A 119,053-nucleotide genomic window follows, 5' to 3' on the forward strand; every position below is an offset into this window, starting at 1 on the left:
ATATATATTTATAAATATTGAGGGCAGTTAGGTTTATTAAAAATTATACTGACATTTATTCATCAAACACAAAACATGGAAAGCCTCTTAATGTGTAGTGTTGTATCATAGGGATCAGGTATCATTTCATCAGTAATGACTTCTACAGTTTCAGAAAGAATTATAAAAATAACGGCATTCAGAGATAAACTCAGAAAAAATATGTAATTATCTTGCTGAGCTGGGAGAGGTGTAAATCATATATTACTAATTTGTAGTATGGATAATCTTACTCATTTGTAGTATGGATAATCTTACTCATTTGAAGTATGAATAATCTTGCTCAGTTCAGGTATGAATTGTTTTACTCGGTTAAAGTATGAATTATCTTGCTCATAGATTTGAATTAAGTATGAATTATCTTACTCAGTTGATGTATATGAGTTGCCATACTCTTTTGAGTTATGAACTATCTTACTCAGTTGAGGCATGAATTATATTCCTCATGTACAGTTGAGGTATGAATTATTAATCCCCTACCTGGAAGTGAAACCAGAGGGACTAGGTTTCTTCCCTGTTGGTCTGTCTGATCATCCTTGTAGGTGTGTAAACAGTGATTAAAGGACACAAAATTATCAGAACTTTTCCTGAAAGGTTAAGTCTTCCTTACCAGTGTATTTAGTTATTTTGTGGAGCTAAAACAATCATGCTGTTGGTTCATCAACAGGAAAAGATATTGTTGATTATTGAGTTTTGTGTACATAATAGATTATGTGAGGGAAGGGGGTCACCTGTATCTCCATGCCAGGTGCTCCATGGGTAAAAATGAGGGGGGAACACATTTCTCATTTCTAGTCTTTATTTATATTCCGAAAAGACCCTAAAATGCAAAGGAATAAAATCTATCACAACCTATTTTCACAAGAATTAGTTGTATATTACTACTTGATCTTATTATATGTTATTACAATCATTAATTGTATTTCAGCTTACATAGATTTATATATATTTTATATATTCATAATTACAAAATGTACAAAAACTAAACCCAAGACATTCAATACCTGGATGTACATGTACACCTAAACCCATACTCTTGTCTGCCTCTAGCTGTCATACTCCCGCCAAATACTGGACAAAGACGATGACGACCACAAGAACGAGACAATACATGGACACATACATTGATGACATCACACATGTAAACTGGACATAGGTACATGGGTATAACATAATTTATAACGAGTGGCTCACTGTATTGGACACAAGTTTCATTGCGTACACATGACTCTCATATAGATATAATTGGTAGCGGACGTGGTAAACACATAATTGGCCGGAGTGACATTAAAAATAACCCTCTATTACACATATAATATTACTCTCTTTTTCCAGTACAAAGTGTTGCTATGGCATATAACATCAATTTGGTACAGCTATTTCAGCCAGGTATAGTCTTACTCAAGTCCCTTGGTATTTATTTGTTAATGTTAAATTTATATGGATATTCCCATCTTTGCTTACCAAATTTTGGTTTCATCAGGGTTTACACTACCTTAGACAGGTTTTCTGGTCACCAGGTAGCTAGTTCCAGTAGCTAGTAAGAATGCCAGTCAATAGTTTTGAAGTTCATGGGTTCAAAACCCTGAGTCAGCTGGAGCTGTCATTTCATCTTCTATAAATGAAATAGCTAGGGTATGGTTATTAGATAAAACAAAACACTAAATATTACACAATGAAGTCAATTCAAGATGGTTGGTATTATATTGGTCAAGAGTTCAAGAACCAAATATAAGATTCTGAAAGGAAGATCTAGGTTTTCAACTGAAGAATGCTATGTTCGAGGTTTGTGGAAAATTCAGCAGCACCTGATGTAAGGAACATCCACCTAACCATGCAGGACTGTCACAGGATGTCAGAAGAGCAGATCATTGAAGCTGATAGAACAGCCTCATCCTTTCAAGGATCTGTAGAAAACACCTCCCCACCTCCCATAGAATGTTCCTTGCTGCTGGTCATGGTCATATCAATTACACAATAAATATCAATTATTAAGTATTCTACCATGTTTGCTATGCAACGCCAGTTTTGATTGGTTAAAAACCATGTATTATTTTCCAATAATACACACCCGTGCCAATAATACACGCTCGTGAGTCACGGCTGTTACAATTTTATTTATCTAATATTCACATGTTTCATATAAGGTTACTATAGCCGAGTGGGCTAATGAGTTAGTCTTTCATTATATTTTCATCACGACGCGAGTTCAAATCCTACGGAGGCCCCCCTTTTTTTTCTTTTTTTTTTATCCCTTTTTTAAATTTTCAAAATCAATGCCATATGATAGATGCTCTTGATCATAGTACTATAGTTCCTGTAAAGAGATGTATATTTCATCAACAAATAATGCAATACTCAAGAAATAAATTACAAGGTTTTCCCGGGGTTTCTTTGCTGTTTTTCTATTAGAAAGAGGTCGATCTCAGAACTAAACTGTACATGGTAGAATAGAAATAATCAACTTTGACTCGTGTATTGTTGCAGGATATACAACTCGGACTCGAATATTTTGCAATTTTAATTAATAACTCAGGCCTGCGGTCTTCGTTATTAATCTAATTGCAAAATATCCTCGTCCTCGTTGTATATCCTGCAACAATACACGAGTCATCATTAATTATTTCTTAAATAAATAAACATTTACAGTCAACATTTTCATGAAATATCTATCCAAAGCTATGCAACACTTTTTCATTAGAAAATTGACAGGTTATGTACAGATGTTAGCCAGTAGGCTTTACTTAGAAGGACACATAGGGCCTCAATTAGCATATATCATAACACTTACCTGAAAGCATATAAAACATGGGTGGTCCTAAGGTGAGAAAGGAGGTCACAAGTCCTACAGGTATATCAATTATAACATGTATATCTCAGGGACTTGGCAAAACTTCCCAGCCCATACATTGTCTACAATTTATATTACATTAATGTGGACAGTGACGAATTTGCGTCAAGTCCCTGTGATATATATCTCTCTGGCATTGGAAGTAGTGTGAGTGTGAGTTTGTGGGGGTGGGGGTGGGGGGTGGTGGCATATCTTTTTGCCCCCCCCAAATAAATACACACTTTTTGTCATCTAAAGTGAAAAAAAAAAAATCTTAACTTTAAATGTACACAATATCTTACGATACATGTACATGTATTGTTGCAGCCGACTTTACTACCAACTAATAATAGCATAATTAAAGTTTAGATTTAATGTCATTTCCAATTACTATTTCGTAAGTTATTAATACAATCGTTTATTTCTATGAATCATGTCTGCCAATGTTCAGAACTTCGGGAATATTCCGATGTTTATACACTAACATGTAATGTTACTATAGTGTACTATATATATCAATCCTCGGACCTGTCAGTCGACTGCATGAATTGGAATTGAAAAGTTGAAAACTTATAAAATATAGAAGGAAAAAAAGTAATCAGTTTTAAAGTAAATGTATAGGTAAATAAAGAAATATACAAAAAGAAAAAAAAAACTTATAAAATGTCACAAAGTTACCAGTAACTTTCATCATCCATTTTTTTCAAGAGTTGAAAAGGGTTGCATTCAACTGGTTTTTATTGCAAAGACAGATAATGATGCATCTAAACATTCGTAATTTGTGTTGCATTTTGCTATAATTCTTGTAGTTTCACTTCTCCTTTCTTTGAATTACATTTTGTATGTTGAATTTTTTGTGTGAAATTTTGCATGTTAGATATATCCATTACATGTGATTATAATAATTTTCATATTATCTTGCATCCAATATGCGTTAGAACAGGTTTTAAAACAAAACAACATAAAAAAAAAAAAAACACCAAATTCTTACGATGTTGTGTTCCTTCGCACGCATCAAAATTGCTGTGCAAAATGATTTTTTTCATTTCTCTAGTTATAACAACCGATTCAAATCAGAAAAAGGAAAAGAAAAAAACATCACTTCCGAAATAAAGAAGGCAAGATTTGTTTTGTCCATCACCCATACATACAATGAATGAAGAAATAAACCCATTGCAACACACATACATGACATACATGTGGGTTAGATTTAAATTTGAAAAATAAAATATAAAAATTTCTTGCCCCCTCACTATTTTCAACTTCCTATGCGTGATATAAAATTGAATTAGTGATAATCAGCATTATTACTTAAAATGAAAATAATTATGAAGTGATGTTTCACGGTTGCAAATTTTATATCATGACATCAAAATAGATATTAAATATAAACATAGTCTGTAAGACTTTAAGACTTTAGACGCACTGCAATTAAAAAAGTGTGTTTTATTTTTATTTTTTACACATATAAAGTACAATATCTGCAAAATAAATTATCATGGGATCTTCAATCCAATATTCCAAAATGTAACGTCTAAAAGGTAGTATTGCATGACATGTAAACACATGACAATTAAAATTCCTTTAAAACAGGTCTTATTCATAGAAACTTCTAGAAACTCATATATTTCTCCAAATACAAATTAAATAATATCTAGACTTATGTTTGAGTGCTCATTCGACAAGTCTCAATTATTGATTTCACTGTCAGTAGGAACTAAGCATAATTTTATTTTCATTGGTTATTAGGCCTATTTGTACAAACTTTGTAATTTGTAATTAATTGATAGATTCACCTGTATAATGTTAACACATTTGTCTATTATACACTTCCAATTATCACAACAAATTGATATTTCATTATACCTATTAAAAAAATCAAACACAGAAATTAATCAGACAACCAACCCTTCTCCATCAGCTGCTGCTGTGTATTAGCTGCTGTGTATTTGCCAATGAAAGTAAAATGTGTCGGCAAATTTCATTGGTCCATAAATCGGTCGGAAACGCCCCCTTTTCTGATGTCAAGGTCGCAAAGCACAAGTGCACAGGTCAGCATGAAGAATTTCATCACCAATCTGTTGGAATAATAGCTTTTTTAGGCGGAAATGTATACGTTTTATCATAAATGATTATTGTATTTACTACAAGAAATTCCACTTTAGCTTTAAGGTAAGTAAAGTCAAGTTTTAACATGAACTTCCACGTAAATTTGTCGATTGAATCCGGTACGTGGATGAAAACCCGGTAGCTGCAGAATCAGCTGATCGTATTTCTCGAATGCCGTGGAAATTACACGGTAACGTTTTCAGTGTTATTGTGTTTTACTGATTAGTTAACGACAAAGTTATGTTATTTGTGTAATTTTAGCTTAATTCGGGTTTCCGCAAAGCGCTTGATATGGCCGAGGATCCCCCACACATGAAAATCCGAGATGAGGATTCTTTGCGATTTGTGCACTGTCTGTCAAACCGAGACCCAGGGGTAAGGAACAGGGCGTTCGATTCCATACTCCGAGTGTTTGATGCTTTAATAGGAGGTTATGGTAGTCCTCCTGACATGAAAGGGATGACCACCATACATGGGGCTGTTGATACAAAAGGGATGATTGACGAATACTTGGTGGATATACTCCGGCTGTCCGTCCAGTGTCCATTCGAAGACGTGTTGGACAGATGTAAAGAGTTGCTGAAAGACATGCAGGTAAGACAAAAATGATCTCGTTAATGATATGAATTGTTATTGTGGTACATAAGGCTGTGAACAGGCTAAAATACCACCACACCATGTGTGTGTGGGGGGGGGGGGGGGGGGGGGGGGGGGGGGGGCACTGCTGCATTTCCAAAACACAGTACAATAATAACTGGACACCCCCCCCCCCCCCCCCCCCCCCCCCCCCCCAACACACACACAGGGGTAGAGGAACTACATGTACCCGATTATAAATGTATGGCTGTGTTAAAAACAAGATGTATTTACTTTAGGATAGAACTGACATTTCTGTTATATAGAAAACAAAATGGGATGAATTTAAAATATTGATAGAAAAGTGTAACTTCATATGGCATGCTATTTTTGCCATCGTCCCCCAGATCATTCGTTTTCCTTGGACCAGATAGTCATAAACAAAAATAAGGATAGCAAAGGAGTGGTCATTTATCTATAAAAATAGAACAGTGTTGCTGATTTCATTCATTACGCGGAATGTTATATTTATATATGAAACAAACATGTATGTTTATCTGCCTGTACAGACAGAATATTACCTCATGTTGTTATCTTACCTGTATCTCTTGTCAGTTGATGTACTGGTCAAGGGCTTCCAGAAATTTCATGAATTTCTTGGAAGTTATCCAATTGTATTGTTCTTGTGACGAGTTACAATTACCAGTCACACCCTTTTCAAAGAGCAAAATTAATAACATGTGTTCTTTTATTAACTTTTTATTTTTAATATTTGAATATTCAAATAAAGTGTCACTTTGAAGTCAGCTGGTATTATATTATTATTACTTAAAATTGATCTCACAGAATGTCTTTCAACACATATGAGCATACTATAAAACATGGTCTGGTCTGGCTTGGTCTGATCTCAAATTTAGAATTCCTTTTCCAGCTCACCTCTCTAAGAGAGGAGCTTTTGTTGTCATCTTGGCATCAACATTGGTTTCTAATATTAAGTTTTTGATGCAAGTGTTTTTTTGTTAAAATATTGGTATTATACTGCAATATATATAGATTCCAGTTAGTTAATTCATCCCTAATGCTAGTGTGGGGTATAGTTATACAATGTGAGGCGAGCTTTGTACTTTGTCCTAATCAAGTTATCAATCATATTACTAAAACATCATATTTATCAGAAAAAATATATCCAATCAGTAAATCTAGCTGTTGGTCTATGTAGCCATTTTCCAAATAGTTGACCTGAGATCTGTGATGGATTTAAATACCTGTAGCAGCAACAGCAAACAGTCAGTGGTTATATAAGGAAACCACAAAACCAATTTATCCTGACACATTGGACACCAATGAGAATGGACTATACTTTATAGTATGCCATGAAAGGAATTCACCAATTGGTCAGCTGCAACCAATCATCAAACTTGTCATCGTCAGTAACTAAAATTCATTTAACTAACTATGGTATATAGCAACTGGCAAGGTGAGGGAAAGCAAGCTGGGCAATGTTTAAAAGCAAACTGGACAATGTTTACAAGCAAGTTATCATGAAAGGCATGCTATAGAAAACTATTTCCAGTCACCAAATAATAGCAATGATGTTACTGATGTATATGTAGATGTGTGTGAGATATGTAAAACAGTATTAGATGCTCCTGTCTATGGAGACAATCTGCAAATGCAGAAGACATAAGTTTACAGCAAAGAAGTACAACAAGCTATACAAACCAATATAGGCTTGGTGTGGGGCTCGGTGTGGGGTGGTCTAAATTATGTAGATATGTATATATGTCTGTCAAACAAATATCACTGTTAAAACTTACCTTGGAGTGATATCAACTACAGAAATATTTTCTTGTATTCAAATTGTGAGGTAGTCTGTCGTGAGGAGAATTATAACTCAACAATACCTTTACATACAATCTCAAACTTTTCTTGTAGACAGATTTTTGGAATACTGTAAATTAGATTTATACAGTCTGAATGGAAGCGACTGCTTACTAGTGATCTTGTAAATGTGTTGTTTTACATTTCTTATAAAAGAAATGAAATACATATATGTAACCCTTTATAAGTTAATTGTGGAATATATATGACAATGTTGAGGAATATTGGAAAAATTAATTATGAAGTGTCACCTGGACTAACTTCATTCTTTTTTCATGATATTTTTTTTTAAATCCTGTTTTAAATGCAATGCATATTTTTGAACCAAGGAAAAGTGTTGTTACATTGTCAACATATTGAAATAGTATGTAAAATTATGATACAATCAGCTTATTTTGAATGCGTTTTTGGTATGAGCTGACTGCTGAGCAGATTCGACCGACATTAGCCCAGCTACAATGTAGACAACAACCGTAATGTCATAAATCATCCTGTCAGGGTTACATTTAGTTGTTGTAGCCTGTAATACTTTGGTGTGTGTAATAGGTTTTTTTTGTTATGCCACCATATTTTCAGACAGGTATAAATCAGTCACATCAGCTTTAATGTTCAATGTTTATTCAACTTAAGCCTTATAAGCATAAGATTTATACATCATACAATTTAATCATCCTTAATATTTAATACAAGTTAACGGACGTTGGACAGCATTAATATAATAACTTTATAACTACAGTAGATATATACTGTACCATATTTAAAATAACTATTACTGTAAGGTTACAGATGTTATGACAACATTTCTGAGTGGCAATATCAAATGAATGAGTTGAGTGTACAATAGTAAAGTCAGGGGGTAGACGGCTGTAATATAGGTAAACATAGAAACTGATATGAGTGAAAACACAATAAGCTAAAGCTGAGATCTAGAAGGTGATGTAAAACACAATTTTAAGTACAGACAACAGCTGAAAAAGTTAATATAAAGATGGGTGGTTCCAGTAATACATTTTAATGAACTTCTTTCGATTATCGTTGTAGAATGGATGTATAAAAAAACAAATAAAACTCATCCTCTACCTGGTTTGGGTCACAATAAAGACAGATTCTATTTACCCTACATAAAGCTGGAGCGATTAAAGTCGTAATTTCGAAATTTTGACAATATATTATTTCTAGCTCAAATAGAATTATTGATCAGATGCTGCTTTTTAAAACGATGTAAAAAACCTTTCATTATCAACAATGAGTAAACCAAACCTCACCAAAGCCAGAAGACAGTAATAGATTTCTGATTTGAAAACCCTGATTTTTTCAGGTGATTATTCAGGTTTTCTGCCTTTGCTTTCTTCAGGATATAGTATGTGCTTCCTTTCCTCAATCTCACCAGGAAATTTCTCATCAATACTAAATGGCTTACTTTTAGCTTCCATGTTAGTTGTGACAACACATGAACTTAGTCCTTATAACTTCAGTAAGTGTATGTGGATAAAACACTAAAGTCAAAATCAAAAACAAAAAAAGCAATTGTGTTTCACCCTCAGATATCACATCATTAGAAAGGTTTAGATTGTCCCCACCCTCAGATATCACATCATTAGAAAGGTTTAGATTGTCCCCACCCTCGGAGATCACATCATTAGAAAGGTTTAGATTGTCCCCACCCTCAGATATCACATCATTAGCAAGGTTTAGATTGTCCCCACCCTCGGAGATCACATCATTAGAAAGGTTTAGATTGTCCCCACCCTCGGAGATCACATCACTAGAAAGGTTTAGATTGTCCCCACCCTCGGAGATCACATCATTAGAAAGGTTTAGATTGTCCCCACCCTCGGAGATCACATCATTAGAAAGGTTTAGATTGTCCCCACCCTCGGAGATCATGTCATTAGAAAGGTTTAGATTGTCCCCACCCTCGGAGATATCACATCATTAGAAAGGTTTAGATTGTCCCCACCCTCGGAGATCATGTCACTGGAAAGGTTTAGATTGTCCCCACCCTCGGAGATCATGTCAATAGAAAGGTTTAGATTGTCCCCACCCTCAGAGATCATGTCACTAGAAAGGTTTAGATTGTCCCCACCCTCGGAGATCACACCAATAGAAAGGTTTAGATTGTCCCCACCCTCGGAGATCATGTCACCAGAAAGGTTTAGATTGTCCCCACCCTCGGAGATCATGTCAATAGAAAGGTTTAGATTGTCCCCACCTTCGGAGATCACACCAATAGAAAGGTTTAGATTGTCCCTACCCTCGGAGATCACACCAATAGAAAGATTTAGATTGTCCCCACCCTCGGAGATCATGTCAATAGAAAGGTTTAGATTGTCCCCACCCTCAGAGATCACACCAATAGAAAGGTTTAGATTGTCCCCACCCTCGGAGATCACACCAATAGAAAGGTTTAGATTGTCCCCACCCTCGGAGATCACAACATTAGAAAGGTTTAGATTGTCCCCACCCTCGGAGATCATGTCAATAGAAAAGTTTAGATTGTCCCCACCCTCGGAGATCACACCAATAGAAAGGTTTAGATTGTCCCCACCCTCGGAGATCATGTCAATAGAAAGATTTAGATTGTCCCCACCCTTGAAGATCACAACATTAGAAAGGTTAAGATTGTCCCCACCCTCGGAGATCACACCCATAGAAAGGTTTAGATTGTCCCCACCCTCGGAGATCACACCAATAGAAAGATTTAGATTGTCCCCACCCTCGGAGATCATGTCAATAGAAAGATTTAGATTGTCCCCTCCCTCGGAGATCACACCAATAGAAAGGTTTAGATTGTCCCCACCCTCGGAGATCATGTCACTAGAAAGATTTAGATTGTCCCCACCCTCGGAGATCATGTCATTAGAAAGGTTTAGATTGTCCCCACCCTCGGAGATCATGTCATTAGAAAGATTTGGATTGTCCCCACCCTCGGAGATCATGTCATTAGAAAGGTTTAGATTGTCCCCACCCTCGGAGATCACATCATTAGAAAGGTTTAGATTGTCCCCACCCTCGGAGATCATGTCAATAGAAAGGTTTAGATTGTCCCCACCCTCAGAGATCATGTCAATAGAAAGGTTTAGATTGTCCCCACCCTCAGAGATCACATCACTAGAAAGGTTTAGATTGTCCCCACCCTCGGAGATCACATCATTAGAAAGGTTTAGATTGTCCCCACCCTCGGAGATCACATCACTAGAAAGGTTTAGATTGTCCCCACCCTCGGAGATCATGTCAATAGAAAGGTTTAGATTGTCCCCACCCTCAGAGATCATGTCACTAGAAAGGTTTAGATTGTCCCCACCCTCGGAGATCACACCAATAGAAAGGTTTAGATTGTCCCCACCCTCGGAGATCATGTCACCAGAAAGGTTTAGATTGTCCCCACCCTCGGAGATCATGTCAATAGAAAGGTTTAGATTGTCCCCACCTTCGGAGATCACACCAATAGAAAGGTTTAGATTGTCCCTACCCTCGGAGATCACACCAATAGAAAGATTTAGATTGTCCCCACCCTCGGAGATCATGTCAATAGAAAGGTTTAGATTGTCCCCACCCTCGGAGATCACACCAATAGAAAGGTTTAGATTGTCCCCACCCTCGGAGATCATGTCACTAGAAAGATTTAGATTGTCCCCACCCTCAGAGATCATGTCATTAGAAAGGTTTAGATTGTCCCCACCCTCAGAGATCATGTCATTAGAAAGGTTTAGATTGTCCCCACCCTCGGAGATCATGTCATTAGAAAGATTTAGATTGTCCCCACCCGCGGAGATCATGTCATTGGAAAGGTTTAGATTGTCCCCACCCTCGGAGATCATGTCACTAGAAAGATTTAGATTGTCCCCTCCCTCAGAGATCATGTCATTAGAAAGGTTTAGATTGTCCCCACCCTCAGAGATCATGTCATTAGAAAGGTTTAGATTGTCCCCACCCTCGGAGATCACACCAATAGAAAGGTTTAGATTGTCCCCACCCTCGGAGATCACAACATTAGAAAGGTTTAGATTGTCCCCACCCTCAGAGATCATGTCACCAGAAAGGTTTAGATTGTCCCCACCCTCGGAGATCACATCATTAGAAAGGTTTAGATTGTCCCCACCCTCGGAGATCATGTCAATAGAAAGGTTTAGATTGTCCCCACCCTCAGAGATCATGTCAATAGAAAGGTTTAGATTGTCCCCACCCTCAGAGATCACATCACTAGAAAGGTTTAGATTGTCCCCACCCTCGGAGATCACATCATTAGAAAGGTTTAGATTGTCCCCACCCTCGGAGATCACATCACTAGAAAGGTTTAGATTGTCCCCACCCTCGGAGATCACATCATTAGAAAGGTTTAGATTGTCCCCACCCTCGGAGATCACATCATTAGAAAGGTTTAGATTGTCCCCACCCTCGGAGATCATGTCATTAGAAAGGTTTAGATTGTCCCCACCCTCGGAGATATCACATCATTAGAAAGGTTTAGATTGTCCCCACCCTCGGAGATCATGTCACTGGAAAGGTTTAGATTGTCCCCACCCTCGGAGATCATGTCAATAGAAAGGTTTAGATTGTCCCCACCCTCAGAGATCATGTCACTAGAAAGGTTTAGATTGTCCCCACCCTCGGAGATCACACCAATAGAAAGGTTTAGATTGTCCCCACCCTCGGAGATCATGTCACCAGAAAGGTTTAGATTGTCCCCACCCTCGGAGATCATGTCAATAGAAAGGTTTAGATTGTCCCCACCCTCGGAGATCACACCAATAGAAAGGTTTAGATTGTCCCCACCCTCGGAGATCACACCAATAGAAAGATTTAGATTGTCCCCACCCTCGGAGATCATGTCAATAGAAAGGTTTAGATTGTCCCCACCCTCGGAGATCACACCAATAGAAAGGTTTAGATTGTCCCCACCCTCGGAGATCACACCAATAGAAAGGTTTAGATTGTCCCCACCCTCGGAGATCACAACATTAGAAAGGTTTAGATTGTCCCCACCCTCGGAGATCATGTCAATAGAAAGGTTTAGATTGTCCCCACCCTCGGAGATCACACCAATAGAAAGGTTTAGATTGTCCCCACCCTCGGAGATCATGTCAATAGAAAGATTTAGATTGTCCCCACCCTTGAAGATCACAACATTAGAAAGGTTAAGATTGTCCCCACCCTCGGAGATCACACCCATAGAAAGGTTTAGATTGTCCCCACCCTCGGAGATCACACCAATAGAAAGATTTAAATTGTCCCCACCCTCGGAGATCATGTCAATAGAAAGATTTAGATTGTCCCCTCCCTCGGAGATCACACCAATAGAAAGGTTTAGATTGTCCCCACCCTCGGAGATCATGTCACTAGAAAGATTTAGATTGTCCCCACCCTCGGAGATCATGTCATTAGAAAGGTTTAGATTGTCCCCACCCTCGGAGATCATGTCATTAGAAAGATTTGGATTGTCCCCACCCTCGGAGATCATGTCATTAGAAAGGTTTAGATTGTCCCCACCCTCGGAGATCATGTCACTAGAAAGATTTAGATTGTCCCCACCCTCAGAGATCATGTCATTAGAAAGGTTTAGATTGTCCCCACCCTCAGAGATCATGTCATTAGAAAGGTTTAGATTGTCCCCACCCTCGGAGATCATGTCATTAGAAAGATTTAGATTGTCCCCACCCGCGGAGATCATGTCATTGGAAAGGTTTAGATTGTCCCCACCCTCGGAGATCATGTCACTAGAAAGATTTAGATTGTCCCCTCCCTCAGAGATCATGTCATTAGAAAGGTTTAGATTGTCCCCACCCTCAGAGATCATGTCATTAGAAAGGTTTAGATTGTCCCCACCCTCGGAGATCACACCAATAGAAAGGTTTAGATTGTCCCCACCCTCGGAGATCACATCATTAGAAAGGTTTAGATTGTCCCCACCCTCAGAGATCATGTCACCAGAAAGGTTTAGATTGTCCCCACCCTCGGAGATCACATCATTAGAAAGGTTTAGATTGTCCCCACCCTCGGAGATCATGTCATTAGAAAGGTTTAGGTTGTCCCCACCCTCGGAGATCACACCAATAGAAAGGTTTAGATTGTCCCCACCCTCAGAGATCATGTCATTAGAAAGGTTTAGATTGTCCCCACCCTCGGAGATCACACCAATAGAAAGGTTTAGATTGTCCCCACCCTCGGAGATCACAACATTAGAAAGGTTTAGATTGTCCCCACCCTCGGAGATCATGTCACCAGAAAGGTTTAGATTGTCCCCACCCTCGGAGATCACATCATTAGAAAGGTTTAGATTGTCCCCACCCTCGGAGATCATGTCATTAGAAAGGTTTAGGATGTCCCCACCCTCGGAGATCACACCAATAGAAAGGTTTAGATTGTCCCCACCCTCGGAGATCACATCATTAGAAAGGTTTAGGTTGTCCACACCCTCGGAGATCATGTCATTAGAAAGGTTTAGGTTGTCCCCACCCTCGGAGATCACACCAATAGAAAGGTTTAGATTGTCCCCACCCTCGGAGATCATGTCAAAGAAAGGCTTAGATTGTCCCCACCCTCAGAGATCACAACATTAGAAAGGTTTAGGTTGTCCCCACCCTCGGAGATCATGTCAATAGAAAGGTTTAGATTGTCCCCACCCTCAGAGATCACATCACTAGAAAGGTTTAGATTGTCCCAACCCTCGGAGATCACATCATTAGAAAGGTTTAGATTGTCCCCACCCTCGGAGATCATGTCATTAGAAAGGTTTAGATTGTCCCCACCCTCGGAGATCATGTCAATAGAAAGATTTAGATTGTCCCCACTCTCAGAGATCACAACATTAGAAAGGTTTAGATTGTCCCCACCCTCGGAGATCATGTCAATAGAAAGGTTTAGATTGTCCCCACCCTCTGAGATCATGTCACTGGAAAGGCCTAGATTGTCCCCACCCTCGGAGATCATGTCAATAGAAAGGTTTAGATTGTCCCCACCCTCGGAGATCACATCACTTGAAAGGTTTAGATTTTCCCCACCCTCGGAGATCATGTCACTGGAAAGGCTTAGATTGTCCCCACCCTCGCAGATCATGTCAATAGAAAGATTTAGATTGTCCCCACCCTTGGAGATCACACCAATAGAAAGGTTTAGATTGTCCCCACCCTCGGAGATCACAACATTAGAAAGGTTTAGATTGTCCCCACCCTCCGAGATCACACCAATAGAAAGGTTTAGATTGTCCCCACCCTCGGAGATCATGTCAAAGAAAGGCTTAGATTGTCCCCACCCTCAGAGATCACATCATTAGAAAGGTTTAGGTTGTCCCCACCCTCGGAGATCATGTCAATAGAAAGGTTTAGATTGTCCCCACCCACAGAGATCACATCACTAGAAAGGTTTAGATTGTCCCAACCCTCGGAGATCACATCATTAGAAAGGTTTAGATTGTCCCCACCCTCGGAGATCATGTCATTAGAAAGGTTTAGATTGTCCCCACCCTCGGAGATCATGTCAATAGAAAGGTTTAGATTGTCCCCACCCTCAGAGATCACATCATTAGAAAGGTTTAGATTGTCCCCACCCTCGGAGATCACATCATTAGAAAGGTTTAGATTGTCCCCACCCTCAGATATCACATCATTAGCAAGGTTTAGATTGTCCCCACCCTCGGAGGTCACATCATTAGAAAGGTTTAGATTGTCCCCACCCTCGGAGATCACATCACTAGAAAGGTTTAGATTGTCCCCACCCTCGGAGATCACATCATTAGAAAGGTTTAGATTGTCCCCACCCTCGGAGATCACATCATTAGAAAGGTTTAGATTGTCCCCACCCTCGGAGATCATGTCATTAGAAAGGTTTAGATTGTCCCCACCCTCGGAGATATCACATCATTAGAAAGGTTTAGATTGTCCCCACCCTCGGAGATCATGTCACTGGAAAGGTTTAGATTGTCCCCACCCTCGGAGATCATGTCAATAGAAAGGTTTAGATTGTCCCCACCCTCGGAGATCATGTCACTAGAAAGGTTTAGATTGTCCCCACCCTCGGAGATCACACCAATAGAAAGGTTTAGATTGTCCCCACCCTCGGAGATCATGTCACCAGAAAGGTTTAGATTGTCCCCACCCTCGGAGATCATGTCAATAGAAAGGTTTAGATTGTCCCCACCCTCGGAGATCACACCAATAGAAAGGTTTAGATTGTCCCCACCCTCGGAGATCACACCAATAGAAAGATTTAGATTGTCCCCACCCTCGGAGATCATGTCAATAGAAAGGTTTAGATTGTCCCCACCCTCGGAGATCACACCAATAGAAAGGTTTAGATTGTCCCCACCCTCGGAGATCACACCAATAGAAAGGTTTAGATTGTCCCCACCCTCGGAGATCACAACATTAGAAAGGTTTAGATTGTCCCCACCCTCGGAGATCATGTCAATAGAAAAGTTTAGATTGTCCCCACCCTCGGAGATCACACCAATAGAAAGGTTTAGATTGTCCCCACCCTCGGAGATCATGTCAATAGAAAGATTTAGATTGTCCCCACCCTTGAAGATCACAACATTAGAAAGGTTAAGATTGTCCCCACCCTCGGAGATCACACCCATAGAAAGGTTTAGATTGTCCCCACCCTTGGAGATCACACCAATAGAAAGATTTAGATTGTCCCCACCCTCGGAGATCATGTCAATAGAAAGATTTAGATTGTCCCCACCCTCGGAGATCACACCAATAGAAAGGTTTAGATTGTCCCCACCCTCGGAGATCATGTCACTAGAAAGATTTAGATTGTCCCCACCTTCGGAGATCATGTCATTAGAAAGGTTTAGATTGTCCCCACCCTCGGAGATCATGTCATTAGAAAGATTTGGATTGTCCCCACCCTCGGAGATCATGTCATTAGAAAGGTTTAGATTGTCCCCACCCTCGGAGATCATGTCACTAGAAAGATTTAGATTGTCCCCACCCTCAGAGATCATGTCATTAGAAAGGTTTAGATTGTCCCCACCCTCAGAGATCATGTCATTAGAAAGGTTTAGATTGTCCCCACCCTCGGAGATCATGTCATTAGAAAGATTTAGATTGTCCCCACCCGCGGAGATCATGTCATTGGAAAGGTTTAGATTGTCCCCACCCTCGGAGATCATGTCACTAGAAAGATTTAGATTGTCCCCTCCCTCAGAGATCATGTCATTAGAAAGGTTTAGATTGTCCCCACCCTCAGAGATCATGTCATTAGAAAGGTTTAGATTGTCCCCACCCTCGGAGATCACACCAATAGAAAGGTTTAGATTGTCCCCACCCTCGGAGATCACAACATTAGAAAGGTTTAGATTGTCCCCACCCTCAGAGATCATGTCACCAGAAAGGTTTAGATTGTCCCCACCCTCGGAGATCACATCATTAGAAAGGTTTAGATTGTCCCCACCCTCGGAGATCATGTCATTAGAAAGGTTTAGGATGTCCCCACCCTCGGAGATCACACCAATAGAAAGGTTTAGATTGTCCCCACCCTCAGAGATCATGTCATTAGAAAGGTTTAGATTGTCCCCACCCTCGGAGATCACACCAATAGAAAGGTTTAGATTGTCCCCACCCTCGGAGATCACATCATTAGAAAGGTTTAGATTGTCCCCACCCTCGGAGATCACATCATTAGAAAGGTTTAGATTGTCCCCACCCTCGGAGATCATGTCATTAGAAAGGTTTAGATTGTCCCCACCCTCGGAGATATCACATCATTAGAAAGGTTTAGATTGTCCCCACCCTCGGAGATCATGTCACTGGAAAGGTTTAGATTGTCCCCACCCTCGGAGATCATGTCAATAGAAAGGTTTAGATTGTCCCCACCCTCAGAGATCATGTCACTAGAAAGGTTTAGATTGTCCCCACCCTCGGAGATCACACCAATAGAAAGGTTTAGATTGTCCCCACCCTCGGAGATCATGTCACTAGAAAGGTTTAGATTGTCCCCACCCTCGGAGATCATGTCAATAGAAAGGTTTAGATTGTCCCCACCTTCGGAGATCACACCAATAGAAAGGTTTAGATTGTCCCCACCCTCGGAGATCACACCAATAGAAAGGTTTAGATTGTCCCCACCCTCGGAGATCATGTCAATAGAAAGGTTTAGATTGTCCCCACCCTCGGAGATCACACCAATAGAAAGGTTTAGATTGTCCCCACCCTCGGAGATCACACCAATAGAAAGGTTTAGATTGTCCCCACCCTCGGAGATCACAACATTAGAAAGGTTTAGATTGTCCCCACCCTCGGAGATCATGTCAATAGAAAGGTTTAGATTGTCCCCACCCTCGGAGATCACACCAATAGAAAGGTTTAGATTGTCCCCACCCTCGGAGATCATGTCAATAGAAAGATTTAGATTGTCCCCACCCTTGAAGATCACAACATTAGAAAGGTTAAGATTGTCCCCACCCTCGGAGATCACACCCATAGAAAGGTTTAGATTGTCCCCACCCTTGGAGATCACACCAATAGAAAGATTTAGATTGTCCCCACCCTCGGAGATCATGTCAATAGAAAGATTTAGATTGTCCCCTCCCTCGGAGATCACACCAATAGAAAGGTTTAGATTGTCCCCACCCTCGGAGATCATGTCACTAGAAAGATTTAGATTGTCCCCACCTTCGGAGATCATGTCATTAGAAAGGTTTAGATTGTCCCCACCCTCGGAGATCATGTCATTAGAAAGATTTGGATTGTCCCCACCCTCGGAGATCATGTCATTAGAAAGGTTTAGATTGTCCCCACCCTCGGAGATCATGTCACTAGAAAGATTTAGATTGTCCCCACCCTCGGAGATCATGTCATTAGAAAGGTTTAGATTGTCCCCACCCTCAGAGATCATGTCATTAGAAAGGTTTAGATTGTCCCCACCCTCGGAGATCATGTCATTAGAAAGATTTAGATTGTCCCCACCCGCGGAGATCATGTCATTGGAAAGGTTTAGATTGTCCCCACCCTCGGAGATCATGTCACTAGAAAGATTTAGATTGTCCCCTCCCTCAGAGATCATGTCATTAGAAAGGTTTAGATTGTCCCCACCCTCAGAGATCATGTCATTAGAAAGGTTTAGATTGTCCCCACCCTCGGAGATCACACCAATAGAAAGGTTTAGATTGTCCCCACCCTCGGAGATCACAACATTAGAAAGGTTTAGATTGTCCCCACCCTCGGAGATCATGTCACCAGAAAGGTTTAGATTGTCCCCACCCTCGGAGATCACATCATTAGAAAGGTTTAGATTGTCCCCACCCTCGGAGATCATGTCATTAGAAAGGTTTAGGATGTCCCCACCCTCGGAGATCACACCAATAGAAAGGTTTAGATTGTCCCCACCCTCAGAGATCATGTCATTAGAAAGGTTTAGATTGTCCCCACCCTCGGAGATCACACCAATAGAAAGGTTTAGATTGTCCCCACCCTCGGAGATCACAACATTAGAAAGGTTTAGATTGTCCCCACCCTCAGAGATCATGTCACCAGAAAGGTTTAGATTGTCCCCACCCTCGGAGATCACATCATTAGAAAGGTTTAGATTGTCCCCACCCTCGGAGATCATGTCATTAGAAAGGTTTAGATTGTCCCCACCCTCGGAGATCACATCATTAGAAAGGTTTAGATTGTCCCCACCCTCGGAGATCATGTCATTAGAAAGGTTTAGGATGTCCCCACCCTCGGAGATCACACCAATAGAAAGGTTTAGATTGTCCCCACCCTCAGAGATCATGTCATTAGAAAGGTTTAGATTGTCCCCACCCTCGGAGATCACACCAATAGAAAGGTTTAGATTGTCCCCACCCTCGGAGATCACAACATTAGAAAGGTTTAGATTGTCCCCACCCTCAGAGATCATGTCACCAGAAAGGTTTAGATTGTCCCCACCCTCGGAGATCACATCATTAGAAAGGTTTAGATTGTCCCCACCCTCGGAGATCATGTCATTAGAAAGGTTTAGGATGTCCCCACCCTCGGAGATCACACCAATAGAAAGGTTTAGATTGTCCCCACCCTCGGAGATCACATCATTAGAAAGGTTTAGGTTGTCCACACCCTCGGAGATCATGTCATTAGAAAGGTTTAGGTTGTCCCCACCCTCGGAGATCACACCAATAGAAAGGTTTAGATTGTCCCCACCCTCGGAGATCATGTCAAAGAAAGGCTTAGATTGTCCCCACCCTCAGAGATCACAACATTAGAAAGGTATAGGTTGTCCCCACCCTCGGAGATCATGTCAATAGAAAGGTTTAGATTGTCCCCACCCTCAGAGATCACATCACTAGAAAGGTTTAGATTGTCCCAACCCTCGGAGATCACATCATTAGAAAGGTTTAGATTGTCCCCACCCTCGGAGATCATGTCATTAGAAAGGTTTAGATTGTCCCCACCCTCGGAGATCATGTCAATAGAAAGATTTAGATTGTCCCCACTCTCAGAGATCACAACATTAGAAAGGTTTAGATTGTCCCCAACCTCGGAGATCATGTCAATAGAAAGGTTTAGATTGTCCCCACCCTCTGAGATCATGTCACTGGAAAGGCCTAGATTGTCCCCACCCTCGGAGATCATGTCAATAGAAAGATTTAGATTGTCCCCACTCTCAGAGATCACAACATTAGAAAGGTTTAGATTGTCCCCACCCTCGGAGATCATGTCAATAGAAAGGCTTAGATTGTCCCCACCCTCGGAGATCATGTCAATAGAAAGGTTTAGATTGTCCCACCCTCGGAGATCACATCACTTGAAAGGTTTAGATTTTCCCCACCCTCGGAGATCATGTCACTGGAAAGGCTTAGATTGTCCCCACCCTTGCAGATCATGTCAATAGAAAGATTTAGATTGTCCCCACCCTTGGAGATCACAACATTAGAAAGATTTAGATTGTCCCCACCCTCGGAGATCACATCACTGGAAAGGTTTAGATTGTCCCCACCCTCGGAGATCATGTCACTGGAAAGGCTTAGATTGTCCCCACCCTCGGAGATCATGTCACTGGAAAGGTTTAGATTGTCCCCATCCTCGGAGATCACATCACTGGAAAGGTTTAGATTGTCCCCACCCTCGGAAATCATGTCACTAGAAAGGTTTAGAATCCCCCATCCCTCAGAGATCATGTCAAAAAAAAAAATAGAAAGGATTAGAGGGTATCAGAATTATTCTGGCATATAAAAAATAATTTGTTTATTAAAGCATGATTATCGGGCAAGCATCACACATATGTCCAGTCCATTTGTTGTAGATAGTTACCTGCTATGAGCCTCAGTACCAGTTGTAAAAGTACTGTGTAACCGTATTAGACAAAGGATTTTCTCATGGAAGTCCTGGAGGGAAATCAACATTATCCAGTTGGGCTAATGGCTGCTGTTTGTCTCTTGGGAGTTGTCATCGGTGTACCCAATACATTATTGTGTAGTACTACTGATAATAACCTAATCAATGACAACTATTATATACCAAACTGGAATACTTCTGTGAGTTCTGATGAATGATCTAGGAAACTGATAGCTACTATCTCAAAATATGAATTACTATACAATTAATGTTGTTATTTGTATTTAACAGCAGTTGTTTGTTGGGGAACTGCTGGTAGGGATGTTTCTAATTATGTGTCCGAGGGAACTTTAATTTAACTCAAATATATGTTACATACTAAACTAAATTTGAGGCACATGTTTGCCAAATTTTCTTCACTAAAACGGCCGCGTATTATTGGCTCTGCAATAAAAAAAATAAAAATCATCGTTTAAAACCTGCATTGTAATGTGATTCCTTACTGATGTTCTGCAAATCCTGAATTTGAAAAGATAACACTTGCACTATACCTGTAGGAGTAATTAAGTTCAACACAATCTTTGCTTGAAAAGACAACTTGCCAGCATTCCCTTTGGTCTACAAGTCGAAATCGGTGCCAAATCACCAATTTTTCTCTAAATACACTCGGCTATTTTGACATGTTGTTGTCTAATAAGCCTTGGTCTGTATGTGTGTTCGCTAGTTGCCAAAATCCTCGGTACATTTCAACCTTACTGATATTGTTTCTACAATTATAACCTGGGTAATCCTAGTTGGTTAACCAGAATAGAATCGACCATGAAACTGTCCCAGACATTACAACATTGATACAAATTCTCACCTGTTAACTCTTTCCATACTTCGTGTTCTTTCCGGATTCCATACTTAAAGCAGCTGAGGCTCACCCCAGATGTTTAAACAAAATGGTGGACTACATGTGCACATTTAGTGTGTTGAATTTTAATTTGAAAAAAACAAAGGTCAGTGTAGTCATCTAACGTTATTGAGAAATAATTTACGAAATCATATATAAATGTCGTATTGAGAAATAATTTACGAAATAATATATTAATGTCGCATTGGCCACTAAATAGCATTGCAGAGAGAGTGCTATCCAAAGCGAAAGTGGAGGCAGCTGCCATATTGGTTGCACTAATCAACACCTAAATAATATCAGCATAGCTTATCAACTACAGACAACGGAGAAGAGCGAGATTGAGATTTTCTTGACTGTATAGTGCAATATCACAGAATCACAGAAATAGATTTAGTTGTCTTAATGGTACTTACCTGTTTGACAGAAGCCAGCTGTGTACACTGCTACCCCGGCCCACTATTTAGACATTGCTATATATAGACATTTAGTTATTCCTGGTAAAACATATTACGTTTTACCTTCAAATAAACCAGTTTTGGTTATATATAGACATTTAGTTATTCCTGGTAAAACATTTTACCTTTAAAAAACCGGTTTTGAAGACATATCCTCTATGTGAAACAAAGTGAAAGTTGTGGTATTTTTAATAACACATACAATACCCGTAATATCTGGAAATAAATTTAAAATATTTTGATATACAGTGGATAGGGAAAGAGACTTTACACATCGACATTTCAGACTGAAAGTATTGAAGGGATATTTGTGGTAATGAATCGGTTTTATAGGAAAATACATTGTTTGATTTCTCGGAGAGGAGATAAGTTTGTCAGAACAGAACAAGCCAGGTAAGTCTCGTCAAAGGCCATAAATGAGATGAGAAGAACATTGAAGATTACAGGACATTATGTAGATAGATCCTCTGACAGATCTTACTGTGAATCTGGATGCAGTCAGGATTGGTCGAAATGGGTTAGGTACATCTAAAAGGTAGCAATAAGCTGAGGCTCTAGTGATACACGTAGAAAATGATATTGTCAATACAATATCCTAAGAAATTGTCACATTGTACCAACTTATGGTGACAACAATTTTTGGTAAAACATTGTGAAGGCTCAGCAGAAGTGTTACCTTTATTGATCATCACACTGTACAGTCCATGTGTAATATCTCACACTGTACAGTCCATGTGTAATATCTCACACTCTACAGTCCCGGTGTAATATCTCACACTGTACAGTCCAGGTGTCATATCTCACACTGTACAGTCCAGGTGTAATATCTCACACTGTACAGTCCAGGTGTAATATCTCACACTGTACAGTCCAGGTGTAATATCTCACACTGTACAGTCCAGGTGTAATATCTCACACTGTACAGTCCAGGTGTAATATCTCACACTGTACAGTCAAGGTGTAATATCTCACACTGTACAGTCAAGGTGTAATATCTCACACTGTACAGTCCAGGTGTAATATCTCACACTGTACAGTCAAGGTGTAATATCTCACACTGTACAGTCCAGGTGTAATATCTCACACTGTACAGTCCAGGTGTAATATCTCACACTGTACAGTCAAGGTGTAATATCTCACACTGTACAGTCCAGGTGTCATATCTCACACTGTACAGTCCAGGTGTAATATCTCACACTGTACAGTCCAGGTGTAATATCTCACACTGTACAGTCCAGGTGTAATATCTCACACTGTACAGTCCAGGTGTAATATCTCACACTCTACAGTCCCGGTGTAATATCTCACACTGTACATCCCAGGTGTAATATCTCACACTGTACAGTCCAGGTGTAATATCTCACACTGTACAGTCAAGGTGTAATATCTCACACTGTACATCCCAGGTGTAATATCTCACACTGTACAGTCCAGGTGTAATATCTCACACTGTACAGTCAAGGTGTAATATCTCACACTGTACAGTCAAGGTGTAATATCTCACACTGTACAGTCCAGGTGTAATATCTCACACTGTACTGTCCAGGTGTAATATCTCACACTGTACAGTCCAGGTGTAATATCTCGCACTGTAAATCCAGGTGTAATATCTCACACTGTACAGTCCAGGTGTAATATCTCACACTGTACAGTCCAGGTGTAATATCTCACACTGTTCAGTCCAGGTGTAATATCTCACACTGTACAGTCCAGGTGTAATATCTCACACTCTACAGTCCAGGTGTAATATCTCACACTGTACAGTCCAGGTGTAATATCTCACACTGTACAGTCCAGGTGTAATATCTCACACTGTACAGTCCAGGTGTAATATCTCAAACTCTACAGTCCAGGTGTAATATCTCACACTGTACAGTCCAGGTGTAATATCTCACACTGTACAGTCCAGGTGTAATCTCACTGTAAGGCTTTCATCATGTTTATCCTTAATGTCTTGGTATACATGCTACTTCTATAGATTGGGATCAATAATCTGTTCTTTTCTTTGAATTTATATATGGCGTCCAGAATGCTGATGCTTCAAAAATGTAATTAATTTCCAGATTTCACACATATCAAAATATGAAATATAATTGTGGCTATGGTGTAACATTGGGTTGGATTATAAGTAGAGTGTTGTAAATAATGTATCACTATGTAGTGTGTTGACCTAATGGCTCACAGTACCATAACATCATAGGTCTTACATACATCATCTTGTCTGACTAGTAGACATATTTATCAGGAACAGAGTGAGATATGGTTTATCAGGTACTGAGTGAGATATGGTTTGTATCAGGATGACATGGTGCTGCTGGCCTTCCCAGATCACACATTAATCCTTGTGTACTAGAAGGCTGTCCAGGTTTCCTGTCTTAACAGTATTGTGGTCACCCATCAGTCACTCCTGCCTTTAATGTTTCTTCTCCAGGATAAGTAACAATAACCTATAGAACATTGCTGTTGGTAAACAGCCATTTTTAGGTCATCTGACCCAAAGGGTCAGGATGACCTATAGCCATCGTGCTTCGTCTGTTGTTGTCCGTGCTTCGTCTGTTGTTGTCCGCAGTCCGCCGTCCATAAACTTTTCACATTTTAAGCTTCTTCTCAAGTTCCACCAGTAGGATTGAGCTGAAACTTGCCAGAAATGATCCTGAGATGACCCTGAGATGATCCTGACCAAGTGTTGTTATTTTTCGTGCCAATCCGAAATCCAAGATGGCCACCATCTTGAAAAACACATTTTAAATTTCTTCTCCAGTTCCACTGGTGCCATTGAACTGGAAATTGGTGAGGATGTTAAGGAAGGGGAACCAGTAAAGTGTTGTTATTTTCAGCCTCAAAAAAACTTTGACATGGCAGCTACCACGGCCATTTTGTAACATGATTGGCAATCATGGTTTTCCTGAACAACACCTATTTCAAACTTCTTCTCAAGTTCCACCAGTGTGATTCAGCTCTAACTTACCTGAAATGATCCTGAAGATGGTCCTTACCAAATGTTGTTTATTTTCTCTTCAGTCCAAAATCCACAATGGCCCCGGCCCATGGCCAACAGTGCCACTATATTTGCTACAGAGTATGTATACTACAATAGTATAAGGGTCTTTAGAGTCAGATGAACGTTAAGGCCCTTGGGCCTCTTGTGTAAAGAAGATATTCAAGCCACTACAGTGCAATTTCCAGATTTGAAACTGAACCACATGATAAGTGGTGGCTGAATTTGTAATTAGGCTACCTGGATATAGATGGACACCATCCTCTGGATTAGTGGTGGCCGGATTAGTAATTAGACTACCTGGATATAGATGGACACTATCGTCTGGATTGGTGGAGACCAAACTATGCCTCCATCAGTTATACTGTATAACTCTTGGTATACAACGTCAGGTGTAATGGTATGCATTACACATATATAGACATTGGCATATAGATGTATTCCATCATTAGCAGATGATGTACATACCATACTTATTGTAAGCATTATCTGGGTACTTTATTTAATGACGCTCATGTATGCGCAATGATGACTGATATAAGGTCCTGATAGTAATGTAACACTTTAAAAGTGCAGTTAAAAAGGTAGAGTTGCCCGACTGACTCCTTCGCTACTCGACAAGCTGTGAACAGAAGAGGGATGCGTCATGAAAAAGATTGCATCATGCACTCTTCACACATATTATTACAGGAATAAAATTCTGTTTTTCTGTTAAAACGGCTTTATCTGGTGTGGTAAAGGTCTGTAAATCCTGACAGAGGTATACCAAGTCTGTGATATATGGGAATAATGATGGAATCTTTTGGGTTGTGGTTAAAGATTCTGTATACAGATAGGGAATTCTGTCACAGTTATAAGTTAATAGTGTACTTCAATCTTCCTACCCTTAAAAAAAGTTTCTTTTTTCTTTTCTTTTTTAAACTTCAGTAGGTGAGCCATAAAATTTTATTAAGATTGAACAGATTTTCCTTTGATTTAAGTCACCTTCATTAGCTGGTAAATATCTAATCTAGTTAAGGAATGTAGAAATCTTTTAAGATTCACCTGCAGCTCCCTTTAATCCTTGGAAAACCAGTTCCATAAAAGGTGTGTCCAAGTATATATGTATATGACGATTGTAGAGTGGAATGTCCTTTTTGATTGTGTCTGTCTGACAGTAGATTGGTTTATATTTTATGTACTCGGAAGGGAATAGATTCACCTTAAATATTACCTAAAATAAGATATCTTGGCTCTGTCATAGGTTTGGCCTAAATATTCCTAAAACAAGGTTACTTGGCCATGGCTCTGTGTTGATAACATGTGTATAACACTCAGTAACTTTTGTGGTTAGTACAGCTTGAGAAACAATGGTTTCTCAGCTAGTCTCTGGAGGTTTATCTAAACAGTCCTTGGTTTTTGATTCCATGTAAGGCCTGTTTGTGTATTAGACTTTGTGAACTGGAGCTTCCAAAACAATGCCTGTATTATGAGGGTATGACAAATGGTATTGATAACTTGTGGAATATTCCTTACCTTGGCCTTTATGATCTAACAACTGGCTAACAGTCCATCAAGACTTTTTGTACTCAAATCATTGTTATATGTCTATAGAATTGTTGTGTGTCTTATAACCTATTAACAATGGTGCATACACCTACATCTAGTTCAGAACAAAGAATGGGCAACCATGCAAACATTTCTATTTGAAGGAATTTAAATTGAAGGACGTTTAATTCTTAATCAAACTTATAATAACTGCACTCCTTTGGATTAATATTACAATCCGTGAAAGTCTTACTAGCTTATACTTTTGTTACTGTGCATTATATACAAATCAGGCCTATGTCACTCGATTTGATAATAATAAGGACATGTTAAGGAAAGATCTGGAATAGTGAATGTCATGTCAATAGGTTTGAATTTTTTTAAGTCTTTATACACATAATATATACGGATTGAGTTCAATAGAGGAATGGAATTTTCCACTGATATAGTATGAATACCACTAGTATTGTACACAAAGGTCTTCTGGTAGAGGAAAAGCACTGTTATAAGATCTGTGTTGTCATATTTCCCGAAACTTGACATGGAGGCCCTGAACTTATAATTGAAACAAATAATACCAAATTTAACTGTAAATAAGTCCCTTTCCACAAATAAGCCCTCACCTTCATTTTGACAGATTCATAAATTTTAAAACAGTAAGATAAAAGAGGTTCACATATAAGCCCTCCCCAAACTTTGAGGGGATTTATAAATGGTATAATGTTATGTCAATTATCCTATATGTCACAAAACCCCTGATCATGATCAGGCAGATATTTTATGGATTCCTTCAAATGAACTAAAAAACTTAACCTAACATTCATTGCTCCACAAAATCTATCAAATTCATAGGACATGTACCATGGATATAAATTGTATGACTGTAGAGTTATATTCCTAATGTGTTAAAAAAAAAAATAATTTTTACCTTGTCACATTTAAAGCAGGTATGTGCATATTATCCTTAAAAACTTTGTGCCAAATTAGATTAATAATAAATCTAGTTTGACAGTTTGTGCTATATCATTAGATTTGTATTACAAGCACTCTATACCAACCTGAGGCTTCACAATAGATATCAAGTTTAATTTCTTCACAAATCTCAGATTATTGTATACAACAAAAGATTGTTTGGTATACCAGTCGGATGACGTCAAGCTTTCAACAGTGGATATTTAAATTCAAGTCGGACCATATTGTCTAAAATTAAACACAAATAATATTAACTCTGCTTTGAATAAAAAAGGAATCTTCAAAATAAAGAGTAAACATGGGTATCATGTGAATGGAAAATTTTCCCTTAGCAGTTTTTGTGTGTTTTCAAAGTGCTGTTAATTTGTCGGAGTGGTTATAGCATATTTTCATGAATGGCGGAAGGTATATCTAAAAATAGAGAATAGTTTTTGTTTGTCTTGCCAACATACAGTTAACAATGAAGGCCAATCCTAAAATACTTGTGGTCAGTGTTAAACGTGACTTTATGTGTGTAGCTCCGTGTACTGTAGAAACATTAACGTAATCATCACAATTCTAAAGTTCATGTGTTAATACGACTTTAAATGTTATAAGTATCCGTGATTGACAAGAACCATTGAGTCACAATTTCATTCCAAAATATAAAAATAAAAATGATAGTTTTGTAAAAACTTGTATTGTATTTATACAGGGGGATGATTAAGATACTGATATAAATATCTTGCATTTTAATGATGTAACTTTTATAAATATTGACCATTACGTATACCAGGGCTTTATATTCCATGCATTTAATTGGCTATTTGGGCTGAATGAGTTGGTCACTTGGTTAGATTACAGATGTTGTAAGTATAACACTCAGTGTATTTGAAATCCTTTGATCTTTCCGTTAAATCTTCTGATCTCGATTCAGCTTCAAATGAAGTGAAGACAGAATGTTTTGCTGCATGCACCACTTTCCATGTAAAGAATGTACAAGAATGTACATTTTTCGAACAGTTTTGTTCTGATAAAAAAACAACAGAATTGACATGGTCTTGCTCAAGATTACACAACTGATCATGATTCCTGTGTTTTTATGCAAAAATGAAATTCTGAATATTATAAATGTATACATGTATTATCCTGTTGACAAAATCTATATGCCAATGATTTCAATGCTTACTTTGCAGTTGTGAAACATTATCAGCATTCTGTCGTACTATTGAAATATATGTGATGTTGATTGAGAAATAATAACATATCCTCTATACACATCATGCTATTTTTACATCTGTAATATAACCAGTTTATCCAGCAATAAGCCCTATGTCTATAGTATATGGCCCACTTGTCTATCACAATTCAGTAAAAATCAAGTGCTTTTTACTTTGAGTCACAGTTTATGCGTTTGTCCTGTGGGCTTATTACAGGATAAATACTGTTTTCGGCCCCACACACATAAAAAGTCATTATAGATCCAATAAATGGCCGATAAAAAGATTGTAACTATCTGATGAGATTGGTGGAACTTTCCTATGTCCAGTTTTTCTAATTTCACCAAGTGACGATAATCTTTAAGCTGTACGGCCTTTTTGTAACATTTTATTTGCTATAATTTTTTCCAGCAGCTCTTTATAATTATTCCTGTGTTCCTCTTGGTGGACCATTATTGCTTTCACAACCGTTGATGTTCTTCAATATATAATCAAGTTAATTCAGCTCAGACGGGGAAATGCTGGGCTAGAAAATCATAGACCATCATCAGACACCTTCTGATACAGGTGTTTGGGTAATCACCATATTCCCACGGCTGTTTTCAGGTGTTATAACACAGGCATCGCTTGATGATTTTGTGCCTGTTTGGAGGATCTGTAGGGGAGCCATACAGTTTTTATGTTGCATTAGATTGCCAAGGTGAGTGGATTATGAAGCCAGAACTCTGTGTGAAATGATAAGAGAATGATGCAAGAATTTCACACTCGCAGGCTCTTCCAGGGAACTTGGCCTCACAACCAGAATGGTCCTTCTAAATGTAACTGTACAATAGGCCCTCAGAAGTATGGTGTCCTCCCTACATAAGGATCCTGAATAAGGATCCTACATAGAATAAGACTTATTAGGATCCTCATATGTTTGTCATTATATCTTATAGTGGTCTAGAATACATAATTATCATCTCTAACTCCTCCCAAATCATTATGTAAAAACTACTGTATATCATTAAAACCTCTGTTGACCTTGAGTCAGAAAGGGATGTTGACCTTGAGTCAGAAAGAGATTTGACACTGGCCGACACTTGAATACAGTAATACCATCATGCCACTATCATCTTACCACTAAATGGTAATGTGGGATGTTGTGTATAGTTGACATGGCTATGCAGAAGTATATATAGGAATATATTTAGATGTTTGATGGGGCCATACTTGAGGCTCCTTATATTCAGACCTTGTTACAATGTGTGTTGAGATCATTAAGTAAGCAACTTGTCAGCTTAAGAAGTTAATGAAAACAATTCTTCTTCTTTTTTTAAATTATATCAGTTCTTGAAAAGTATTGCCTGTGTTAGAACTAGTTAGTAACAGAAGCAATGAGATATATAAGATTTAAATATTATGACCTTCACCTTGATATAACTGCACTAGCAGTCCTGCTATACATAAGGTGATAGATTTGGTACACAGCTTACCTCACTCAGTGACACTTATTAAATCACTTGAGAGGTGGCCTGATCCAAGTGTTCTTAAACTGTAAGCCTTGTTAGCTTAACCTGCGGTCTTTAACACCGATACTAGAGGTGATATATCTTGTTTTTGTTAGTAGTCTATTGAGCACCAAGATATGTAATTCATTGTCAGTAGATGTAATTCAATGTCAGTAGATGTAATTCAATGTCAGTAGATGTAACAGTCAATATCAGTAGATGTAACAGTCAATGTCAGGAGATGTAACAGTCAATATCAGGAGATGTAACAGTCAGTATCAGGAGATGTAACAGTCAATGTCAGGAGATGTAACAGTCAATATCAGTAGATGTAACAGTAAATATCAGGAGATGTAACAGTCAATATCAGGAGATGTAACAGTCAGTATCAGGAGATGTAACAGTCAGTATCAGGAGATGTAACAGTCAATGTCAGTAGATGTAATTCAATGTCAGTAGATGTAACCTTCTATATCAGTAGATGTAACCTTCTATATCAGGAGATGTAACAGTCAGTATCAGTAGATGTAACAGTCACTGTCAGTAGATGTAACAGTCAATGTCAGTAGATGTAACAGTCAATATCAGGAGATGTAACAGTCAGTATCAGTAGATGTAACAGTCAATATCATGAGATGTAACAGTCAATATCAGGAGATGTAACAGTCAATATCAGGAGATGAAACAGTCAATGTCAGTAGATGTAACAGTCAGTATCAGTAGATGTAACAGTCAATATCAGGAGATGAAACAGTCAATGTCAGTAGATGTAACAGTCAGTATCAGTAGATGTAACAGTCAATATCAGTAGATGTAACAGTCAATATCAGTACATGTAACAGTCAGTGTCAGTAGATGTAACAGTCAGTGTCAGGAGATGTAACAGTCAATATCAGTAGATGTAACCTTCTATATCAGTAGATGTAACAGTCAATATCAGGAGATGTAACAGTCAATGTCAGTAGATGTAACAGTCAATGTCAGTAGATGTAACCTTCTATATCAGGAGATGTAACAGTCAATATCAGTAGATGTAACAGTCAATATCAGGAGATGTAACAGTCAATATCAGTAGATGTAACAGTCAATATCAGTAGATGTAACAGTCAGTATCAGTAGATGTAACAGTCAATATCAGGAGATGTAACAGTCAGTATCAGGAGATGTAACAGTCAATATCAGGAGATGTAACAGTCAGTATCAGTAGATGTAACAGTCAATGTCAGTAGATGTAACAGTCAATATCAGGAGATGTAACAGTCAATGTCAGTAGATGTAACAGTCAATATCAGTAGATGTAACAGTCAATATCAGGAGATGTAACAGTCAATATCAGGAGATGTAACAGTCAGTATCAGTAGATGTAACAGTCAATATCAGGAGATGTAACAGTCAATGTCAGTAGATGTAACAGTCAATATCAGGAGATGTAAAATACTGTGGAAACCAAACTGATGTCATACTTTATTTAAACACTGAGGGGTTCTCATATGTGTCTCAGTACATTGTAATTTAAAGGTTGTTTTTCATCAGTATTACATTGAATACTATTTACCTTTGGTTTATCATGTAACAATGTATAATGTGTAGAGTACCGAGGTTGTTCAAATAATGAACTGACGAAGAAAATGTAACAATGTATTATGTAGGGTACTGAGGTGGTTCAAATAATGAACTGACGAAGAAAATGTAACAATGTATTATGTAGGGTACTGAGGTGGTTCAAATAATGAACTGCAAAGAAAATGTAACAATGTATTATGGATGTTAACAAGGTGGTTTAAATAATGAACCGACGAAGAAAGATAGCTAGTATATTAAGACCGTGATTTAGTAACCTAGTCAAAGGGTCAGCAAAACAAAAAGGGAAAAAAATGTGTGTCTTATTTGAACTGCATTCTCCACTCGCATACCAGAAAAGTATTGGGCATAATGGAATTTCTCTTTCCGTGAATTTACTGGTATGTTAGTATATGTGTAGGTGTGTATTGGCTAGTTAACCTCTCGCTAGTCCAATTAGTTTATACAGCATTGGTAATTACATGTAGTTGTAGAATTCTGCTTCAGGAACAGACAATTTGGTTCATTGCTCTTCCTTTGTCCCCTTGAGTGCTTCTAACCTCCCTGACAAGACTTCTGCCAAAATAGTAGTTCCCATTTACTATTGTGTAATATCTGTCAGAAGTTGAAGGTCAAGGCTGTTTATAAGCAGGAACCTGATTATGTGTATGATGTGCGTGATGTTCCCCAGGAGGATGCATGATTCTGCCAGGGTGCTGACTACTCCATTACCTAATCTGTTAATTCTGGTGGATAGTACAACAGCTTGTAGTAAAGTATGGAAGGTCAAGGTCATCTGAGTGTTCACATGGAAATTGCTATTTGATACAGCAAGTGTTGCTATGACAAGAACAGGTCAAGTTTGCCACGAGAACCTGTGAGTAATTGTAAGAGAAATCTCTTGTTTACTCTTCAGTTTATGATGCATAACAACACACACAAATCAGCAGAAACTGGGGTAATACTTGGCAAGTGGTAGGAAGATAGTGCTTCTTTGTGTAATGTTACTGCCAAGGATGTGTAAGGCAATATTAATGGGTCAATAAAGTGTCAAGGATCAGAGGTATTTTCACATCATTAATTATCAAAGATTTACTCTAATATTGTGCACATTCATAGCACTCCAAGTGACTTTGTGATGTGATTTGGAAGACAAAGGAATAGAATACCAACCCAAATTGTTTTGATGGTGATGCTATAGTGAAAGTCAAAGAATACAAACTTACATTGCTGCCACAATAAAACCATTGCTTATATTGTAGTTGTTATATGGAATTTGTAATGATGATATATTTCTAGGTTAAATAAAGGCTGATACACACATCAGCTGGACTAAGGCTGACTGGGTTAGACTCATACTGACTGAGCTAGACTAAGGCTGACTGGTTTAGACTCATACTGACTTAGCTAGACTAAGGCTGACTGAGTTAGACTCATACTGACTGGGTTAGACTCATACTGACTGAGCTAGACTAAGGCTGACTGGTTTAGACTCATACAGACTGAACTAGACTAAGGCTGACTGGGTTAGACTCATACAGACTGAGCTAGACTAAGGCTGACTGGGTAAGACTCATACTGACTGGGTTAGACTCATACTGACTGAGCTAGACTAAGGCTGACTGGGTTAGACTCATACTGACTGGGTTAGACTCATACTGACTGAGCTAGACTAAGGCTGACTGGTTTAGACTCATACAGACTGAGCTAGACTAAGGCTGACTGGGTTAGACTCATACTGACTAAGCTAGACTTAGACTGACTGGGTTAGACTCATACTGACTGAGCTAGACTAAGGCTGACTGGGTTAGACTCATACTGACTGAGCTAGACTAAGGCTGACTGGGTTAGACTCATACTGACTGAGTTAGACTAAGGCTGACTGAGTTAGACTCATACTGACTGAGTTAGACTAAGGCTGACTGAGTTAGACTCATACTGACTAAGCTAGACTAAGGCTGACTGGGTTAGACTCATACTGACTGGGTTAGACTCATACTGACTAGACTACAGACTTAGACTGACTGGGTTAGACTCATACTGACTGGTTTAGACTCATACAGACTGAACTAGACTAAGGCTGACTGGGTTAGCCTCATACTGACTTAGCTAGACTAAGGCTGAATGAGTTAGACTCATACTGACTGGGTTAGACTCATACAGACTGAACTAGACTAAGGCTGACTGGGTTAGCCTCATACTGACTTAGCTAGACTAAGGCTGAATGAGTTAGACTCATACTGACTGGGTTAGACTCATACAGACTGAACTAGACTAAGGCTGACTGGGTTAGACTCATACTGACTGAGCTAGACTAAGGCTGAATGAGTTAGACTCATACTGACTGGTTTAGACTCATACAGACTGAACTAGACTAAGGCTGACTGGGTTAGCCTCATACTGACTTAGCTAGACTAAGGCTGAATGAGTTAGACTCATACTGACTGGGTTAGACTCATACAGACTGAACTAGACTAAGGCTGACTGGGTTAGACTCATACTGACTGAGCTAGACTAAGGCTGACTGGGCTAGACTAAGGCTGACTGGGTTAGACTTAGACTGACTGGGTTAGACTCAAACTGACTGGACTAGACTAAGGCTGACTGGGTTAGACTTATACTGACTAAGCTAGACTAAGGCTGACTGGGTTAGACTCATACTGACTGGGTTAGACTCAAACTGACTGAGCTAGACTAAGGCTGACTGGGTTAGACTTATACTGACTAAGCTAGACTAAGGATGACTGGGTTAGACTCATACTGACTAAGCTAGACTTAGACTGACTGGGTTAGACTCAAACTGACTGAGCTAGACTAAGGCTGACTGGGTTAGACTCATACTGACTGGACTAGACAAAGGATGACTGGGTTAGACTCATACTGACTAAGCTAGACTTAGACTGACTGGGTTAGACTCATACTGACTGAGCTAGACTAAGGCTGACTGGGTTAGACTCATACTGACTGGACTAGACAAAGGATGACTGGGTTAGACTCAAACTGACTGGACTAGACAAAGGATGACTGGGTTAGACTCATACTGACTGAGCTAGACTAAGGCTGACTGGGTTAGACTCAAACTGACTGGACTAGACAAAGGAAGACTGGGTTAGACTCAAACTGACTGGACTAGACAAAGGATGACTGGGTTAGACTCATACTGACTGAGCTAGACTAAGGCTGACAGCTGGGTTAGACTCAAACTGACTGGACTAGACAAAGGAAGACTGGGTTAGACTCATACTGACTGGTTTAGACTCAAACTGACTGGACTAGACAAAGGATGACTGGGTTAGACTCATACTGACTGAACTAGACTAAGGCTGATGGGTTAGACTCAAACTGACTGGACTAGACAAAGGGAGACTGGGTTAGACTCATACTGACTGGACTAGACAAAGAATGACTGGGTTAGACTCAAACTGACTGAGTTATATGCTAATGCTTATTGGGCTAGACTCTGGCTGATTGGGTTATATATTGACAGATAGGATTGTGCAGCTAACTATATTGTGAGATTGAGCAAGTCAGGACTCATTAAGATATTTTCCATCTTAATGACCAGTATCTAACTTCCATGAGATGCTATTAAATGATAGTGACAAGTTCAATATGTGACTGTCCCAGTGAACAAAACTGTCAAAGGCCAGTGCTGCCTGTAACCTTGTTGTCAGTGTTGATTGTTGTAACCTTGTATAGTGTTGAGTGATGTAATCTTGTTGGCAGTGATGTCTGTAACCTTGTTGTCAGTGATGAGTGATGTAATCTTGTTGTCAGTGATGTCTGTAGTCTTGTTGTCAGTTATGTCTGTAACCTTGTTGTCAGTGATGTCTGTAGTCTTGTTGTCAGTGATGTCTGTAACCTTGTTGTCAGTGATGTATGTAACCTTGTTGTCAGTGATGTCTGTAACCTTATTGTCAGCGATGTCTGTAACCTTGTTGTCAGTGATGTATGTAACCTTGTTGTCAGTGATGTATGTAACCTTGTTGTCAGTGATGTCTGTAACCTTATTGTCAGTGATGTCTGTAACCTTGTTGTCAGTGATGTCTAACATTGTTGTCAGTGTTGTCTGTAGCCTTGTTGTCAGTGCTGAGTGATGTAATCTTGTTGTCAGTGATGTCTGTATCATTGTTGTCAGTGATGTCTGTAGTCTTGTCGTCAGTGATGTCTCTAACCTTGTTGTCAGTGATGTCTGTAACCATGTTGTCAGTGATGTCTGTAGTCTTGTTGTCAGTGATGTCTCTAACTTTGTTGTCAGTGATGTATGTAACCTTGTTGTCAGTGATGAGTGATGTAATCTTGTTGTCAGTGATGTCTGTAGTCTTGTTGTCAGTGATGTCTGTAGTCTTGTTGTCAGTGATGTCTGTAGTCTTGTTGTCAGTGATGTCTCTAACTTTGTTGTCAGTGATGTATGTAACCTTGTTGTCAGTGATGTCTGTAACCATGTTGTCAGTGATGTCTGTAGAGCTTGTTGTCAGTGATGTCTGTAGCCATGTTGTCAGTGATGTCTGTAGAGCTTGTTGTCAGTGATGTCTGTAGAGCTTGTTGTCAGTGATGTCTGTAGTCTTGTTGTCAGTGATGTCTGTAGAGCTTGTTGTCTGTGATGTCTGTAGTCTTGTTGTCAGTGATGTCTGTAGTCTTGTTGTCAGTGATGTCTGTAACCTTGTTGTCAGTGTTGTCTGTAATCTTGTTGTCAGTGTTGTCTGTAATCTTGTTGTCAGTGTTGTCTGTAATCTTGTTGTCAGTGCTGAGTGATCTAACCTTGTTGTCAGTGTTGTCTGTAATCTTGTTGTCAGTGATATATGTAACCTTGTTGTCAGTGATGTCTGTAATCTTGTTGTCAGTGCTGAGTGATCTAACCTTGTTGTCAGTGTTGTATGTAACCTTGTTTTTCTGTATCACTGTTGTCAATGATGTCCATGACATTGTTGTCATTGATGTTTGCTGGTTTTTATTAAATGCCATTTAAATTAGAATATTGCAGACTTAGATTTAAAGTTTGCTTTCAATTTCCATGACAACTTCCAACTTTTATTAACTGTATATATTTGGCTTTGTGTTAAGGTCCATTTCTTCTGTACAGTAATTAATGTTGCTGTCTGTTGTACAGAACATGTCCATTTGGGAGATGGACTTCTGACAGTAAGCATTGCCATGATGTTGAACTCTACCCTTGACCTTATGTTACATAGAGTTGTCCAGTCATTTCCATTATTTATCAAGTTAAATCTGACAAATACATCACAATGATAGGTGTATACCAAAACTACCAACGCCCTACCCAGGACAAAACCATTATATTTCTATTGAATATGTCAGTTAGGAAAATGATTATCCCTGATTTGTAGATTTATTTTTAGCACTTAACCTGTCAACCGGTAATCTTAATTCACAATCAATTTTAAGATGATACATTATGATAAATGAGACACCATGTCACCTGTATGGGTATAAATAATAACATGACTGTTTTTAAAGTATGGCCATCAGAACAATGACCTGTAATGTACTTTTGGATGGTGAGTTTGTGATTGTACCACTTGTTATAATGTATATTGTTACAGTCTGATTTCATCATCCGACCCATGTACCACTTGTTATAATGTATATTGTTACCGGCCTGATTTCATCATCCGACCCACTGGTGGTACATGTGATGCACCTCCACACTACAGTAATGAGATACACTAAGGTATACATCCTTATGGTAGTGCAACACACCAGGGTGTCTCTCCTCTTTCTGCTTCCCCTTCTTCTATGCCCTTGGATCCCTTTTCCTCTGCCTCCCTCCCCCTCCCCCTCCCCCTCCCCCCTTCCCCCTTCCCCCTCCTAATTCCAGAAAAGTTCATGATTATCCAGGTGAGGATGATGAAAGAGATCACTTCCAATCTCACTGCTGTAGCAGTTATATTGGTGTACAATTGGCCGGGAAATAAGATAACTTCAATATGTACTATAAAACAGGCAGGAAGGAAGGACCTGTCTGACCCAATGATTGAGCTGATGATTGAGCTCCGGTGGATGTAGTCTGATCAGGTTAGCAAACTATTTCATGTTAGATCTAGCCCAGGAAGGTGTGATGGAGGATATTGCTGATTTTACAAATATGTGCCCCCTTCCAGGTTTCACATCAAGACAGGCTTATCTTACTTTAACTTGCATACTTCAAATATATTTCTGCAGTCTACAACATCACTGTTAATGTTTGAAGGAAGGGTGGTAAAGTGTGTGTGTGTTTGGGAGGTGGGGGGTTGAGATAGACAACCATGTTATGATTTGATGAAATCATTGTTTAAACAGCACAGACAACCATTAAATTACAAAAGATAAAAAGGATATTGCTTACATCAGCATATACTGGCCACCAGCCCCTAAGATTTTTGCTAGGAATTACTCAGCTAAATTCTTATACTAGATTATCTCCCCCTTGTTTGAAACCCTAGGATCTGAGGCTTATCCTTGAGACCAAAATCATCAAGCTCAATTTTATTTATAATTTTGATATTCTAGAGACAGGGACCAATAAGGTCAATGTTAGACTGACATATCTTTTTGATAGGTTGTGTGTATTTGATTTTGTTTGTGATTTTAGGATGACAGAAGTCACAGTGATTATTATCACATAACCTTCTATATTGATACTATATACCACTTCTTGTACCAATCAAACTATTCGTGAAACTTAGTTATAAGAAACATCATCAGTATCTTCAACATACACTTTATGTACATACAACATGTACTACCAAAGTTTGTATACTATACAGAGAGTACAAGAGAGTTTTGATTTGAAGGATATCAGCCCTTGATATGAGTACTAGCTGGCCAGTGTCCTGGGTCAATCAATATGAGCTGACCACACCTGACCACACCTGTAGACTCAAGAGATGACCATGCATAGCTGGTGTCCCAAGACAGAACTATAGACCCCCAATCTTACTGATACTGACCTGGTAATACACTGTACAACGTTTCTATCTCCCATAAAAACCATTTGTTTATTTTCTTGTATTTTAGGATAGCTTCAGTGATTATGATCAAATATATAAAGAAAAATGAAAACTAGATATTTAATAGGAACAAACCAGATAAACATATAATTCATTTAATCTCACTTTTTGGATTTCATGGATTTGCTCGGCCGATAAAGGATTGATGTAAACACCTTATAAGGTAAACATTATTTCTTCACATTTTGTTTCCTGGAGAAACAGTATCAACTCTGCTATAACTGACCTCAAAAGAACATGCGATAAAGGCTTCTAATGTCATGTTAACGATGAGGGCTTCTAATGTCATGTTAACGATGAGGGCTTCTAATGTCATGTTAACCATCACGTTAACCATCACAGAGCAGTGATGAGAGTGAATTTGAGAAAATATTCTAAGAGCGTGGCAGTATTACAGGATTGTGGAAATTTACAGACAGGTATAATGAGGATATTGCTGACTGTAACAGGATTCTGGTATAGAAGTTTGATCCTGTTGTTCTGCTGACATTTCACCATACATATTATGTTAACGAGATCTGTATTCATCCGAAATGTCAGATAGAAACTAGCATCATGTAACTAGAGCATCGTGATATTTCTTTGAGAAAATAAAACTGGTAGGACAGAATATAATGATTTCACAAAGAATATATTGTTTCTGTGGATTAAACTATTTCTGTATTGATTATGAATACAACATCTGATGAAATCGCTGTAGCTTTCCGCTGATGATGGCATGTTCCCTGACCACCATCCACATTTAAAGCTTTATCAATGTATTGATCAGAATCAGGTAAATTTGTCTCCGACAGGAAGTGAGGTATTGCCAATTACACTTACACTGGACTTATGGGTAATGAATTAGATTACAAACACTATTGCAGTGTTCGGGGAGAGCTAGAAAATTGCAGACAATAATGCACAAGCTTGAAGCTAATGGCTTACTATGTGATGATTAAAGGGGAAAAAACTCTTGTCATGAATTGTGTGTTACATATTCTAAAATCAATACTTTACTAGGATAAGATGGTTTGATATTCCCTGAAATGAGTATTGATAATGAGGTTGTCATTTTATTTCTCTGAAATGTCATTTCAAAGAATTAAACGACAACCTCAATGAGGGTTAATGAAGAGGCAAATGGTTTAATTGTCTAATTGTTAAATTACAGCGTTTAAGGTAAGTTTAATTACGGTAAACAGATTTTATTTGCACACTCAAATTTCAGCACATGCCTGAACTTAAATAGATTAGCATGGTGATGAATTGTACTTCACATAGAAAACAATAGACAGAAAATACAATTAACAATATGATAGAAAACAATAGACATGCAGGAACTATAATTAGCAATATGATAGAAAACAATAGACAGAAACTACAATTAGCACTAAGATAGAAAACAATAGACAGAAACTACAATTAGCACTATGATAGAAAACAATAGACAGAAACTACAATTAGCACTAAGATAGAAAACAATAGACAGAATCAAAACAGTAGACAGAAACTACAATTAGCACTATGATAGAAAACAATTGACATAATCAAAACAATAGACAGAAACAACAATTAGCACTATGATAGAAAACAATAGACAGAAACTACAATTAGCACTAAGATAGAAAACAATAGACAGAATCAAAACAGTAGACAGAAACTACAATTAGCACTATGATAGAAAACAATAGACAGAAACTACAATTAGCAATATGGTGGAAAAAAATAGACAGAAACTACAATTCCCTTAGCACTATGATAGAAAACTACAATTAGCACTATGATAATCTGTTACAGGATATTCTGTAGTCCAGTGCAAAATCTGCTAAAATAAGATTACCACTAAGATATATTTGCTGTAAATGTATATATTTCAGTGATAATCTTATTTTAGTGTTTTTCACAATGGAAGCATTTACTGAATTATGATTGCGATAACTGTAGTTTATCTACATTCCAGGTTTCTATGGCAATCGTTGTTGGTGTGCTAATTCATCAGTCTCCAAACCTGTTTGAATTTGGTTTGTACTAATATTAGTAGTATTAAAATTTAGTGGAGCAGTTCTAACAAAAAACTTAGGGGCTGATGGCCAGTCTACATTCTGGCCAGTGTATGCTGATCTGAGGCTTGCTGGGTTTAGTTAAGATATTTAACCAGGTTGATAAGTAACTCTGCTCTGTCAGCCTCTGCAACATGACACCTCTCTTCCTCATCCATCTCACCATTTTTTCATCAGCAGGAATGGCAGAAGTTCTAAATACATCATCATCTCCAGATTTCTTCTTACTTTGCAAAATCAAATGATGTTTGGTTTGGAGATTGTTCAGTTGTAGGAATTTCTTACAGATATTTGATTTTTTTTCTTTTAATCTAAAGCACTTGATTTACTCTGTGTGTTTTATTTTTTTCAGAAGAGCTTTTTTTTTTTTTAATTTTCTTCACTTTGATGTTACATGTATTTGGTGATTCATATGAACATAGTTTTTTGCATTTTGAAACATCTTGGTGTACAGAAATCAATTCTATTGCCCTCTGATGTCTCATTTTGATATCAAGGACAGTCAACATGCACTTTGATTTATCAACAGAGGACAAAGATATTCTCCAAACATTTTACTGGTAAATAAATTATCGCCCCATATGTTTATGTCTCACATATTGATTTTTACGCACAAGAAATGTGCAGAAAGTATCGTTATATACCGGTCGTGGAGTAATTAGGATTTACTGAGTAATCTCAAAATAAAAAGATCACCTTAGTAAATGAACTAAATATAGCCTGGCCCAGAGAATAAACTAAAGATAGCCTGGTCCAGAGAATGAACTAGATATAGCATGGCCCAGAGAATGAACTAAATATAGCCTGGTCCAGAGAATGAACTAAATATAGCCTGGCCCAGAGAATGAACTAAATATAGCCTGGCCCAGAGAATGAACTAAATATAGCCTGGCACATAGAATGAACTAAATATAGCCTGGCCCAGAGAATGAACTAAATATAGCCTGGCCCAGAGAATGAACTAAATATAGCCTGGCCCAGAGAATGAACTAAATATAGCCTGGCCCAGAGAATAAACTAAATATAGCATGGCCCAGAGAATGAACTAAATATAGCCTGGCACATAGAATGAACTAAATATAGCCTGGTCCAGAGAGAATAAACCAAATATAGCATGGCCCAGAGAATAAACTAAATATAGCATGGCCCAGAGAATGAACTAAATATAGCCTGGCCCAGAGAATAAACTAAATATAGCATGGCCCAGAGAATGAACTAAATATAGCATGGCCCAGAGAATGAACTAAATATAGCCTGGCCCAGAGAATGAACTAAATATAGCCTGGCCCAGAGAATGAACTAAATATAGCATGGCCCATAGAATGAACTAAATATAGCCTGGCCCAGAGAATGAACTAGATATAGCCTGGCCCAGAGAATGAACTAAATATAGCATGGCCCATAGAATGAACTAAATATAGCCTGGCCCAGAGAATGAACTAGATATAGCCTGGCCCAGAGAATGAACTAAATATAGCCTGGCACATAGAATGAACTGAATATAGCCTGGTCCCGAGAATGAACTAAATATAGCCTGGCCCAGAGAATGAACTAAATATAGCCTAGTCCCAGAGAATGAACTAAATATAGCTTGGTCCAGAGAATGAACTAGATATAGCCTGGCCCAGAGAATAAACTAAATACAGCCTGGCCCAAAGAACAAGCTAATTAAACCCTGACCCAGAGAATGAACTAAATATAGCCTGGTCCAGAGAATGAACTGAATATAGCCTGGTCCAGGGAATGAACTGGATATAGCCTGGTCCAGGGAATGAACTAGATATAACCGTGCCTAGATAATTAACTAGATATAACCGTGCCCAGATAATTAACTAGATATAACCGTGCCCAGATAATTAACTAGTTATAACCGTGCCCAGATAATTAAGTAGGTATAACCGTGCCCAGATAATTAACTAGATATAACTGTGCCCAGATAATTAACTAGTTATAACCGTGCCCAGATAATTAACTAGTTATAACCGTGCCCAGATAATTAACTAGATATAACCATGTCCAGGGAATGAACTAGATATAACCGTGCCCAGATAATTAACTAGTTATAACCGTGCCCAGATAATTAACTAGTTATAACCGTGCCCAGATAATTAACTAGATATAACCGTGTCCAGATAATTAACTAGATATAACCGTGCCAAGATAATTAACTAGATATAACCGTGCCCAGATAATTAACTAGATATAACCGTGCCCAGATAATTAACTAGATATAACCGTGCCCAGATAATTAAGTAGGTATAACCATGCCCAGATAATTAACTAGATATAACCGTGCCTAGATAATTAACTAGATATAACCGTGCTAAGATAATTAACTAGATATAACCGTGCCAAGATAATTAACTAGATATAACCGTGCCCAGATAATTAACTAGATATAACCGTGCTAAGATAATTAACTAGATATAACCGTGCCAAGATAAATAACTAGATATAACCGTGCCCAGATAATTAACTAGATATAACCGTGCCCAGATAATTAACTAGATATAACCGTGCTAAGATAATTAACTAGATATAACCGTGCCAAGATAATTAACTAGATATAACCGTGCCCAGATAATTAACTAGATATAACCGTGCTAAGATAATTAACTAGATATAACCGTGCCAAGATAATTAACTAGATATAACCGTGCCAAGATAATTAACTAGATATAACCGTGCCAAGATAATTAACTAGATATAACCGTGCCAAGATAATTAACTAGATATAACCGTGCCCAGATAATTAACTAGATATAACCGTGCCCAGATAATTAACTAGATATAACCGTGCCCAGATAATTAAGTAGGTATAACCGTGCCCAGATAATTAACTAGATATAACCGTGCCTAGATAATTAACTAGATATAACCGTGCTAAGATAATTAACTAGATATAACCGTGCCAAGATAATTAACTAGATATAACCGTGCCCAGATAATTAACTAGATATAACCGTGCTAAGATAATTAACTAGATATAACCGTGCCAAGATAAATAACTAGATATAACCGTGCCCAGATAATTAACTAGATATAACCGTGCCCAGATAATTAACTAGATATAACCGTGCTAAGATAATTAACTAGATATAACCGTGCCAAGATAATTAACTAGATATAACCGTGCCCAGATAATTAACTAGATATAACCGTGCTAAGATAATTAACTAGATATAACCGTGCCAAGATAATTAACTAGATATAACCGTGCCCAGATAATTAACTAGATATAAATGTGCCCAGATAATTAACTAAAACCAAGAGAAAGGGCAGCTCTCTATATTTGGTAAAAAGCAAACGATTATGATCTCTTTCTGCCACAAATAGTAAACAAAACTTGGGAAACAAGTATCATAATCGTTAGGTATCAACAGATATGATAATCGCTTATTATCCACAAGTATCATAATCATTAGGTTTCCACAAGTTTGATAATCGCTAGGTATCCACAAGTATCATAATCGTTAGGTATCCACAAATATGATAATCGCTAGGTATCCACAAGTATGATAATCGCTAGGTATCCACATGTAAGTATGATAATCGCTAGGTATCCACAAGTATGATAATCGCTAGGTATCCACAAGTATGATAATCGTTAGGTATCCACAAATATGATAATCGCTAGGTATCCACAGTATAACTATATATGGCTGTACAAGCTGTGTCATGTATGTCCAGATAGTTTGTGTTGGTGCATTGACACATGCATATAAATGCTGAAGGGAAAATATATATAATTATATAAACAATGTCTAAGTCATTGTGGCATTTTACATTAACCCAAATATCTTGAATTGTTTGTTGGAGGGATTGATGATAATAGTTGGGTTAGTTTTTACATACTAATCTCTCAGCCTGTTTTCCCATGTTACACAGCTCTTATATTCGCCTATATATAATGAAAGTTTGTATAGGGCGATAGGCCTACTCAGGGACATATATATATTATACGTCCGTGGCCTACTTGATAAAAGTCTATTAAGGGCGATAGGCCTACTTGATAATGGTATGTATAGGAAGATAGGCCTACTTGATGAAAGTATGTGTAGGATGATAGGCCTACTTGATAATGGTATGTATAGTGTGACAGGCCTACTTGATAAAAGTATGTATAGGGCGATAGGCCTACTTGATAAAAGTATGTTTAGGCGATAGGCCTACTTGATAATGGTATGTATAGGGCGATAGGCCTACTTGATAATGGTATGTATAGGGCGATAGGCCTGCTTGATAAATTATGTATAGGGTGACAGGCCTACTTGATAAAGTATGTATAGGGTGATAGGCCTACTTGATCAAAGTATGTATATGGCGATAGGCCTACTTGATAAAAGTATGTATAGGGCGGTAGACCTACTTGATTAAAGTATGTATAGGGTAACAGGCCTACTTGATAAAAGTATGTATAGGTCGATAGGCCTACTTGATAGAAGTATGTATAGGGCGATAGGCCTACTTGATAAAAGTTTGTATAGGTCGATAGGCCTACTTGATAAAAGTCTATTAAGGGCGATAGGCCTACTTGATAAAAGTATGTATAGGTGACAGGCCTACTTGATAGAAGTATGTATAGGGCGATAGGCCTACTTGATAAAAGTTTGTATAGGGCGATAGGCCTACTTGATAAAAGTCTATTAAGGGCGATAGGCCTACTTGATAAAAGTCTGTATAGGGTGATAGGCCTACTTGATAAAAGTATGTATAGGGTGATAGACCTACTTGATAATGGTATGTATAGGATAATAGGCCTACTTGATTAAAGTATATGTATAGGGTAATAGGCCTACGTGATAAAGGTATGTTTAGGGCAATAGGCCTACTTGATAAAAGTATGTATAGGGTGATAGGCCTACTTGATAAAAGTCTGTTAAGGGCAATAGGCCTACTTGATAAAAGTATGTGTAGGATGATAGGTCTACTTGATAATGGTATGTATAGGGTGACAGGCCTACTTGATAAAAGTATGTATAGGGCGATAGGTCTACTTGATAAAAGTATGTATGGGGTGATAGGCCTACTTGATAATGGTATGTATAGGGTGGTAGGCCTACTTGATAATGGTATGTATAGGGCGATAGGCCTACTTGATAATGGTATGTTTAGGGCGATAGGTCTACTTGATAAAAGTATGTATAGGGCGATAGGTCTACTTGATAAAAGTATGTTTAGGCGATAGGCCTACTTGATAAAAGTGTGTATAGGGCGATAGGCTTACTTGATAATGGTATGTATAGGGCGATAGGTCTACTTGATAAAAGTATGTTTAGGCGATAGGCCTACTTGATAAAAGTATGTATAGGGCGATAGGCCTACTTGATAAAAGTGTGTATAGGGCGATAGGCTTACTTGATAATGGTGTGTATAGGGTGATAGGCTTACTTGATAAAAGTATGTTTAGGCGATAGGCCTACTTGATAAAAGTGTGTATAGGGCGATAGGCTTACTTGATAAAAGTATGTTTAGGCGATAGGCCTACTTGATAAAAGTGTGTATAGGGCGATAGGCCTACTTGATAAAAGTGTGTATAGGGCGATAGGTCTACTTGATAAAAGTATGTTTAGGGCGATAGGCCTACTTGATAATGGTATGTATAGGGCGATAGGTCTACTTGATAAAAGTCTGTTAAGGGTGATAGGTCTACTTGATAAAAGTCTGTTAAGGGTGATAGGCTTACTTGATAAAAGTATGTTTAGGGCGATAGGCCTACTTGATAATGGTGTGTATAGGGTGATAGGCTTACTTGATAAAAGTATGTTTAGGGCGATAGGCCTAATTGATAATGGTAAGTATAGGGTGATAGGCTTACTTGATAATGGTATGTATAGGGCGATAGGCTTACTTGATAATGGTATGCTTAGGGCGATAGGCCTACTTGATAAAAGTATGTTTAGGGCGATAGGCCTACTTGATAAAAGTATGTTAAGGGCGATAGGCCTACTTGATAATGGTATGTATAGGATGATAGGCCTACTTGATAAAAGTATGTGTAGGATGATAGGCCTACTTGATAATGGTATGCTTAGGGCGATAGGCTTACTTGATAAAAGTCTGTTAAGGGCGATAGGCCTACTTGATAATGGTATGTATAGGATGATAGGCCTACTTGATAAAAGTATGTGTAGGATGATAGGCCTACTTGATAAAAGTATGTTAAGGGCGATAGGTCTACTTGATAAAAGTATGTTTAGGGCGATAGATCTACTTGATAATGGTATGTATAGGGTGACAGGCGTACTTGATAAAAGTATGTATAGGGCGATAGGTCTACTTGATAAAAGTATGTATAGGGTGATAGGCCAACTTGATAAAAGTATGTATAGGGTGACAGACCTACTTGATGAAAGTATGTATAGGGTGATAGGCCTACTTGATAAAAGTATGTATAGGGCAATAGGCCTAATTGATAATGGTATGTATAGGGCAATAGACCTACTTGATAAAAGTATGTATAGGGCGATAGGTCTACTTGATAAAAGTATGTATAGGGCGATAGGCCTAATTGATAATGGTATGTATAGGGTGATAGGTCTACTTGATAAAAGTATGTATAGGGCGATAGGCCTAATTGATAATGGTATGTATAGGGTGATAGGCCTACTTGATAATGGTATGTATAGGGTGATAGGCCTACTTTATAAAAGTATGTATAGGGCGATAGGCCTACTTGATGAAAGTATGTATGGGGTGATAGGCCTACTTGATAATGGTATGTATAGGACGATAGGCCTACTTGATAATGGTATGTATAGGGCGATAGGTCTACTTGATAAAAATATGTATAGGGCGATAGGCCTACTTGATAAAAGTCTGTTAAGGGCTATAGGTCTACTTGATAAAAATATGTATAGGGCGATAGGCCTACTTGATGAAAGTATGTACAAGAAAAAGTATAGGGTGATATAGGACGACTTGATAAACGAATGTATAGAGAGAATCAGGCCTTGGGCTCCTTGATAAAAAAAAAGTCACTCATCATGAAAACTTGTCACAATGAGGTATTACAATTTAAATCAATGTTTTCCATTTGTTACCAAAGTTTTCATAAATTGGTCTCACTATTTTTATTTAATTTCCTGAATTCCATTTAAAATGATAAGTTTGCATGGATTCCTTTACAGTCCTTCCAAATTGATGGAGATTTTGTAGCTGGTACACCAAATTAAACATTTGAAATGGGCTATATAGATCCATATATACTCTCCACTGTATAATACCTACATCAAAATATTCAATTAGGAATTATTTTACATTGTTGCTTTATAAGCTCTTATGACACATTTAGAAACTTAAGTTTATAGTGTACAAATGGAAGTCTTTCTAAATAACTAATAATTGAACCACTAACTTATAAAGGTATCTGATAATGATCTCCATGATACTTGTTTTTATCATGCATACACACCTTCTCCTTCATGTCAAAGTAGGGTATTATAGAATTGTAAACAAGACCATGTCAATAAAATCCATTGTGTGATTTGCTGCTGTTGTATTAATTAACTGATGTGGTTGTCATCATTGCCAGTCCTTTATTCCCTTAGTAGACAATGCCTTTGTGTAGTAAGGGGCACCTGTTCAGACTGGCCAGTATTATTGACCAAATGACCAGTCTGACACCTGGAAATAAACTAAGGACCAAAGTTCTCGCCTAGCAACAGCATTTTTGGTGAAATGGGAGACTGCTGGTTAAAGCTAAACACCCACAGGACAAGGTCCAGACAAAAGCTCTCTTATCAATATTTTTGTTGTGTTTGGTCAGTGTCGTCAGATTACACAAGAAAGGTGTGTCGGGGTGATTGTGAATTATGAGGGCATTAAATATCAATTGTTAACTGTGAAATACATTGTACATGGGGAATGTATAACTTTTTGTTCCAACGATGCCATTGTCCATTAATTTGCTTTAACAAAAGTATACCAACAATTTTATGAATATATCAGAAAACAAGAAATATCTTTAAAAAAATAAACGGCATAGTTTTAATCCTGGTGGTTTTATAATGTAAACTGCTGGTGAAATAAATCAACGAACCAATGCGTTTCAGCACGGATAACAAAATTATATCAGTTTGAATCATTTTTGGTGATAATAAGACTGCATTTTAATCAGGAATATAATTTTATTAATGTGTCATTTAAAAAGATACCTCCACTTATTCAGTGCGCATTCAATCTTAACGTTGTTTCGTTTTTAACTGCATATCTGCATTTTACATTTACCGCTACATTGATCAATCACATACTTCATCTTGACCAGTAACGCCACCTGTCGCGTCATATTCGGGGCCAAAAGAATATTATACGGCTATGCCGAAAAACCATGATAATTTGGTTATCAGTATACAAATGAAGTGAGATTTCACTCGAAGGTGTATAATGGTAGGAAATCATCCTCTTCTATGTGACCTCCTGTGAGCTACAAAGTTTGTCTCCTGACACTAAAACGTCCAATGTCTTTGATCGAGATGATCGAGATATCTATGTTGTCAATGCTGAAGCAATTTATAAATAGATTTGTCTGGCTTTAGCACTAAAAAATTTTTTTTCATCTAGCAATATGCATGAAGCAAAAAAGAGAATTTCCAAGTAATTGAAAAGCATTCACCTGTGCTTATAGGCACTGAAGGTCAAAATACATCTTACTATTATTGGTTCTGAGCCATAAACAGTAAAATACCACGAAGATTTATAGATTTATCCCTTTAACAATATATTACAATAAAGACATCTGATTGCGTGATATATAATTATGTATGTATCTCGCCACCTCAGTATTACATCATCCATACATCTACTTTTGTTCCCAGTTCATGTTGCACAGGAAAGTTATTACATATCTGTGGGGGTTTTTCCCACAAGAGATTTTTCTTCTTGAACAGTTTTACACTAGATAATAACAGATTGTTTTAATTTCACCTAAAACTTCATTTTATAGAGATAGTCCGATGATTTGTGATGGAATTGTAGTAACAAATGTATTCAAAGTGTAATACCTTGCTTTTATTGGGAAAATGACTTATTTTATATTGGTTTATAAGACCTGCCTTTATGGACAGGCAGTACAACCATATATGTAAATATCAACAAATAAAATTAGCAACATATAATTTAAATTTCCTCCATATGAGTCATTAAATGGACATTTAGTTGACAGCAAGTACCACAGGTGGGATTATTTATCTTGGTTTAATGATGAGGGTCATGATTATTTTCTAAACATTAGGATTGTACCTGGGCATAATTAGATCACTAAAATGTTTTATGACATAATTACATACATGTAGATCCATTCATCTATGATGATTATGTTCAAGCACTTCAGACTAATTCACAGACACATCGATATACCACTATAGACATATGTATCAATTCCAAATTTGTCATGTTAATCAACCTGGATGGTGATTCTTTAGGATTAGGACACAAAATGTAATTGTTTAATGACTTACCTCTATTACTATTTATAAATCATTTTTTGGCAAAATCATATCCATTGTGAAATGAAAAGATGTCTGTTTTCGTGTTTTTGTACTTGGAGTTTGAGAAATAAAACTGGTTTGCTTTGTTGCATAGCAATAGAACTGTTGATGTACCAAATTTTGGTCAATGTTATAAGATACTGTTATAGCCTGCCTTGGCCATAAAAATTATAAATTAGTATTTGTTTGTGTAAACCAATTACTTAGAATCTGCTGTGTCAGCTGTTTGTTGTATGGTCAAATAAAATAGCCTTTATGTGATTACCTATTGCTGTGTATACAAAATGTACCTTGACCTCCACCCTACACACAGTATACTCTGCATGCTTGAATGACTTAAAGATGTTCCAACTGGGTTTTATTTTGATCAGCTGATTGTCAGCAGGTTAGAAGATTGGAGACATGTTGTCTCTCACTAAAGCTGGTATGGCTTTAGGCTCTGGCTGAGCCAGGCAAGGGCCATAACTTTCAACAGATAAGTGTCACTGTTACAGCCAGAAGTGTTATGGAAATGTATTTTATAGGTTCTTCCTTGTTCTCTAATGGCCTCTATTATATGATGGTCATAAAAGTTTGAATTGGAAACTGTGTGTGTAAATTGATCAGAATGGGATTACTTTCAGGTGTACACAGATTTCAGTTACTGATACCTAAAATTCACAAGTTAACAATGTTGCAATGAAAAACTTCCTAGAAACAAAAGAATTAATATTCCTGAACTCTCTTATCCCTTAATTCTCTAAATAGCAGAGCTTCACACAGACCCCTACTGGGGACCAATATGTAATGTTTTTACAAATATTCTCCCGATTTGGTTCCTGACTATGAGGTCAGAGTCTTTTAGATTACTGCATTATTTTTGCTCAATGATATAGTCAGAAAATAGTGTGTAGTGTTAATCTCTGATCTGTTACTAACAGGGGTGTCAGAATTTATATAGGTCACTGACAGGGGTATCAGAATTTATATAGGTCACTGACAGGGTGTCAGAATTTATATAGGTCACTAACAGGGTGTCAGAATTTATATAGGTCACTAACAGGGGTATCAGAATGTATATAGGTCACTAACAGGGTGTCAGAATTTATATAGGTCACTAACAGGGGTGTCAGAATTTATATAGGTCACTGACAGGGGTGCCAGAATATATATGGGCTATGGTAGTATATAATCGCCCCGCTATAGGTGAAAGAGTCCTTGCATCTAGGGATCCGTATATACTGTATCTAATGCATCTCAATAATAACAGGTGGGCAGGCCTGAAATAAAAGCAATCACCTTATTTATGTGAAATCAATTTGACTGGCTATTTTGGTCAGACTGTAATTATGTACAAACACAGATAAATAGAATGTTTTTTTAGCTATTCAAAATTGCAAAGATTCAAAATTACACCACAGAAATATTGGCTGTCTGGTACTGGGTTAATGGCCTTGCATTAGACACATTTGACCTGGCATTTAACATATGGCCTTGTGTTGGTCACCAGAGTGAATGTCCAGTCAAATATACTGAATTTCACTTTCACCGATCATGCAGATGTCATTGACGTAATATGGACCCACATGGACCTGTCTGCCTGTTTATAATAATTTGCATGAGGGAGTAATCGAAAAAGTTGGAAAATAGGATGGGGAACCTGATCAACATTTAACTGAAAAAAAATAATGAAAATGGGGTCAGAGCCAGCAGTTAAATAATGGCTACAAGATTACTTATGATAGCCTGTGGGGTAGTGGATAAATTTTTCAGAATTGTACATCCCTGTGTTGAATTATCCATAGAAGAGTATGTGTATGTGGCTATAGAGTGCCTATATTGATATAGCCTGGTAGGATATGCTAATAAATTGATGTCATTAGATGTACAGCTGTCACTCTTTCATTACAGGAGAGGTCATATAAAATTCCACGAGTGCTGAACGGTGGAATAAGTACATTTGTACCAGAGAGAGAGGTAAGTAGACTCTAATCAAATATATTGCACAAGTACCAGAGTAGTATGGTGAAGTGAAGCCCATGGTGAAATGAACCACGGTTCACATTATGGTGAAGTGAAGCCCATGGTGAAATGAACCACGGTTCACATTATGGTGAAGTGAAGCCCATGGTGAAATGAACCATGGTTCACATTATGGTGAAGTGAAGCCCATGGTGAAATGAACCATGGTTCACATTATGGTGAAGTGAACCCTTATCAATTTGCAGCATGGACTGCAATGCAGCATATGCTGCAATCATGCTGCTTTTATGCTGGCATCATGCTGCTAGTTTCACAGCATGATTGCAGCATGTGCTGCATAGCAGCATGGTACCATGCTTCTGTACAGCATGTACTGCAACCATGCTTTAAAAATTGAGGTAATTGAATATCTGAACTCTATCATGCTGCAATCATGCTTTGTCGACTTAGTTAATTTATCATATGCACTGTATCATGCTGCAACCATGCTGCAATAACTTTGTCATTTTAGACAGGATATGTACCATGCTGCAACCATGCTGCAATAACTTTGCCAGTTTGGATATCGAATTATATCATGCTGCAATCATGCTGTGTGGACTTAGTAAATTTATCATATGAAATGCATCATGCTGCAACCATGCTGCAATAACTTTGGCATTTTAGATAGGATCTGTACCATGCTGCAACCATGCTGTATTAACTTTGCCATTTTAGATACAAACTGTACCATGCTGCAATTATGCTGTATTAACTTAGTTAATTTAATGAACTGCACCATTCTTTCATGTATTAACATGAATTGTTTAAGTTGAAATGTGTATATGCTCGGCCATTCTGTATTAGCTTAAAAGGGCATTCCTTTGTTCGGACATCACAAAATTTCTGTGGGCGAAATGTAGGTTCAAGCGAGGATCCAAAATCTAGGACCAAATTTCCCAGGTACCAAGATTAACCTAAACAATTATTAATTAATAAAATAAGATACAGAAAATTAACAAAAGTTGGTATTAGATATTTTAGTATCTTTTTTTTAAATTTTAAATAAAATATAGAAAATTTCCAGGTATCAATGGTGATAACAAAATAATTTTTAAAAACATGTTTGTGTTGCAGAATTTCCTTTTTATACTTGATCAATACCACACATATTTATTTAAAATTCAATAACAATTATTTTAATTAAGTATTTCGTTTATAAGTATGTTCTTTGTTAGTATAACGGTTCACAGCTTTTAAATGTGATATTTTGTCAGCTTTCACTTGTAGTTCTATCTCAGAAGGAATTAACTTAAACATTGATGAATGTTGCAAGTTAGTACATTCGTGTGACGACTTAAAACTCATCCCTATAAAAATTTCATTCAAATTTTCAGAGTTTAGATCGTTTTTTGAAGAACCAGTATATTGACTTTTGCTTCGATTATACACTTTTTATCGGAGACAGAATCAGTCACTTTATCCAAACACTGACATAAACCAAGACGTTGCCATTTACCATGCACCAGCTTACTACCAGGTAGCCATACATGTAACATGTTCGCCAAAACAAAATCGGGGTCACTCTACCAACAGTTACACATGTGCTTGGAATATCGCTTTTAATTCAATCAAATAAGATTAAAATCACCTGCTCTTTGTCTTTGTATCGCATACTTTCTGGATATATGCGGTGTTAAGATTACATCTGATAATAGCATACGAAATCACGTCGTGTTTGACACAACATTCATCGCTTAAACTCCAATAAACATGTGTCGAACTTATATTGTCACTCGGACGCTTCCTTGTAAAACGTATATTGAAGTTAAGCGCTGTGATGATCTCGACCTCGACATGAGTTTACTAACAACAGACGATATTCCCGTACTTTAATCTGAATTATTTGAAATCGTGAACGTAAAAAGAAAACGTGCATTGGTCGGTTCCTCGTCTGAAAATACATCCATATTAAACAATAGGCGTATGACAGACGAGGCCAAAACCTCTGGTCAGATTACATGTTTATCGTTCGGTTCACCTATGACCTCGTTTGTTTACCTTGCTCCCGAGATGTGACGAGAGTGCTCCTTGAGCTCGTGCGATCTAAATGTGCACGATGCAAGTATTAAATACTGTAATATTTATCTTAAAAGTATGACACAATAGAAGTTTATGATTTAGAATAAAAAACACGCACAAGTAAAAATGAATCGTGTTAATCTCTGGCAGTAAAATATTTATCCCATGATGCAACACACACGAGTTTAGCGGGAAGTCTGATAGCCATGTTTGAATTCACCGGATGTTTATTTCCAGAAGAAAAGTATAAACAAACACGACGATAGCCTAAAAACGAAGTTTGTTTCCCGTCTTACTGAAGAAGATCGACTTACTTCAAGTTACCGACGAATGAATATCAGCTTTCTCGTTGTTTTTGACGACCGATGTATATTTTTACCGACAAACATCGTTACGAGACAGGGTAAGTTTTTATTATATAATCTTCACGTTCTGACATCGTTTCACATTATACGACGATGAATTTGATATAGATCTATTCATATCAATAATACCTAATTATTTATTTTCCAGGGTTTTGATGATTAATTAATCACAGATTACACGGCCGAAGGAAACGCAGTACCGATCCATGTGTTACAATCGTAAGTTTTCAATTTTATTTATTTATTATTAACGATCTTCGGCCCGACTTAAATTGCATTTTTTCCCCACTCACACAACCCTTGTTATGATTATGACGTACATACGTATTCACAAACAATGGTGAGGAAAATTTGTGTTTTGGATAATGAAACCTTTCGTGAAAGATCTTTACCTCCACATTCTTTTGAGGATCGATGTTTGCAGATTATTGCATCAAATTGAAACGATTAAATGAAATAGGTGAATTAAGATGAATTATAAGTAAGTAACATTGTTTTATGTATAGTATATTGCAGTTTCACATTGATATGAACTGATGGAGAATTCGGGAGTAGCTTGAATAATTAATAATTAAGTCATCCTGGCAAGTTTTATTTTGTAGCTTTGTGTGGCTGGCTTAAATTTTCTTGATAAAAAGGCTTCCAAAGCAAACATAATGAAAATGATAGCAAAGTGATCATGAAAAGTACATAAGTTAAATACATACATTATCTTCAAAAACTTGACAATTATTCTAATTTTGAAATAAAAGAATATTCTAAAAGTCTTTCTTTCTTCCAACAGAGACTGAGTCTTCATGCAGTACATTCTGGAATGAGGAACACCGCATGCATTGTGGTCCAAATTGATGGCATTGACTTAACACAAAGCAGAAAGGAATGAAGAGAAATTAAGAAGTTTATGTTTCACATTAATTAAGATTATTCGAGATATGTTCTCTGTCGAGGTATACAACATTTCCTTTCATAATAAAAGTGTAAACATTAATATATATACAAAAAAAAATCATGTATATAATCTAAAAATCCTTGTTAGTTATTTGTTGTACTAGCAAAAAATATAATATAGTCGTCTCAAGCTTGGTTGTATTGAAATCCCCGGGGACAGTGACAGAGTTTATCACTACAGTACGTGCTACATCAAACAACACACCATTGTTCAAATTGTCAATCAACATTTCATTTAGTCAGTATACGTATTTAGAATTGATTCCAAAATTATGATAATCTTTTCACAGTTTATTAGAAATAATGTTAAATTCGATAGAAGAAGTCTTCGACTGTTGCTTGTTTTTGTTTATTTTAAGTTCACGGACACACATGAAAACAGTTTCCAGTACATCTGGGCTACTTCCAGGAAACTACGTATACTGTCTGAAATCAGTCTTGTGCGTCGGTGACAAAATGTATACATATCCTACTATAACTCTGCTGGAAAATATTATTTTGTACTATTTTCCTACTATTTTAGAAAAAAAAAAAAACAATTATAAATACATACTGTAGTATGTACTGACATTGAACTTGTATATCTTGCTGACTATTTTTGTTGAAACAAACCACTTCTAGCTAGGATGAATTGATATTAGTTGTATTTGAAAATTGTACTAGAAAAAGATAGCTGTGTTGTGTATGTGATGGAAGTTTTGAGAAAAAGAATATAAGAGGCAAATAAAATAAGTACCATGGGTAAATTAGAATTAAAATTTGTTTTGTCACATTCTCATTTCATTGATAAGTTTTAAATGTTTGAACTAGAAAAAACAGCCTGTATGAAAAGTTTTATACCATGTTAATTACCAAATAAAATGTAATACAAAAGTATTCTTCAAGTTTTTATTGCATGATTTGCATTGATTTTGTAAACCATGCTGCCATGAAGCATGATTGAAGCATGATCCCAGCATAATTTGCATAATTGAAACATGCTGGGATCATGCTGCAGACCATGCTGGGATCATGCTGCAGACCATGCTGGGATCATGCTGCAGACCATGCTGGCATCATGCTGCAAACCATGCTGGCATCATGCTGCAGACCATGCTGGGATCATGCTTCACAGACCATGCTGGGATCATGCTGCAGCCATGCTTCCTTAAAGCATAAATGCAGCATGATCCCAGCATAATTTGCATAATTGAAACATGCTGCAATCATGCTTTAACTAGTAAGAATATATAGTGAGGTAAATTAGGCACCATGCTGCAGTCATGCTTCATTCATGCTGCAATTCCATGCTGCATTCATACTGCATCTATGCTGTGATCATGCTGCAAATTCATAAGGGGAAGCCCATGGTGAAATGAACCACGGTTCACATTATGGTGAAGTGAAGCCCATGGTGAAATGAACCACGATTCACATTATGGTGAAGTGAAGCCCATGGTAAAGAGAACCACGGTTCACATTATGGTGAAGTGAAGCCCATGGTGAAATGAACCACGGTTCACATAATGGTAAAGTGAAGCAGTCGTTTATTTTGTTTTCAATTGATTTTTATGCCCCAACCATGAAATGGGGGGGGGGGGCAAATAATGTTACCGATGTCTGTCGCATCCTGTCCCATCCCGTCCCATCCTGTCCCATCCCGTCCCATCCCGTCCCATCCTGTCCTGACGCAATGTAACTTTCGGGTTGTCAATGCAAGTGGTAGCGGGGCCATTTCTTTCATTTTCTAGTTTCTTACCTCATCAATTACTTTGTGTAATTGTTTTCCTCCACAAATGAAAAAACAAAAAAGAAACAACAGGGTTCAGGAAATTTAGGATTGTGGAGGATATTTCACTATTTTCTTCAGAATATTTTTTTTTTACCAAATCTTTTTAAATTTTTTTTGAATTATAGATGCAAATTGAAATGTATATGAATGTAATTTGGATGACACAAATAGAATGACATCTGGCTAAAAAAAATGTAATTGACTGTTCATTAATGTTTGAATAGACAAGATTGAAGAAGAAGAAGAAGAAAAAAAAAACAGATAATATTTTAGATGTCCATGGTTCTTTATATCTTAAAATACAGAATTTCAGAGTTTTTGGGGGTTTTGGGTTTTTTATTCTTTTTTATTTTAGAAAATTCAATGAAAAGTGATTTGAAGAGTTTATATAAGAGTTTGATATAATGATTATCTACATGCTCTTTGTTGATTGGTAAGTCATAGATAATTAATTCTTTCATTAACACATGCCCTGTATGGACCTGTCTGACATAAAAGTTTTATATCCTACAAAACCAGCTGGACAGTTTGACATTTCACATTTCATTGATGACTAAAACTGGCCAATCAGTGGTCATCCTTCTGACCAGATGACCATGCTTGACATGATGATGTATATATCAGTAACTGTTCAGAAATGACATCTAATTTACACACAGTCAGCAGGTGTTCAGTACAAAACATGGACCAGCCAACTGTTTACATAATTCAATTAACAGGTGTAAATATATATATGTATTATCTATAGTTGCCACATGTAACCAGACATGGTTTTCATGGCTTGCATATTAATTAGGTTTGGAGAAATGTTCAATGAAGGTTTATTTCTATAAAGTATACTTCCTTTTCCATTAAATTCATAGATTAAAATGTCATTATTATAATCAAACATGAAAATTTGAACCTATCAACACCCAATATCTAGATAATGTTAACAGTATAGGCCTAAAGTTTGAAACTGTTGAGTCATTTGAAAGGTTTAGATATTATTTAAAAAGTAATATCCATTGTTTGAAGGTTGTTATATCTACAGGGTATATAAAATCAGCATAAGATTTTAATGTTTTTTTTCTTTGTCGGTTTTGTATATGCCATCTACTTAGTGTTTCTTATTTAACCCACCATGTGTTAAACCCCAGACAAAATCTGTCAAGTAACGACACGACCCACAATGTGCCTCTCTACCAATCTAGACTATCACTCAATGTTTAGAGACCCTTAGGGTGTCAGACAGCTACACTGTGAATGGTCAAGGTCACTCAATTATCCTGGATATTTGGTCCACATATGGGAATTCATGTAGCCAAGATGCCAATATGGGCATGTCTTACTTTGAAAATGCAATGTGGTTGGGTGGCAAATTGGTAGCCAGGAACCTGCTCTTTTTTATATAAATTTACCATTACACTTTTCTGGATGTAATGATATGGATTAGTGCTTCTGAAAGTGTGTAACTTTAAGTAACTTTCAAAGGTTCTACTCTTAAATTCGTAATGGTTATGAAATCATACCATTGAGTTCCTTTAAGAAATTCATGAAATTTAGTGATAAGTTTTTGTAAAAAGGTAAATATGGATGATAAAATTTTTTTAATAAAGTTGCCAGAATTATGCCTTTACATGGGCTGCTCCCTCAAACACATAGAAACAAGTCACTTTGTTTTATGTAATGTGATTTTGAATAATGAATAAATGTTTTTGTATGGTGTGCCAGTGGATGTGGCCGTGTCCTCCTGTCTGAAGCCTGGAGACATGCAAATCTGTGTCAGCCATAGATCAACAGGGCAGAAACCTCCGCTATATTTTTAGAGAACAATTTTGGTGACATAATGAAAAAGTATACAACACTCTTTATTACCGATAAAAGTGAGTCAGCGGGGTCATGAAACTTAGTTTAGAATGATGCTCCCTTTCTCCCCTGACACCCTGGAGGTATATAACCAATCATTGCTCCCACACTCCTTTGTCCTTCGTGCCCAGTGTGACAAAGCTCTGGAAATAACAGATACAACTGTATATCAAACATTATCACAATCAATTCTGAGTTAAAATTACAATGAAATAAATTCTAGATTTAAGCCAAATCTACAGTTAGTGTATTCTCAAGTTAATGTGACACTACCAGCTCACACAGGACATACAATGTGTAGATATATACAGGATGGACAGGAACCTAGCTATCTCCAGCTAGATTTTAACTCTGTAAAATAGTCCAACAACATACCTGGATGAAACAGGTTAGGTCATGAGCATTTTGTAATTTTATCATATCACAGCAAAAAGAAAAGTTGTTTTTTTTCTTTCAAATAAATAATAAGAAACCTTTATACACTGTAGTTGATTTTGTATTTTCACAATGGCAGACCTTTTGGTGTTTTGAATGAGTAACATTAGTCTGTGTACTCTGGGTCATTTGTAACCCAAGCAACCGTGAAATGAAAGTTGTCTTTCATAAATATCTGGAGATCATAATACAAACAGTAAAATGCTGGAATTTTTGTTAGAGTAGAAATGACTATATGAATTTAAATGATGACGTGATGCTGTATAAAATGTTAATATTAGATGGCCTGTTTTCTCGAATATTGTAGGAGTAATGTTTCACAATTACAGCATCCAATGCTACCTTACTGATAGTCTTTACTTGGGATTGTTGTTCAGGTCTCTAGGTTAAAAGTTAAGGTCGTTTATCTTCGAAGTTGAGAAGTATACCTGTTTCTTTATAAAATTTTAGGTCCCCTGAGACAAAGTGTCAAGTGACCTTTTGCGATCACCTTTTGTCTGGCGTTTTGCTTTGTATTGCATCTGTTGTAAAATAATTTACATTTTTGACTACTTCTCAATAACCTAGAGGTCCTGGATCATGATTATTGGCAAGTAGCATACTGGGATAAAGGGCTACAAAGTTTGTTCAAATCAATGACCTTGACCTACTTTTGAGGTCACAGGGGTCAAATTTATTAAAATCTTTAAATGACTTCTCAATAACCAAGATATTGGGCCAGTGGCATGGTTGGATGAAGGGCTACCAAGTTTGTTCATATCAATAACCTTTACCTACATGTAGTTTCAAGATCACATGGGTCAAATGTATTACACAGCTTCTACCTTATTGGGTCAATAGCCTGCTGGAATGAAGGACTACAAAAGGTATTCAAGTGGATGACCTTGATGTACTTTCAAGGTCACAGAAGTCAAATGGGTTGAAGACTTTAAACGACTTCTCAATAACCAAGAAGCCATTGGTTATGATATTGGGACAGTGGCATGCTTTGATAACAGACTGAAAAGTTTGTTCAATTGAATGACCTTTACCTACCTTCAAGGTCACACCAGTCAAATTTGTTAAATTTTTAATAAAAAAACAAAAATATCAACTATCGATATGTATTTCAGAACTCAGGTGACATTTAAGACCCATGGGCCTTTTGTTATTGTTGGTCATGATGGTCCACTATTATAGAACTCTTGATAGAAATATGTTAATTTGTTAATGTTCGCAATAATTAATACCAAAGGAGTATGATGAAGACAGATTCAGAGCACAGTAGGCTCAAAGTTGTGTCTATTACATCCAGATTAATCAAATTATATCTGCTTTAGTTTGTATAATAATATTTTGTTTTAAAATGAAATCTTCAAAGATCTTCTACAGGGCACACAGAGACTTACTGGTCCGATCTTCTACAGGGCACACAGAGACTTACTGGTCCTGATTGAACCAAATAAGTAAAAGTTGAATGGAAAACTGTGAAAAGAACAACTGATACTGCTCTTAGATGGCTGTCCTCACAGTGAACTTCAGATAATTTCAATCTGTTAATGACACACATTGGTTGATACAATTTTCTTGAAACACTATTCCCTCTATAAAATGTCACATTTTGGTCAATATGTTACTAGTTAGTAGCTGGTTTACTGCCTACAGACCCTCCTGTTGCTAGGTTTCGTCTCACCGACTGTAGTCAGGGTTCGGTTAGCTTACAAATATAACAATTTTTTAAAACACTTAACACCACCCTCCTAATGTAGTGCCGTTATTTGGTAAATATCACATTTTGTAGAAACATATAGTCTAGGAAATACAAGGTATTATATACTAATCTGTACTTGTAATGGTACCTGTACTGGGTGTATTATAATATCATTAGGTATAATCCCAGTAGGTCAGTTGTACCAGGTCACTCATTGAACTCCGTCTGTTTCAATGACATCAAAACATAGGCTTGTATGGAATGGCTGAACTGTTATGCCTTATGGTTTAAAGGTTCTTTACATTATCAACTGACCCATTGTTTGTCCATTTTATTTGGGTATTGAGCCACAATGGTACTATAATACTGGTGCCAGCACTATTGACACACTGACACAAATATATATCCCTGTGTGTATAATTAGCTTGTCTTTGATAATGTCTCAGTTGGAACTCTTACAAGTGTACTGTACCATGTATTATAAGTTACATATTGCTTACATTATTTGAAAAATACAGTTCATTAGCTTTACCATATTTATCCTGAATTTCCCATGGTACAGGCTGAAGGGGAGGGGGCACCATGGTAATCTCAAAGTAGGGGAGGGGGCACCATGGTAATCTCAAAGTAGGGGATGGGGCACCATGGTAATCTCAAAGTAGGGGAGGGGGCACCATGGTAATCTCAAAGTAGGGGAGGGGGCACCATGGTAATCTCAAAGTAGGGGAGGGGGCACCATGGTAATCTCAAAGTAGGGGATGGGGCACCATGGTAATCTCAAAGTAGGGGAGGGGGCACCATGGTAATCTCAAAGTAGGGGAGGGGGCACCATGGTAATCTCAAAGTAGGGGAGGGGGCACCATGGTAATCTCAAAGTAGCAATAGACTTGGACTTAGTATGAAGGGGGGGGGGGGGGGGGGCTTATTAAGTTTGAGGTCAGATAAATTTGGTTCAGTAAGCCTTTCTACTCTACACTTACTTAATGTAACTTGTGTTACAATTTTAGATATATTTTCAGTGTTCTTGAAACCTTTTAAAAAAACTTGCATAAAATTATGGAAAAGATATGTATACTATCATTGCTAGTACTTTAATTTGAATGTAACACTATTTGAATTAGTTTTCATTGGACATTGTAGTTAGATCTTATGTCTGTTTATAATTTACCATTGTATACATTTTGTAACTATTTTTTATACCCTGTTAAAATTGATGTGATGACTTGACCTCAAAACAACATTGTGTATGATCATCCTGTTGGAAACAATGGTTGTGTCTATCGTAGTTAGGAGAATTACAGTGTATATACGGGCTGTCCATGATAGATGAGAATTACAGTGTATATACGGGCTGTCCATGATAGTTTTCTACAATAGGGTGAATTACCTTCACTCATTTTTAGTTGATAACCTCAGGTTTACCATCTGATCAATTTAAGCCAAGTCATTATCAATATGGAACCAGCAAGAACTGCAGTGAAGTTGTACAGTGTTGGAGCAGAGATCCAACAGTTTGTTTTACCCAAGGCGGCATGACAATTCAATTTGGAAAATTAAAGTTAAGAAAATGGTTTCTATAATGACTGACATTTAGAAAATCCCATTATGCTTACTGATGATGACAATGAAGAAATCATGCTTTGTCGTTTTATGTCTTCTGTAGATTTTGTTGTCAGGTGCTAGATTGATTTGTGTAAATGGAATGGTGCCAGGGAATTTATGAAGAATCAAATGCATTTATAGTTAATGGGAAAATATACTGGACATCATGACAGTTGTAACTTCTTAAAAATGACTTCCCTGAGGACTGCTATCTACATTCTGTAAATGCGGAAGATGACAGCAGAACAACTGATAGAAATGATGCAGCTGCTGAATACATCTGAAGACGAAGACAGCACGTACTGTATCAGTCCTAGGATCATAGGAAGATCACAAACTGCCAATAAGTCATCAATGAAAAGAGCAATTAATGGTTACTGTCAGCTTTTATTGTTCATTGTGAAGTTAAAATTTTCCCCTGAACTAATGATATCCAAACTCCCTCCATCTTCCTGTGACATGTAATGTCTCTCCTATATATGCTGTACCCTCTCCCAGCCCACTCTATACCCTCTCCCAGCCCACTCTATACCCTCTCCCAGCTCACTCTATACCCTCTCCCAGCCCACTCTATACCCTCTCCCAGCCCACTCTATACCCTCTCCCAGCCCACTCTATATATACCCTCTCCCAGCCCTCTCTATACCCTCTCCCAGCCCACTCTATATATACCCTCTCCCAACCCACTCTATATAAACCCTCTCTCAGCCCACTCTATATATACCCTCTCCCAGCCCACTCTATATATACCCTCTCCCAGCCCACTCTATATAAACCCTCCCCCAGCCCACTCTATATAAACCCTCTCCCAGCCCACTTTATACCCTCTCCCAGCCCACTTTATATAAACCCTCTCCCAGCCCACTTTATACCCTCTCCCAACCCACTTTATATAAACCCTCTCCCAGCCCACTTTATACCCTCTCCCAGCCCACTCTATATAAACCCTCTCCCAGCCCACTTTATACCCTCTCCCAGCCCACTCTATACCCTCTCCCAGCCCACTCTATATCCTTTCCCAGCCCACTCTATACCCTCTCCATGCCCACTCTTTATCCTCTCCCAACACACTTTATACCCTCCCCCCACCCACGTTATACCCTCTCCCAGTCCACTCTATATTCTTTCCCAGCCCACTCTATACCCTCTCCCAGCCCACTCTATATCCTTTCCCAGCCTACTCTATACCCTCTCCCAGCCCACTCTATATCCTTTCCCAGCCCACTCTATACCCTCTCCCAGCCCACTCTATACCCTCTCCCAGCCCACTCTATATCCTTTCCCAGCCCACTCTATACCCTCTCCCAGCTCACTCTATACCCTCTCCCAGCCCTCTCTATATCCTCTCCCAGCCCACTCTATACCCTCTCCCAGCTCACTCTATACCCTCTCCCAGCTCACTCTATACCCTCTCCCAGCCCACTCTATACCCTCTCCCAGCCCATTCTATACTTTCTCCCAGCCCACTCTATATCCTTTCCCAGCCCACTCTATACCCTCTCCCAGCTCACTCTATACCCTCTTCCAGCTCACTCTATACTCTTTCCCAGCACACTCTATACCCTCTCCCAGCCCCACTCTATACCCTCTCCCAGCTCACTCTATACCCTCTCCCAGCTCACTCTATACCCTCTCCCAGCCCACTCTATACTTTCTCCCAGCCCCACTCTATACCCTCTCCCAGCTCACTCTATACCCTCTTCCAGCCCACTTTATACCTCTTCCAGCTCACTCTATACTCTTTCCCAGCCCACTCTATACCCTCTCCCAGCCCACTCTATACCCTCTCCCATCCCACTCTATACCTTCTTCCAGCCCACTCTATACTCTTTTCCCAGCCCACTCTATACCCTCTCCCATCCCACTCTATACCCTCTCCCAGCTCACTCTATACCCTCTCCCAGCTCACTCTATACCCTCTCCCAGCCCACTCTATATCCTTTCCCAGTCCACTCTATATCCTTTCCCAGCTCTCTCTATACCCTCTCCCAGCCCACTCTATACCCTCTCCCAGCTCACTCTATACCCTCTTCCCAGCCCACTTTGTACCTCTTCCAGCCCACTCTATACCCTCTCCCAGCTCACTCTATACCCTCTCCAGCCACTCACCTCCTATACCCACTCTCCTCATGCCCCACCTCATACCCCTCTTCCTCCCAAGCCACTCTATACCCTCTCCAGCCCACTTTATACCCATCTCCCAGCCACTCTAACCCTAGCCTAACCCTCTCCAGCCACTATCTCTCATCACATACTCTCCAGCCCACTCTATACCCTCATCCCAGCCACTCTATACCCTCTCCCAGCTCACTCTATACCCTCTCCCAGCCCACTCTATACCCTCTCCCAGCCCACTCTTCACCTCTCCTAGCCCACTCTATACCATCTCCAGCCCACTCTATACCCTCTCCCAGCTCACTCTATACCCTCTTCCAGCCCACTCTATACCATCTCCATGCCCACTCTACCCTCTCCCAGCCCACTCTATACCCTCTCCCAGCTCACTCTATACCCTCTTCCAGCCCACTCTATACCCTCTCCCAGCCCACTCTATACCCTCTCCATGCCCACTCAGATGTTTACCCTCTCCCAGCCCACTCTATACCCTCTCCCAGCCCACTCTATAGCTCTCTTCCAGCCCACTCTATACCCTCTCCAGCCCACTCTATACCCTCTCCAGCCCACTCTATACCCTCTCCCAGCCCACTCTATACCCTCTCCATGCCCACTCAATACCCTCTCCAGCCCACTCTATACCCTCTCCATGCCCACTCTATACCCTCTCCCAGCCCACTCTATACCTCTCCAGCCCACTCTATACCCTCTCCCAGCTCACTCTATACCTCTCCCAGCCACTCTATACCCTCTCCAGCCCACTTATACCTCTCCAGCCACTCTATACCTCCCAGCCACTCTATACCTCTCCAGCCCACTCTATACCCTCTCCCAGCCCACTCTATACCCTCTCCCAGCCCACTCTATACCTCTCTTCCAGCCCACTCTATACCCTCTCCAGCCCACTCTATACCCTCTCCAGCCCACTCTATACCCTCCCAGCTCACTCTATACCCTCTCCCAGCCCACTCTATACCCTCTCCAGCTCACTCTATACCCTCTCCCAGCCCACTCTATACCCTCTCCAGCCCACTCTATACCCTCTCCCAGCCCACTCTATACCCTCTCCATGCCCACTCTATACCCTCTCCCAGCCCACTCTATACCCTCTCCCAGCCACTCTATACCCTTTCCATGCCCACTCTATACCTCTCCCAGCCACTCTATACCCTCTCCCAGCTCCACTCTATACCCTCTCCAGCCACTCTATACCTCTCCCAGCCACTCTATACCCTCTCCCACGCACCACTCTACCCTCCAGCCACTTAACCCTCTCCCAGCTCACTCTATACCCTCTCCCAGCCCACTCTATACCCTCTCCCAGCCCACTCTATACCCTCTTCCAGCTCACTCTATACCCTCTCCATGCCCACTCTATACCCTCTCCCAGCTCACTCTATACCCTCTTCCAGCCCACTCTATACCTCTTCCAGCCCACTTTATACCTCTCCCAGCCCACTCTATACCCTCTCCCAGCTCACTCTATACCCTCTTCCAGCCCACTCTATACCCTCTCCATGCCCACTCAGATGTTTACCCTCTCCCAGCCCACTCTATACCCTCTCCCAGCCCACTCTTCACCTCTCCTAGCCCACTCTATACCATCTCCATGCCCACTCTATACCCTCTCCCAGCTCACTCTATACCCTCTTCCAGCCCACTCTATACCATCTCCATGCCCACTCTACATCCTCTCCCAGCCCACTCTATACCCTCTCCCAGCTCACTCTATACCCTCTTCCAGCCCACTCTATACCCTCTCCCAGCCCACTCTATAGCTCTCTTCCAGCCCACTTTATACCCTCTCCCAGCCCACTCTATACCCTCTCCATGCCCACTCAATACCCTCTCCAAGCCCACTCTATACCCTCTCCATGCCCACTCTATACCCTCTCCCAGCCTACTATATACCCTCTCCCAGCCTACTCTATACCCTCTCCATGCCCACTCAGATGTTTACCCTCTCCATGCCGACCTCTATACCCTCCCCAGCCTACTCAATATCTTTTTCAAGCCCAGTCCACACCCTCTCCAAACCTACTCTGTATTCTCTCCCAGCACACTCTCTACCCTCTCCCAGCAAAACCCTTACCACATCTTATGAATATTTTTTTCAAACTCGGAGATAGGCAAATAGAAGAATCCTTACAAAAATTTGCCTGGTGGTCATGTATGCAGTCTTGACTCCTTTAGTGTAATTAAACAGTACCTTATCTGATTGACCTTGGTACATTATGTGAGTGACCAGGGCCTGATAACATTTAAAATAAAACTGATATAAATTGACCGATATCTGTTAAGAACATTGTGAAATTTATGATTTTGGCAAGATTGACTGGAATTGGCCAATGCATAGCTGTCACACAGTATATATTGGTCAGTTGATATCAGAGTCGATAGAGTGGTCATCTGAAGTGAATTGTTTGGTGTCAGGCCAGATATATCACTTTTTGTGTAATATGAATTACTTATACATTCACCTGTGATTACACATGGAACATCTGCCCCTAGCATCCTGTAGGTAATTACAGTGCATTCATCAGTGTACAGGTAGACATATACCTGGCAGCACTAGTTAAACTGTATCTCCTGTCCGGACAGTGGTCAAGATCAGATATGACCATACAGCCAAGGGTGTACATAAATATCACTGACCTTTCTCTGATGATAATGACCAAGAAAGTGTAGTATCTGATAAATAGGGGGTGTATGACTTAACAACTTCACAAACCCTTTCACACCTTGAATTGATTGTGTAAGATTTGGCTATCATTGCCATAATCCAACACCCCAGAGTTGTGTGTATAACTCATATTCAAAGGAACTCACATTCCTGCAGTAGCAGGCTAGAAATTGGCTCTGATTGACAGGAGGGCAGAAATACAAATGTCCATTAGAGATTCCTACATATATTCTAAGCTTCAGCAGCTGACTAATAAATACATTATTGCTATATTTTTTTTTGCAAGTTCTGACATTTTAATAGCCAAAAAATAAGTGCCATATGATTAAGATGAATAATTTTGTGATGTCATGAGTTACATCCAGATTATGTCATATGTTTAATAATGTCAGCTGATCAATGACAAGATGCCAAATATATTTTACTCAATTTTTGTCTCAATTTAATGAGCAATGAAAAGTGAGACTACGATGTGAGTTTTCCAGTGGTGATATATACAGGGCATCGTCGTCGGTGATGGCTATACAGGGCTATACAGGGCATCGTCGTCGGTGATGGCTATACAGGGCATCGTCGTCGGTGATGGCTATACAGGGCATCGTCGCCGGTGATGGCTATACAGGGCATCGTCGCCGGTGATGGCTATACAGGGCATCGTCGTCGGTGATGGCTATACAGGGCATCGTCGTCGTCGGTGATGGCTATTCAGGGTATCATCGCCGGTGATGGCTATACAGGGCATCATCGTCAAAAATATTAGTCCAACTTCTACCAAACGTATAGTTAGATCACATAGTGGACATCTCAGCACAGCAATTTTACAGAATTATTATCATCCAGAATTTATGGTCCAATGACTCTGGAAGTTTAGGGACGCTAGGAAGTTTTGTGTCAAGCTTATTTTCTCTAAAACTAGCAACATTATTCTAACCAAACTTGTAATATCATTGCATTGATGGGCGTATATACATGGCTTACTCTTTTAATGTGGCAAGGTTGTTCTAAAGTTACTACACACTCACGAAATGGGACAGGTCAGACATACAATTATGCATAATTATCCAAGTCCAGATTTAGTCAAGTAATATCAGAGTTTGTCTCTGAATACATGTGTCCTTTTAAAACCTTGTAATTTAGATTTTGGGTTGAAATCTTTAGTGTACCAACACACAGCCTAACATGATAATTTACTGTAGGTATCATGTCACACACATACATTATATGTATATCTATATACACAGCCAGGATATCAATTATAAATGCTTATTGATTTACTTGACAACCAGTAATGCCCAGAAGATGTGCGTATGTGATTAACAAGGGTGGAGAAAGGGATGAATTGGTTCTTAGTAAGGTGTTAGCAGGAACGTTTCTAAATTAATTTCTCCAGTACAAGTGTCATTCAGTTCATTGTATGTTAATTAATTCCAAACCAATGGCCTCTGCCAAGATGAAGATTTGCCTTTTGTGGTTAGCTTCTAAATGTTGAGAAAACAACTGTTACAGATATGTCTAGCTATACTTAGAAATTATTTGTAGACGTTTTTCTTTGCTTGTAAAAAGATGTTATCAGAAAAAATGTTGGTTGAGTTTAAAATCTTGGAAAAGCTAAATAAAACAAAGATTTAATTAGAGCTGGAATGGTCAGAAAATTTTACATGATGGGTCAAATGGAAATATGTGCTACACTCTTGAGTTTTATGGGAGAGATGTTGTGGAATTGGGTAGAGAGTCTAAGCCCAGTCAGAGGTTTAATACCACAAAAAGTCCTTGTGCCTTGAATTTATGATGTGTAGCAGGTCAAATCTTGCAGAACTGGAAACATTACATTTGATTTCATATGATTACAATAAAAATGGTTTTCCCACAAATATTTTAACATGACTGTATACTTACATGACCTTGGGCCAGTTTCATCAATATAATCCTTTACTCAGTTTCATAGAAAAAAAACATTACAGAATTTAAGGAGGGTTCGTAACTAAGACTTCCCTCCTAAATTCTGTAATGTTTTCCTATGGAAAATGTTAAAGGAACGTTTATGAAACTGGCCATTGTGAGCAGATTATTTTATGCTACAAGTTGGTTTGACAAATTGTGTAACTAGTGTTAAATAAGAAACAAAAGTGCTGGTAACTGTCTATATCTATATAGAGATGGGTTTTCCACTGATCTGCCTTCCCTCTGATAACATATTCTTGCAGGCATAATGTAGACTGGCCACCAGCCCCTAAGTTTTTTGTTAGAACTGCTCCACTAAATTTTAATACTAGATTATCTCCCCCTAGTTTGAAACTTAGAATCAGACATATCCTAGTGACCAAAGTCATAAAGGTCAATTTTATTTATAATTTTAATATTCTAGAGACAGGGAGCCAGTCTAGGCATAATGGTGCTGTCGCTATAATTAAAATATTTTGACAACAAATTTCTAAACAATAAAGGCTTCAGGGACATTATTTTTCCTCAGAGGTGCCATTTAAATGAAATTTGGTTCATTTCACAGAAACTTTAAGATAGGAAATCCAACTTTGTTTCTTCCATCTGATATGTATACAACATACTGGTTTGAAGGTCAAGGTAAAACAAATTCTGATTTATATGATAGGAGTCTGATGGTTGTGTGAAATATTAACAGTAAATTTGTCACACAGCAAGTCCTGTTATGACCATACATTAAGTACTCCTTACAGTGTTGTGGTCATTCTCATCCACTCAAGGTCATTCCTGACCAGTGAGATGACCATTCACGCCTTTGATGTGGCCTGAGGAATTGAGATTGACAGGACTTTATGATCCCATTCTCCTGTGTACAGGAGTATAGTACTCCTAAGTTGATGTAAATCAGAGTCTGCAATGTGCTTGACAAGATGATCATGGTCGAGGTTTTTGCATGAGGTGGGAGAAACAGCACATGTGTGATGTACATGTTGTTAAGAGTGGGTGGTGTTCTAACACATGTGTGTTGGCAGGTTAATGGCTCATTCATTATAAAATAACTGTAAAATGAAAGTATTATGGTTGTTATATCTGTCATAGATCCATTGTAGTTGTGTATTGTGTTGTATATTTGTACACTCTCCACTCATCCTATCACTGGGAAAAAAACATTTCCTTTAGCCTTGGCTGGATCAAAGCTGCTTTGGTGTCATTAATGTCAAACCACACCATTAGCATTGTTTGTTTTTAACCTGCTAGAAAAATGTACAGCCTTCCAAGTTGATATTGATCACATGGTGATGTGATAAATCTGTCATTCTTTGACAAGTTCTCTACATGAATGTACAATCAAATGTTCAAGACATATTCATATTTCTGTTGGTAAAAATAATTTACTAATTATATATCAAATCATTCAGGAAAATGTGCATGTCTTAATGTGTCAAGAAAATAGATAAGTCCAAAACAAATTTCAGTAAATATGAATATATATACTGTATAATATATAACATATTGTGCATTTTGAAATATGCAATGTTACATCCTGAAATATCACCTAATGGAAATTGAAATGATTTTATGCCCAACAAGACCAGGGAGATTTACAGTCATATAGTGTGATACATTGTATAGCCAGGAAACGTTTTCATTTTAATTTTTTCTTTTTCTGTTTTTTTTTTTGCAGTGCTCAGAGTAAAATTTATAAGTATCTCTTAAAGCATAATAAATTATATATGTCTCCATTGGAAATATATTACGATATTCTAACACCAAGTCATGAAGGAAATCACAGAGAAATGATAAATGGCTATACAAAATTCACTTCTAAGTATGGCAATGTGGCAACAATATAGATATCTAATATCATATGTAATTATTTGAATTTCACTTTTTATTTGCAAAAATGTAAATTTGTAAATTGATCTACAGTACATAATTTGGAATTGAAAGCCAGCTGTATGTACATATCTGCTTCCCATCATCTAGCTTTCCTGATGGGACAGAGTACAGCTCCATGTCTACATACAAAAAGCTTAAATTATGTGTGTTGATTAAAAAATGAGATATTGAGACTCAGACATGAGTAGATGTATCATATCCACATCATTGTCTTAGCAATGGGAAAGAGTGACAGTTTAATCAAAGGCATTTTAACTGTTTTAATTTAAATGTGGCAAAAAATATCCAACAACAAGCCTTGTGATATTTCTCCACAGAAGTAAATTAAGGCTGTTTTCTGATTAGATATATACCTTGTCATTAACTGACTTCGTGTGTTTTTGTTACTGATTGAGCCAGGAGTCCTGATTTCTGTGATATTTCGTGATGTTTGGTTTTGTCTTGTCAATAGATTTCAATTTACTGTGGTTTCACACATGTTTCTGACTCCACTGAAATCCATTTACTCGAAACTGTCTCCAAACCTGAACCTAACATCGATGACTCATTCCTGGATGTCCTTATTTTTACTGAATCAGCACATTTTGCAAGATGCTATGCCAAGCACTTGCTACTTCCACACACTAATAAAATGAGCTTAGGCTGAATTTGTTACCTGTGAATGATGTTGCCGCCTGCCAGTGAAGATATCTGTGCTTGATGGCTTAGTCAAACCTAAAGTTTTTTTTAATTGAATGTTCAATGCAATAATTGACATGAAGCAAATACGTTTAATTATCCCCTCACATTGAAATCAGAGAGGGAATATAACGGTCCGTTCATACATATTTATGTTCATGTTTTGTCAGTGTTTACCCAAGCAACTCCATTTTTAGATGGGTTCTTATCAAACTTTACATAACAGTCAAGTATGATATACCTCTAATACCTCCAACAAGTTTGTGTTTCAGGGTGCTAAGGTTAAGAACAAGGTCACTGCTACTATTTATAGAAAATCTTTGTCACCACTCTAAAATGACTTCATCATTTAATGCATTTTAATTGAACTTTATACAGTATATTTGTTAAGAATGAGAATACTTTAATGTGTACCTTGAACAAGGTCACATTTCAAGATGCCAAGGTCACCATCACAATTTAAAGGAAATCTTGTCATGAATGCTCTAACAATTTCATTATTTAATGCATTCTAATAAAACTTCACCTATTGGTCAAGTATGAGAGCGAGTAAGCCTGGGGACTTATAACAGGATATTACAGCAGGTTTACATGGCACACAATGGGATTTGTGTTACTTACAATTGTAATGCCTTGTTAATTTGGTCATTGTATGTACAGTTATTTGGCCATAAAAATCTCAGCTCTAAGATCCTGATTCAGGATCACATCACATGGCATTATGTATATATGATAATCTTTACCAGAATGGCAATAATATTTGACTATAAATTCTTATAATTCATAATAGTTTACACAGAATGCCCCCTGGATTTATTTATTTGCAAGAATATTGTGTCAACTGTAGTTTCTTTGTGGAAAATATTGGTCCATCATTGGAAGTTTCATTCAAGGTACAAATCTTGTTTTAAAAGAAATTTCCAATGTGCAAATTGTCTCCAGAAAAAACAGGGATAGAAAACTAGATGGACAGGCAATCATTGAGTATCACATCAATCTACATGAGCTTATTTCCTGGACCCCGGCAGTACTGATTAACAGAAGACCATAACGAGTCCTGGACCTTGATCATTCCATTAGATGATAAAAGAAGGAAACGGTCATATCATACGTCTTACAGTCACCCATACTAACATTGAGTTGACTCCAAACTAGAGGCCACTCTTTATACAGCATAGAGATGGCCCCCAAGTGGTCTAAACTGCAGACAAAACCAATAAAGGTGATGATGGTCAGCTTCAGAAACTTCCTCACAAACACAGCTTTTGTGTTTGACCAAGGAGATGTTTTTTGGTCCAAATGTGTTGATGAAATTGTTTTAGGTAAGGAGCACACAAACCTGCCTCATAGTATGGAGCTTGACACTTTTTCCTTGAGTAGAGAATATCCACTGTCTGCTGGTGACCTGACCAACTTCATAAGTTGTCCATAAACACTCGATGGACATCATCATTCCTTCAGCAATGGACAGAAATAGACATGCCTCTATTGATTCTTGGAATAGCCGGTTTTTCATTAGCAGCCCTTTCTCCTTGTTTATTATATTGATTTCTTCTTTTCATTTACCCAGCTGACTGGCTGTTCCAGAGGTCATCTGAATGTTTGTGATGGATGTTATTCCTACTAAAGGCAGGCTAATTTAAACTATTCAGGTTATTAGGTACAAAGAGTAGGAGGGAAGGGTGTTAAAGGGCACATCTCACTCAACGCAACAATTATAGACTTCCATAAAAAATGACAGTCCCCAAGATATGCCATTGTCCTTTCATTCTTGCAATTCTCAAGAGATTTAAGACCCATCTTTGCTTTTATAATGAAATTAAAGAGATGGGCCTTTCGTTCCAAAGGAATTGCACTATGATTCATAAATGTAACCTCCAAAATCGATGGACATTTTTGTTGCTATGGTGGTAATTCAATGTGCCACTGGGACTTAGATTGAATTCCCATCCAATGGTCCATATACATGTATATATATACATTGTACATACACATGGACTGTGGCTTGGGAATTTTTGCCAAGTCCCATTGCTCAGCATTAGTGCTCATTTTCATGGACTATTTTTGATGCATCAATAGAATTATCATAGATAGTATACAGCCTGGTCTGAAGTGTACGTAGGTCAGCAGGGAAATTGTTTAGCGAAGGTCATGGTTATCATGGTCGATATAAGATTGTCATGTGTTCCTTTGTCAGCAGTATATATTCATTTCGTAATTAATTTCTTTATGAAACAAGCAATAATGTGAATAAAGCATTATTTAATGAGATTTTCAAATTCTCTTATTAGTTAAATATCCTAATTTACGGCATTGTTCTAGAAATATTTCATCAGTAAGGGTTCTTTTTTGTTATAATTTATTTCTGACAAAGATATTAATTGGAAATATGAAGAGACTACAATCTTAGTGCTTATATGTTACGAACTTAATGTCATATTTCATCAAATTTATTTTTAGTTTACTGAAATGTCAAATATGGATGCAAGTAATTATTCCCCAACTGTAAACCATACCTAATAAATGACAGATCCAAATCAGTACCAAGAGGTTTACGAGTGGAGTCATTTATAGTGCAGCAAACAAGGCGTTCACAGAGAGAACTGGTCCTGTCTGATCATCACAAACTTACTACTGTCTAAGGAGATAGTTATTTTTTCCTAGATTTTAAATGAAATTACTTAATCCATAGAGCTGAATTATTGTTTTATTGAAAACTTGAGATTGGTATTAATATAGAGGTATATAGACTACTTATAGTAAATTTTACCCCAGATTTATATAGATTCTCATAAGTCTGTGATTTTACCCCAGATTTATATAGATTCTCATAAGTCGGTGATTTACCCCAGATTTATATAGATTCTCATAAGTCTGAAATTTACCCAAGATTTATATAGATTCTCATAAGTCGGTGATTTTACCCCAGATTTATATAGATTCTCATAAGTCTGTGATTTTAACCCACTGTAAGTCAGTTAAATCTTTTCTCAAAAAATACAACGATGGCCACGGCAACGGTGTCAACATTTTACGTGCAGATCTGTCGTAGATGCCTGGAAAAACTTGCCACAACATGTTATAGATGCAGGAAATGAAAAATAATTTGAAATTCTACTGGACAATCATTGGGGGAAATGCCAACAAACAATTTAGCCATATTTAGATACAAAAGACATTTTACTTACACCAGAAGTATTAGATATTGTACTATATAAATTGATATATGGATACTGGGTATAGAGGCTTAAAGCCAGCATTCTTTATTTATCGTATTAGACCATATTAAAAAGTATATGATATGGTATGATAATTAATGGATGCAGGCAATATGTCTTTATATCCATGTCTGAATTATTGATTTAAGATGTTAGTGTTTCTGAGGGATATTGTGTTATAACCTGCCAAATGGTTCAAGGTCCTTTCACTGGTTATCAAGGTTGATTTCAAAGTCTTTTATCATTGGTGAAACAACAACACGTTCGGGAAGACTGTTTCAGATGTCCAAGATCCTAAAACTGAATGAATGTTTTAGGACATCTTGCTTGCAGTATTTTCTCTTAATCTTCAATCTATGTCCTCTTGTTCGGTTTGATTTTTCATTTTCAAAAGTTCTATTTGTGACCCTGTGGTCATGTTCCTTGTATATAATTTTAAAAACATTTATGATGTCCCCTCTTAATCGCGGATAGTATAAGTACATTAAAATTAATCTAATCTAATCGGTATAAAGTCAGATCACATAGTGGACATCTCAACAGGCCTTCATTTATGGAATATCATCCAGAATTTATGGTCCGATGACTCTGGAAATTATGGATGCAGGGAATCTGGACTCTTAAGTTTCTCAAAAAGTATTGATGTTATTTCAACCAAACCTGAAATATATAGTTTTATACTGTAGTGTTACCATTATGGTAACAGATGTTTTGCTTTTTTTTCGGATTCACCTTGTTTTTCCTACAAAAATATCTGTTCTAATGACTGTTTTATGAATAGACATGAGTTCTTCATTTAATCCAAGTAATTAGCTGACAAAATAGTGAGAAGATTTTTATCATCTGACATAAAACTATGTTAAATTTCATTTTATCATGAATCGAGTTTGAAAATTTCAATTTTATAAATATATTTGTATTTTCATAGATGAAATGTCATGTTGAAAAGGAAATACAGAGTTTCCTCATGGTAGATCTAATTTACAGGTGCATAATCCTAATCCTGAATGAAGAAATTAACATTAACAACAAAGCCAAATGTCCAGTGGCTTACTAAAGTATCTTAAAAATCACATTGCATCTTCTTACTGTCATAATTAGAATCTATAAAAAGTTAGTCTAGACCATACAGAAAAAGTGGATTTCGTTTTCGGTTTTTTTTTAGTTGATCTGGGTACGTCAATGCAATGTTTTTTCTGTGTTCTAGCCCAATGTTTTTGTAAAATTCGTCTATCAAAACCTGCTCGTCACATTGTTGACTGTGACCGATATTTTCGTGTGAAGGTCATGTGGAACACACCTCCATTTTTGACCAATGAAATGTCCCTATTGGACCAACCCACTTCTTAACCAATCAACGTCACCCTTTTAACATCAGCTGTTCGGTGCCAAACACACGTTCCCAAACGTGTAACTATCATCTAAAATAATAGAGATTTTCTGTAGGTCAGTCTTAAACCATATTGACCGTTTACTCTAAATGGTATTTCACAGCTAACAGGTACATGACATAATTTTCAGTATAGATTAAAAGCGGATATATTTCAAATATATTTGATTTTGAGACGACCCCGGTTTCATGCACTTATAAATAGAAAAAGTACTCGGTGGGGCCCACTGGTAGCCATGGAAAATATGCGATAGATTCCTGATTTTGATTTGTATCAGGTCTCAGTCTCGATCAAATATGGTTCACAAAGCTTTGTCTTCTAAGTTCTGTTGGAAATCATTACTCGTCATTATCAGAAAATGAAATTTTAATTGAGTAATCCGGGCCTTCGTCTGGTCGTGGAAAAATCCCATGTCTTGTGTCATTCAGTCTGACATGTGACTGATAGTGAATGCTGATTGGTTGATAGAATAAGCTCCGCCCGATGACTTCATCTTGCATGCATTAGCATACATTGACTCATATTACTTAGTAGCTACCTCAGCTGTTCAGTGTATCGTCCAGAGTTATAACGGAGAGGTTGTGTTGTGCATTGAAGGAAATATTTATTATGTAAAACAGTGCTCGGGGATGTTGGATTTTGCTTATTCTTCAAACTCGTTGGAGCTCAAATCTGTTGATTGGGACAAGATTAACGGAAACATTGATACAGCTTCTGTGATATTGGATTGTCAAATGTGCGATACCGCACCTATAAAGGATGGACAGACAGTTCAACCGAAAAAGGTATCTTAGCTGTTTGTTTCTTTCTGAAATATGATTTTCTGTTTATTGCACAAAAATAAGAAAGATATTTGTAGCGTATGTCTGCATTGTTGTTATTCAAATGATGTTATCTTTGCGTGAAATACGAAATTGCATCTTTTCAGTGATCTAATTAAAAGTTTTGCTCATATGATGTTAGGACCGAAGATGATTGAAGTGTCAAATGTTACCTTTCCTCATTGATGGCGCCTCTTTTGTTGAATACCACATTGATTTGGTGCAAGGGATATTTCCAATGCATGCGTTTATTGAACAAATGTTTGCTGAAAATTTTTGGTACGATTTAGGTAACATTCCAACTGAATATGTATTCGGTTTTGAAATGGTCCCTTCGATCAAAACAATTCGCTAGGTGTCGCTTCAACAGTGTCAGAGGTCATCAGCTGGAAAAATCAGCTGTTTACCAGACAAAGAAGCGTCGATCTTGACAGGACTTGAAGTTTGACAGTTGAAATAGACAAAGATGATAATGAAATATTGTGTAGACGTTCCTAACTTGCACCAAGCAGTAAGTTTTCATTTGTATTGATGTAGATCTATTATCGACTTGACGGTATTATTCAACGCTTTTTATGCAAAAGTCTAATTTTCTGGCTTTTGAAATCGTATTTGATGTAAGTTCGGAAATCAATGCCCCTCCCGGTCACTGGTAAATTTCAATTTGACAGCAATTTTTAGTGGTGTACATAACTGATATATTATTTATATATGTTTTTTGTTTTGCAGATAATACCAGCAAGTTCAAAAGACACAGAGGTGTGTATTTCATTAAGAAAAGTTTTTATTGTGTGTGTGTGGAGGCCTAGGGGGTGCCGGTTGTGTTTGCATAAGTTGGGGAAATAGAATGAAGTTTGTCCAAAACTCCTATATATTGTTCGTTCAAATCGTTCCGATTTTGAAAGATGTGGGTTTTTTAATGTCGCTTGCATCCTATAGCCAAAGCCTTTTTGAATTAAGGTAATTTTGCTTGAAATGATTATGTGAATTTTTTTAGCATTATTTACAATGCAAGATCATCAGATAATATCAATATGAAATCTTCTATACATTGATCAAATTCACCTTTTCCTTTCAACTGCATGTGTGTATACGTAGCAGTCAGACACCAGACATGCTTTAACTTAAGAATGAAAATATACTTTTATTATTTATTAACACAATTTTTAATTGACCTGCATTGGTCACTTGACAATACCAGTGTATTTTGTTTTAAAACATTCTGTCTATACGGTACTGGCCAACTTCAACAATTTGAACGAGAAATGCCAGAGGGGAGTGAAAATGGATAAAGTTGTTTTTTTCTCTTTTTTTTTAAACATATACATGTAATATTAAGATAAAAGCTTGAAAAACATTTGGCTCTACTTGCAACTACCACTACAATAGCTACTGTTGTACTTGTAGGGAAAATAGTTTGACAACAGTAGCTACCACTACTTTTCAAAGGAAACCTGAAATAGATTAATTTTAATTAGCGATGGCGATCAATGTTGATGGGATACTACTTTATAGTAAAATTCCTTTGAAATGACGAATAAGCTGTCACATTTATTGCAATATGTGGTAATATTGATTAATTATGAATTTCTAAATTGTTGTAAATAGTTTTAATTGGTTGTTCATTAGAGTCATTTTAGAAATAACTTTCGTATCAGAGTGAACATTCACAATTCATGATCTGAGTCTGTATAGTTGTCACTGCACAACTTAATTCAATTGTGATATATAGGACCTAGTGATGCCACTTTTGAAGATTAGGTATTTCAAAGCAACATGTCAGTTTTACAAAAAAGGAAATAATGTTAATTATTATGTACAAAATTTAAAATGTTGTGGAATATCTATGATACGAACACATGCAAATATAGATAAATGGAGGAAAGTATCCAGGTATCCAGTTATGTCGGGTTGAAATATTTCAATGTAGGTGGTTAATGTAGAAAAAATGTCACAATGAAATGCATTTAAAACTTGGGTGTTAAAGCGTGCAGGTTTCATTGAGAGAAAAAAACAAAATAAATAGCTGTAATAAGTTTATTTCTTTGAATAAAATGCTAATAATCTAAAACCAAAACAATAAAATTCTGCTCTACAACTTTGCTGATCTCAGCATGAAGTGTACTTTCAAAAATTCTTGTCAGATCTTGTTATTGACTCTAAAACCTACATTAAATAATACTGTTGACACATTCTGAGCCATTTCCGATTGTTATAACAAGATGATGAAACCAGTCTCGCCTGACTGGTCACACAGGAAGAAATACAACAAGTTCCTTTCCTGGCTTATAGGATAGGCTAAGGGCAAGCAACACTAGCTGGGTGATGCAATACAGGCTTTTGTCTGTTTACAACAGTATAGAACTAACAGGGCCTGGTCTGTGCTGATGCAATATACTTGTTGGTAGATATACAGTGTGTAGGGTAGGCTAACAACCAGTTGGATATTAGCACTAGAAGGAGATGGATCTCGGTGTACATATATTGTAGTGTAGTGGTTATATTTAAGGTTCTACAGTGTTCAGATTATACTACATTAACCAAAGAAGTCTTTAAAAATGACAAAGCTGGAACATTTACTGGATATATTAGGGGTGAAACATTTACAGAAAATGGGATTGTTGAAAGATATGGAGGTATTTGTCAACACACATACTCATATTTAAAATAATACATTATAGTTTTTCTGCGACTTTAATGAATTGTTGTAACATGTAATAATTTTTTCATATGAGCATTCTGATTTTTACATTTCAGACACAAGCCCTGTTTGTGGATGCTTTCCTGCAAAATAATCGGCTAGACCATGTTGTTCAGCTTATGGGGTATCATCCACAATACTTAGAATGTTTTCTGAGGACTCAGCAGTATCTGATGAAAGGGGATGGGGCTTTACCATTCCATTACCGCCATTACATTGCCATTATGGTGAGTAAAAAGTTTATATATAAACGTTTTTCAGTATCTTTAATCATTAATTCAAAATATAAAAATATTATCACTTGCCCAACAGTAAATGATAAATAAATAACATATTTTTACAGTACAGTATTTCATCATGTTTCTACTAAAATGAAAAAAAAATGTTGGTCAGTTGAACCTATTGGTACAAATTACATGTTTTAAGTTCTTTTTAGAATATGTCCCACTAGATTCTATTATCTAGATTTCACCATGACCGCATGAGCATTTAAGAAAATTTTGATTTCAATTTCAGGCCGCCAGTCGACATATGTGCACCTATCTGGTTCACCTCCATGAACAGGAGTTCATCCTTCAAGGTGGAGATCCGGAATGGTTGAAGGGAACAAGTCACGTCCCCAAAAAACTGAGGGATCTAAATGAACTCAATAAATTGCTGGCTCACCGGCCTTGGCTGATTTGCAAGTCTCACATAGAGGTATGTATTTGATGAGAAAATACAGCTTATTTAAATAATAAAGAATTTATAATTGATTGAGAAAATAAATCAATGAACTATATATATATAATTGTTACTCTGTAAATATGCATAATTACTTGGTTTACCAAAAAGTGTTTCATTTTACCACCAATATTGATTAATGGATGTGCGTTTGATTTCAGAAACTTGCACGATCAACAAATTCCAAGGATAATTGGTCCATCAGCGAACTGGTTCAGGCTCTGATTCTCATGGCACATTTCCATTCACTCTGTTCTTTTGTTTATGGGTGTGGGATAAAGTCCGAAATAGACCACAATGGAGGATACACCTTCCGACCTCAGTCCCCGGTAGAGAAAAATGCTAATGACTTAGATTCTTCCGACTGTTCTTCCACAAATGGTGATATTGTAAGTATAATTAATTATATCATTTATTACTATCTATTTCCTCGTTCAATGTGTCAAATTTTAACTGATAGTTAGTGAAATTTGTATACAGATTTTTCATTTCTGAATTAAAAAATTATCTAAACATTTAACTTAATATATAACTATCTTGAAAAAAGTTCAGTATCAAATAATTGTGTAATTGCTTTGATGTTGCTACAATATTTTGTCAATTTGTCATTACAGAATTCTGAACCAGAAGTAGGCATAGAAGTTCTGATGGAACGAATGAAAAAGTTAGTGGAGGAGGGTGAAGAAGAAACAACGCAAGAGGAAAGGGTGAAAAGATTTGAGAAGGTGGAGAGTCAAAGTGTTGAAAGTAAGTACACAAATTTAAAATGTCAGATTCAGGTGTAGCAGTAATGAGATGACGACAGTGATTGACGAGATACCAGACTATCTGTCCTTGCTGACTTAGTACTGTTGGATAATTATATAATATGAGAACAAACATAATTCCTCCACATCTACAGACAATCACGGGACATTGAACTCCTCCGATTATATTTGTGTGGGTTACACCACACTTTTATTATTTTTTATATAACCATGATGTTACAGATACATGTATATGACCTACTGGAACTTTACAGCTACCTTGTCACAGTGGTAATCTGTAATCACACTGACATATTGATTTATACTAATGTGTTGCCATGTTACTTAACAGGTAATTGCCTTCTTTGGGTGTTAATGGGTTCCTGTCATGCAATCAGCTTAAGATATTTACTAAAAGTTTTGTATGATTAGACTATGATAGTAATTACACAGCTATGGTTAATACGCTGAGATACAAAGTTCATAAAGTATACATTAAATAGAAAGAAGTTTAGAATGATATCTCTGTATTGTCATAAGTATACATTAAATAGAAAGAAGGAATGATATCTGAGCAATACAGAAAATCTTAACTCCTGAAAACTAGATAATGCAAATCAGATGTTTTTCATTTTCGTCCTTTTTTCCCCCAGTTGCTGCCAACACAGTCCGACCATCACCAAAGGCAGAGGTCTTGAAATATGTTGATGATGCTGAATACTGTTACCAGGATTTTGCTAAACGTGACTCTGTTGAAGACATACCCACCTTTAGAGCAACAGATTACAGTTGGGAGGATCATGGGTTCTCATTATCGAATCGGCTATACATGGATATCGGTAATCATTTGGAGGACAAATTCTCCGTAGCCACCAACATGACCTACTACACGTAAGTGTGTTACTGCTCTCAATTTTCAATTTTTTAATTTTCTATTTATCATTCAATTTATTGTTCAAGTTAAATAAATACTGAAGATCCTCTAATTCTCTTTTATCAAATCTGTGGTTTATAAAAGAATCTAAACAATAAAATGCATTAATTTAATTTCCGACTGATCTGTTGATTTACAGAATGGGGGAGATACGAGATGTGGACACCACTGCATTCCGTAGAGCTATTTGGAGCTACATTCACTGTTTGTATGGCATCATGCATGATGATTATAACTATGGTCAAGTTAATCAGCTGCTAGAAAGAAATCTGAAGGCATACATCAAAACAATGACGTGCTATCCAGAAAGATTGACTCGCAAAGATTACGACAATGTCATGAGGGAGTTCAAACACTCAGAAAAGGTATGTATTGCCTGAGAAACTCTTTATTCAGAAGTTAATGAAGTTTTCTTGTAATATATATTTGATGATAAATTCTTACAATTTCACTTTAGAAAGTTACATTTGTGCAAGATGAAGAGGAGAATGATAAACAATAAACACATCAGCTTGAAATATCTATTTGATATAAAAAAAAGATTGAGCATTGATTGGGGGAAAAAATTTAATTTTGTTTTGTTCTCGCAGGTGCATGTGAATCTGATGTTGCTGGAGGCCCGGTTTCAGGCAGAACTTCTGTATGCATTACGTGGTGTGATGCAGTTTATGACGTGATTTTAATGAAGATATACATATAATACAAGACTTGGAATTGTTGGTCTGAATCTGCATGAATAGTTGGAGATGCGTGGAAGGGCATTCCTTCATTCAAGTAACCAGATTGGATGAAGATTTGCAACTAGCCTTCATTGATTGGTCAAGAACTCGCTGAAAGTCTTTTCTGATTGGACAGGGATTGACAGTGGTGCAAGCACTTCTGATGTGTTTTGTTGGTGGTCGTCTTGACGACTGGACGCATCAGTGGTACAGTTTAATGTGTCTGTGATAATGTCTATCATTTTAACAAAACAAACTCATTATGGTGAAATATATGGACATCATTCAAGCTACTAAATATCTGTGACATGGTAGTTGTGGGGTGTATGAAATTATGAATACATTGTAAATGTGTTTTTATGTTGTGTTAGAAAGTAGTCTGTTGTTTTAAAAGCAGTAGATGAGATCTACTTGTGATTAGGAGGGAGAGAAAAAGTGAGGCAAGAAACAGTTTGCACAGTTTTTGTGTCCAGTGAATAAGAGAGGCAAGGAAGCAGATGCACAGATTGTGTCTGTAGTGAAAGGGTTCATTATGTATTCATATTAACATGTTGGATGTGCAATTTATTGACAGAAAGATGCTGTAAGCGTCGATCCAAGAAGGAGATTATAGAATGGTAAAGTAGTACTCTTGTCATGACTTGCATATATGGTTGCACAAATGGGGGGTTTCTGATGGGGTCTCACCCAATGTGTAGCCAACAGATGGTGAGCCATTTCGGGCAAGAACTCCAAATGTCTTTCAATAGGTGCTGCAGACCTAAGTTACATTGTAAACTGCTTAAAGCTATACTCATTTTATTATATATATACCATACTTTGATTACTTTCATAGTCTCCACAATGTCATATTTTCTGTAGAAATTACTGTTTCTCAACACACCTATGAAAAACCAAAGTCTCATAAACTTGTTGACAGCATTACTAGTAACTGTTGGTTACTGATATGGTGCAAATTTGTTTGTTTCCGAACATTACATTCCACAATATTGTGAGAATTATCATGCCTCTTACAAATTGTTTATCCTAGTCAAGAAACACTTGTGTACATGTTTGATGTATCACATTCTCTTTGGTTTGACATGATTATGTCGCTGATATGCAGTATTTATGAAACATACCATAGCTATATTGGGGAACAATGTAAAAAAAATTCTATTCTTAATTTGAAGCAGTCTTTTTATTTGGCAAGACTTGAGGGAATGAAAAAAAGAGAGATAAAATAAGTATACAAATGAACAGTTATGCCATCTTAACACCTACCATCACTAATAATCAGGCTTTTATGATCTTCAATCTGGAGATATGTCCTTGTAAAACAGCCAGTTCATAATGCAGACATGTTTATCTGTGAATGGTGTCAATATTAATAATAAGGTGGACTGTTAAATGCGCATATAGCTATAAATAAGTATACTTTTTTTCCATTTTTATTTGAAAATCAAAATATTGTTTCTCTAAAAACTGGAGGTAAGTCAAAATTACTTAAAGAAAACTTGTAGTGCTACAATCAAAAATCAAAATTCCCATTGTATTCATATTTATAATTTGAAGTGCTGTTCCAAAACATTTTGAGTTTCTAGACTTCAAATGCGTTGATCTTGTTATCACATCTGCTGATAAGTGATACAGATATAGGGCAAACTTGTTGTGGTATGTAGACATGTATAGGTCTTGTTACACATACCAGTATGTAGTCTGTTATATATATAATACTTGGCTTGCCTTGTAACTTGTTGGTATTATTTATACAAATATAGATAGTGTTTAAAACCTTCTCCAACTTACTAAAACCTGATTGGGTGTCCTGTAACCCAGATCAGGTAGGGTTGTTTTAATTTAATGTTGTTCCAATATTTAGCTAGTAATCAATTAGGAAGTGTTCTTCGTAGGCAAGTCATAGCGAAAGTTTCGTTAACATGGTCAAATACTTCCAGTATATTTGATCAGACTAACCAGACTTTCTGTTATGCAGCCTTCTCATTGTATACTGCTTCCATCATTTGCCATTTCTAATTCCCGTTTCCTTGTTGCTCTACAAGTTTATGATGTTATTGATATTTCAAAATATTGATATAGTTGCGAGATCTTATCAATACATTATGTCGGTCCAACACAAGTTTGGCTACACTAAAACATGTTCATCCTGAAATTGAACAACATTACATGAATAGACCTGTTTTTCAAACCTGGATGTTTTTTCATTCCAGAAATATTTTATGTTGACAGAAATCGGTAGTTTTAAGAAGTCTGTGATTCTGACATCAAGATCAATTTTGACATTTGTTGTAATTGTTTAAATCGCTACTCATAAACAACTGACTTAGATGTGATAATGCGTAGATCTGTAGCTTGAAGTAAAACCAACGGTAGTAGGTTTTGGATTGTGTCATACTGATTCTGATGAATACATTTGTTAGCCCATGTACGAACACAAATAATGATCGTAAAGTTAATACATGCTGATATGCATTGTAAAATAATTATGCTTAATGCTGTAAGCTTCACCTTGCAGTGTCAAATTTGTATGTTTCTTTTTCAAGAATAATACACAAAACTGCTTGTGTGTTAGTGGTATAATTAGATCATGCTAATTAAGATAAATGAACATGATGGGTATTGTGTTTGTGGTAACCAACTAGCCTGTCACGTCAAAAAGATCATGAAAAGATGTGTACGATATCAGAATGAATATGACACAGTTTCAAGTGTCTTACTCACTGTGGTTTTATTATTCAGCATGTGATTAAGATTAGTATCGTGCTTAGAACAAAATATGTACAATATCATGCTTTTCTCTAGTACATGTGATTTTCTTTTTGTTTTGAAGTAAGAAAAAATTTACCATGCATATTGTAAATAATGCAATAATATACATTATTAGATCATAACAAATTGATTATTACAAACCTAGCATCGAACAAAATAATTTATTTATATAAACCAGAAAATGGCAATTCAGAAATGGCTGAAATGGTTAACATGCAGTTTTTATCACAAATTGAATATTTTGAATATAAATTTTGTGCAATTATGAAATATGACACATCTATTTTGGTGAATGTATTTATGTATTGTGATGGGGCATTACTGCAACTTATTGAAATTATTGAACTTATCCAGTTACTAGTATAGGGTTGTACCAACGACTAGATATACATTGACTCTTAAGTCTTTGTATTGTAATTTCCGTCTAAAACTTTCGATCAATTGGAAAAGCTGGTTACTCTGTAAATGACAGCAGGGAAATATCAAAAAAGGCTGTTGAATACATTACTTTACATTGTATCTCTTAGAGTCTGCAGTGTATAAAAGTGATGTATAATGTACATAAAGAAATCCTGCAATATAACAGTGTTTTAACACTATGACAAGGAAGTGCTTCATCTAACAACTTTTAACGAGCAGTCTTTCTCTTTTTGAAAAAGAATGTGCTCATGCTCTCTCTTATATTGATCTGTTTGATTCAGTTTTGATACAAATATGGAAGATTACCAAAGTTGTAATGGTGAAGAAAAGAACAAGTTGTTTATGACCAGGATGTTTGCAATAACAAAAGTGTTGGTTTTTGTCACTGATCAAAACAATCCAGGTTGTTTCTAAGAGTTGTAAGGATGCTGTAGACACGTTTGTAGGCTTCCATAAAAACAAAGTGTCCCTAGCATGGCTGTGATTGGATGTTTGTAAGGGAGATTTTGTTCAGTGATACAAAGGAGGTAACACTGTTATTCATTCCATACCTGATCTCTACACACAAATACTGGTGCCAGTATTTATAAATCTGTTTAGACTGTCCTTGTCTAAATTTGAAAATGAATCTGTATTATTTATTTGACAAATTAACCTTTCCTACGTTGTGATACTATGTTGCTAAATAAAGAAAAAAGTTGAAGAAAACTTGTGTACTTTATTATTTTACATAGCGCTTGTCATTTGATGACCAACTGCAAAAGATTATAGTTTTAACTTAAACTAACAGATTGTCTGGTCTAAGAGCTTGTACCATGACATCGTGTTTAGTCCACCATTCTGTCTCTTTTCATTAAAAACTACCCTTCCAGAAACATTAATTCTTAACTAGGAATTCAGAACGGGAGTAATTCATGAACACAACTTTGAAAAAGTACTAGTAGACCAGGTGTTCAGAGTGTAAGCGTCTCGCAACAAGTTCATGTCGCCCATCTCAAAGTGAGAAGTGGGGCAGTAATGTGGAACCAGGGGATATTGGAGCACGACATGTTAACAAAAGTAAAGGATGAGAGGAGAACAGAGGAGGCTGAAATACAGAAGAGAAAACTCTGGTGCATAACTAATTGATTCTGAACCAATTTTTCCGGCGGACGTCATTACGGCTGCACGATTTTCACCATACAGTTAGCCCGAGTTTGCTCTGAATTTTACATCAGACTTGGACTTCCTGACGTACTTAAGTCTGGTTTAGGCACAGGGGCATGTCTAGTCTTATATTAAAAACAGCCTGAAATACCTATTTATATATGCCTGGATATTTTTAATATAAGACTTGACATGCCCCTGTGTTGTTAGGGTAAGAGGAAAGTCGGGCTACGTACTTCTTTTTTTCTTAATAATGGTTTTAGTACGTGCGTGGTAAACCAGAAAAAAAACCGTTAGTAACTAAGATAGGTGGTACGTAAACCTACTGTGTTTTACTAACCTAATTACCACCATTTAAAAGAAATTCCGTGCAAATTATGACTGGATGTAATCGTGACATATACGGTACTGAACTGTACGCGTGATGCGTTTTTAAACGTACATTAATGTTCGTTTATTTTTTCTCTCCCAACTGGCGAGTTTTACAGGGTAGCGACCGGAGATCTACCGTAACTTTAGTCGACGCTCCTTTGTCCGGTAATAGCGGGTACAGGCCAGAGACGGTCACTTTAAATATGATACGTCTAAGATTGCATTTTTAGTCCCATGACCATTGACTTAATCGTACCCCGCAGACAGATATTTGTTTCTCAAAGAAATTCGCTTGACACGTGCTTTTAATGTTTTTCTTTCAAATTACTAAATCTTCTTCTATGGCCATTGACCTGTGAATCCTATTTCGTTTGGGAAATTAGGTCTCAGACGATTACGACGATTTCGTTCAAGGGTGTTGTCCTTTAAGCCGTCATATTTTGATTACTTTCGCGGGTATTGTTCTCTAGTCGTCATATTTGGAGTCCGAAGTTAAGAAATTCAGCTCAAGGCTGAGTTAAAAGGTACTCCCCTATGTCGTTTTACGGGACTAACATTGACGGATGTCGTAACACCGTGGTTGGGCCACAGCTGGTATACCTTAAATCGACATAGGAAGTAAACAACTGTGATAATCTCACATAAACCTGTTTACACGATACAGTTTTGAAAATATTTTCATTCTTTAAGATCTTTTAAATATCGATATCTCTAAAACATAAAATATGTGTCATATAAGATTTAGTTATAATGAATTTGACAATTCACTTGTCCATACTGTCGACGTTACGTCACTGATCATATTATATCTATGCTAGTTGTTCAGTTCATTACCTATATTGAACCATACCGCCGCTATTACTTACTAGGCCCCTAGCTCCAAAGCAACTCTTGGGATTTTCTTTGTTTTCCTCAATATATGTCTCCTTGACACCCGTTCTCATATGACCCCGGCTTTTGCGAGGACGTTAAACCCCTAAAAACCAAAACTTTCTAGAACCTGTCATAAAATACCAGATAAACTTACTAGAACCTGTCATAAAACACCAGATAAACTTACTAGAACCTGTCATCAAATACCAGATAAACTTACTAGAACCTGTCAAAAATACCAGATAAACGTACTAGAACCTGACATCAAATACCAGATAAACTTACTAGAACCTGTCATCAAATACCAGATAAACTTACTAGAACCTGTCATCAAATACCAGATAAACTTACTAGAACCTGTCAAAAATACCAGATAAACTTACTAGAACCTGTCAAAAATACCAGATAAACGTACTAGAACCTGACATCAAATACCAGATAAACGTACTAGAACCTGACATCAAATACCAGATAAACTTACTAGAACCTGTCAAAAATACCAGATAAACTTACTAGAACCTGTCATCAAATACCAGATAAACTTACTAGAACCTGTCATCAAATACCAGATAAACGTACTAGAACCTGTCAAAAATACCAGATAAACTTACTAGAACCTGACATCAAATACCAGATAAACTTACTAGAACCTGTCAAAAATACCAGATAAACTTATTAGAACCTGTCATAAAATATCAGATAAACTTACTAGAACCTGTCATCAAATACCAGATAAACTTACTAGAACCTGTCATCAAATACCAGATAAACTTACTAGAACCTGTCATAAAACACCAGATAAACTTACTAGAACCTGTCAAAAATACCAGATAAACTTACTAGAACCTGTCATAAAATACCAGATAAACTTACTAGAACCTGTCAAAAATACCAGATAAACTTACTAGAACCTGTCATAAAATACCAGATAAACTTATTAGAACCTGTCAAAAATACCAGATAAACTTACTAGAACCTGTCATAAAATACCAGATAAACTTATTAGAACCTGTCAAAAATACCAGATAAACTTACTAGAACCTGTCATAAAATACCAGATAAACTTATTAGAACCTGTCAAAAATACCAGATAAACTTATTAGAACCTGTCAAAAATACCAGATAAACGTACTAGAACCTGTCATAAAATACCAGATAAACTTACTAGAACCTGTCATTAAATACCAGATAAACATGAATTAAAGGTAGACATTATTGCGTCACTTTACCGAGGTAAGTGTAAATGATTAATGACGTGTGGGGGTTTTTTTGTTTTTTTTTTGTCGTGTGGTCTGGCAAATAAATAGTTCCCATTCGCTACATTTGTCACTATTTTAGATAAAACTTAAGTCACTCGAGTGAAATGTACCCGAAACAGCTGTTTTACTGGCTTACCCATGACTCATCCGCTGTGAACAACAATACAAACGACCCTATTTCACTCTTACTAATTTCCTCTGTATTGTAGAGTTTCTTGTGCTCGAGTTTATGTTCCGAGTGGATACGAGAAACAATAACTTATTTGCCCCCTCCTCTTATTGGAGTCCTTCACCAGCTTTCTTCACAGTGCAATGTTTTAGATTTTTTGAAGTACTATATACTTATTTAAAAACCCTTATTTAAAGACAAAGACCAAATGCCATTTTCATCAAAGTAGCATTTTGCGTCCGTGTATTATTCTACATAAAATATGTTTTGCCAGTTCACATACAGACCACATATAGTACGAAATGGTATGTCAAGTTAAATTGCTCCTGATAAAAAGTTTACAATGGTATAATCATTGTAATTTAGAGGAGTTTGGGCTGGGGAGGGAGTGTTCATCGTTTTTGCTCTAATAAGACTAATGGTCATTGATGGAACTTTAACTATATGTTCGTTTTGTTTGAAAAGTACTGTTGACAAACGGATAGTGCAAGCATACATGTATCTATTAAGTTCGTAAACAATCACATGTTCCGTAAATAATACATGTTATATGTTGTAATATTAAGTATATTTTCTGTACGCTTTATTTTTCAGCGTCCGCTTGTACCTGAAGGAACGTCAAGGTTAACCAGCGATCGAGTTTCTCATCTCTATTTTTAGACTTCAAGCATGAGTAGATAAACGGCTGTAATATAGGAATGTCAGCGGAAATTTCCATACTAGCGCAGCTGGAGCTCTTGATGAAATATTTGAATATAATGTTGAAGTGTCTTCCTATATAACTACCTCAGGGATGTTCTGAAATCATAAATTTTAGTACTATCTTTATTTTATATTTATAACACCGTTGTTACATATATATATATGGAAAACAATATATAGATGTTATGTACTATTGCATATCGTTATGTACATGCTATACAGCTGTATTGTCATGTACAGTATATATATAACAGCTATTGTTATATACAGCATTGTTTTACATTATTGGATCATAATGTACAGTATATAACAGCTATTGTTATATACAGCATTGTTCTACACTGTTGTATTATCATGTCCAGTATATAGCAGCTACTGTTATTTGTATATAACAGCTATTGTTATATACAGCATTGTTCTACACTGTTGTATTATCATGTCCAGAATATATAGCAGCTACTGTTATTTGTATATAACAGCTATTGTTATATACAGCATTGTTCTACACTGTGGTATCATAATGTACAGTATATAACAGCTATTGTTATATACAGCATTGTTATACACTGTTGTATTATCATGTACAGTATATAGCAGCTACTGTTATTTGTATATAACAGCCATTGTTATATACAGCATTGTTCTATATTATTGGATCATAAGGTACAGTATATAACAGCTATTGTTATATACAGCATTGTTATACACTGTTGTATTATCATGTCCAGTATATAGCAGCTACTGTTATTTGTATATAACAGCTATTGTTATATACAGCATTGTTCTACACTGTTGTATTATCATGTCCAGAATATATAGCAGCTACTGTTATTTGTATATAACAGCTATTATTATATACAGCATTGTTCTACACTGTGGTATCATAATGTACAGTATATAACAGCTATTGTTATATACAGCATTGTTATACACTGTTGTATTATCATGTACAGTATATAGCAGCTACTGTTATTTGTATATAACAGCTATTGTTATATACAGCATTGTTCTATATTATTGGATCATAAGGTACAGTATATAACAGCTATTGTTATTTGTATATAACAGCTATTGTGATTTGTATATAACAGCTATTGTTATTTGTATATAACAGCTATTGTTATATACAGCATTGTTCTACATTATTGTCACAAAATGTACAATGATTATGTACTGATGGTCAATTTTATGCTGAAAATACGTTTATTTTGCAAGATGGAAAGTGATTCCGTTTTGGGGCAATGCCCTTATAGCAAAAATCAGGAGTACAATTGGAGATAAATGCTAAACTGCAAATTAGATAAGATGTTTAAAAGACGGACACACCTTCAGAACAATATGGATTTTGATGTTGATTTATGAAATCGCATTTTAAAATTAGGTCACTGCTGGTTAGTCGAGTATATTTACTGTTAGGTTTAATATGGTAACATACAGCTGACGACACACTGGAATAAAAAAAATATCAGATCTCACGTTTCAGGAGCACGTGAACAGGTAGAGGTGCAGTGAGGGACGTGCACGGGAGACGGGCGTCGGCTGGTAATGACTCACTGACGTACTGCTGACAACATTATGTCACCGCAAAGTTCGATGACCAGAGCTGTATCTAGACATTACATACCTAGGTAGAGTGGCGATGACCTCGGCCATCTACACAATTATAGATTACTGAATTATCACTTCTACACATTACATTTGAAATGATGAGTTTTCTGCTAATTATTGTATCAGTTTGTGTAGCCATGAGTAATACCGGACTTGTTAAAACGCCTGATGTCATTCTGTTATAAAATTTACACTTGCACAAAAAAAAAAAAAAAAAGATTGATCAGAATCAGTATGAGTAAGATTCTGTCCCTGTATGCCTGGTTGTGGGGGTCAGAAAGCTGGTGTTGTGTGGTGGCCGCGCGATGATTGTATCATGAGTCAGATTAGAGTTCTGACAGACGACAGGCGGCGAGTACACGGGTGACGTGTTCAAAACGAGTGGTCGCTATGCAAGAAGTTTGTAACTCTGAATTTAAATAAATATCATGCACTAGATCGTTCTTTATCTTCAAGCAATGAGTGTGAAATAATGTAGAAAGATTGGACGAGAGTAATATATAGTTTCTGATTAGTCAAGTGGACGTTGCTAGCTAGAGGTAGGTATACCTTGAGAGGTCCCTAATGTAACGAATACATATGTAGTTCAAAATCATCTTAACAGATGGTCCTATTTCTAAAGGAAATTAATCTTTTCATACCTAAATTGCTGCATCACGCATTTCGATCGAACATTTCTGAAATTCCATACTGATACTGAATCATAGATATTGAAAAATCGACTTTATGTATGTGAACATGTGGACAGATGATGCATAATGATCGTACACAAGAAAGCGTGACAGTAATTTGAACAATTCATCATTATTACCTATATTCTAAATTTATGTAACTATACGACTCGCTCGTGATGCTAGGGACCAATCGTGTGTAGTCGTGTTAAGAAGGGAAGGTGCATGCATGCCAATGAGATTGGGACGAACTGTATCAAATTCTTACCTGATCTGATTACCACATCAGGCTTTACAGGTGAAGCACTGTCGCTTAACGCTTCAACTGAAAGGTTACAACAAATACTGAACAGATATATTCCGATGAATATCTGGTGTTCTTTCGGCATTACCGAAAAATTAACAAATAGTTTTCAAAAATGATAACAACATAATAGTTATTTACTTCTTTCCTCATTTTACTTACTGAAAGGGCTGGACTGGAATCTGATGTCTTTGTTCTTTTATTCATTTTCTGCAAGTTTTAATATCTTTTGTTACATAACACATATACATATTCTTCATGATAAGTCTAGCCCTCTATAACCTTGTGGTATTGCCGTTATCAAATAATTCAACAATCCACCACATAGACATTATTATTCACATTCTACATTTAAAAGAAATCTACCACGCTACACAGGTAAATGGTCAGCTTGTCTGACGAACATAATTGAGAAATCTTACAATCATTTACAGCTCAGATGTACGAAGAAACGAGTTTATTCTACCTGTGTAATTGCTGACTAGGTGATTTTACCACATAGCTTTTAATGACGGCATTTTGCCTTGAACTTTAAAGCAAAACCGTCAATCAGTCTTAACGTTTAGAGAGCATACATGACACGACCCAACTGGAGGAATACATTATGATGAGATGGCGGATAGTTCAGGTGAGACACCGTTCATACAGGTACACCGCAGGTACAGGTGATCTCTGTAGATACACAAAACAGTTACACTGTCAGACGTCGTTAAGATGAAAATTCGGGGGTCAACCGTACTGTGGTGATAGCCGTAGGCTTTAAACGATCAGCTGATATCAAATCAGTGCGATATCGCTGTATCATAGGTACGAGTAATACACCATAGACATGACCAGGAAACAATTCCACCTGGAGGGGTAGGCCGGCATAAATTATCAACATATGGGGATTTTAGATGATAAATAAAGTGTTACTTTTTTTAGAATCCGACGCAACACCACGTCTTTGGGAATACCATGGGTGATATCGTACTGTGTTCTAACTGATTGGCTGGTTTCAGTGTTTGTATGGATATATAGTACATTAGCTGAATATACAACATTTATATAAGAGATACTATGTTCTTAGTATAATTTGAATGCACACTCAATAGATTATTAACTTCAAATGTCATTCAGATCGCAAATATATCCTACATTTATATAAGATATAATATATGGCCCAATCGAGAAAAAACAACCTACTTCTTCATACTTACACCAGACCACCAGTATAATACACACAGAACTGTACCTGTTTTTTTAGGGAAATCTAGCATAAATGCCTCTGAGAACGTCCAATAAATCGCCGTTATTTTCTCCCTTCTGGAGACGTTTCCGGGTAGGGTCCTCTCGCATGACCTCGTATACGTAGATAAGTAAAATGTTTTCTCTGTCGCATTAACCTCTTTTTATAGGGAGCAATTTATTACGTTATTTGTCTAATTTAAAGTGGCAATAACTTCTATTACACGACAGATATTAATAACTGACAGAATTATTGCTGGTTTAGATTTTCCGAGCTTGCTTTTTGTATTTCCACACTTATGAAAGTCTCCCAGGGTGACGGTACAGATATACGAGACTGTGCTCCGAAGTATCACTGGCATTATACACAAGCCTACATGTATTTCATCATCATCAAATCGGTATAAGAAAAAAATGATTCTCATCGGTAAAACTTAAAGTAAGCCTTCGCCTTGTAGACAAGATATATCGCGAGAGTGATTATAGGAATCAGAGATAACCGCATACTTCAAGGTCTTTCATCGCGTTTCATTGAACTGTTATCATCGTACATGAAGCATTTTTTATACGGAGTATTGTATTTAAAATATCGTTTATCTATATCCTAGTCTTATCTACGGAAATAACTACAAACACTTGAAGTTAAAGTGTTATAGGTTTCATATACCTGTTTTGTTTTCAAGGTAAGTATTGTACTGATGTTAACCTTGACTAGATACGAAATACTCTGTAATCTAATCCTTATCACACTATATATATGGACACATGATGATCGTATATGACTTCAGTATAACATTATATTGTTTGTATTGACAAGGAACATGTCGACATATGACATGTGTAAGCAAATGGAATGTTGATTAGATCGTTCTGAAAAGTGAGTTTGCCAAAATTGTAGAACATGAAGTGCAATTTCAGTGAGAGAGAAAATTGCTCCTGTTTCCAGACAAAATTAATGCTACAACCGACCAAATCTTAGATTGAAACCACCTGTTTATGATTACATAGCTGGTGAATAATTTCCAAATTTTTCTTGTTATTTATAACATTACTAGCTTCTGCTGGAGCGGACTATACAATTAGTACGGTATATTTGGACTTACCATTTACAGTCTCTCTGATACCAACGCGTGTAATACTGGTTTACCTCTGATACCCACGGGTGTAATACTGGTTTACCTCTGATACCCACGGGTGTAATACTGGTTTATTTCTGATACCCACGGGTGTAATACTTGTTTATCTCTGATACCCACGGGTGTAATACTGGTTTATTTCTGATACCCACGGGTGTAATACTGGTTTATCTCTGATACCCACGGGTGTAATACTGGTTTATCTCTGATACCCACGGGTGTAATACTGGTTTACTCTGATACCCACGGGTGTAATACTGGGTTATCTCTGATACCCGCGGGTGTAATACTGGTTTATCTCTGATACCCGCGGATGTAATACTGGTTTATCTCTGATACCCGCGGGTGTAATACTGGTTTATCTCTGATACCCACGGGTGTAATACTGGTTTATCTCTGATACCCGCGGATGTAATACTGGTTTATCTCTGATACCCACGGGTGTAATACTGGTTTATCTCTGATACCCGCGGGTGTATTGATCGTTTATCTCTGATACCCGCGGGTGTAATACTGGTTTATCTCTGATACCCACGGGTGTAATACTGGTTTATCTCTGATACCCACGGGTGTAATACTGGTTTATCTCTGATACCCACGGGTGTAATACTGGTTTATCTCTGATACCCGCGGGTGTAATACTGGTTTATCTCTGATACCCACGGGTGTAATACTGGTGTAATACTGGTTTATCTCTGATACCGGCGGGTGTAATACTGGTTTATCTCTGATGCCCGCGGGTGTAATACTGGTTTATCTCTGATGCCCACGGATGTAATACTGGTTTATCTCTGATACCCATGGGTGTAATACTGGTTTATCTCTGATGCCCGCGGGTGTAATACTGGTTTATCTCTGATACCCACGGGTGTAATACTGGTTTATCTCTGATACCCACGGATGTAATACTGGTTTATCTCTGATACCCACGGGTGTGATACTGGTTTATCTCTGATACCCACGGGTGTAATACCGGTTTATCTCTGATACCCACGGGTGTAATACTGGTGTAATACTGTTTTATCTCTGATACCGACGGGCGTAATACTGGTTTATCTCTGATACCGACGGGCGTAATACTGGTTTATCTCTGATACCCGCGGGTGTAATGCTGGTTTATCTTTGATATCCACGGGTGTAATACCGGTTTACCTCTGATACCCACGGGTGTAATACTGGTTTAATACTGGTTTATCTCTGATACCGGCGGGCGTAATACTGGTTTATCTCTGATACCCACGGATGTAATACTGGTTTATCTCTGATACCCACGGGTGTGATACTGGTTTATCTGTGATACCCACGGGTGTAATACCGGTTTATCTCTGATACCCACGGGTGTAATACTGGTGTAATACTGGTTTATCTCTGATACCGACGGGCGTAATACTGGTTTATCTCTGATACCGACGGGCGTAATACTGGTTTATCTCTGATACCCACGGATGTAATACTGGTTTATCTCTGATACCCATGGGTGTGATACTGGTTTATCTCTGATACCCACGGGTGTAATACTTGTTTATTTCTGATACCCGCGGGTGTAATACTGGTTTATCTCTGATACCCACGGATGTAATACTGGTTTACCTCTGATACCCACGGGTGTAATACTGGTTTACCTCTGATACCCGCGGGTGTAATACTGGTTTATCTCTGATACCCACGGGGGTAATACTGGTTTATCTCTGATACCCACGGGTGTAATACTGGTTTATCTCTGATACCCACGGGTGTAATACTTGTTTATCTCTGATACCGACGGGTGTAATACTGGTTTATCTCTGATACCCACGGATGTAATACTGGTTTACCTCTGATACCCACGGGTGTAATACTGGTTTACCTCTGATACCCGCGGGTGTAATACTGGTTTATCTCTGATACCCGCGGGTGTAATGATGGTTTATCTCTGATACCCACGGGTGTAATACTGGTTTATCTCTGATTCCCACGGGTGTAATACTGGTGTAATACTGGTTTACCTCTGATACCCACGGGTGTAATACTGGTTTACCTCTGATACCCACGGGTGTGATACTGGTTTATCTCTGATAGCCGCGGGTGTAATACTCGTTTATTTCTGATACCCACGGGTGTGATACTGGTTTATCTCTGATACCCACGGGTGTAATACTGGTTTATCTCTGATACCGACGGGTGTAATACTGGTTTATCTCTGATACCCACGGATGTAATACTGGTTTATCTCTGATACCCACGGGTGTGATACTGGTTTATCTCTGATACCCACGGATGTAATACTGGTTTATCTCTGATACCCACGGGTGTGATACTGGTTTATCTCTGATACCCGCGTGTGTACTACTGGTTTATCTCTGATACCCACGGATGTAATACTGGTTTATCTCTGATACCCACGGATGTAATACTGGTTTATCTCTGATACTCACGGGTGTAATACTGGTTTATCTCTGATACCCACGGGTGTGATACTGGTATAATACTGGTTTATCTCTGATACCCACGGATGTAATACTGGTTTATCTCTGATACCCACGGGTGTAATACTGGTTTATTTCTGATACCAACGGGTGTAATACTGGTGTAATACTGGTTTATCTCTGATACCCACGGATGTAATACTGGTTTATCCCTGATACTCACGGGTGTGATACTAGTTTATCTCTGATACCCGCGGGTGTGATACTAGTTTATCTCTGATACCCACGGGTGTAATACTGGTTTATCTCTGATACCGACGGGTGTAATACTGGTTTATCTCTGATACCCACGGGTGTAATACTGGTTTATCTCTGATACCCGAGGGTGTAATACTGGCTTATCTCTGATACCCACGGGTGTAATACTGGTTTACCTCTGATACCCACGGGAGTAATACTGGTTTACTTCTGATACCCACGGGTGTAATACTGGTTTACCTCTGATACCGGCGGGCGTAATACTGGTTTATCTCTGATACCGACGGGCGTAATACTGGTTTATCTCTGATACCCACGGGTGTAATACTGGTTTATCTCTGATACCCACGGGTGTAATACTGGTTTACCTCTGATACCCACGGGTGTAATACTGGTTTATCTCTGATACCCACGGGTGTAATACTGGTTTATCTCTGATACCGGCGGGCGTAATACTGGTTTATCTCTGATACCCACGGGTGTAATACGGGTTAATCTCTGATACCCACGGGTGTAATACTGGTTTATCTCTGATACCCACGGGTGTAATACTGGTTAATCTCTGATACCCACGGGTGTAATACTGGTTTATTTCTGATACTCACGGGTGTAATACGGGTTAATCTCTGATACCCACGGGTGTAATACTGGTTTATCTCTGATACCCACGGGTGTAATACTGGTTTACCTCTGATACCCACGGGTGTAATACTGGTTTATCTCTGATACCGGCGGGTGTAATACTGGTTTACCTTTGATACCCACGGGTGTAATACTAGTTTATCTCTGATACCCACGGGTGTAATACTGGTTTATCTCTGATACCCGCGGGTGTAATACTGGTTTATCTCTGATACCGACGGGCGTAATACTGGTTTATCTCTGATACCCACGGGTGTAATACGGGTTAATCTCTGATACCCACGGGTGTAATACTGGTTTATCTCTGATACCGACGGGTGTAATACTGGTTTATCTCTGATACCGACGGGTGTAATACTGGTTTATCTCTGATACCCACGGGTGTAATACTGGTTTATCTCTGATACCCGAGGGTGTAATACTGGCTTATCTCTGATACCCACGGGTGTAATACTGGTTTACCTCTGATACCCACGGGAGTAATACTGGTTTACTTCTGATACCCACGGGTGTAATACTGGTTTACCTCTGATACCGGCGGGCGTAATACTGGTTTATCTCTGATACCGACGGGCGTAATACTGGTTTATCTCTGATACCCACGGGTGTAATACTGGTTTATCTCTGATACCCACGGGTGTAATACTGGTTTACCTCTGATACCCACGGGTGTAATACTGGTTTATCTCTGATACCCACGGGTGTAATACTGGTTTATCTCTGATACCGGCGGGCGTAATACTGGTTTATCTCTGATACCGACGGCGTAATAGTGGTTTATCTCTGATACCCACGGGTGTAATACGGGTTAATCTCTGATACCCACGGGTGTAATACTGGTTTATCTCTGATACCCACGGGTGTAATACTGGTTAATCTCTGATACCCACGGGTGTAATACTGGTTTATTTCTGATACTCACGGGTGTAATACGGGTTAATCTCTGATACCCACGGGTGTAATACTGGTTTATCTCTGATACCCACGGGTGTAATACTGGTTTACCTCTGATACCCACGGGTGTAATACTGGTTTATCTCTGATACCGGCGGGTGTAATACTGGTTTACCTTTGATACCCACGGGTGTAATACTAGTTTATCTCTGATACCCACGGGTGTAATACTGGTTTATCTCTGATACCCGCGGGTGTAATACTGGTTTATCTCTGATACCGACGGGCGTAATACTGGTTTATCTCTGATACCCACGGGTGTAATACGGGTTAATCTCTGATACCCACGGGTGTAATACTGGTTTATCTCTGATACCCACGGGTGTAATACTGGTTTATCTCTGATACCCACGGGTGTGATACTGGTTTATCTCTGATACCCGCGGGTGTAATACTGGTTTATCTTTGATACCCGCGGGTGTAATACTGGTTTATCTCTGATACCCACGGATGTAATACTGGTTTATCTCTGATACCCACGGGTGTAATTCTGGTTAATCTCTGATACCCACGGGTGTAATACTGGTTTATCTCTGATACCCGCGGGTGTAATACTGGTTTATCTCTGATACCCACGGGTGTGATACTGGTTTATCTCTGATACCCAAGGGTGTGATACTGGTTTATCTCTGATACCCACGGGTGTAATACTGGTTTACCTCTGATACCCACGGATGTAATACTGGTTTATCTCTGATACCCACGGGTGTGATACTGGTTTATCTCTGATACCCGCGGATGTAATACTGGTTTATCTCTGATACCCACGGGTGTAATACTGGTTTATCTCTGATACCCGCGGGTGTAATACTGGTTTATCTCTGATACCCACGGGTGTGATACTGGTTTATCTCTGATACCCGCGGGTGTAATACTGGTTTATCTCTGATACCCGCGGGTGTAATGATCGTTTATCTCTGATACCCGCGGGTGTAATACTGGTTTATCTCTGATACCCACGGGCGTAATACTGGTTTATCTCTGATACCCACGGGTGTGATACTGGTTTATCTCTGATACCCACGGATGTAATACTGGTTTATCTCTGATACCCGCGGGTGTAATACTGGTTTATCTCTGATACCCGCGGGTGTAATACTGGTTTATCTCTGATACCCACGGATGTAATACTGGTTTATCTCTGATACCCTCGGGTGTAATACTGGTTTATCTCTGATACCCGCGGGTGTAATGATCGTTTATCTCTGATACCCGCGGGTGTAATACTGGTTTATCTCTGATACCCACGGGTGTAATACTGGTTTATCTCTGATACCCATGGGTGTGATACTGGTTTATCTCTGATACCCACGGGTGTAATACTGGTTTATCTCTGATACCCGCGGGTGTAATACTGGTTTATCTCTGATACCCACGGATGTAATACTGGTTTATCTATGATACCCACGGGTGTCAATCTAATTAAAATTAGACTTGTGATTTCCGCTTCTCTACGATACACTACAATACAAGATCTAACGACACCCCGTAGGAGGTCATCTCAGGATAACCTTTGAGCTCAGCCAATCAGCGCGTCGCCTATGAAATTTTCGGTGTAGATTTCATTCTTCGGAAGCATAAATACTTACGTAACGTTCCCGAGGTATTCCGATGGTCGATAGCAACGGTAAATAACATGGCTTCACCCACCCCGCCTCACCGAGAACACTTCAACAAATGTAATTTACAAACGTGTGCTGTCTGTGAGATTTGTCCTTAATCGTATGAGAGAGAGAGAGACAGTGAAGACATCAGCGTCATGTAAAAATAGTTTGAAAGGGAATAACGTGTACGGTAACGGTTTTCGAAATCCAGTTGGGAACACAGTCCGTCATGTCAACAAGACAATATATAGGCCTAATCATTTTGTGTTCTTCTTTCAATGTAACGTCCAGAGGATAAGCAACCTTTTTTTATTACCGTAGCCATTTGATTAGTCTACCAATAATGTTTATCAAATTTTGCGTATTTCAAATCAAGCGCTAATTTGAGTCTTCAATACTAAGGAGACGCAACCGAAGGCTCGAATAAGGCTGTTTGTCATTGGTTGATTGACGACGTCATTGAACAGTTATCATTGGCTTATGTTAAAAACTCAAAGGTCATGCTGAGATGACCTCCTACGGGGTGTTGTTAGATCTTGTATTGCAGTGTATCGTAGAGGAACGGAAATTACAAGTCTAATTTTAATTAGATTGCCACGGGTGTGATACTAGTTTATCTCTGATGCATAGTGTGGTTTGTGACGTCACAATGAAGAATAATGACGTGACGTCATGGCTTCAATAAAATGGCCGTCCTTCCGTCATGACTTGAGCACAAACAATAAAAAAAAAATCTAAATTTTTGCGCAACTGAAGAATTCATTACCAGTAACGGTTTTCTTGAAAGGAAAAAGATGTGTTGATACTTTAGGATGTAGAATAGGGGAAAATTGTGATAGATAAACCAGATATGAGCACAAATTATTTTACATGTGGGTATGCCTGGGCTGTTACCACAGTTTGAGACCCCTCGGGTGGAATATCAATATCCTTTATACACACATATGAAAGAGTCTTGTAATGTAATAACAGATGCTCTGTGAGTCATCTGTCTATACTTTGAACATATAGCAACCTAATGAGTTTTCATTTCATATGAGATTTTATTTAACGAAGGTGGATGTTTATATTTTTGATAGATTTGGCGAGCAATTAAACCATCGAGCCGAGCTTTATATGAAATGTGAACAAACTTAAGATAAGTTTATCGCGTAACTAAGAAAACTTACATTCTGATAGATTTTCAATTCAAAATTCTGAGGACACAATCAAGCGGAGAAAGCTATTTTGTTGTACTATTCATATTTATGACGTCACATCATGGTCTATATTATGACGTCACAATGGATTTCTGACTGGCGCAGCCAATGATAAAACGTTCCAGGGAATATTACATTAGTGACATATGCAAAAAATATAACAAGTACGAATTCACGTGTCTAATCACGTGTCTAATCACGGGTTTAATCATTTTCACATTACTTAAAGTATTCTAGATATGTACGACCCTTTCCATGTATTGATGTACAGTATATCACGTATACAGTAAATCTATTTATATACGGATCTCGTTAGTAAGTAACAGTGTTAACTTGACATATATCTACACCATATCATCACATCTATTGTCTACTGTCAAATTACATTGTTATCTCGCATTACATACATTCTACTGCTATCTCCCACTCTCCGACCATCCCTTTGTTACCTACATCGTCCCTTTGTTACCTGCATCGTCCTATTGTTACCTGCATCGTCCCTTTGTTACCTACATCGTCCCTTTGTCACCTACATCGTCCATTTGTTACCTACATCGTCCCTTTGTTACCTACATCGTCCCTTTGTTATCTACATCGTCTCTTTGTTACCTACATATTCCCCTTGTTACCTACATCTTCTCTTTGCTACCTACATCTTCCTATTGTTACCTACATCGTCCCTTTGTTACCTACATCGTCCCTTTGTTACCTACATCGTCCCTTTGTTACCTATATATTCCCTTGTTATCTACATCGTCCCATTGTTACCTACATCGTCCTATTGTTACCTACATCGTCCCATTGTTACATACATCGTCCTATTGTTACCTACATCGTCCCTTTGTTACCTACATCGTCCCATTGTTACCTACATATTCCCTTTGTTACCTACATCGTCCCATTGTTATCTACATCGTCCCATTGTTACCTACATCTTCCCTTTGTTATCTACATCGTCCCATTGTTACCTACATCGTCCTATTGTTACCTACATCGTCCCATTGTTACCTACATCGTCCTATTGTTACCTACATCGTCCCTTTGTTACCTACATCGTCCCATTGTTACCTACATCGTCCTATTGTTACCTACATCGTCCCTTTGTTACCTACATCGTCCCATTGTTACCTACATCGTCCTATTGTTACCTACATCGTCCTATTGTTACCTACATCGTCCCATTGTTACCTACATCGTCCCTTTGTTACCTACATCGTCCTATTGTTACCTACATCGTCCTATTGTTACCTACATCGTCCCTTTGTTACCTACATCGTCCCTTTGTTACCTACATAGTCCCTTTGTTACCTATATCATCCTTTTGTTACCTACATCGTCCCTTTGTTACCTACATCGTCCCATTGTTACCTACATCGTCCCATTGTTACCTACATCATCCCTTTGTTACCTACATCGTCCCTTTGTTACCTACATATTCCCTTTGTTACCTACATCGTCCCTTTGTTACCTACATCGTCCCTTTGTTACCTACATTGTCCCTTTGTTACCTACATAGTCCCTTTGTTACCTACATCGTCCCTTTGTTACCTACATTGTCTCTTTGTTACCTACATTGTCCCTTTGTTACCTACATAGTCCCTTTGTTACCTACATCGTCCTATTGTTACCTACATCGTCCCTTTGTTACCTACATCGTCCCATTGTTACCTACATCGTCCCATTGTTACCTACATCGTCCCTTTGTTACCTACATAGTCCCTTTGTTACCTACATCTTCCCTTTGTTACCTACATCGTCCCTTTGTTACCTACATAGTCCCTTTGTTACCTACATCTTCCCTTTGTTACCTACATAGTCCCTTTCCTATCCATTACTGATCTCCCTACCACACCTTTATCTAACCACGTAATACCAATCCTACCCTAATCATCCCACAACCTAATCCATCCTACACTCAACAGATATCTTATTCGTCCTAAAATAGATCTGGTGCAACAACGTACTTAGAATACCTCATATCGTACCGCATATGTTTTAAACCTGTTACAGATACCTGTCTATTGTTAAGACCACCATCTATTCTGTCTTAAAGAGATACCTTCATTTATCACTGGTTATGCGGTCACAGTTTATAACGAGGTCGGTTTACTTTCACCATTGGTTGATAATCTTGTGAAGGTTTGACTTTGACACCTATAATATACATATTTATATAAATTTGACATGATACCCGATGACATTTGTCCTACATTATTTTCGTGGTATCCCGCTCTTACCACCGTTTGTGGTTACAGTGTGGACACATCATAAGCCAGTTGATAATGTTACCCATTTGGCAACAAGATGGTGAATGATTCTGTATTGATAACCGGAAAATAGGACTGAATTAATTAGTTAAATGATGTTTTCTATACCAACCTTTTACATATTATTTAGCTATGATTTGACATCACCTGATTTAAAGATACGACTGCCTAAACACATGATTTTTACATGCTAACGTAAGCGTGAGTCTACACCTCCATCTGTAGCTTTGTAAGTAGTTATTAAATGAGTATAAAATGCCGTAATTATACGTAATACTTTTAAGTTTAGAGAGCATTTACAAGGAGATGTTGATTAAAGCACTGCAATGACTCAATTTGAATTAAATCTTGCCACCACCTTTGACGAAATTATGAATTATAGTTCACATACTAAACCGAAGTGGTCGTGGCGACCCTGTAAAGTGTCAAGCATTGTACAGATTAAGTATGTATACCTATTCAACCCGTTATCTAAACAAGTTTTACAGCGAGGAAATATATGTGTATGACAGGTGTGTAAGTGACGTGGTTAAGTGGCTGATATTTCGGTCACACGGGAGGCGTACTTGATAAAGCATATTTCGTCACCAATATCGAACTGAAACACTACAAGGGTCGCGACATCTCTGTCAATGGGACAAACGTCACCAAAGTATGACATAGGTCTTTGTCCTAAAATGTTCCAGAATACTTTTCCGGTTATTGAAACTTAAAATATAGAAATCATTGAGATAGAATAACCCAATTCGACATAGTAAGGGATTCTGACTACCCAGAGCGATTTAAGTGGATAGGTGGTCAGAATCATTCTAACTTATGATATGCTGCACGGTGACAATGCTGAGTAAAGGTATAAAAACAAAAATGTTGGTTCTCTAGTCCCAGTGGGTAATCAAATTAACAGTGTTTGTATTTGTAAGTCAACGAATCGCCATTTCTTTTTGAACCATTAGCATTATATTCAATCTATACATTATCAGCTGTCTTTGTTTTGTCCACAGGTGCTTGCTGTATCGAATTAAGGACCCTTTCCACAATGATTAGTGCTGGAGGTTTGAGGTACATAACCCTGCTATTGAATGATTGCTTGGCATTTTCAACGAGACTTATATCAAGGATTTTATTCACAAGTTAACCTCTCCTAATTAGGATGGCTTTTTTGTATAACTTCTCGTTGATTTATTATGGTTATTCCGGTGAAAAGTATTTGTCCAATATAGATACTTTGCTATAAAGGGAAGGGGTACGCTGGAAATAGACTTGGCGGTACAGATCTGATAGAGTTACACATCTATCTATACATATTCCGTACATACAATATGGCTTGCCACCTGTGCATCGTTATATTATAGTCACGTGCATAATCATGATAATGAGAAAAACAACAGGACGACATTTCCCAGTTTTTACAACATTTCAGTCGGTATTCGGTTGTAAACCCTGATTGGTTGGTTTTACGGTTAATGAGTCTCGTGATGTTATGCATGGTATTAACCTGACCTTCGCTCGCATTTTGAGGAAATCATTTCTGACATGTAGTCTACATGATTTCATGCAAAGTAATGTGTAGTAGATGGCCAAGTAACATGTATACGACATTAGGACAGATGAAATAGTTTCAGCTTTTAGTTTCACTATTTGGCATGCAATTACAGGTACCAGCAAAATCGTTTCCTCACATTTTGCAAGTTACATTCATATTTTGTATTGAACAGGAAACTTACACGTACACAAATCTAAAACTACATACTATTTGTTTGAACCATTCGATAGCTTAATCTGCACTTCGATTTAGCCACGATGACAATGCTCTACTGTATCTCATGGTTGCAAAGTCCAAAACAAATCCCCGAAGTTAACGAGAGAGCACAATTTGTCCAACAAGCGTATATGCAGGTTAATATAAGAACTAATTAATTGTTAACATTGGCGACTTGGATCAAATAGAATTGTCTGAAACAGATAATTTATATTACATAGGCATCTACAGAACTAGTTTGGCAAAATCCACTCTACAGAGAAGACATGTCAATCGTCTGTGACAGACTGCCACCATCAACTCTAAAGAGACCACATGTCAATCGTCTGTGACAGACTGCCACCATCAACTCTAGAGAGACCACGAGTCAATTGACTGTGATATACTGCCACCATCAACTCTAAAGAGACCACAAGTCAATTGACTGTGATATACTGCCACCATCAACTCTAAAGAGACCACATGTCAATCGTCTGTGACATACTGCCACCATCAACTCTAAAGAGACCACGAGTCAATTGACTGTGATATACTGCCACTATCTGTGACATGCTATGTAGTGGGATGAAGTAGGTTTACAACCTGCGCAGGTACTGATGAAACACACCTATGTATATCAATATATATTATGTACAACATTATAATCGGACTCGTGGTCGTTTTTGTCAATGAGGGGTAGTTATCGTTATCTTGTGTCAATCCTGTCGTCATTCACCTTGACCAATATTATGTATATATTACGATCAGTGACCTCGGAACACCTGTCCAGGTGATAAAGAAGAGGAATGTATGGAATGGGCGAGGGAGGTATGATGGTTACGCATGCGTTATGGAGTCACTAGTCGTCTGCACATGTCAGTAAGCGTGCAGATTTGACCACTGTGAAAGTCTCCACTGATACTAATGATCATAACTCGTGTGTATCAACATGTGTATTCAATTTTATAAAGGTGAGTTTGCATTTCATTCAAAACCTTCCACTTTTGTTCAGGCTGATTTGAACTTATCTGGCTTTCTAGATTTCCTAACTTCGAGAATAGAGAAGTCACATACTGGAAGAATAAAGAAGTCGCATATTGGGAGAATAGCGAAGTCACATATTGGGAGAATAGCGAAGTCACATACTGGGAGAATAAAGAAGTCACATATTGGGAGAATAAAGAAGTCACATATTGGGAGAATAAAGAAGTCACATATTGGGAGAATAAAGAAGTCACATATTGGGAGAATAAAGAAGTCACATATTGGGAGAATAAAGAAGTCACATACTGGGAGAATGAAGAAGTCACATACTGGGAGAATTAAGAAGTCACATATAGGGGGGAATAAAGAAGTCACATATTGGGAGAATAAAGAAGTCACATATTGGGAGAATTAAGAAGTCACATACTGGGAGAATTAAGAAGTCACATATTGGGAGAATTAAGAAGTCACATACTGGGAGAATGAAGAAGTCACATATTGGGAGAATAAAGAAGTCACATATTGGGAGAATAAAGAAGTCACATACTGGGAGAATAAAGAAGTCACATACTGGGAGAATTAAGAAGTCACATATTGGGAGAATGAAGAAGTCATATATCGGGAGAATGAAGAAGTCACATATCGGGAGAATTAAGAAGTCACATATTGGGAGAATAAAGAAGTCACATATCGGGAGAATGAAGAAGTCACATATCGGGAGAATTAAGAAGTCACATATTGGGAGAATTAAGAAGTCACATATCGGGAGAATTAAGAAGTCACATATCGGGAGAATTAAGAAGTCACAGATTGGGAGAATAAAGAAGTCACAGATTGGGAGAATTAAGAAGTCACATATCGGGAGAATTAAGAAGTCACACATATTGGGAGAATAAAGAAGTCACATATTGGGAGAATGAAGAAGTCACAGATTGGGAGAATAAAGAAATCACATATTGGGAGAATTAAGAAGTCACATATTGGGAGAATAGAAGAAGTCACATATTGGAATCGTATCAACTTGATTAGCGACATTCAAAGATACATGTATATTCCAACTGGCGCTCAAAATCAAATCCATTAACATTTTCTCTACACACTGTAAAACGTGCTGAATTGTCTCAGGCTGGTCATTAATGAAATTGTTGAATGGGGAGAGGACTGGAACCATTTTGTTTTGGGCGTATTTACAATGGTTCCCAGTTAAGGTTTGCTTAAACACATTAAACTGCTGTAAGCTAGGTTACATTATAAATACAGGTCTTTTGTCAAGGTCATGCGTCAAATGCTACGATTTATATCAAATATAGCTGGCAAAAGCGAAATTCTAACTAGAAATCGATAAGACGAGATGAAAATATTAGACATACCAACACGGACATATTTAAAATTGAGTACGGATTACAAGACCAGTGCTGATCTTGAAAGGTCCCAATCAAAGCCAAGGTCAAATCCAAATGTCACGTTCTTAAAATGGGAATCGGAATAGTGTTGATCGCGTCAAATTTCATTTCGCACAAAGAAATAAAGTATCTGAGTTAATTAGATCAGGTAAGTATCTGAGGAATGATGTTTAGGACGGACAATACATGTGTTTTAAGTGAGGAAATTAGCCAAGTCTAAACCAATACAGGAGCTGAGGTAATTGTTATTTTCTTTATATAAGTGCGTGGTTTGTCTCTCAAGAGTCTCAATTCATTACCTTTTCATAGTACGCTATGTGCTGTGTACATCTCTTTATACTACTGAAAATCGTAGCTGTTGCAAGGTCTATAGAAAGGCGTCGAAAACAATGAGGTGTGGAGCGACTAAGGGTTGACGTCATTAGATATTGAATTACGAATTATTCCATTATAACCAGGTTTATCATCATTAGTACGTCATACTTCATATGTTGGTAAATCTGTAAAGAAAGCACATCTTTGAAGTATCAAGACGACATTTTTACATTATTGGCAGTAGTTTGCACTTTGTTTTGTAATTAAATGTATATCTGTGGTATACGAGTCCATGTGTTATTACTGGTACACTGCATTAATAACCATCATTTAACCCTCAGGTATTTTGAATTGAAGTAAGTAAACAACAAAACATATGATAATGTTGTCCGCTCCTTTTCCTCTGACGGACATAATTGTTATTTGAATAATTATTCAATACTATGACTTTGAAACCCAAACTCAGTGTAAAACGTCATTTGACTGTGGCGCGTGGTACAGAGGGACATTTGGATATCGGCCAAGTGCGAGATATACATTATTTGTTAATAAACGGCTAGTGTCAATAGTAAACGAGCGAATCAGATAATCATCATAAATACCTAATACTAAAATAACACACGAGTAGGTCACCGTAGTGAGTATATAAAGGGATCGGTAAGGACTCTAACAATAGATAAACATAAAGTCATTAAAGTACATAGGTCATTAAATAAATGTAATCGACCAAATATTTTGAATTGATTACATACGCATATTTAATTATGCATTGTATAGTTGAAATTGTGTAAAAAAAACATTCACTTCACATATCTTTAAGTAATTAATTTGGTATAATTTATCTCAGTTTTGTAATTAATGGTTCGATAGCATCCCTCAAAGACAACAATTCATAATATCATCAACAGGATTTGATCATATGAACCATTACCCTAACAAAATTACTAAATCCCTATTCTGTATAGAACTGGTTTTTTTATCTGCTCTGCTTCATTGTTAACATAATGTTTTGTATTATTCTGACAAAAGCGAAATCTCAAGGATGCACTTAAATTAACATACGTCCCCATAATAAAATCTGTGTAATCAATTGCTATCACCTTTATACATGATCAAGATAGACTTTCTTAATAATATTGTTATTATAACTATGGCTTTTGAGATATGACCATCAATTTTCATATTCCAACAGCAACCTCACAAGTTGAGTTGAGGAGGAGTACCACCACTACACTTGGAGACGGGAGGGTATAGGAACTTACTTATGATCGACAAGTCCAGAGTGTGTGACGATATACGAGAACAACAGAATACCGAAATAAAAACGAAATCGTAATCATAACTCATAATCGATCAAATGGTGGGAAAAATCTAGTTTTCTATGGAGACCATATTCCAAAAATGATAACTAGAGTGATGACATCGGAACAGCTAGGCATTCCAACAAGCATCGAACACGCAGACATCATATCGCACAAGGAGATAGAATATGAGATCATTAGTCGGTCATCACGGAGATAGAATATGAGATCATTAGTCGATCATCACGTGATAGAATGTGAGATCATTAGTCGATCATCACGGAGATAGAATATGAGATCATTAGTCGATCATCACGGAGATAGAATGTGAGATCATTAGTCGATCATCACGTGATAGAATATGAGATCATTAGTCGATCATCACGGAGATAGAATATGAGATCATTAGTCGATCATCACGTGATAGAATATGAGATCATTAGTCGGTCATCACGGAGATACAATATAAGATCATTAGTCGATCATCACGGAGATACAATATAAGATCATTAGTCGATCATCACGGAGATACAATATGAGATCATTAGTCGATCATCACGTGATTGAATATGAGATCATTAGTTGGTCATCACGTGATCATCACGGAGATAGAATATGAGATCATTAGTCGATCATCACGGAGATACAATATAAGATCATTAGTCGATCATCACGTGATAGAATATGAGATCATTAGTCGATCATCACGGAGATAGAATATGAGATCATTAGTCGGTCATCACGGAGATAGAATATGATATCATTAGTCGATCATCACGTGATAGAATATGAGATCATCACGTGATCATCACGGAGATACAATATAAGATCATTAGTCGATCATCACGGAGATACAATATAAGATCATTAGTCGATCATCACGGAGATACAATATGAGATCACTAGTCGGTCATCACGTGATCATCACGGAGATAGAATATGAGATCATTAGTCGATCATCACGGAGATACAATATAAGATCATTAGTCGATCATCACGGAGATAGAATTTAAGATCATAAGTCGATCATCACGTGATTGAATATGAGATCATTCGTCGGTCATCACGTGATCATCACGGAGATAGAATATGAGATCATTAGTCGATCATCACGTGATAGAATATGAGATCATCACGTGATCATCACGGAGATACAATATAAGATCATTAGTCGATCATCACGGAGATACAATATGAGATCATTAGTCGATCATCACGGAGATACAATATAAGATCATTAGTCGATCATCACGTGATAGAATATGAGATCATTAGTCGATCATCACGGAGATAGAATATGAGATCATTAGTCGATCATCACGGAGATAGAATATGAGATCATTAGTCGATCATCACGTGGTCATCACGTGATAGAATATGAGATCATTAGTCGATCATCACGGAGATACAATATAAGATCATTAGTCAATCATCACGTGATAGAATATGAGATCATTAGTCGATCATCACGGAGATAGAATATGAGATCATTAGTCGGTCATCACGGAGATAGAATATGAGATCATTAGTCGACATCACGTGATAGAATATGAGATCATCACGTGATCATCACGGAGATACAATATAAGATCATTAGTCGATCATCACGGAGATACAATATGAGATCACTAGTCGGTCATCACGTGATCAGCACGGAGATAGAATATGAGATCATTAGTCGATCATCACGGAGATACAATATAAGATCATTAGTCGATCATCACGGAGATAGAATATGAGATCATTAGTCGGTCATCACGGAGATAGAATATGAGATCATTAGTCGATCATCACGTGATAGAATATGAGATCAATAGTCGGTCATCACGGAGATAGAATATGAGATCATTAGTCGATCATCACGGAGATAGAATATGAGATCATTAGTCGATCATAAAACTGTCCAGTGGTCTTCATCAACCTGCCTATATCGAAACATTGTCTTGTTTTTTATCAGTAGTTGACATCTGTCACAGTAATCATGATAAAAGCCTTGGATATCGAAACAGCTGAGACGTGTAAAACCATAGTAGGAGAAGCAGGGGTGTTACTATCTAGAAATGGAAAATTAACAATTGGGAAATTGAAATCCTCACACTTATCACACAGCTTAGTTATAAACTGTCTCTGTTGGCTACGTTGTGAGTAAAGATTGAAGTTGAAGAGTCTGTAGTGTCTAATTATACTACTTACGCTGGTGAGTGTCAAAGAACGCCACTTCGTGTGCCTAGAAAATAGGAGGGATGAAGATATGTTAAAGCTGACTTTAGCTTAGATGTGGGTAATGTGATTTGCTTTGTGATGGTGGAATCACAAACATGGGTTCGAATTCAGGTTCAGTTGAATTAAATGACAGGAACGTATTAATATTTTCTGTTCCGCACGTTATATTACTACCGCTTAAGGTGGACCTTCGTGGGGCCGACCTTGTACCCTCAAATCTGTTTATACATACTATAATGACTTCTGTCATAAGTCGGTTATCTGGATGTAGTTGATTGCATAACGCGCAATTGATAAAAAATATATCGAATATGAATGAACATCCGATTTATCAACGCATGTATATCTATATTCATGTGTAGTGGGCGAACTACAGACATATGGACAAACAGTCCGTCAACACGATTAATTATCCCAGGAAAACACCTCACATGACCCCACACATATACTCAAGGCCGAAAGTCCGTGTTTGTCTTTGCTGTCTGTATGCTACCTTAGGTATTGATGGATGAAACAAAAGTACTGCCATTTCGGATTTTATTACGAACGGAAGTTATGCTGTTAAGGATGTACACCTCTGTGACGTCAACAATTCCTCTACTAAACTTTTTTCCTTTATACATTTTTTTGAAATGTCAGTTGATGGCGTAGCATAAAATGCAAGAAGAGTTATATGTCTGCGTGTTTGTTTTTGTGCTATGACCAGTCAAAGATACCAATTTAACATATTATGTCATATTAATTAAGTTTTGCTATTTTAACATTGTACAGGACAAATCCATACAATTTCTTCTATTTGTGTTGTCAGACATGTATGGATACTTTCTGTGCTGACAAAATAGTATTTTCTTTTAAATGATGGAAGTTGAATTCTTTAACCTGTCCATTTAACTCAGAAAATATCAATTTAAATTTACCACTACCCCTTAATTTTAATGGCAAAATATTCAAAAACAGCCATGAAAATGGGAGGTCCGTGTGCTTCCTATTTTGTCCCAATATCATTTGTGTTGTTTTCCAACATTTCGGGGTAAGAAAGCCAAAGTGCTAAAGTTGTATAATAATCCATTATATTGAACATTACAAAATTGAACAGCAAAAATTGACATGCTACAATAAAAATAACAACACTGGTTATTTTATTGAACAATCTTCAGTAAAAAAAAGTAAAATTAGGGTGTTTTATGGAGGGCAAGAAATACACATTTCCAAAATGGCCGCCGAGTTGGTAATTTAATATAATGCTTGTGAAAACGTTTTCTAAACAATAGACGTCTAGATTTTGACACATTTTTCAGATTCATGCTTTCTAATAAGATTGGCCATACTTTATTAAATATTACCAAAAAAAGAAACAAAAAAAAACCCCAAAGAACAAAACAAAAACTTACATAAGATCGAAACGAGACTTAAAAGTGATTGAAACCACAGAGGAGTACATCGTTAAGTTCAGTCGTCGTTAACCACGCGTTGGATGCGTTTAGGATGGTCGTCAGTCATATAAATGACGTCATATCCGGGAGTTGATGTAATTACCGTTTTCCCATTGATCGACATTTCAGTGTTATATATAATTACTTTCTAACACGTCTAAAGCACATTTGAGAATAATGTAGTGGGCTCCCCAAAGACAGGGTGCTTACCTGTCAGACTGTGTATGCACCTGTTGATTGTGGTTAGCCACACATCATTAACGTAACCACAATAAACCAAACCACAGTTTGGGTCTGATGTCGAACGCGTGTATATTGCCCATAATATTACAGTATACCTCGCTGCTCACGAACCGTCCGTTCAGAAAGAAATATATCCAGAAACACCGGATAACAAGGACAATAGAATCAAAACTACACCAAGGAGGTACACGTAGTGTTAATACCTCACGATATAAAAGTTGCTACCGGAAATCTCAATATTAGAATCGGCATTCCAGAAAATTAAACATATAATCTGTACTATATCATATGTCTCACTGGCTCACGTTTCTTTCGACAACAGGAACCATACTATATATCTATGATTGATACTTGGAGATACTAGTATTTTAATACCACTTTCTGACATATTTTGTTACCGACTTTAATTTTTACTTATAACTTTGAGTTTGGAGATATGACCTAAAATAAGGATGTGGACAGAGAAATCGCACGTGGTTTGGCTAGACACGCAGACAACACGGCCTTGAACACGTCAGCACTGTTATCACATAGAACGCTGTTTGTGTAGTTAAAGTGATGTTTGTAAAACGAAAATAGTCATGACGACATATGGCTATTCATCAAAAGGTTTTCAAAACCAGACGACTGTCTGATATCGAAAGGGTGATATATAACTAAAATAGACATGACCACATCACCATATCACTGACGAGGAGGAGAAAACAGCTGTATGGTGACTCTATCATCACTGACGAGTCCTAGAAGGACAAAACAGCTGTATGGTTACTCTGTCATCACTGACGGGTCCTAGAAGGACAAACAGCTGTATGGTGACTCTATCCTCACTGACGAGGAGGAGAAAACAGCTGTATGGTGACTCTATCATCACTGACGAGTCCTAGAAGGACAAAACAGCTGTATGGCGACTCTATCATCACTGACGAGTCCTAGAAGGACAAAACAGCTGTATGGTTACTCTATCATCACTGACGAGTCCTAGAAGGACAAAACAGCTGTATGGTGACTCTATCATCACTGACGAGTCCTAGAAGGACAAAACAGCTGTATGGTATTCCTATGTTCACTGACAAGTCCTTGAAGGACACAATAGCTGTATGTTGTCCCTAACATCACTGACGAGACCTTTAAGGTCAAAAAAGCTGTAGGAAATTACTTTATATTCGGCTCATACCTCATGCCTATCACTAAATTCTTATTTAAAGGTAATAGATATGTTGAAAGCCTCATATTGAAGGATTTGAATTTTGTCGGACATATTGTATTATTTTTGCAACATAATCCCCTGCAGTATTTATACACTTTTGCCAGTGGTGTTTAAGGGCCTTAATGTCACGTTAATATAACTCCCTTTCTTGGCTGTTCAGAAAGTCATCCACTGCATGAAAGACGTCATTATCGGACTGAAAGTGAGTGCCTGTAATAGCTGTTTTCAAGGTTTGGAAATAAATGCAAGTCTGATTGAGCGAGATCAGGTGAATAAGGCTGATGCTCAATCAATTTAAAGTCACAATCGTGAATGGCAACCATATCATTGACAGACTTGTGAACAGGAACATTGTCCTGATGGAATAACACACATTTAGTGAGTTTTCCGCGACGCTTAAGTTTAATATTTCCCCGTAACTGCCTCAGAAGTGAAGCATGGTATGTGTCATTGATTGTCTATCCCCTTTAGAGATAATCTATCAGCAGAATACCATCTGCATCCCAGAAAACCGAGGCCATAACCTTCCCAGCTGATGGAACAGTCTTTGCCTTCTTCGGCGGTGGAGAGCCACGGTGCTTCCATTGTTCAGATTGTTGTTTGGCCTCTTGGGTAAAATGATGGACCCATGTTTCATCCATAGTGACAAATCTCTGAAGAAAGTTGGCAAGATCTTCCTCAAAAAGGTTAAGACTTGCATGCGATAATGTGTGTCTGGTGTGCTTCTTATCAACTGTCAAAAGTTTTGGTACCCATCGGGCCGAAAGTTTTCTCATTGCATGATCCTCGGTCCTGTGAAATGCCAACTATACTGGCTATATCTTTCTGTGACTCGACTTTCAGTCATAATAATATCATGAACTTTATTGACCATTTCTGGGGTTGCAACATCGACAGGTCTTCCAGGAAAGGGGTCATCCTCAAGGCTCTGTAGGCCGCGCTTAAATTCCGCCACACTCCTTTTTACTGTAGCATATGAAAGGGCATCTTTGCCTAGTGTTGCTTCCATATCATTATGGATATCCTTAAATGTTTTTATGCAAATATTGGATCACTGCTCTTTCACCGATTTTGTCCATTTTGCAAAAGCCGCTCGTCTTGTTTACTTAAGAGTGCTACCTCGTCGATATAAACTAACCAAATGAGACCAGTCCTTGGGTATACGGCCCTAGATAGTCAGAGAAAAGTAGGACATAAAAAGAATATCCTTGGTAACTCCTTCAATATGAGTCTCACACCATATCAATCACCCTTCGTATGTAATATAAATATATTTCACAAAAAGCAATCAATTATTTCGGGGAAAAAATGAGGAAATAATGTTGTAACTTTTACCTTTACATTTGTACACCGATTATATAGAATGTTATATAGTATATTATGTATTCTATTATAATTATGCTTTCGTGATATCGACTGTAATAAATAATGTGTATGTTCTTCAGTCGAAATTATATTAAGGGGCATTCCTTCGTTTGAATAAAGTTTAGGTCGTCAAAACTAAACTTACTGGAAAATATGCATTATTTTCAAGTAGTAAATATTATGATCTTAAGATTAATAGGGCAGTTTTACTGTCAAGCTAAACCAATTATTCTTCGAGTATTAAGTCCTGAAAATTCTTAATTCGACCCCAAGTATCACCAATTACCGCAAAGACAAACGGTATTTGTATTTGATACGTCTTTTTCTTCTACATTTCAGCGTTAAATCATATAATCATCATTCGGACATAGATTTCATCAACCGAAGGAAGTAATGCCCCATTAACTGCTTATCACGAAAAGCATATACAAGGTCAAAATTAGATATGAGGTGATTGATCATGACTATTTCTGATTTACGGCGCCTATCGTTTTTATTGGGTATGTGTAGCCAAAACGCAAAAATAGGTCGCACAACCCGACATAAGGCGATAAATTACCAGGATGTTTCCGAGTTATGTCCAATCCTCTACTAACGATATGTAACCTACAGAAAGGCTATCCAGTAATCGGTAATTTAAAAAATAAAGCAATCTTAGTCGACTGTCAAATCAATTTATCTTAATTCATGTTTTCCAACATCAACATTTATATCATTGTTACCAGTTGAAGTTCAGACCACCAACAGTAGGAATTCCTATCTCATATCATTTTCCAAATAGCTTCCGACACTCTTTGTCGAAAACAGTTATATTGAACTAACGGCGAATATAGACATTGACGGTATCCTATTTTTCTGGATTTTTTTTTTGTTTTTGTTTTGCTTTTTGTTTTGTTTTGTTTTTGCTTAAAATTGAACTTAAACGAAGGCAATTGCATAAGCTAGTTTGTCTAATTATACCAACGGCTCTTAACAGTCTCGAAACCACGCTCGACTACGGCAGTTGCGGATAGACAGAAGGTCGTTATTGATATACGTGTATACATTGTACTAATGTACGTTATAGATATATATAGATATTAAGAAATATGATAATTGTAATTGCATCATTTTATTTTTTTTTCTCATTAAGCAGCCACTATATCCAAAACTACCCATTTCCTTATGTTTTCTTTCCTTTTTATTCGATTCGAAAAAAGTCAAGACTGATGCAGTCGACTAAAACACAACATAGTAGGTACTATATACATTAACTAAAAAGTTACGTCT

The 119,053-nt window shown here is 37.6% G+C and overlaps 1 protein-coding gene and 1 long non-coding RNA gene across 5 annotated transcripts; both read left to right on the forward strand.

Annotated features, from left to right (window-relative positions):
* The first annotated feature begins 4,908 nt into the window (after positions 1–4,908).
* LOC117327944 (sestrin-1-like) lies at positions 4,909–87,484 on the forward strand. 4 transcript variants are annotated; one of them, XM_033885198.1, is made up of 11 exons: positions 4,909–5,041; positions 5,240–5,572; positions 52,227–52,292; positions 78,494–78,523; positions 80,522–80,692; positions 80,982–81,164; positions 81,350–81,577; positions 81,803–81,935; positions 82,588–82,825; positions 83,008–83,233; positions 83,459–87,484. In XM_033885198.1, the coding sequence occupies exons 2-11, from the start codon at positions 5,270–5,272 to the stop codon at positions 83,543–83,545; spliced, it is 1,665 nt and encodes a 554-aa protein (XP_033741089.1). In that variant the 5' UTR covers positions 4,909–5,041; positions 5,240–5,269; the 3' UTR covers positions 83,546–87,484. The 4 variants fall into 4 exon arrangements, with proteins under 4 accessions (XP_033741089.1, XP_033741090.1, XP_033741092.1 ...); XM_033885199.1 differs by lacking the exons at positions 4,909–5,041; positions 5,240–5,572; positions 52,227–52,292 and adding an exon at positions 77,467–77,728; XM_033885201.1 differs by lacking the exons at positions 4,909–5,041; positions 5,240–5,572; positions 52,227–52,292 and adding an exon at positions 78,039–78,275.
* On the forward strand, positions 54,050–56,208 carry LOC117327945. Its single transcript, XR_004532757.1, has 3 exons — positions 54,050–54,762; positions 54,873–54,943; positions 55,509–56,208. It is a non-coding gene; the product is annotated as an uncharacterized LOC117327945 (long non-coding RNA).
* Positions 87,485–119,053: the final 31,569 nt, after the last annotated feature.

Source organism: Pecten maximus, chromosome 5 (genome assembly GCF_902652985.1).
Source record: "Pecten maximus chromosome 5, xPecMax1.1, whole genome shotgun sequence".
Taxonomy (NCBI): domain Eukaryota; kingdom Metazoa; phylum Mollusca; class Bivalvia; order Pectinida; family Pectinidae; genus Pecten; species Pecten maximus.

What these genes read in the sequence shown, in the direction of transcription:
- LOC117327944 (XM_033885198.1), top strand. Translation starts at nt 5,270, where the DNA reads ATGGCCGAGGATCCCCCACACATGAAAATCCGAGATGAGGATTCTTTG. An exon ending in CAAGTTCAAAAGACACAGAG is followed by an intron (nt 78,524 to 80,521) that starts GTGTGTATTTCA and finishes TTTACATTTCAG; the next exon opens with ACACAAGCCCTGTTTGTGGA. An exon ending in AGTTCAAACACTCAGAAAAG is followed by an intron (nt 83,234 to 83,458) that starts GTATGTATTGCC and finishes TTGTTCTCGCAG; the next exon opens with GTGCATGTGAATCTGATGTT.